General features: G+C 34.3%; 12 protein-coding genes, 3 non-coding genes and 1 pseudogene across 22 annotated transcripts; 9 read left to right on the forward strand and 7 right to left on the reverse strand.

Moving 5' to 3' along the window:
* Nucleotides 1-10,289: 10,289 nt before the first annotated feature.
* On the reverse strand, nt 10,290-10,396 carry LOC112499461 (small nucleolar RNA R71). The gene has a single exon (XR_003067056.2). It is a non-coding gene; the product is annotated as a small nucleolar RNA R71 (small nucleolar RNA).
* Nucleotides 10,397-14,694: 4,298 nt separating this feature from the next.
* LOC107175754 (uncharacterized) lies at nt 14,695-15,255 on the forward strand. The gene has a single exon (XM_052434941.1). The coding sequence runs from the start codon at nt 14,695-14,697 to the stop codon at nt 15,253-15,255; it is 561 nt and encodes a 186-aa protein (XP_052290901.1).
* Nucleotides 15,256-16,976: 1,721 nt separating this feature from the next.
* LOC107175753 (uncharacterized) lies at nt 16,977-17,738 on the forward strand. Its single transcript, XM_015527482.1, has one exon. It carries the CDS (start codon nt 16,977-16,979, stop codon nt 17,736-17,738), a length of 762 nt encoding a protein of 253 aa, XP_015382968.1.
* A 22,674-nt stretch (nt 17,739-40,412) lies between these two features.
* Nucleotides 40,413-43,191, reverse strand: LOC112497285 (transcription factor MYB101). Its single transcript, XM_025095477.2, has 3 exons — nt 42,604-43,191; nt 41,348-42,275; nt 40,413-40,952 (listed from the first exon to the last, which is right to left on the reverse strand). Exons 1-3 carry the CDS (start codon nt 42,913-42,915, stop codon nt 40,657-40,659), a joined length of 1,536 nt encoding a protein of 511 aa, XP_024951245.1. The 5' UTR covers nt 42,916-43,191; the 3' UTR covers nt 40,413-40,656.
* Nucleotides 43,192-49,081: 5,890 nt separating this feature from the next.
* Nucleotides 49,082-51,366, reverse strand: LOC102607402 (membrane metalloprotease ARASP, chloroplastic-like). The gene has a single exon (XM_006469613.4). It carries the CDS (start codon nt 51,242-51,244, stop codon nt 49,898-49,900), a length of 1,347 nt encoding a protein of 448 aa, XP_006469676.1. The 5' UTR covers nt 51,245-51,366; the 3' UTR covers nt 49,082-49,897.
* An 8,502-nt stretch (nt 51,367-59,868) lies between these two features.
* On the reverse strand, nt 59,869-60,012 carry MIR171E (microRNA MIR171e). Its single transcript, NR_161518.1, has one exon. It is a non-coding gene; the product is annotated as a microRNA MIR171e (primary transcript).
* An 18,927-nt stretch (nt 60,013-78,939) lies between these two features.
* Nucleotides 78,940-85,294, forward strand: LOC102611259 (putative germin-like protein 2-1; annotated as a pseudogene).
* A 3,076-nt stretch (nt 85,295-88,370) lies between these two features.
* LOC102607115 (arogenate dehydratase/prephenate dehydratase 1, chloroplastic-like) lies at nt 88,371-96,420 on the forward strand. 2 transcript variants are annotated; one of them, XM_006469612.4, is made up of 12 exons: nt 88,371-88,806; nt 89,852-89,919; nt 90,043-90,135; nt 90,462-90,662; nt 91,216-91,296; nt 91,390-91,485; nt 92,140-92,217; nt 92,295-92,384; nt 92,474-92,541; nt 93,276-93,357; nt 93,759-95,079; nt 95,917-96,420. In XM_006469612.4, the coding sequence occupies exons 1-11, from the start codon at nt 88,566-88,568 to the stop codon at nt 93,813-93,815; spliced, it is 1,155 nt and encodes a 384-aa protein (XP_006469675.1). In that variant the 5' UTR covers nt 88,371-88,565; the 3' UTR covers nt 93,816-95,079; nt 95,917-96,420. The 2 variants fall into 2 exon arrangements, with proteins under 2 accessions (XP_006469675.1, XP_024951089.1); XM_025095321.2 differs by having other exon boundaries at nt 88,657-88,806; nt 90,009-90,135.
* A 325-nt stretch (nt 96,421-96,745) lies between these two features.
* LOC107175752 (cation/H(+) antiporter 15) lies at nt 96,746-99,584 on the reverse strand. Its single transcript, XM_025094992.2, has 3 exons — nt 99,342-99,584; nt 98,149-99,201; nt 96,746-98,056 (listed from the first exon to the last, which is right to left on the reverse strand). Exons 1-3 carry the CDS (start codon nt 99,582-99,584, stop codon nt 96,746-96,748), a joined length of 2,607 nt encoding a protein of 868 aa, XP_024950760.2.
* A 6,356-nt stretch (nt 99,585-105,940) lies between these two features.
* Nucleotides 105,941-110,101, forward strand: LOC102631317 (L-ascorbate oxidase homolog). Of its 3 annotated transcripts, none has more exons than XM_025095275.2 (8): nt 105,941-106,732; nt 106,824-106,933; nt 107,587-107,857; nt 107,969-108,071; nt 108,164-108,509; nt 108,866-109,231; nt 109,354-109,432; nt 109,585-109,669. In XM_025095275.2, exons 1-8 carry the CDS (start codon nt 106,595-106,597, stop codon nt 109,597-109,599), a joined length of 1,428 nt encoding a protein of 475 aa, XP_024951043.1. In that variant the 5' UTR covers nt 105,941-106,594; the 3' UTR covers nt 109,600-109,669. The 3 variants fall into 3 exon arrangements, with proteins under 3 accessions (XP_024951043.1, XP_006469673.1, XP_006469674.1); XM_006469610.4 differs by having other exon boundaries at nt 105,952-106,732; nt 109,606-110,101; XM_006469611.4 differs by lacking the exons at nt 105,941-106,732; nt 106,824-106,933 and adding an exon at nt 107,052-107,203 and having other exon boundaries at nt 109,606-110,101.
* Nucleotides 110,102-112,837: 2,736 nt separating this feature from the next.
* LOC107175772 (glycine-rich cell wall structural protein 1-like) lies at nt 112,838-114,030 on the forward strand. Its single transcript, XM_025094991.2, has one exon. It carries the CDS (start codon nt 112,896-112,898, stop codon nt 113,838-113,840), a length of 945 nt encoding a protein of 314 aa, XP_024950759.1. The 5' UTR covers nt 112,838-112,895; the 3' UTR covers nt 113,841-114,030.
* A 1,872-nt stretch (nt 114,031-115,902) lies between these two features.
* Nucleotides 115,903-122,969, forward strand: LOC102630106 (DNA repair protein RAD16). Of its 4 annotated transcripts, none has more exons than XM_052434595.1 (16): nt 115,903-116,130; nt 116,449-116,586; nt 116,892-117,823; nt 118,050-118,172; nt 118,249-118,322; nt 119,066-119,126; nt 119,231-119,377; nt 119,471-119,556; nt 119,754-119,823; nt 120,484-120,609; nt 121,099-121,329; nt 121,511-121,615; nt 121,696-121,848; nt 122,320-122,408; nt 122,507-122,587; nt 122,701-122,969. In XM_052434595.1, the coding sequence occupies exons 1-16, from the start codon at nt 116,079-116,081 to the stop codon at nt 122,771-122,773; spliced, it is 2,541 nt and encodes an 846-aa protein (XP_052290555.1). In that variant the 5' UTR covers nt 115,903-116,078; the 3' UTR covers nt 122,774-122,969. The 4 variants fall into 4 exon arrangements, with proteins under 4 accessions (XP_052290555.1, XP_006469668.1, XP_052290556.1 ...); XM_006469605.4 differs by having other exon boundaries at nt 115,904-116,130; nt 116,775-117,823; XM_006469606.4 differs by having other exon boundaries at nt 115,905-116,124; nt 116,775-117,823.
* Nucleotides 122,970-122,971: 2 nt separating this feature from the next.
* Nucleotides 122,972-128,349, reverse strand: LOC102630813 (dihydrolipoyllysine-residue succinyltransferase component of 2-oxoglutarate dehydrogenase complex 1, mitochondrial-like). 2 transcript variants are annotated; one of them, XM_006469608.4, is made up of 14 exons: nt 128,170-128,349; nt 127,994-128,059; nt 127,828-127,888; nt 127,677-127,704; nt 127,081-127,151; nt 126,918-126,992; nt 126,730-126,785; nt 126,580-126,624; nt 126,173-126,460; nt 125,970-126,064; nt 125,070-125,160; nt 124,801-124,911; nt 123,656-123,850; nt 122,972-123,450 (listed from the first exon to the last, which is right to left on the reverse strand). In XM_006469608.4, exons 1-14 carry the CDS (start codon nt 128,203-128,205, stop codon nt 123,259-123,261), a joined length of 1,410 nt encoding a protein of 469 aa, XP_006469671.1. In that variant the 5' UTR covers nt 128,206-128,349; the 3' UTR covers nt 122,972-123,258. The 2 variants fall into 2 exon arrangements, with proteins under 2 accessions (XP_006469671.1, XP_006469672.1); XM_006469609.4 differs by lacking the exons at nt 127,994-128,059; nt 128,170-128,349 and having other exon boundaries at nt 127,626-127,704; nt 127,828-127,875.
* Nucleotides 128,350-129,381: 1,032 nt separating this feature from the next.
* LOC102629814 (uncharacterized) lies at nt 129,382-131,291 on the forward strand. Its single transcript, XM_006469604.4, has 2 exons — nt 129,382-129,810; nt 130,697-131,291. Exons 1-2 carry the CDS (start codon nt 129,528-129,530, stop codon nt 131,065-131,067), a joined length of 654 nt encoding a protein of 217 aa, XP_006469667.1. The 5' UTR covers nt 129,382-129,527; the 3' UTR covers nt 131,068-131,291.
* Nucleotides 131,292-136,135: 4,844 nt separating this feature from the next.
* On the forward strand, nt 136,136-139,757 carry LOC127900311 (uncharacterized). The gene is made up of 2 exons (XM_052434942.1): nt 136,136-137,069; nt 137,151-139,757. The coding sequence occupies exons 1-2, from the start codon at nt 136,215-136,217 to the stop codon at nt 139,755-139,757; spliced, it is 3,462 nt and encodes a 1,153-aa protein (XP_052290902.1). The 5' UTR covers nt 136,136-136,214.
* LOC127900479 (small nucleolar RNA R71) lies at nt 136,770-136,876 on the reverse strand. The gene has a single exon (XR_008052662.1). It is a non-coding gene; the product is annotated as a small nucleolar RNA R71 (small nucleolar RNA).
* Nucleotides 139,758-143,765: the final 4,008 nt, after the last annotated feature.

The raw sequence follows: 143,765 nt of genomic DNA on the forward strand, positions 1-143,765 counted from the left end.
TTCGCTAGCCTAAGTGAGGATGTGATTGTTATTAACTAAACACCTCTAGCCTAAATTAACAAAATCATTCACTTTAATAAGCAACAAAACCCTAGATTTTCAAACAAATAAAAAGTCTCAATTAATAAATTGAATTCAAACTATAATACAACAACCTTTTATTTATTTTATTAAATATTATATTAGATTATAAGCAACAAAAACACTAGATTTCCAAACAAGTGTGATGTCTCATTCAAACTCAATGAACATCAACTGATTAACATATAAACACTTAAACAATGAGAATAGAGAATGAGATAAAGAGTTACCGCAACACTAATTCCAATTTCAAACCCTAGCTTTGCCCAAATTCTTCAAACACTTTCTAGATTCTTTTCAAGGATATTTTAGCTTAAAATTGCGGCTTTCAAGGTGTTGACGAAGGCGGCTATTGTGAAAAATTTATTGAACTCGCAAGTGCATGAATCTATTGTAGAATAGATCAATGGTGACGAGTGTCGATCCCACGAGGAGGTTGATTCTAATTGTGTGTAGAATTAATTTTTCTAAATTGGTGGTTGGATTTGTGGTAAAAGTAACTTAGATTATCCTAAAATTTGAATTAAAATGACGAGAATAAATTGAAGCGAATTCAATTGAAATATGGCACTTGGGTATCTGGATCCGTATCAACATGCACCATGGGCTAAATATTCCTTATTAGTGCCAATTAAATTATGACGGGGGTATCCACACCTCATGAACCACACTCTAATCAATATGGTGCTAAGGGCTTATCGTGCCAAATAATAATAACCTTGTACTAGGGAGCTGGTGAAACCAGGGCGGTATCTAGACAAGATTATTATTATTTGTCGACAAAAAATCAAAACATCCACAAAAATTAGAGGGGAAGAGAAAATAAATTTACCAAATAAAGCCCATGACACATGTTGAGACTTCACCTTCAACCCAAGCTTGAAAGAAAATTAGCTACTCATAATTGAATTAGGGGCAAAATGGAAATTTATTAAAATACATAGAAAATACAAGATGGAGAAGGAATTACATAAAATGGAGCCCAAAAATGGATTCAGAGATATCAAATTAGGGGGGGAGGCCTCCTTTTTATAGATATATTGAGTAAATCATGGCCATCGGATTAAAAACAGTTTGGACGCTCAAGATTGCGCCACGTCATTAGTCAATAGTATGCGATTTGAACAGTGACACGATTTGACCACGCGGTTTGAACAGTCAATCGGTTTGAACAGTAATGCTGGTTGGTTGAAAATAATCATGTGTATATGCATATACCGTTCGCGCGATTTTTGGTCCACTAACATGCTGCCACGTCACCAATCAACGGTGTATATAAATTTTGTCCAACAGAATCGTGACACCTGTTGAGTGTTAGAAAATGCATATTTATAAAGGAGAAAACCGTCATTTTACATTTCAAGTCTTACTAACAACCCTTACTTTTATGTATTTAACATTCTTGTTATTTAATTTCGTGTGTTTTATTTTAATTAAGTAATTTTTGTATTTTAGGGGCATTATAGTCATTTCACAATAAAGGAGAGATCAGACGGTAAAACGGACATCACTTTTGAACTCAGGACGGTCGAAAACCTTAGGAGGAGCATAAAAGAAAAAATGGCACTATTCACATGTACGATACTATTCACGGGTACGGTACTGTCTACGTTACTGTTCACGACACTGTTCACATAGACGGATCGATGATGTGGCATTGACTGATGAGGTGTCACGATCCTGTTGGACTAAAATTCTTATATACTGTTGATGGTGACGTGGCAGCATATCAGTGGACGAAAAATCTCGCGTACGGTGCATGCATCACACAGGATTATTTTCAACCAAACCGCATTACTGTTCATCCGGGTCAAATCGTGTTAATGTTCATCTGTGTGGTCAAACCGTGGACTGTTGACTGATGACGTGGCGCAATCTTGAGCGTCCAAACTATTTTTAATCCGATGGTCATGATTTACTCTATGTATCTATAAAAAGGGGGCCTCCCCCCCTAATTTGATATCTCTGAATCCATTTTTGGGATCCATTTTCTGTAATTCCTTCTCCATCTTGTATTTTCTTCGTATTTTAATAAATTTCCATTTTGCCCCTAGTTCAATTATGAGTGGCTAATTTTCTTTCAAGCTTGGGTTGAAGGTGAAGTCTCAACATGTGTCATAAGCTTAATTTGGTAAATTTATTTTCTCTTCCCCTCTAGTTTTTGTGGATGTTTTGACTTCTCGTCGATAAATAATACTAATCTTATCTAGTACCGCCTTGGTTTCACCGGCCCTCTAGTACAAGGTTATTATTATTTGGCATGATAAGCCCTTAGCACCATATTAATTAGAGCGTGGTTCATGAGGTGTGGATTCTCCCCTTATGATTTAATTGGCATTAATAAGGAATATTTAGCCCATGATGCATGTTGATACGGATCCAGATACCCAAGTACGTCATTTCAATAGATTTCTCTTCAATTTATTCTCGCCATTGCAAGTCCAATTTTAGAATTTATTATCGCCATTTCAATTCCAATTTTAGGATAATTTAAATCACTTCCACCACAATTCCAACCACCCATTTACAAAATTAATTCTATATATAATTAAAATCCACCTCCTCGTGGGATCGACACTCGTCACCATTAGTCTATACTACAATAGATTCGTGCGCTTGCGAGTACATTAAAATTTGCACAACAACACCTCATCAGTCAATGCCACATCATCATTCCATATGTGTGAACAGTATCGTGAACAATATCATGGACAGTATCGTACATGTGAATAGTACTGTACATATGAACAATGACATTTTTCCTTTTATGCTCCTCCTAAGGTTTTCAACTATCCTGAGTTCAAATGTGATGTCCGTTTTGCCGTCTGATTTCTCGTTCATTATAAAATGACCATGATGCCCCTAAAATACATAAAATACTTAATTAAAATAAAACACACATAATTAAATCACAAGAAGCTTAAATACATAAAAGTAAGGGTGTTAGTAAGACTTGAAATGTAAAATGACGATTTTCTTCTTTATAAATATACATTTTCTAACACTCAACACACCCCCCACCAGCTTATTGCTAGTCCCTAGCAAAAAAAGCGAAAACAAAATTCAAATCCAAAATGATTTTTTTTTTTAACAATCATGTTTATTCAATCAGACTAATGATAGTAATCAAATAAAAGTATAAGTATTATCTCCAGTCTAAAGAAACATCACACCTACATCAACCATCCACATGAATCAGCCCAGTAGATTTTGTCACAGCTGTGTTCAAGAATGACATGTCAAACCCCAAAATCTCACTGGAAGTAGTGACACTCTCACAAGAAAATTAAGCCCAATAAAAATAGTCACTTCAATGAATGCTGAATTTGAGAGAAAATAATAAGGAAGTAATGTCACACACTCTCACCAAGATGAAAGAAATATGCCCTCAGCTCAGAAATAATATGATCTCAAGTCAAACAAAAATGATAGTCAACCCAATTTATTTATTTTTTTTTATTATGCACCACTACATCTTTTTAGCCCATATAACTAGCTTCTATTTCTGACTATAGTTCCCTAAAATCAAGAAGGATTTTTATTAAGACGTAACGTAGGCTAGGGACATGGCTAACAAAAGAGGGGAAATAAGGAAAACAAAGTGTATGTTTGAGAAAAATGCAAAGATTTTTTTTTGAAAGTTGCAAGGTGGATTTCACATATTATTGTTATTTATTTATTTATTTAACAACAATTTTTTTTTTGCTTTTGTTTGGCACAACTTCACTGAACAAAATAATTATTTACATTTTTCTCAAACATAAATAGGTGATGGAACTTGTAAAATATCGGGTAATACTCCAAATCGGAGTGGGTCAAGATGATAAGTTTGACAAAGAAAAGTTTTTTTTTTTTTAAGGCTCAAAAGGGTTAACTATGGATATTTTACAAAATGGATGACTAGAAAGGCTGAAACGGATCAAAGATGACATTTCCATCGTCTTTTAGGGCTCTAAATAATCTTCTATATCTACTAGTTAGATGGGCCTCCAGATATAGCAACACACATTTTTTTCTTTTCTTTTTTTCTTTTTTTCATTTTACTATTTTTTTAATGGTTAACTCAAAAGAAATCTAGAGATCGTGTATAAAATAATAAACTGCTAAGTTGTATAAAGAATTGGCAAAAGGGTTATTCTTCAAGAAAAATGATAGGCTCAGAAACTCACTTGGTACGTATTATGACATGTTCATTCCTTCAAGCAACTCATATTTGTCTCCGACATCAACATGTAGACTAGTAAACATGGCGTAACATCACTTAAGACCAAAGATAATACAAATACTAAAATTTAAAATTCATCATGTCATCCAATGTTAAAACAAATCACACAACTTTTTTTTTAAACAACATTCTACCCCCCAACCTATTCTAAATATGAAAGGAAAATATGCATGCAAAAATGTGAAAATGATGCAGAAAAACTAATTAGAAAAGTTACAATTAAAATGATAGAAAAATAAAATGTTTTTTTTAATTTTAACTATGAAGATGCGTTTCTAAAGGCACTACACTCCATATTCAGCCATCTTCGACTCAAAAATTTGAAAGTGTATATTTATAAAGGAGAAATTAGAAAGAAGGAGTTAGAAAAAAAAATAATTGTCAAAGCTTAATAAAGAAAAAGAAAATGTCTGGATTTTTTTTTGTTTTTTTTTTCAAACAAAGAAGATGCGTTTCTAGAGTAACTACACTTTATATTCAACCATCATCAACACAAAAAGTTAGCCACGGTTAGTCTCTACAAAAAACAAATTAGGAAAAACTTAACCAACATTCTACAATTGTCGATTATTCCCTCCCCCCAACCAGAACGAAACATTGTCCTCAATGTTTGAAAGGAAAGAAGTAGAGTTTAAAAGACATTACCTGGGTGGTGCAACACAGAAGAAAATATTTACAAGCGGAGAGTTAAATCTAATTTGTACTTCTTACTGCGGCAACTGTTACCATCATTATTTGGATGCTCCAACACAAAGGTCCAGGGATTTGGCTCCGGTCTATAAGCTTGTAACAGATCAAGTAGCTCATTAGTAGTGTGAGCACAAATAAAAAGCTTTTTCACTGTGGAAGGAATGAAATAGTTTTTTATTGCATGGTTAAGAAATGCAATAAAGCCATTATAAAAGTTATTGACATTTAACAAACCGATAAGTTTCTGGTGAATGTGCAGATGGACCCAAGATGCTAATGTGATAAGTGCCTCTAGAGTTGCAAGATCTCCTGGAAGGAAAATAAAAACATCAGCATGATTAAGCATTTCAGTTATTCTTTCTTGCATACCTGAGACGACTAACTCTTCTCCAGTCGGTGAGTCAGACAAACTGCCCAAAGGTTTTAGGGCTCTTGGGATGATGCCTAACACTTGGCTTCTTCTGACAAAAGCATCTTCTGAGACCAATTTTGATAACCCTTGGTTACCTCCTCCATACACCAAGTGTAGTTTTCTCTCAGCTATGCTTCGATCAAGATCTATTGCTGCCTCAACGAACTCTTTATGTTTGCCATAGTTAAATCCAGAAAGCACACAAATGTTCTTGAATTGTTTATTGGGAGTAGCTGCCATTGGGATACTTCTCAAAAATAATTTGTGAGTGCTTAACAAAAAATCATATTTAAGAATCTTTGTGACAGTGGGTCACAACTGTGTGTGAGGTAGCATGTAAGTGTCAATTAACGCGTAAAGCACATGGCTCGATAGTAAAAAAGCAAACAGTAAAAATGAAAAAATAATAAAATAAAATAATTAAAGACAATAATGCAAATGATAAAACAATAGTAAAATAAAACAACAGTGAAGTAAAAGGATATTTACAGGTAGTTATGACTGTGGCTCACATCTTCCTCTGGTTTTACGTCCAGAAACGGCTTGAACGCCCTCTATGGGTTGAGAATAGGCTTCCCATCCAGTTTTCTTATAAACTGGCAAACACGGTCGTTTATAGTCAGATTTCCGAGACTATATCGTGCATGCTCTTTCTGGAATAATGACCATAATTGGAGAATCGCTCCTTGCACATATCCACTGGGATGCGTTTCAAGAGACAAAAGGATATCATCCAATGACTCCTTATTCAAGCCATCCCTAATGAATTGAATCTTATCTTCCCTGTTATCAGACACCATTCCTAAAGAACATAGGTTTTTATTGCATCTCATTCTGGCACATTTATGACAAACAACAGAAATTCTTCAAGCTCTTCGTTTTCTTGCATAATTTTCTTTACCACAACCAAGCATGTATGCAATAAATTTTGGAGGTAACTAACCTGTCAAACATACTTTGGCCTCGATTAACCAACAGATGTCAGTAGATATGTTATTCTTCATGAGCAATCGCATGTGTTCGGACCGAGCTTTATAGATTGTAAAGAGGGCATTCTGAGGAAGTGAAGGGAATCGATTGTGAAGCTTTGCTAAAATCTCGTTTATGTCCATACCTTCGCCTCAGAATATCAGTTATTACGAGAAACTGAAGTAACCGATTTGATTGTCACGGAGTACCGTTATTCGCCACTTCACCGGAGTAACAAACTAAAGCACATAAAGAAAAACAAACTAAAACACAAAGAAAATTACAATTGTCCTCTTATTGAATTTACCTCAAGCTCCAACGGGATGTTGTAGACACTTCTCTCAATGTCTCTGAGTTGGCTTTCTAAATCCTCAACATAAGATACTAACTCTGGTGGTTGCAGAGCCCAAATACGATGTGTTTTACAAAATCGAATCTGCCTTTTGAGATGAGATTTTACATGTTGAGGTGGTTTAAGAATGTCCAGGAGGAACTGTTTATCTATGGCACTCATGATTATCAATGATAAGAGAAAACTTAATGGTTAAACAAACACACTTATGCAAAAATAATTTCAATTAGCAAAAGAATAATAAAAAGAAAAAAAAATCAAATCACCGAAAAGAAAGAAAAAAAACTCAATTCAAATCTGGTGGGTCACTCAAATTTATTTCGGTGTCCTCTCCATGTGGCTGGTACTCTAGATATGGCTTTAATCTTTGACCATTAACTTTAAACGTAACACCGTTCTTTGGGTCCTTAATTTCAATTGCTCCATATGGAAAAACAATATGAACAATAAAGGGGCCAGACCATCGAGAGCGTAACTTACCTAGGAATAGGTGCAAGCGAGAATTGAATAAAAGCACTTTCTGACCTGGAGTGAAAGATTTTCTCATAATTTGCTTGTCATGAAAGACTTTCATTCACTGCTTGTAAATTTTGGCATTTTCGTATGCATCATTGCGAATTTCTTCAAGTTCTGCTAATTGTAATCTTCTTTCTAAGCTAGCTTGCTGCATGTCAAATTTGAATTTCTTGATGGCCCAATATGCACGATGCTCGAGTTCCACAGGTAGGTGGCAAGCTTTTCCATACACTAGCCTGTAGGGTGGCATCCCAATCGGGGTCTTGAAAGCCATTCTATATGCCCATAATGCATCATCAAGTCTTAATGACCAATCTTTTATGTCTGATCTCACCGTCTTTTCTAATATGTGCTTTATTTCTCGATTGGAAATCTCAACTTGGCCACTGGTTTGCGGATGATATAGGGTCGCCACTTAGTAAGTGATGAAATACTTTGTCAAAAGAGCTTTGAATGCTTTGTTACAAAAGTGGGCACTACCATCACTGGTTATCACTCGAGGGAATCCAAAGCGTGAAACAATGTTGCTTTTCAAAAATCCTATCACTACCTTGTGATCATTGGTTCTACATAGAATTACTTTTACCCATTTTGATACGTAGTCAACAGCAACAAACATGTATTGATGGCCAAAAGAAGGAGGAAAGGGTCCCATGAAGTCGATACCCCATACATCAAAAGTCTCAACCACTAAAATTGGATTTAGTGGCATCATACTTCTCCGTGTAATGATCTCCATTCGTTGACACCTATCACATGAAAAACAGAAAGTGTAAGCGTCTCGAAATATAGTTGGCTAATAGAAACCACATTGTAAAACTTTAGTCGCTGTTTTCTTAGTGCTGAAATGGCCTCCTGATAACTCTAGGAAATGAGAGTTATTACATCAATTCTAGACTTGAATTAAGGTCATTTAGAGAATAAATAAGGTGTTTTTATTACATTTTGATTACCTTTTGCATAAACATTCATTTTAGTTGGGTTTTAATAAGTTGTGTTTAAATCAAGTAATTTGTACTAAAAACAAGTGCATAATTGTAGGTTTTAAATTCATAAGGGGATGCTGAGACATTAGATGAGCAAGAGGAGGAAAAAAGATAGCCAAAAAAGAAGACAAGCACAATCAGGAATAATGCAGTGCTGTTATGGATGCTAGGGCATCCAGTGCTGCAGCAACCAGGGAGCAATATGGGAGAAAGCTTAAAGCGTGGGTCAGCTATAAAATCGCGATCTGCATGCTTCCTAATTTAAACGCATGCACGCGCATGGACTTTGGGTCTTTTACCCTAATTTGCAATATAAAAGGAGGCGTGCACCACATAGAAATGCGGCAAGGAATTATCATAAAAAATAATTACAAAGGCAAGAAGAAGGAGATCAAGATTGAGGAATGATATTCGGAAACAAAGAAAAGAACCGTGCAGAATTATTTGTCTTTCATCGTGCTCAACTTATATTTTCTCTTCTTCATTGAATTGTTTGGATGTATTCCGAGATCAATATATTTATGTTTATTTTTCTCATCCAGATTATGAACTAAATTTACTTGTGGTTGAATGACAAATAATCCAATGAGTTATTTACTGTTCTTTTATATTGTTATGGTAATGCTGTAGCATTATACTCTAGTAGTTTTTATGAATACAACTGTTATTTCGGTTGACCACCCATTTAATAGTTTCAGTTAAGATAGAGCAGCAAAAGGGCATGTCTTAGCGGATATTATTAGAGTATTACTTGTTCTTAAGTCGAGTTTCCTGGATTAGGTTACCTTAAATCCCATAAGGGCACTACTTGAAGTTAAGATTTGTGACACTCTAGACATAAGTGTTCACCTTGTAGGGTGGAGAGATTAAAGGTTATAATGTCGTACCATAAATATATAAGCAACTAGTCATTGTTAGTAGATTTAGAGGAATGATATTTCCAACATGCGATAGCTACGAATGCAGATTCATTCTACCCATTGCTGCAACACTTATTGTAACAACTAGTGCTAATTTGGTAAACAACAGTCACCACATTAAGAGAGTTTGATCATTCAACTACTATATTCTCAATTGAATCTTAGACACATTTAACTTAGTTTATTTCATTACAGTATTGTTTTATTTCCATCTCTCACAATTATTAGTTACGAGAGAATTATTTGACAATTGTTTGTTTCGATCTTTAGTTGATTTGCATTATTGTGATTGCTTTAGCATTTTGGAGTAACATCAATCCCTGTGGAGACGAATTTGGATACTCATCACTTTATTACTTGTTGTGTATACTTGCACATTGGCATTGATAGTAATTGATTATAGAAATCAACCAACAAGTTTTTGGCGCCGTTGCCGGGGATTGATTCTTTATTTTTAAAGTGTGAAGTAAATCTTGATAGCGCCGAATTTGATTTGATTTATTCTATTTATTGGCAGATCGGTACATGCATGCACAAAGACAGATCTGTGGCATTCCAATTCGATCATGAGATTGAAAGGACTATCAGGAGATTGCGAAGAGAACAAAGGAATTCAGAAATTGCTTCAAGCATGAATAATTTACAGGATGCAGGGAATTTGAATCCTCACGGGCTCTTGCAACCAGTCAACATTCAAGAAGAGCAGAATGAACATGCTAACGGGAGACAGCCAGGCAATAACAATATTATTTACATGGTTGATGACAGAGACAGGGCTATAAGAGATTATGTTGTGCTAACTCCCCAAGTTGTACATCCTGGCATCATCAAACCTGAAGTAGATACTGTAAATTTTGAGTTAAAGCCAGTAATGTTTCAAATGTTGCAAACAGTTGGGCAATTCAATGGATTGCCAAATGAAGATCCTCATCTCCATCTTAAATTGTTCTTGGAAGTAAGTGATGCTTTCAAGATTGTTGGAGCAACACAAAATGCCTTAAGGCTGAGGCTATTCCCTTGTTCCTTAAGAGATCGAGCAAGAGCATAATTAAATTCGTTATCATCTGATTCCATCACTACATGGAATGAAGTGGCGGATAAATTCCTAATGAAATATTTCCCACCAACAAAAAATACAAAGTTGCGGAATGAAATTACTTCTTTCCATCAACTAGAAGATGAAAGTTTGTACGAGGCTTGGGAAAGATTCAAGGAATTGCTCAGAAGGTGTCCTCATCATGGTATTCCTTGTTGCATTCAATTGGAAACTTTCTACAATGGGTTGAATCCAAGTACAAGGTTAATGGTGGATGCTTCAGCAAATGGAGTTCTGTTATCCAAATCTTATACTGAAGCTTATGAAATTCTGGAAAGAATTGCCAACAATAATTACCAGTGGCCTTCAACCAGGCAATCAGCAGTAAGAGGATCAGCAGGGGTACATAACATTGATGCAATTACAGCCTTATCAGCACAAGTAACCTCATTGACTAACACGGTAAAAGCCATGACAGCTGCTCCAGCAACAGTAAAGCAAGTTACTGAACTTTCTTGTGTCTATTGTGGTGAAGAACATGATTTTGATAATTGTCCTGGAAATCCAACTTCAGTAAATTATGTGGATAACTTCAATCGACAACCTCAGAACAATCCATACTCAAATACTTACAACCCAGGCTGGAAACAACACCCAAATTTCTCATGGAGCAGTCAGAATCGAAATGCTCCAGCATTGAATGGACTGAGTAGAAACACACAACCACTTGGTTTTCATTAACAAAGTCAAGGGTAAAAGCATATTAGTCAGGATCCAATCACTTCATTGGAAGCTCTGATCAAGGAATATATTGCAAAGAATGAAGCAATTGTGCAGAGTCAAGCTGTGTCATTGAGAAACCTTGAGAACCAAATGGGAAAACTAGCCACAGCAATGAGCAGCAGAACTCAAGGAAGCCTACCTAGCAACACAGAAGACCCTAGGAGAGAGAGCAAAGAACACTGCAAAGTAATTAGTTTGAGATCTGGAAAGAATGTTGATATCCCAGTTGAGGTGACCAAAAATGGGATAGAATACAATTCAGCACAAAAACCAACTCAAAAGGAAAGCCTGTTACAGCAAACTCCTCTTCAAGACACCGGTTACATGGGCCAAGCTACAGCAACTGCAGAGGAAATTCAAGCAGAACATGCTGAAAAAAAAGTCACAACACCAGTAATTACAACCTGAACCAAATCAAACAAACAAAGTTTGATATCTCCTAAAGCTACCCAGCAGTTTAAACATCCACCACATTTCCCACAAAGGTTCCAGAAGCAAAAACAAGACAAGCAGTTCAGCAAATTCCTAGAAGTGTTGAAACAACTGCACATAAATATACCTTTTGTGGAAGCCTTGGAGCAAATGCCAAATTATGTGAAATTTCTAAAAGATATATTAGCACAAAAAAGAAGGCTGGGAGAGTTTGAAACTGTTGCTTTAAGATAGGAAAGTAGTCATATGCTCCAGAGTAAAATTCCCACAAAATTGAAAGATCTAGGTAGTTTTACAATACCCTGTTCTATAGGGACTAGGTATGCTGGCAGAGCATTTTGTGACTTGGGAGCTAGTATTAATTTGATGTCATTATCTGTATTTAAGCAGCTGGGAGTAGGGGAGTGCAGACCAACAACAGTCACTCTGTAATTAGCTGACAGATCTCATGCATACCCTGAAGGAATGATAGAGGATGTATTGGTAAAGGTTGACAAATTCATCTTTCCAGTGGATTTCATTGTGCTGGACTTTAAAGCTGACAAAGAGGTACCCATTATACTTGAAAGACCTTTTCTAGCAACTGAAAAAACTTTGATAGATGTGCAGAAAAGAGAGCTCACCATGAGAGTGAATGATCAGCAAGTCACATTTAATGTACTAGAGGCTATGAGGAACCCTGATGAAGTAGAAGATTGCAATTTCCTAAGTATAGTGGATCTTGTTATAGCAGACAGAATGGACAAATGCTGCAGTAATGTACTTGACAAAGCCACCACCTTTAAGGATGTTGAAGAGGAAGATGTTGCAGCAATCCAAACAGATTGGATGGACAAACAGCAATCTGACAGGCACAACAAGTCTATTGAACACCTGAATCTTTCAGACAGGGAAGTAAAAACAACTTTACCATCTATTGAATCACCTCCTGGTTTTGAATTAAATTTTTTACCTTCACATTTAAAATATGCTTATCTTGGTCAAAACAACACACTTCTTGTAATCATTTCTTTTACTTTGGATGCAGGTCAAGAACAGAGTCTAGTAGATTTGCTGGAAAAATACAGAAGAGCAATTGGATGGACCATGGCAGATATAAATGGGATAAGCTCATCCATATGTATGCATAAAATCCTGTTAGAGAATTGTTCCAGCAATTCGGTAGAGCACCAGAGAAGGCTGAATCCTATTATGAAAGAAGTGATGAAGAAGGAAATCATCAAATGGTTAGATGCTGAAGTCATATACCCAATGTCAGACAGTTCATGGGTAAGCCTAGTTCAATGTGTTCCAAAGAAAGGAGGGATAACAGTAATGGCTAATGAGAAGAATGAACTTATTCCTACAAGGACAGTGACTGGATGGAGAGTGTGTATGGATAGAAGCTCAACAAAGCTACAAGGAAAGATCATTTCCCACTTCCATTCATAGATCAGATGTTGGACAGACTTGTTGGAAAACAGTACTACTACTTCTTAGATGGGTATTCAGGCTACAACCAGATTGTTATAGCTCCAGAGGATCAAGAGAAGACTACATTTACTTGTCCCTATGGAACATTTGCCTTCAGAAGAATGCCATTTGGGCTATGCAATGCTCCAAAACTTTTTAGAGATGCATGATGTCTATATTTTCTGATATGGTAGAGCAGACTTTGGAAGTTTTCATGGATGACTTCTCAGTTTTTGGGGACACATACAATAATTGTTTACATAACTTGGAAGAAGTTCTTAAAAGATATGAGATGACCAACTTAGTACTCAATTGGGAAAAGTGACATTTCATGGTGCAAGAAGGAATAGTGCTGGGTTACAAGATATCCAAGGATGGTATTAAGGTAGACAAAGCCAAGATAGAGGTAATAGATAAACTGCCACCTCCAACTTCAGTAAAGGTTATTAGGAGTTTTTTTGGGCATGTTGGATTCTACAGAAGATTCATTAAGGATTTTTCTAAAGTAACTAAGCCTCTGTGTTCATTGCTGGAGCATGACAAACCATTTCACTTTAACAAAGAGTGTCTTCAAGCATTTGGAGAATTAAAGAAAGCTATGATCACTGCTCCAGTAGTGATATCTCCATATTGGACTTTACCATTTCAATTTATGTATGATGCTAGTGATCATTCTGTGGGAGCAGTATTAGGGCAAAGAAAGGTTAAGGTTTTTCATTCCATATACTATGCAAGCAAAACATTCACTCCAACTCAGCTCAATTACACCACTACAGAGAAAGAGTTGTTAGCAGTAGTTTTTGTTTTTGACAAATTTAGAGCTTACCTGGTAGGTACTAAAGTAACTGTGTACACAGACCATGCAGCCATCAAATATTTAATTTCAAAGAAGGATGCCAAACCAAGATTAATCAGGTGGATCTTACTGCTTTAATAATTTGATATGGAAATTAAAGATAGAAAGGGGACTGAGAATCAAGTGGCAGACCCCTTGTCACGGCTGGAAGCAGACACTAGTACATTGACAAGGAAGGGCATCACCGAAACTTTTCCTAATGAACAACTGTTGGTATTACAGCAAGCACAGAAGCTACAGCAGTCAGAATCTTCATGGTATGCAGACTTTACTAACTACTTAGTAAGTGGGTTGCTACCACCTGAGCTGAAGTTTCAAGAGAAAAAGAAATTTCTTCATGATGTTAGAAGTTATCAGTGGGATGACCCACATTTATATAAGCTATGCTCAGATCAAGTAATAAGAAGATGTGCTGCAGCAGAAGAAATACCTCATATACTGGAGTCATGTCATGCTGTAGCATATAGAGGACATTTTGGTGGTCACAGAACAGCTGCCAAAGTTATGCAATCAGGTTATTATTGGCCCTCTATTTTTAAAGATGCTTATGAATTTGTTAAATGCTCTGACAGGTGTCAAAGGACAGGGAACATAACTAGCAGACATGAGATGCCATTGACTAACATACTGGAAGTGGAAGTTTTTTATGTTTGGGGAATAGATTTCATGAGACATTTTCCCCCATCCTTTGGGAACTTATATATCCTTGTTGCTGTGGATTATGTCTCCAAGTGGGTAGAAGCTGCAGCATTACATACCAATGATGCTAAAACAGTGGTGGTTTTTCTTCAAAAAAATATTTTTTCCAGGTTTGGCACTCCTAGAGCAATTATTAGTGATAAGGGCACACATTTTTGCAACAAAATCTTTGCTGCAGCAATGATGAAATATGGAGTCAAGGATAAGATAGCAACAGCATATCACCCATAATCCAATAGTCAGGCTGAAGTGTCCAACAGAGAAATTAAAAAGATTTTAGAAAAAATGGTGAAGCCAACGAGGAATGATTGGTCTTCACACTTGCATGACTCTCTATGGGCCTACAGAACAGCAAACAAAACTTCACTTGGCATGTCTCCTTACCGAATTGTTTATGGCAAAGCTTGTCATTTGCCACTAGAGCTCGAGCATAAAGCACATTGGGCACTGAAGAAGTTAAATTGGGATATGCATGCTGCAGCAGAGCAAAAGAGACTTCAACTTTGTGAGCTTGATGAATTACGGTTATTTTCATTTGAAAATGCAAGAATCTATAAAGAGAGAACAAAACACTGGCACGACAAGCATATTCAACACAGGAAATTTACCCCTGGTCAATTAGTGTTGTTCCACAATACAAGATTAAGATTATTTCCGAGAAAGCCCAAATCACGATGGTCTGGCCCATTTAAGCTGTTAAAATCTTACCCTCATGGAGCTGTTGATCTTCTAGATGAACAAACAGGCCACGAGTTCAAGGTTAATGGACACAGGGTTAAGCATTACATACATCCAGCAGCAGAATGTTCAAAGGAGGTGTTACTCCTTAAAGAACCCAGCTATTGAACAAAGAAAGAAGATCAGGCTGAAGGACCTTAAATTAAGCGCTTCTTGGGAGGTAGCCCATTGAGGAGATAGCCACTTCAAACTAATTTTGATATACTTTGGTTTTGTAGACAACTCTTCTTCTTTTACATTTTAGTTAATCATGGTTTTCCATATTAACCATTTATTTTTATCCTTTTCCATTATTGCATACTTTATTTTCACTGTAGTTTGATATATCTATTTCATTTCATAATGCGTCAATAATAATTGAATTCCATATTAACACATGAGAGTGTATGGTGGCAGAATTCATAGGTGAACCACGCGTCAGTAGCTTTCGTGGGGAGTATATATCAGTTGTTAGAATAAGCGAATGGATGTTGCAGCAGCTAATTTTACCGTTACAGTAAATTAAAAGCTAGAGCCTTTCACTAACCGTTGGAGATAAAATCATGACAGATGGACGCATGGATATGGATAGAAATTGCGGAAACAAATTTCTGGAATTAAAGCTTTAAATTCATTGGCCGATGATTTTGGGATATGCACATTTAATTCAAAATATTTTATTCCCTCAATTATTTCAAGTTACCGTATTTATCTCCAATTAAAAGTCCACTATAAAAAGGAATCACTGTGCTTAGTACTCTACGCCACTATTCTCCATCTCCTTCGCAAATCCAACTCTCATAATTCTTAACTTCTTCTTCTCTTTTTACTCTCAGGAACAGTAGCCTCAATTTGTTACTGCTACAGCAATGCTGAGATACAAGAAAACAGCAAGCCGCCTCAAAGATCCGTCACGATTCCAGAGTTACCACGCTCAAGAAAAATATGAAGAATTCATAGAGCCACGTCGGATTCTGGAAGAAAAAATGTTTCAATTTCCAGACCAACTCACAGGAATTGTGCAAACAATTCATAATGCTATAGCAAAGCGAGGATGGCTAGAGTTTTGCAACCACCTCCAAGACCCTGTGCTGCCTATAGTCAAAGAGTTTTACGCCAATTTGGTAAGCCCTGATCAGCACAATATTTAGATAAGAAATACATTTGTCCCATTAGACCTCCGTGTTATCAATGCTTTTTATAACTTACCTGCTGAAATTACTTGTGAATATGCTAAGTTGCGTGATAAATTAACCCCGAAAAAGTGGAACACCATTTTCACAACTCTTACAATCGAAGGGGCATCATGGGCTAACGAGGAAAAGCATGTAGTTAATAGGATAGATTTGAAACCTGTTGCTAATGTGTGGGTGAAATTTCTGAAATCTAGGCTTATGCCCACTACTCACACCACTACAGTTTTGCAAGAGAGGTTGGTCTTGTTATATGTCATTGTTCGAGGGCTTCCCACAGATGTAGGTAGCATCATCGCTAAAGAAATCCGAGATTGTGCAACCAAGACTCAACGAACTGCTGCCTTGTTATTTTCCTCACTCGTTACCAGCATTTGTATAGTTTCAGGTGTTCGTCTCGAAGCCAGTAATGAACATGTAAAAAATGATGGTACCTTTACGGCACGTACCATTGAGCGAGTTGCTGGTGAGAGTGCTGGAACAACCACTGAACCAGCTGTTGTCACAGGACCAAGACGAGCTATTGGCTTGGAATAGACTATCCAGGCACTCAGCAATAGTATAACTCAATGTGTGGAAGCTCAGTAGAGGGAAAATGGTCGGTTTTGGAGTTATTTACAGCACCTGGACAACCAACTACATCAATTTGCTCTGTACATGAAACGCACTCACCGAAACTTTCCTGATGCATTGCTCCAGCAGTTTAATTTTGACAACCACACTACAGATGCTCCAGCGGAGGCCAGTGCAGAAGCCACTACCACAGAGGAACCAGCAGAAGATGCTGCAGCCGAACCACAAGCAGAGCAAGAATCAGAGGATGTTGAACCATCTGACCAGCCTAAGGAAGAAGGTGACAACTCTGAGACTGATAGCTCACCCACAGAAGCAAAGGACAATTCGAAGAAGGAACGTGAGGAACCAACCATCCCAGCCCAGCCCAAAACCAGGAAAAAGCACATTATTCAAAAAGAGAAAGAGGAAGACCTTGAAGAGGAGCCGTCTATTCCAGTCCTCGCGAGTAAGAAAAAGGCCAAGGGCAAAGCAAAAATGACAACACTTCCAGCCTCTGAATATGAAATGGAGCAAGTCGATGCTGAGCTGGCTGCTGCAGCTGCCAGAACTATGCCTACACTTGAGCAAGCCAAGCAACTATTTACGGTCATTACGGCTATCACAGCTGAGGGCCAGGCAGCTGATGCATTAACTACAAAGCCTCCCCAGCAAACTACTAGCCAGCCTATTCGCACCAGTCCAAGACAATTCAGCAAACGAAAATGCAGTACATCTACAGGTACTGCTACAGCAACCCCAACTCTTCTCGCTAGCCCCATAGGGAAAAAGACAAAGTCATTACCAGCTGCTTCTCCAAAAGCTTCACCAAAGGATAAGCTGCGCAGTGCATCCAAGAAGCGCTGATAGCATTCCATCATGTGCTGTTGTCCCCACCACATGAGAGTACTCTTTCCTTTTTAGTTTGTTCTTCTAAACAAAAATGTATGGTATTTTGTTTGTCAATTTATATGGTATTTTCTAAGGTCTTCCATATCCTTGTCAAGTTGTGTGCTTTTGTTCTATATGCTTGTGAGGACACAGCATCTCTCAAGTTTGGGGGGGTTGTTTCTGAATGCATGTGTTTATGTATGTGTTTATATTTGTGCTGTATGAAGCTCTTTATCTAATATTTGTGTATGGATTTGAAAGCCTAATGAAGATAAATTGAGTGTTAGACAATATTTATTAGAATGCCAAGTAGAGACAGTTATAGATAGAAGTGAAATTATGTCCCAACACTTAGACTTTGGTTGAATTGTATGAGATTGCTAGAGCAGAGCCAAAAGAATAGAAAAGATCTTACGTTTGGAGGGAGAAGCAAGTTGATTGACTATGATATCTATGAAATAAACTCTGCTCCAATGGTCTAGTTGCTGAGTAACCAGATCTGAGTATGTACCCCATATGTAGAATTGTGTCAAAGGTAGCAAGAGTTATGAGCAATGCTGTAGCAGTTCTAATATATATATATAAAGAAGTCCTTTGTCTAAGGCATTGAGTATCCAGGACTGTTCATGAGCCCCATGTTCAGCCTTGAGTAAAAGATACCTTTAAATAAGATTATACTACAGATATTGCTGCAGCAACTCTAATCTGGGCATGGTTTGAGTAATTGGGCGTCATCATTACAAGTGATTGACATTCACATGAAAGATAAATGTTACAGTGAGGAGGTTGAGTACTTCTCAGTTTATTCAATGTTAAAACAATCACAGTTTGAGTATGTGAAATTTATGCTACTCCATTTATGAATGAAGTATGTCACTACGGAAATTTATGCAGTCTTTTGGTAATGTTACAGCATATCTGTAATTCAATCAAAGGAAGCACACACACACTATGGATAGAAAGAAGCTTAGATCTAGAACTGATTTACTATAGGCATTTTGTATGATTGGGATTGTGATCTGAAGGTGGAAGAATCATTGCAAAATTGATAAAAGAGCTAAAGTTTTGTGCATGTTTGTTTGCGGGAAAGGTTAGTATGTGTCATTACTTGAGGACAAATAATGGTTTAAGTTTGGGGGTGTGATAACTTCAGGAAATGAGAGTTATTACATCAATTCTAGACTTAAATCAAGGTCATTTAGAGAACAAATAAGGTGTTTTTATTACATTTTGATTACCTTTTGCATAAACATTCATTTTAGTTGGGTTTTAATAAGTTTTATTTAAATGAAGTAATTTGTGCTAAAAACAAGTGCATAATTGTAGGTTTTAAATTCATAAGGGGATGCTGAGAAATTAGATGAGCAAGAGGAGGAAAGAAGATGGCCACAAAAGAAGACAAGCACAATTGGGAATAATGCAGTGTTGTTGTGGATGCTAGGGCAACCAGTATTGCAGCAACCAGAGAGCAATGCGAGAGAAAGCTTAAAGCGCGGGTCAGCTATAAAATCGGGATCTGCATGCTTCCTAATTTAAACGCATGCACACGCATGGACTTTGGGTCTTTTACCCTAATTTACAATATAAAAAGAGGCGTGCACCACATAAGGCGGCAAGGAATTATCATAAAAAATAATTACAAAGGCAAGAAGAAGGAGATCAAGATTGAGGAGTGATATTCAGAAACAAAGAAAAGAACCGTGTAGAATTATTTGTCTTTCATCGTGCTCAACTTATATGTTCTCTTCTTCCTTGAATTGTTTAGATGTATTCCGAGATCAATATATTTATGTTTATTTTTCTCATCCAGATTATGAACTAAATTTACTTGTGGTTGAATGACAAATAATCCAATGGGTTCTTGACTGTTCTTTTATGTTGTTATGGTAATGCTGTAGCATTATACTCTAGTAGTTTTTATAAATACAACTGTTATTTCAGTTGACCACCCATTTAATAGTTTCAGTTAAGATAGAGCAGCAAAAGGGCATGTCTTATGGATATTATTAGAGTATTACTTGTTCTTAAGTCGAGTTTTCTGGATTAGGTTACCTTAAATTCCATAAGGGCACTACTTGAAGATAAGATTTGTGACACTCTAGACATAGGTGTTCACCTTGTAGGGTGGAGAGATTAAAGGTTATAATGTCGTACCATAAATATATGAGCAACTGGTCATTGTTAGTAGATTTAAAGGTATGAGATTTCCAACATGCGATAACTTCGGATGCAAATTCATTCTACCCATTGCTGCAACACTTATTGTAACAACTAGTGCTAATTTAGTAAACAACAGTCACCCCATTAGGAGAGTTTGATCATTCAACTACTATATTCTCAATTGAATCTTAGACACATTTAACTTAGTTTATTTCATTACAGTATTGTTTCATTTCCATCTCTCACAATTATTAGTTACGAGAGAATTATTTGACAATTGTTTGCTTCGATCTTTAGTTGATTTGCATTATTATGATTGCTTTAGCATTTTGGAGTAACATCAATCCCTGTGGAGACGATCTTGAATACTCATCACTTTATTACTTGTTGTGTATACTTGCACATTGGCATTGATAGTAATTAATTATAGAAATCAACCAACACCTCCACAAGCTTGTTCATGGCAGAATGAAAGGATATTTTGAATTTCACTTTCTGGGACACATCGTCTAACAATTTGATCTGCACAATACTTGAACAAATAAGGGTCATCCCAAAAGAAATTCTTTATTTCTGCAAAAAAATTAGCTTTGTCTTGCTTGGTCCAATGCTCTGGAAGTTGACATGTAACAAGATAATTAACGATATCAGCATATCACGGTAATACTTCCACACTCATCAATTGTTCATCTTGGAATGACTCATTAAATGGTAATGATACTATAATTGTGTCAAAATGGAGACGAGAGAGATGGTCAGCCACAACATTCTCTGTGCCTTTCTTATTTTTAAATTCCAAGTCGAACTCCTGCAAAAGTAACACCCAACGAATTAGTCTAGCTTTTGTATCTTTCTTTGTGAGAAGATATTTAATAGCAGCATGATCTGTGAACACAATTATTTTATAACCAATGAGATAAGATCGAAATTTCTCTAATGCAAACACTACTGCTAGCATTTCTTTTTCAGTAGTTGAATAGTTCAACTGTGCATCATTCAATGTCATACTAGCATAGTAAATAACATGGGGAATTCGATTAACTCTTTGTCCTAATACTGTTCCTATTGCATAATCAAATGCATCACACATGAGTTCAAATGGTAAGCTCCAGTTTGGGGGCTGAATGATGGGTGATGACGTCAACAACTGTTTTAATTTTTCAAATACCACAAGACATGAATCATTAAAGATAAAAGGTACATCCTTAGCAAGTAGATTGCATAAGGGTCTAGAAATTTTGCTAAAATCTTTAATGAAACGTCGATAAAAATCAGCACGCCCAAGGAAAGATCTTACTTCTCGGACTGTTTTAGGTGGAGGAAGATTAGAAATGAGATCCACCTTTGCTTTGTCAACCTCAATACCTTTACTTGAAATGATGTAATCGAGAATAATGCCTTATTTTACCATAAAATAACACTTCTCCCAATTTAAGATTAAGTTCTTCTTGATACATCTCTGCATAACTAGTGTTAGATGATATAAACATTGATCAAACGAGTCACCAAAAATAGAAAAGTCATCCATAAAGACTTCAAGGAATCGTTCAACCATATCAGAAAAAATGCTTAACAGGCATCGTTGAAATGTGGCAGGAGCATTACATAATCCAAATGGCATTCTCCTATATGCAAATGTGCCAAAAGAGCAAGTGAAAGTAGTTTTCTCCTGATCTTTTGATGCTATGGGGATCTGATTGTATCCTGAGTAGCCATCTAGAAAGTAATAAAATTCATGGCCTGCTAATCTATTAAGCATTTGATCGATAAATGGTAAAGAAAAATGGTCTTTACGTGTGACAGAATTTAATTTTCTATAATTAATGCATACCCGTCATCATGTAGTCACTCTAGTGGGTATCAATTCATTATCAGCATTGGTAACTACTGTGACTCCTGACTTTTTGGGGACAACTTGCACAGGACTGACCTATGAACTATCAGAAATTGGGTAAATGATACCTGGGTCTAATAACTTAAGGACTTCAGTTCTAACAACTTCTTTCATATTATGATTTAATCAACGTTGCATTTCCTTAGTAGGTTTAGCATTTTCATCAATGTGAATGTAATACATGCAGTCAATTGAGTTTATACCTTTGATGTCTGCTATGGTCCATCATAATGCTTCTTTGTGCTCTTTTAAAACATTCAACAACTTACCTTTTTATTCGTCATTTAAGAATTATGAGATGATTACCGGCATAGTACTTTCTTCTCCCAAAAATACATATTTCAAAGTGTTGGGTAATGGTTTGTGCTCGAGTTTCGATGGTGATTTTGATGATGGGATGAGTTTCTTCTCTGATGGTGTTAGTTGCACAAATCTTGACATCTATTTATGAGTGTCCATGGATGGTGCTGAGTTAAGTAGAACATTGACCTCATCGACTGATCTGTCAATATCAAAATCCAAACCAAATTGAGTTAAACATGTTTGTAAAGGATCATCACTAAGGTTTGAAAGAAAAGTATTATCAACTATTGTTTCAATTAAACCCACATCAACAATTCCATCATCTGCATTATGAGGTTGTTTGGCAATGTTGAAAATATTTAGCTCCACAGTCATGTTGTCAAAGGACAACTGCATATTTTCAGTTCTGCATTGAATGTGAGCATCGGCAGTTGCCAAGAAAGGTCGGTCTAGGATAATGGGGATGTGCTTCCTTGAATCCCGGCTTGGTTGAGTGTCAATTACAATGAAATCAAAAGGAAAATAAAACTTGTCTACCTGGATAAACACGTCCTCCACAATACCACAAGGTATTTTCGTAGACCGATCTGTAAGTTGTAACACCACTGGAGTTGGGTGTAATTCTCCAAGTCCAAGTTTCACAAATACTGAATAAGGCAATAGATTTATACTAACTCCTAAATCCAACAAAGCATTCTCAATTGTGTGCTTCCATATGCTACGTGAGATAGTGGGGGAACTTGGGTCTTTGCATTTTAGAGGAATTTTGTATTAGAGTATAGAACTAACATTTTCTGTTAAAAAGTCCTTCTTTTGAATGTGAATGTTTCTCTTTTTAGTACAAAGGTCTTTAAGAAACTTGGCATAAGATGGAACTTATTTTATAGCATCAAGTAAAGGAATGTTAACACTTACCTGTTTGTAGATTTCAAGAATCTCACCTGTGGATTTTCCTTTCTTTTCTTTAGCTAACCTCTGAAGAAATAGAGCTTTAGGAACATATTCTCGTGGGTTGGTTTCTTCTTTCTCCTCCGGTGATGAGTCCTCAGCATTTACAGGTACAATTTGATTTTCTTTTGTCACCGGCATCTCAACTTTGTTGTCGACTTCTTTTTCTTTTCGCAAGATCATGACTGCTTTGACCTCTTCATGCTGCTGTGGTGAACTGGTACTTGCTTCATATACTCCTTTAGGATTAAGCACTGGTTGACTTGGAATTTACCTTTCTCAACGGTCATTGCCAAGATCTGAACTGAAGAAGCAAGTTGTCCCACCATCTTCTCGAGGCTTGAAACTGATTGGGCTTGTGAGTTGATGTCTGCTCTCATCTCATTTCATAGTCCATCAATGGTGCGGTTTTGTTACTCAATCGTAGAGTGAGTAACATTCTTGAAATTCTGGAATACATCCTCCTATGGTCTAGGTTGAGAGTAGTTCTGGTTCTGATTGTATGGTCTAAATGGTGGCTGAGAGGCTTGAGGAATTGGTTGCATTGGTGGAGCTGGAGCTGCTGGCCCATTCTGTTGTAATCCTTGAGACCATGAAAAATTGGGGTGGTCTCTCAATCTAGGGTTATATGTGTTGGAGTATGGGTTGTAATTTGATGGTTTTCTCATTACACCTATAGCATTGGCTTGATTTGAGTATGAGTCATGGTCATGTGGTTCTGTTGATTTAACTGCCGTTAATGATGCTATTTGTCCAGAGAGACCTTCAACCATCTCATTGACTTCTTTAATTCCCAAAGTTGACTCGCCAATGTGAACCTTATTCACTCCTTTAATTCTTTTAGTATTCCTGAGTGATCAACTCCGTTGTTGGAAATTATCTGCTTGTCGCTGGAAGAATGCCCAAATCTCTGATGCACTTTTTGATATTAACTCTCCTCCACTTGTTGCCATTAGCCATTCTTGCACATTCGACAATAATCTCTCCAAAACGTATTGGCATTGGTGCCATTTCTCGTACCCATGATGTGGATACTTCAAGAGTAGCCCATTGAATCGCTCCCATGTTTCGAAAAACCGCTCGTCTTCTCTTTGGGTAAACTTGAAATTTCCCTGCAAATAGCATTGGTTTTATGCACTGGGAAGTATTTATTTAAAAATTTAGTTACCATTTGTTCCCATAATGTAACGCTATTAGCAGGCAAAGTATTTAACCATGAACGAGCTCTATCCTTTAAAGAAAATGGGAATAATCTAAGTTTAACATCATCGTCTGAAAAATTCTCATATTTAAAAATTTGACAAACAACATGAAAATCATTCAGATGATTATATGGATCCTCATTTTCTAAGCCATAGAATGTTGGAAGACAATTTAACACACTAGGTTTTAGTTCAAAACTTATAGCAGCTACATTTGGTTATCTTATACATGATGTACTCAAATTAGCTAAGGGACTGAGCGTCCAAACTGTTTTTAATCCGATGGCCATGATTTACTCCATGTATCTATAAAAAGGGGGCCTCTCCCCCCTAATTTGATATCTCTGAATCCATTTTTGGGATCCATTTTCTGTAATTCTCTCTCCATCTTGTATTTTCTTCGTATTTTAATAAATTCCCATTTTGCCCCTAGTTCAATTATGAGTGGCTAATTTTCTTTCAAGCTTGGGTTGAAGGTGAAGTCTCAACATGTGTCATGGGCTTAATTTGGGTAAATTTATTTTCTCTTCCCCTCTAGTTTTTGTGGATGTTTTGACTTCTCGTCGATAAATAATACTAATCTTGTCTAGATACCGCATTGGTTACACCGGCTCTCTAGTATAAAGTTATTATTATTTGGCACGATAAGCCCTTAGCACCATATTGATTAGAGCGTGGTTCATGAGGTGTGGATTCCCCCCTCATGATTTAATTGGCATTAATACGGATTATTTAGCCCATGATGCATGTTGATACGGATCCAGATACCCAAGTACGTCAATTTAATAGATTTTCTCTTTAATTTATTCTCTCCATTGCAATTCCAATTTTAGAATTTATTCTCGCCATTTTAATTTAAGTATTAGCATATTCCAAATCATTTCCACCATAAATCCAACTACCCATTTACAAAATTAATTCTATATATAATTAAAATACACCTCCTCGTGGGATCGACACTCGTCACCATTAGTCTATACTACAATAGATTCGTGCGCTTGCGAGTACATTAAAATTTGCACAACAAGTTTTTGGCGCCGTTGCCGGGGAGGTAAGTAATTTTAATTCATAGAATTAATTTTTGTGAATAATTTCTTTTATTTGTTTTCTTGTATTTTTTTTAATTAAAAAAAAAGAAAAAAAAGTGAATCTACATATAAAGGTTAGTATTTCTTTTCTTTTTCTCTTCTTTAACATTTTGTATTTTAATTTTCAATTTAATTTTCTTTGTAATTTTTATTTTATTTTATTAATTTAATTTTTAGTTAATTTATTTCACGTATTTATTTTTGTGTATTTTTATAGAAAGGTTGTAATAGCGCAATAAGGTTAGTATCGTAATTTCTCCCTCTTCTTTATTTTTATTTGTTTTGTTCCCATCTTTATTTTTATTTTATTTGTCTTGCATGCATGGTCGTAAGTCATTATTACCTAATCTTGAACCTATAGACCTTGAACTTAAGAAAACACTTCGCACACAAAAGCACATTAAAAATAAATTTGGAATGGATTTACAAGCACCACAAGAGAGGCCATTTAAGGACTATTTTAGTCCCTTAGCTAATTTGAGCACATCATGCATAAGATACCCAAATGTAGCTGCTAGGAGTTTCGAATTAAAACCTAGTGTGCTAAATTGTCTCCCCACATTTTATGGCCTAGAAAATGAGGATCCATATAATCATCTGAATGATTTTCATGCCATTTGTCAAACTTTTAAATATGAAAATTTTTCAGACGATGATGTTAAACTTAGACTATTCCCATTTTCTTTAAAGGATAGAGCTCGTTCATGGCTTAATACATTGCCTGCTAATAGCATTGCATCATGGGAACAAATGGTTACAAAATTTTTGAATAAATATTTCCCAGTGCATAAAACCAATGCTATTCGCAGGGAAATCTCGGAGTTTACCCAGAGAGAGGACGAGCAATTTTTCGAAACATGGGATCGATTCAATGGGCTACTCTTGAAGTGTTCACATCATGGGTACGAGAAATGGCACCAATGCCAATACTTTTTGGAGGGATTATTGCCGAATGTGCAAGAATGGCTAATGGCAACAAGTGGAGGAGAGCTAATGTCAAAAAGTGCATCAGAGATTTGGGAATTCTTCCAGCGACAAGCGGATAATTCCCAACAACGGAGTCAATCACTCAGGAATACTAGAAGAATTAAGGGAGTAAATGAGGTTCACATTGGCGAATCAAGTTCAGAAATTAAAGAAGTCAAAGCGATAATTGAAGGTCTCTCTCGACAAATAGCATCATTATCGACTGCTAAATCAACAGAGCCACATGACCATGACTCATACTCAGATCAAGCCAATGCCATAGGTGTAATGAGAAAACCATCGAATTACAACCCATACTCCAACACATATAACCCTAGATGGAGAGACCACCCCAATTTTTCATGGTCTCAAGGATTCCAACAGAATGGACTAACAGCTCCAGCTCCACCAATTCCACAAAATCCTCAAGCCTCTCAGCCACCATTTAGACCATACAATCAGAACCAGAATTACTCTCAGCCCAGACCATGGGAGGATTCATTCCAGAATCTTAAGAATCTTACTCACTCCACGATTGAGCAACAGAACCGCACCATTGATGGACTACGAAATGAGTTGAGAGCAGGCTTCAACTCACAAGCTCAATCAGTTTCAAGCCTCGAGAATATGGTGGGACAACTTGCTTCTTCAGTTCAGACCTTGGCAATGACCGTTGAGAAAGGTAAGTTTCCAAGTCAACCAGTGCCTAACCATAAAGGAGTGCATGAAGCAAGTACCAGTTCACCACAGCAGCATGGAGAAGTCAAAGCAGTAATGACATTGCGAAAAGGAAAAGAAGTTGACAACAAAGTGGAGATGCCGGTGACAAAAGAAAATCAAATTGTACCTGTGAATGTTGAGGAATCATCACCGGAGGAGAAAGAAGAAACCAACCCACGAGAATACGTTCCGAAAGCTCCATTTCCTCAGAGGTTAGCGAAAGGCAAGAAGGGAAAATCCACAGGTGAGATTCTTGAAATCTTCAAACAGGTAAGTGTTAACATCCCTTTGCTTGATGCTATTAAACAAGTTCCATCTTATGTCAAGTTTCTTAAAGACCTTTGTACTAAAAAGAGAAATATGCATGTTCAAAAGAAGGCATTTTTAACAGAAAACGTTAGTTCTATCCTCCAACATAAAATTCCTTTAAAATGCAAAGATCCAGGCTCCCCCACTATCTCATGTAGTATAGGGAACCACACAATTGAGAATGCTTTGTTGGATTTAGGAGCTAGTGTAAATCTTTTGCCTTACTCTGTATTCGTGAAACTTGGACTAGGAGAATTACACCCAACTCCAGTGGTGTTACAGCTTGCAGATCGGTCCACAAAAATACCTCGTGGTATTGTGGAGGACGTGCTTATCCAGGTAGACAAATTTTATTTTCCTGTTGACTTCATTGTAATTGACACTCAACCAATACAGGATTCAAGGAAGCACATCCCCATTATTCTAGGCCGACCTTTCTTGGCAACTGCGGATGCTCACATTCAATGCAGGACTGGAAATATGCAGTTGTCTTTCGGCAACATGACTATGGAGCTGAACATCTTCAACATTGCCAAACAACCTCACAGTGCAGATGATGGAATTGTTGATGTGGATTTAATTGAAGCATTAGTTGATGATACTTTTGTTTCAAACCTTAGTGATGATCCTTTACAAACATGTTTAACTCACTTTGGTTTTGATTTTGATATTGACAGATCGGTTGATGAGGTCAACGCTCTGCTTGACTCAACACCATCTATGGACACTAATAAATAGAAGTCAAGAGTTGAACAACTAGCACCATCAGAGAATAAACTCATCCCATCATCAGAATCACCACCGAAACTCGAGCTCAAACCATTACCCAACACATTGGAATATGCATTTTTGGGAGAAGAAAGTACTCTGCCGGTAATCATCTCATCATCCCTAAATGATGAACAAAAAGGTAAGTTGTTGGATGTTTTGAAAGAGCACAAAGGGGCATTAGGATGGACCATAGCAGACATAAAAGGTATAAACCTAGTAGACTGCATGCATTACATTCACCTTGATGAAAATGCTAAATCTACTAGGGAAATGCAACGTCGGTTAAATCCTAACATGAAAGAAGTTGTTAGAACTGAAGTCCTTAAGCTATTAGACGCAGGTATCATTTACCCCATTTTTGATAGTTCATGGGTCAGTCCTGTGCAAGTTGTCCCCAAAAAGTCAGGAGTCACAGTAGTTACCAATGCTGATAATGAATTGATACCAACTAGGGTAACTACAGGATGGCGTGTATGCATTGATTATAGAAAATTGAATTCTGTCACACGTAAAGACCATTTTCCTTTACCATTTATTGATCAAATGCTTGATAGATTAGCAGGCCATGAATTTTATTGCTTTCTAGATGGCTACTCAGGATATAATCAGATTCCCATAGCATCAAAAGATCAAGAGAAAACTACTTTCACTTGCCCTTTTGGCACATTTGCATATAAGAGAATGCCATTTGGATTATGCAATGCACCTGCTACATTTCAACGATGCATGTTGAGTATTTTTTCTGATATGGTTGAACGATTCCTTGAAGTCTTTATGGATAATTTTTCTGTCTTTGGTGACTCATTTGATCAATGTTTACATCATCTAACACTAGTTCTGCAGAGATGTATCGAGAAGAATTTGGTCTTAAATTGGGAGAAATGCCATTTTATGGTAAAACAAGGTATTGTTCTCGGTCACATCATTTCGAGCAAAGGTATTGAGGTTGACAAAGCCAAGGTGGATCTCATTTCTAATCTTCCTCCACCTAAAACAGTCAGAGAAGTAAGATCTTTCCTTGGGCATGCTAGGTTCTATAGACGTTTCATTAAAGATTTTAGCAAAGTTTCTAGACCCTTATGCAATTTACTTGCTAAGGATGTACCTTTTGTCTTTGATGATTCATGTCTTGTTGCGTTTGAAAAATTAAAGCATTTGTTGACATCATCACCCATCATTCAGACCCCGAACTGGAGCTTACCATTTGAACTCATGTGTGATGCATCTGATTATGCAGTAGGAGCAGTATTAGGACAAAGAGTTGATCGAATTCCCCACGTTATTTACTATGCTAGTATGACATTGAATGATGCACAGTTGAACTATTCAACTACTGAAAAAGAAATGCTAGCAGTAGTGTTTGCATTGGAAAAATTTCGATCATATCTCATTGGTTGTAAAATAATTATATTCACGGATCATGCTGCTCTTAAATATCTTCTCACAAAAAAAGATACAAAAGCCAGACTAATTCGTTGGGTGTTACTTTTGCAGGAGTTTGACTTGGAATTCAAATATAAGAAAGGCACAGAGAATTTTGTAGCGGACCACCTTTCTTGTCTCCATTTTGACACAATTACAGAATCATTACCATTGAATGAGTCATTTCCAGATGAACAATTAATGAATGTGGAAGTATTACCTTGGTATGCTGATATAGTTAATTATCTTGTTACAGGTAAACTTCCAGAGCATTGGACCAAGCAAGACAAGGCTAAATTCTTTGCAGAAATAAAGAATTTCTTTTGGGATGACCCATATTTATTCAAGTATTGTGCAGACCAAATTGTTAGACGATGTGTCCCAGAAAGTGAAATTCAGAATATCCTTCCATTCTGCCATGAACAAGCTTGTGAAGGCCATTTCAGTGCTAAGAAAATAGCGACTAAAGTTTTACAATGTGGTTTCTATTGGCCATCTATATTTCGAGACGCTTACACTTTCTGTTCTTCATGTGATAGGTGTCAACGAATGGGGAGCATTACGCGAAGGAACATGATGCCACTAAATCCAATTTTAGTGGTTGAGATTTTTGACGTATGGGGTATCGACTTCATGGGACCCTTTCCCCCGTCTTTTGGTCATCAATATATATTGGTTGCTGTTGACTATGTATCAAAATGGGTAGAAGCAATTCCATGTAGGACCAATGATCACAAGGTGGTGATAGCATTTTTGAAAAGCAACATTGTTTCACGCTTTGGATTCCCTCGAGCAATAATCAGTGATGGTGGTGCCCACTTTTGTAACAATGCATTCAAGGCTCTTTTGACAAAGTATTCAATCACACACAAAGTGGCGACCCCGTATCATCCGCAAACCAGTGGCCAAGTTGAGATCTCCAATCGAGAAATAAAGCACATATTAGAAAAGACGGTGAGGCCAGACAGAAAAGATTGGTCATTAAGACTTGATGATGCATTATGGGCATATAGAACGGCTTTCAAGACCCCGATTGGGATGTCACCCTACAAGCTAGTGTATGGAAAAGCTTGCCACCTACCTGTGGAACTCGAGCATCGTGCGTATTGGGCCATCAAGAAATTCAATTTTGACATGCAGCAAGCCAGCTCAGAAAGAAGATTACAGCTGGCAGAACTTGAAGAAATTCGCAATGATGCATACGAAAATGCCAAGATTTACAAGCAACGAATGAAAGTCTTCCATGATAAGCAAATTATGAGAAAATCGTTCACTCCAGGTCAGAAAGTGCTTTTATTCAATTCTCGCTTGCACCTATTCCCAGGTAAGTTACGCCCTCGTTGGTCTGGTCTCTTTATTGTTCATACTGTTTTTCCACATGGGGCAATTGAAATTAAGGACCCAAAGAACGGTGTCATGTTTAAAGTTAATGGTCAAAGATTAAAGCCATATAGAGAATACCAATCACATGGAGAAGACACCGAAATAAATTTGAGTGACCCACCAAATTTGAATTGATTTTTTTTCTTTTCGTTGATTTGATTTTTCTTTCTTTCTTTTTATTATTCTTTTGCTAATTGAAATTGTTTTTGCATAAGTGTGTTTATTTTACCATTAAGTTTTCTCTTATCATTTTTAATCATGAGTCTCATACTTAGACTGTTCCTCCTGAACATTCTTAAACCACTTCAACGTGTCAAAACTTATCTCAAAAGGCAGATTCAATTTTGTAAAACACAACGCATTTGGGCTCTACAACCACCAAAGTTAGTAGCCTATGTTGAGGGTTTAGAACGCCAACTCAGAGACATTGAGAGAAGTGTTTACGACATCCAGTTGGAGCTTGAGGTAAATTCAATAAGAGGACGATTTTAATTGTGTGTTTTAATTTGTTTTTGTGTGCTTTAGTTTGTTACCCCGGTGAAGTGGCGGATAACGGTACTCCGTGACAATCAAGTCGGTTACTTCAGTTTCCCATAATAACTGATATTCTGAGGCGAAAGTATGGATAGAAACGAGATTCTAACAAAGCTTCACAAGCGATTCCCTTCACTTCCTCAGAATGCCCTCCTTACGATCTATAAAGCTCAGTCCGAACGCATGCGATTACTCATGAGGAATAACATACCTGCTGATATCCGTTGGTTCATCGAGGCTAAAGTACGATCAGCAGGTGAGTTACCTCTAAAATTTATTGCATACATGCCTGGTTGTGGTAAAGGAAATTATGCAAGAAAACGACGAGCTCGAAAAATTTCTGTTGCTTGTCATAAGTGTGCCAGAATGAGTTGCAATAAAAACCCATGTTCTTTAGGAATGGTGTCTGATAACAGGGAAGATAAGATTCAATTCATTAGGGATGGCTTAAATAAGGAGTCATTGGATGATATCCTTTTGTCTCTTGAAACGCATCCCAGTGGATATGTGCAAGGAGCGATTCTCCAGTTATGGCCATTATTCCAAAAAGAGCATGCACGATATAGTCTCGGGAATCTGACTATAAACGACCCTGTTTGCCAGTTTATAAGAAAACTGGATAGGAAGCCTATCCTCGACCCATAGAGGGCGTTCAAGCCGTTTCTGGACGTAAAACCAGAGGAAGATGTGAGCCACAGTCGCAACTACCTGTAAATATCCTTTCACTATTTTATTTCACTATTGTTTTATTGTGTGTATTATTGTCCTTAATAATTTTATTACTGTTTGCTTTTTCCTTTTTACTGTTTCCTTTTTGACTCGCGAGCCACGTGCTTTACGCGTTATTTGACACTGACATGTTACCTCATACACAACTGTGACCCACTGTCACCAAGACTCTTAAATGTGATTTTTTTTCAAGCACTCACAAATTGTTTTTCTAGAAGTATCACAATGGCAGCTACTCCAAATAGACAATTGAAGAACATTTGTGTGCTTTCTGGATTTACCTATGGCAAACATAAAGAGTTCGTTGAGGCAGCTATCGATCTTGGTCGAAGTATAGCAGAGAGAAAATTACACTTGGTGTATGGAGGAGGTAACCGAGGGTTATCAAAAATGGTCTCAGAAGCAGCTTTTATCAGAGGAAGTCAAGTGTTAGGCATCATCCCAAGAGTCTTAAAACCATTGGGCAGTTCGTCTGACTCATCAACTGGAGAAGAGTTAGTCGTCTCAGGTATGCAAGAAAGAATAACTGAAATGCTTAATCATGCTGATGCTTTTATTTTCCTTCCAGGAGATCTTGCAACACTAGAGGCACTTATCACGCTAGCACCTTGGGCTCATCTGCACATCCACCAAAAACCCATCGGTTTGTTAAATGTCAATAACTTTTATGATGGCTTTATCGCATTTCTTAACCATGCAATAAAAAACTATTTCATTCCCGCTAATGTGAAAAAACTCTTTATTTGTTCTCACACTGCTACTGAGCTACTTGATATGTTACAAGCTTATAAACCGGAGCCAGACCCCTGGACCTTTGTGTTGGAGCGACCAAATAATGATGGTAACAGTAGCCGCAGTAAGAAGTACAAATTAGATTTAACTCTCCGCCTGTAAATATTTTCTTCTGTGTTGCACCACCCAGGTGATGTCTTCTAAACTCTACTTCTTTCCTTTACAACATTGAGGACAATGTTTGGTTCTGATTGGGGGGAGGGAATAGTCGACAATTGTGGAATCTTGGTTAAGTTTTTACTAATTTTTTGTTGTAGAAACTAACTGTTGCTAACTTTTTGTGTTGAAGATGGCTGAATATGGAGTGTAGTTACTCTAGAAACGCATCTTCATTGCTCGAAAAAAAAAATTCTTTTTCTTTATTAAGTTTTGATGTTCATTTTTCTTCTTCTTTTTATTTTCTCCTCTATAAATATACATTTTCCAACTTTTGAGTCGAAGATGGCTGAATATGGAGAATAGTGCCTCTAGAAACGCATCTTCTAAGCTAAAAAAAAAAAAACCATTTTCGTTTTCTATCATTTTAAGTGTAACTTTTCTAATTAGTTTTTATGCATCATTTTCATATCTCTGCATACATATTTTCCTTTCATGTTTAGAATAGGTTGGGGGGTAGAATGTTGTTTAAAAAAAAATTGTGTGATTTGTTTTAACATTGGATGACATGATTAATTTCAAATTTTAGTATTTGTATTATCTTTAGTCTTAAGTGATGTTACGCTATGTTTGCTACTTTACATGTTAATGTCGGAGACAAATATGAGTTGCCTGAAGGAATGAACATGTCATAAATAAATGCCAAGTGAGTTGTTGAGCCTATCACTTTCTTGGAGAGTAACCCTTTTTCCCATTCTCTATACAGCTTAGCAGTTTATTATTTTATACACTATCTCTAAATTTCTTTGAGTTAACCCTAAAAAAAAAAATTGTAAAATAAAAAAAAAAGAGAAAAAAAATGTGTTGCTACATTAGGAGGCCCATCTAACTAGTAGATATGGATAATTATTTAGAGCCCTAAAAGACGATGGAAAGGCCATCTTTGATCCGTTTGAGCCTTTCTAGCCATCCCTTTTATTAAATATCCATAGTTACCCATTTTGAGCCTTAAAAAAAAAAAAAAAAAAAAACCTTTTCTTTGTCAACTTATCATCTTGACCCACTCCGATTTGGAGTATTACCCGATATCTTATAAGTTCCATCACCTATTTATGTTTGAGAAAAATATAAATAATTATTTTATTCAGTGAAGTTATGCAAAAAAAAAGAGAAAAAAAAAACAAAAGTTGTTGTTTCAAAAGAATAAAAAAAATAATAGGTGAAATCCACCTTGCAACTTCCAAAAAAAAAAAATTCTCTGCATTTTTCTTAAACATACACTTTGTTTTCCTTATTTCCCTTCTTTGTTAGCCATGTCCCTAGCCTACGTTACGTCCTAATAAAAGTCCTTCTTGATTTTAGGGAACTATAGTTTGAAGTAGAAGCTAGTTATATGGGCTAAAAAGATGTAGTGATGCATAATTAAAAAAAAAAGATAAATAAAGTGGGTTGACTTACATTTTATTTGACTTGATATCGTATTATTTCTAAGCTGAGGGCATATTTATTTCATCTTGGTGAGAGCATGTGATATCACTTCTTTATTATTTTCTCTCTCAATTACCATTCATTGGAGTGACTATTTTTATTGGGTTTAATTTATTTGTGAGAGTGTCACTACTTCCAGTGAGATTTTGGGGTTTAACATGTCATTCTTGAAAATAGCTATAACAAAGTCTACTGGGCTAATTCATGTGGATGGTTGATGTGGGTGTGATGTTGCTTTAGACTGGAGATAATGCTTATACTTTTATTTGATTGTTATCATTAATCTGATTGAATAAACACGAGTGTTTCTAAAAATAAAAAAAAAAATCATTTTGAATTTGAATTTTGTTTTCGCTTTATTTGCTAGGGACTAGCAATAAGCTGGTTGGGGGGTGTGTTGAGTGTTAAAAAATGCATATTTATAAAGGAGAAAACCGTCATTTTACATTTCAAATCTTACTAACAACCCTTACTTTTATGTATTTAACCTTCTTGTGATTTAATTACATGTGTTTTATTTTAATTAAGTATTTTATGTATTTTAGGGGCATTATAGTCATTTCACAATAAAGGAGAAATCAGACGGCAAAACGGACATCACTTTTGAACTCAGGACGGTCAAAAACCTTAGGAGGAGCATAAAAGGAAAAATGGCACTATTCACATGTACGGCACTATTCACGTGTACGGTACTGTATACGTTACTGTTTACGACATGTTCACATAGACGGATGATGACGTGGCATTGACTGATGAGGTGTCACGATCCTGTTGGACTAAAATTCTTATGTACTGTTGATGGTGACGTGGCAGCATATCAGTGGATGAAAAATATCGCGTACGGTGCATGCATCACACATGATTATTTTCAACCAAACCGCGTTACTGTTCATCCGGGTCAAACCGCGTTACTGTTCAAAGTCGGGTCAAACCGTGTTACTGTTCATCCGCGTGGTCAAACCGTGGACTGTTGACTGATGACGTGGCGCAATCCTGAGCGTCCAAACTGTTTTTAATCCGATGGCCATGATTTACTCCATGTATCTATAAAAAGGGGGCCTCTCCCCCCTAATTTGATATCTCTGAATCCATTTTTGGGATCCATTTTCTGTAATTCTCTCTTCATCTTGTATTTTCTTCGTATTTTAATAAATTCCCATTTTGCCCCTAGTTCAATTATGAGTGGCTAATTTTCTTTCAAGCTTGGGTTGAAGGTGAAGTCTCAACATGTGTCATGGGCTTAATTTGGGTAAATTTATTTTCTCTTCCCCTCTAGTTTTTGTGGATGTTTTGACTTCTCATCGACAAATAATACTAATCTTGTCTAGATACCGCCTTGGTTACACCGGCTCTCTAGTATAAGGTTATTATTATTTGGCACGATAAGCCCTTAGCACCATATTGATTAGAGCGTGGTTCATGAGGTGTGGATTCCCCCCTCATGATTTAATTGGCATTAATACGGATTATTTAGCCCATGATGCATGTTGATACGGATCCAGATACCCAAGTACGTCAATTTAATAGATTTTCTCTTCAATTTATTCTCTCCATTGCAATTCCAATTTTAGAATTTATTCTCGCCATTTTAATTTAAGTAGTAGCATATTCCAAATCATTTCCACCATAAATCCAACTACCCATTTACAAAATTAATTCTATATATAATTAAAATCCACCTACTCGTGGGATCGACACTCGTCACCATTAGTCTATACTACAATAGATTCGTGCGCTTGCGAGTACATTAAAATTTGCACAACACTCCTCCTAAGGTTTTCAAATGTCCTGAATTCAAAAGTGATGTCTGTTTTACCGTCTGATTTCTCGTTCATTGTGAAATGACCATGATGCCTCTAAAATACTTAATTAAAATAAAACACACGTAATTAAATCACAAGAAGCTTAAATACATAAAAGTAAAGGTGTTAGTAAGACTTGAAATGTAAAATGACAATTTTCTCCTTTATAAATATACATTTTCTAACACTCAACAGCGGCTTTCAAGCTAGATCATTGTTAGAGAGAAAGAGAGGGAAAGAGAGTGAGGGAGAGAGAAGAAAGAGAGCTTCGACAGCCATGGGATAGACTTTTGACTTAACCAAAATTTTTAAATTTTAGCTAGGTTTCATATACACCATCCATTAAAAACAACATAGTATTAATTGTTTCTAGATAATTTACTTTAGATTTTAATATTCATTTACTGGTTAATAAAAAAATTTAAATGCAACTCGTGGCCCAGTGGTTTAGCGTTTAAAATGAAAAAGTTATGATTTAGATGTCTTCGATTTGATCACCAGTAGATACAAAATTAAAATTTATTTTTTTAAACTACTAATACCTTAGTGTCACAGATCTCTGATGTTAAATTTATAGATACTATAATATCATCAATTTGTGATACTTATCTGTTAAACATAGAATATGGCCCAAATGCATATAACTACTGAAGCTTTTTAATAAAGTGTCACAAACAAGTGTCAGAAAAGACTATTTTTCTAGTAGTGATGTGTCAACAAAAGTGCATATGCATCATAACTCATTTTATTAACTATGATTATTGAAGCCAGATCCAAATAACCAGGTTCTAGTCCATTAAGAGTCCTTATCAACAGATCTTTTTCAATTATGTTATCACCAGCACAAGCAAGTTTATTGGCAAGTATTTTCATTTTTGAACAGTACTTTTCAATGGACATTGATTTTTTTTTCAAAGTATCCAATTCATATCGAAGTTGCATTACCTTTGCTTCATATTAGACTCCGAATTGCTTTTCAATAGATCTCCATACATTAAAAAAAGTATCATAGTTGAGGATTGAGCTTAAAATGCCTTTATTGATCGTTGAAAGAAGCCAGCTAAGCACAGTTTGATCCTGAGTTAGCTCTCCAATTAACATAAGCTGGATTTTCAATCTTCTCCACAAATCCATCAGCTCGTGATTGAAAGAGGTATTGATCTAGAATATTTTGAGCTTCTGAAATTAATCCCTCAAGTCGATTTCCTTTAATTGAAGTTAGCACTTGTTAACGCCAAAGGAGAAAATTAGATCGATAAAGCTTTACAGTTGCAGCAAAAGTAAATGAAGTTTGTGAAGATTGAATTTGATTAACAATTGAATGATTTTGATTTGTTGTACTGGAACTAGCCATGGATGGCTCTGGGACCATGAAAGAAACTTAATGTTGTTTGTTTTGAGAGAAAAATTTCAGTGAAAGAATGATCTAATTACTTCTAGATTTTTATCAAATACAATCAACAACTGAATTAGTACATCTTCTATATATATATACATATACATGAGACTGATTTAAGCTAATTACATTCTGTTACACACACACTAAATGACTAACAACAAACTTAACAGTTTATGCTGATCTGTCAACTTTCTTAACTAATTCTAGTGAGTTGGCATTGCTGACTTGTTTAGCTAACTGACATTGAAGCTTCTTCACCTTCTTATTCTTTACAAGCTCAGCACAATGGGCTTCCTTAACAATTATGAAACATATCAAAGAATAAATTAAATATTTCAATTCTGGATTAAATAAAGAATTAGCATATAAACACCTAGAAATCATGTGAAATCATACAAATCCTAGAGAAAATCTTTAACCTAATCTAGAAATATAACAATTATCTAAATGTGATTACTAACAAAATCACATGCCTAAAACTCAAATAAATAAAAAAGCAGTTATAAATCTAGCAATAAAAAATAATACGTAAAACTAGGATTGCCAAAGTCTGTCATTCTTCTTCTACTTCTATAAATACATGCTAAAAGGATTAGGAAACGACTTTTGACCATTTTTCTCACCAATAAGAGAGAAAACCAAATGCAAATTAACTGAAATTTACTAAACACCAAATTAACAAAAGCATTGAAGAACACATTCAAGTTACATTTGTGGAGAAATATCAAGAACTAATAGGAATTTCCATATTCAAAGGAATCAGGTATAACTATGTTCATTACTTTATTAATTTCATGTTCCGGATCAATGAAGGATTCAGGTATAACTATGTTCATTACTTTATTAATTTCAAGTTCCGGATCAATGAAGGATTTTTTTTTATGCTTCAAAAGCTAACATGTACGGTATATATATATATATATATATATATATATCATTGATGCATTCATAGTATGTAAAGTGTATTTGAGTTTCTTAATTACAATCACATTCAGAGAATTTGAGACAATTAATATTTTAGTTCATAAACATCACAATTGGAATTTGGAGATTGGCATATTGTCCACAGGGAAAGTAAAGGAAAGAAAGAAAGAAAAAAAAATCGTCAATCACACTTGTAGATTGAATGCCACTAAATAAGAGTACTGTTAATTTGCTTAAGTAAATATTCCCAAAGAAAAGAAACAATCCAGCATGCATGAGACTAGGGGTGCGCAAAATTGGTAAGGAAGAGAAATCAAGGGCTTGAAATGTGGTGGTGCGAGGAATGCCTGAGCCTTAGTGCACGAGATTCGTGGACTTTAAGCATCATTAATGTTATTCTTGCACTCATGAAACTCCTGTGTGTCCGCTAATGAACCTTAAATAGGCATCCAAACATGGTGGTAATCAAACATGCATGTTTATGCACGAAATTTGACTTCTCTTTTTTGAACCTTGTTCTAGACATCACAAAAAAATCTTTTATAAATTAGTAATGAAAGCCAGAATTTTCTACTTATCTAATTAAGTTTGAGATTGCTATTTGTTACAAATCTCAACTTATGGTAAAAAAATAAAAAGTTGAAACTTATCATGGAATCGAAAAATGAAAGGCACCAATGGCCGACATACGTTTATATGTTTGATTACCACCTTGTTTATATGATAAGGTTTTTAATTGAAATTCAGCGGAGTCATGTTTCGACCCCTTTGATTAATTTATAGATTGTTTATTATGGTGTCCTTAATTTTTTTTTTTTTAAATTTTGAGCCACATTAAATTGAGCCTCTTTAAACCAAAATCCTGATTACGTATACCATGCGTGGGTTTTATGGTGGCATGGCTATTGTTCTAATTGCATCCTCTGGGAAATTCTAGCAATCAATCAATCTCACTAGTCTCATCAAAATGAGAAAAGAAAAAAAAAAGGCAAAGTGTTTGTGAGGTATCATGATCAGTATGACGATGAAATAATGTATTTGAGAAACATATGACAAACCTTTCACTTAATAACTGCGAAAGAACGTGAGACATGTTGCTGTGACCATCCCATCATCTGATGTTCCTTCTCGTATAATCAATTTTATATTGGAGAGAGGGAATTAAGTGGGCGGTGATGAGGGGAAAGATATTGTGCATGAATCCTGTTTTCACTCTAAATTAGAGGCGTTTTAAAGACGAAAATTTTGAAGCCAGCTCAATCTCAAATCATTTTCTTATTTTAACAGTTATCTAAAGGGTCACCTTTGATCTTTACTTCTCTTCCTTCTTTTTGGCACCTCTAAATTTAGCAAGTGTATGCATTACGTTTAACGAGATTCCGGTTAAAGAAGTGTATATAGAGATGGCAAGTGGGTTTCGTCATCTTGCCCCGAATTTCAGCATTAGGGTGAGTTCAAGGAAATGGTAATATTCTCCAGGACAATTATAGGCCATATAACTTTTCAATGTAAATATATTTCTACATTTTAAAATGAAGATTTGAGATTAGACAATTAACTATAATTTATTACCTCATTGTAGTTAAATAATATTTTCTAACCTCAAATCCGCATAAGGTCAAAAATATATATAAATAAACCAAAATAAAAAGCATGCCAAAAAGGTGAAAACTGTGTTCTACATGTAATATACACAAGATAATGGATATATGTCTTTGGGGCTCCTTACATAATAAGCCGCACACAAGTAAACATTACATTCAAATTAAAGATTGAGAGCACGCAATCCTATAACATAAAACTGATTAAGAGGGGGAAAAGCAAAAAGACGGTGAAAAGATAATTAAAGCCACACAACTAACACCCTAATTAAACTAGTCCTAACTAGTCTTTGCCATGGTATAAGTTTTTTTAAAAAAAAAAAAAAAATTCTTTCAGGAAATGATCAAATTAATTCATAGGCTTTAGCAAATGCCTGGCATGTTGTTCCAGCAGCAGGAACCCAGAGACCACTGAAGGTCCGGGGAGGCGGCCGTGGTTGGAGCTGGAGCTGGTGGAGTGTTTGGCTGATGATCGGTAGTTGTAGCCTCTTGGTTGCCGCCGGTCATGCTGGATGATGACACATTTGATGTCTCAGTGCTGGTTCCAGGGTACCACTCAGGGAGTGGCACTGATAAAGGGAAATTGTTGAGCAGGCTCATCAGATCATCGTCCATCGATTGCATCTCCTCCAATGGTTCCTGATTTGTCTTATTCATCTCTGTAGGGGAAAAAAAACAAAACAAAAAAAAAGTTCATTTTATGATTTTTTTTAATTAAAAATATATAATAGCACTTACTATGAAACTAATCTGATTGGTGCTTTCTGTCAGGACATATATGTATAGTCACTTTTGAATTTGTTTAAAAAATATTTATTGGAGTTCCAATTGTAAAGTATATCAAAGCAGAAAGATTTATGCTAAATTGAGAAATTAAATTAAACTTTAAATTCCTTGATCGTATGCAAGAATTCTCACCTTAGTAATCCTAATAAAAAGCTAAAAGACTTTTGGATATTAATGATAAATCTAATTAAATCTTAAAAGATTATGCAAATTATAATTAATAGTATTCTATCAAGTGCATGCAAAAAGAAAGAATGAAAAATCTCACCAATTGATGACTGAGAAGAGCTGAAATCATCCCACTGGTTATTATTGTCAGCAGCATTGGCCATCATGGACTCAACACCCTCATTGACTTCTTCATCCGCCGAGGAAGCATCCACCACGCTTTTCCCTTTGTCTCCCGCATCTGAGAAACTCTCAAATTGACCTTTGAATTTTTCATTGCTAGATATCTTATTAGACTCCTGCACCAGGTCATCTAACAAGCCACTGTTTCCACCACAAGTTGCTTTTTGGGAAATTTGATAGTCATTGTTATTGTCAGTGGTGCTTGAAATTCCCACGGCACAAAAGCCACCGCTAGACCCAGATGAAGCAGGAGCACTTGCTTGCTTTGGTACTGCCGGTATTTGGCTTGAAGGGAGCTCCGATTCCAGCCCAGTACCAAAATCTATAGGCTGACTTATCATTGCACTAAAACTCATCTCATGATTTCCAGGAGCGCTATTGACTTTAAACGGAGGCATTTGCATAGTCGTCTGCGTTTGGATGTTCTCGTTCATCAAACTTGTTGTCGAAGATGGTGGGTGGTACGGAAGCAAAGAAAATCCACCAGCGTTGGCGTTGGCGCTGTCAAAAAACAGCTGAAATGCGTGGTTATTTGGATTGGATAAACAAGAACCCGGGGCCTGATTCTGAAGAGGGATGTTTGTGGGGGATTGGAAATTGAAACTGTTGAACATGGCGGAGAGAGAGGCGTTGTTGTAAGCAGGATTCTGTGAGGTGATGAGGAGCGCGGCTGGTGGTGATGGAGATATTTGGTTTTGGGGTCTCTTGTGGTGTTGGTGGAGATGAAATGCAGCAGCTGCTTTGTCTTGAATTTCTTGAGGGTAAATCGGGAGGCCGGCCCTTTGACGTCTCTTCATTCTTGTGTTCCAGTAGTTCTTGATTTCATTATCAGTTCTTCCAGGTAACTGTTGAAATCAACACATATAAAAGAAAGAATCGGAAATTTAGTTCAAATTCAAATTAGAACATTATTAAACATGTGATGACAGGACTAATACGGACATGCCACAAACGGAGAGAGAGGAAAACGATACTATAAGATAAGATATATAGATCAAAACTCAAAATTGAAAAAGAAAATCTATGAAAATTTCAAAAATCAAATATTAATATTAATTAATCTTGAAAATAAAAGAGAAAACTATAGAGAAATCAACAAGAAGAAAATCTCAGATTGAAAGATCACATTTACATATGCATGGATAAATTAATTGATTAACGTTATACATATACCTGAGCGGCCATGCGAGCCCATTTATTGCCGAGCTTAGCATGAAGTTCGATGATGATCTTCTCTTCTTCAGGAGAAAATGAACCCTTCTTGAGATTAGGCCTCAAATGGTTAGCCCATCTGAGCCTACAACTCTTGCCACACCTCATCAAACCTGAGTTTTTCTGAACAGCATTCCAATTCCCTTCGCCATGTTTCTTCACGTACTCCATCAATATTGCATCCTCCGCTGCCGTCCACGGCCCCTTCTTCAGGCTCTGATGATGATGATGATGCCCTCTCCCTAACTCTGCTCCGCCGCCGCCGCTCACCATCTCAAAATTAAATTAATTAGAACCCCTTTTTGGAGAGAGGGGAAAAAAAAAATTCTTGTTGCTGGTTTTGAACAACTCCCTTTGGTTTTGTGTAGGATAGAAGATAATTGTATTACGTAACACGTATGCTGTTCTGATGAGCTTTTTCTTTTATGGGTATTTTGTATGCTTTCCAGGCTACTTTGTGACTTAAGGTTATTTGTTTTTATGTTTATTGAGTCTCTCCTCCCCCAAGGTGAGAGAAATGAAAAATCCAAGAGAGGAGAGAGTGGGAGAGAATAATAAAAATATTTCAAGTTCTTGTCTTCTCTACACCTTCTTGAGCTGTTTTTTACACCCAAAAGTGTAGAGATATAGAGAGAGAAAGGGACAGATGTAGAGAGAGAAACAAAGTGAGATTATTGATGAATTAATTAATTAATTATTATGTGTGAATTAAGGGAAAGAGTGGGACCAAAAACCAAAACTAGGGCAAATTAAGAGGAGTGCGATGTATGTGATAGCCCCAGAAGACAAGAGGGTGGCTTGGCTAATTGCTAATTGATAATTGATAATTGCTTTGGGGGTGATGGGGAATTTAACGAGAGGTGTGAGCTTCCATTTCGCTCCGTTTTGCATGCTGAGTGGTACGTCCTTGCAGGCTTCGACGCGTTTTCTATATACGCCCTTGATATCTAACACATCATTACTTATTAGCACACACAACATGACGCGATATTTTTTTTTTTTTATTATTATCATTATCTTCACTTGTATGTTTTAATTCTATAATTAGTCATTTGCTAATTAATTTTTTTTTCCATGACGTGTAGGCAGATAATTTTCACAAAGGTGAAGTAATTTAGAAAGGTTGAGGACTATTTTCTTCAAATGATTTTAATGAAACACGTGCACACAACTTTTTGAAATTTAACTTTCGAATAAGAAGAAAAAGTTGGTTTTCCTTCTAAATAGCATAATAATATCATATATATATATATATATATATATATTTCTATGTATGTATGTATGTATGTATGTATGTATGTATATTATTTTTTTATTTAATGGAACAAGGTCGAAACCAACTTATTCATATTAAAAAAAAAAGAAAGGAACAAATTATTTTCTTTTTAAATAGCATATTATATATACAATGCGAGAATGTCTTTATTTTGTTTTTAAGCTTATTTCTGGCTTTAATAGATCCATGATTGGAAAACTAGTCATACTTAAGTTTTTCTTTTAGCAATAAAATTTTGTAGTAGAAAATCCATTTGATTGATGAAATTTTATGTAAATTCTAAATATTTTTATTTAAAACTGATATTTTCATGTTTAATTAACCATATTTGTAGAGGAGATAAAAATATACTTTGTTTTTTTTTTTTTCACTTGAAATGAGCTCTCGCCAAATATGTGATCCTGTATTGCGACTTTTCCCCCCAATGAATGTTCTTTTACGTTTATTCTTTAAATTGTCGTTTATTGCATTTTATTTATTTTTTGCAATAGTAATCATTGAAAGTCACGTGTACGAAAAACCGCCAGTGACTTTTTAAAAATATTCATATCCAAATTAAACCGTTCCACATTTGAACAGTGATATATCATCCTTTGGACTCCTCATAATTCAAATGAATAATTCTGTGCACATATATATAATCATTCTTACGTTTGAATGTCTGGATTTATTTTTTAAATATGAACACGTTTTTAAATTGTATAATTTAAAAAATTAAAAATTTTATAATTTAAAAATATCCGTATAAAAAAAAACCCACAAACAGTGTATATATATAATGCAAATTGTTGTACATAAGATGATGTGGCTCGAAAGCATTGATAATAGAAATACAAAAGTCAATGAATTTGTTGGAATGAATATGTAGGGCATTTGCTGGTCATACAGTAGTGTCCCATCAATTTTTATATAACTAGAGAGTTTGCAGCCCTAATAATAACATTTATTACTATTAACATCTCTATAAATTATTTTTGTACCTATTTTAGTTTAATATATAGGGTATATATTGCTAATTCTAGTAGTTCTATGATGAATTTTCCTTTACATGGATATTATTTCCTATTATCATGTAATTTTGAAGTCTATCTTTTTCATTACTTACATGTTTTGTTTATTATCAGTCAAAATAAAATTAATTGTCATTATGCCCATCAAATATCTTTCCTTGTATTTCAGTAGTCCTTTGACCATATTCATATTACAATATTTTTGTTATTATCATAGAGTAAAAATATTTTTCATATATTTGACATATATGCCAACATAACAGTTTAATAAAGTTAATAAATAATTTTCCTTCTATTAATTTTATTTCTGTACTTTAAATTTGAATTCGTGATATTGTAAAATGATTTTCATTTAGTAAAAATTAAAATGAATACATCATTTAAAATATTTTTTTTCAAAAAGTATTACAAATAAAACTAATTTATCCTAAAGCAAAATGATTTAATTCCACTAATCTTAATTCGGTATCCTATTAACCGTTTCGGCTAGTCGGTTAAGGAAGAAGCACTAATTTGTTTGAAGGAACTATAAACGAAAATTAGAAATAAAATGAAACAAATTTAGTTGGTATTTGGCTATGATGTTATATATATATATATATGGTCCTTCTCTAATGCGGGTGTGGTTTAATAGAGGCTGATTTTAATAAAATGAAACAAAAGATGTTGAGATGTGAATACAATAATCATTCAACCACAAATGCTTTTGTATTAACAATTATACTAAAAATTGATAAGACATAATATAATTGTTTGTATGAAAATACCACATAAATCACGTGACTTATATTCATTATTTTGTATTTTTATTCAGTCAATTATATGATATCATATTATTTAATAGGTATAATAGTTTGGGGTCAAATCACACGTTTTTGTTGAAAAACACCCTAATTATTTTTAAAACTGCTTTGAAGCACTAAGTGTAGAACTTTTTATACTTGCTTTGAAAACACTTTTTTAAGCCTAGTGATTTGCTTTTGATAATTAAAAATCAAGTAAATGCATGGATTATAAACTAATATGCCTTATGTTGTGCTGAAAAAAATAATCAACTAGTTTTGTAAATCGTGTTGTGGTCTCAAAAAGAGATAATATGCATATGATAAAATTTATTATTAACTTGTTGGGACGTAATATAACTTTAGATACAAATACAAATTATATCTGCACACCTTTTTTTTCTTAAATGAAGAAATATAATATAATTGCCTTCGTTAAGACAAAAGAACAATAGTTGTAATGTGCAAATTAAATATAAGTGGTTTTGTTTAAATCTTTTGTCATTTTAACCAGGAGAGACTTATTGGATCTTACCACATGCGGATCCTCTCAGTCTCTAGGAAACATCCGATCTTTTGTAATACTTTAGGGAAATTATCCACCGTCCATTTGTTTGTTTGAGCTTTTTCAAAAATATACAAACACTTTTTTTTCAGCGCACCATCTGAAGTTAGTATTTTATTTCGCTTGTCCACTTCCATCTTAACACTGTTAGAACATTGCTGACGTCATAGGGGTAAAATGATAATTTCATTCTCATTTCTAATTTCCAGCAACCACCTTCACACTTGACCCTGTTGTCGTATGACACTTAAATCCAGCCATTTTATTTCCAATTTCTGTCCATTCTCATCAATGAAACAAGCTTGAATATCAAAGGTGTTGTTCATTAGAAGATTCAGAGGTGTTGACGAAATCAGTGAATTGTTACAAGGCTAGGTGTCCCGATTTAGGGAGTTTCAGCCTATTGTCAAGTAAGTTTCGTTGAATTTGTTTGCTACTAAGCCCCAATGTTTTGTTGATTGTTGTTAATCGGTGATTTTGTTTAATCGTTGTTGTTGGAATCCCTAGAATTTAAATTAATTTTATTTGGCCAAAATGTTTGAGGGTAATGATAAATTAGGGAATAATAGGTTGTTTTAGGGCTGTTGAGATATTAATCGTTGCTGTTGATATTTTAATTGTTGTTTTAGGCATGTTAACCTTGCTTCTGTGGATATTCGCACAGGTGTGTGCGCTTCTATGGATATTCGCATAGTTGTGCGCACTTCTATGAACACTTTAGAAATGCATAGTTCTATATCCATGATTTTTATATCTGCATCAACTTGGTCGGGTGTTATAGTGACATATGGGGTGAATTTCAAATTTCAATTAAAAGCGTTTAATATTGCAAGACCAATGTGTATTATTTTTGCTCTTAGTTGTTTCAGACCAATTTGTGAACTCCAATTTATTGGTATAGAGTAGCAAAATTATGATATATTTAAGATTTTCTTCGATGACCCTAAGCCTTTTCTTTATCTTCAACACATCATCATTTAGTTCTAACTTTGGATTTTCTGCCATCTAATCTCTAATACTAGGTTATATGAGAGCTTCAGTAGTAAGTCATTGCCAAAACTTGGATTTATTGAACTTGCATGACAAAACATTGCATTAAGATTATGTGGTGTAGTAGAAACCATAACACATACCCGCACACCACACCAATAGTGCTAGGGATTGCATTTAACTTTTATATGTGACTATCCATTAACGACATAACATGAGCTATAATTTGATATCATTTGCTAATGAATGGTACAATTGTGAGTTTAAATGTGTAGATTATGTGTTTGATGGATTATATGAGTAGATTTGATAGATGTACCAGTAGGTTTTTAACTTCAATTTGATTTCAATTTGGCTAGTTGTGAGCTTCAATAATGGCATATGAATAGTAGAGTTGTGAGCATCAATGTGTAGATCATGTGTTTGAAAATAAAGAAAAGCAGATTTCATAGATTATATGTGCATTATGAATTGTTTCTTGTGTTTATTGTAGCCAACGGCTGCAATTTTGAATCCTTTTCTTTTGTTTTTGTTTTGGGAAAAATTTTAATTTTGTATTTGAAGGGTAAAAAAGTCATTTGATTAATATTATGTTAAATCTATTAACTGAGATGAGATAAAAGTAGACGAATGCAATAAAATACTATCTGCAAGTGATGCGTTAAAAAAAATATTTATGTATTTTAAAAAATGTCTTAACAAACAAGTCAATTGTAGATAATTTATTAATGGTATATCATCAACAGTTCAAATATAAGCTTTGAACACTGGATCTTATCGACCAAAAAAAGAAAAAGAAAAACTTTGACACTGGATAATATATTTCAAATTTGCAGTATATGATGATTTTTTTAACCCTCTCCAGTTCCATGAGAAAATACAAGCATCTCAACATTACATGAGAAGGTGCAGACATGACAACACCTATATTTATGACACGACATTTATTTCTGAATATTTTCTACTCGTTTTAACTTTTTGCTTCGCTTTTAAGCTTTTTTATATCAACTGACATGCGCCTCTCACTAATTTAGATGATTCTGATTTACTTATTTGTTTTTTAATTTAACGCCCACCAAAAGGTAGAACATGCAAATATGCAATAAGATCAGAGAAAACAAAGTCAAAATGAGTAGAAAATCTCCAAACTTTCTCTCTAACTGAAAAATGGATAAAATTGTTGCCTTTCAGTTCCCATTTTGCTTAAATGTTAATAGAAATATAGATTTCAGGGTTTTCTTAAATTATATTTATTGTAACTTAGAACTAAATTTTTCAATATAAAAATAAATAATGAAATAATGAAATCAAACAAATTATTAGATAAATTTTACTTTACTGTAAATTACATTAAATATAATTCATAAAGACCATAGATTTGAATGTGAATGGTATTCTTATTAGAAATTTATGCCTCTATACGTGGTTAACCTATTGGTCCTGAAATTTATGCCTCTACACACACACTCACACTCTTATAGTTATGATTTTATCCTTCCAACAAGAGCTTTTTATGATTCGGCCTATATTTAACACTTCAGATTTACATACTCTCTTTAACCTTGGGATAAATGTATTAAGTTTTACTTCCGATCCCACACTACTTTCAATTTTGACTCCATTTCTAGAGAATCCTTGTTGAGCAGGTCCATTTCATGATACTTCCAATTCTGAAGTCTGGACAAATTTACAATATGAACATGCGTCTTGACAGAAAACCTACTTACCTTTACGTTCAGCGGACAGCAAGGCTGAAACTCCAATTTCAGTGTCTAATTTACCATCAAATTTAACAACTACAAACTAAGAACCCGTATACCTTAAAGAAATGATCAAATTATTTTTGAATTCCTGGGTCTGCGCCGTTGTCCATGTTTTCATTAAGCAAACAAGGAAAGGAGACTTATGAATACAAACATATCATGGATGAATTTTGTTTACCACTAGAAATTACAGAACAACTGAAAGTCTCAGCGCAGATACGCAACAACACTCGTAATGTAGAGAATATCGAAATAGGGAAGGAAAGCGTTAGAGTTACATTTCTACCATTAAAGAGGCCGTAGCTGGGAAATCAAATTGCATCTAAGTTCATTCTCTAAATAATATATCACTAGATCCATACCAACGTAATAATTGCTTAATTCAAAAATACAAATTCCTATGACTTCAATGATCCAGCAACAGATTCCTATGGCTTCAAATGCTTGCTAATTTTACAGTGAGCTCCAAAGATAAAATCTCTAGCAGATAATTTCACCTCAGAACACCCATGAATACGGAAAATAAACTATAAGAGAATGCCATGATTACAGAGAACTTTGTAATTATGAATGGGTTGGAAATGAAATATTGAGGTCCACAACTGATTATAATTTTGCTAATGTGATCAAGAATAGTTGACAATGAGAAAGGCATTAAGTTGGAAGGAGTAAAATCACACAAGAAGCATCAAGTACCTATCAGATAGCACCTTGGCAGAAGCAACCAATCATATCAATAGCGGATAACCAACTTGGTCCATCCCCTTATGATACATCATCACAGGTTTCTAAACTTGATACAACACGAGCTTCAAAGGAAATTTATCTCCAACACAAACTGTCAATGATCTCCAAAGACTTTGAAGTAATCATAACATATCTTTGATAATATCAAGGTTAAGGGTATCACGGACAATAAGGAATAACCCAAGGAGTAAAACCAACATAATCCCTGATGACATGATTTGTTGTTCTACCTCTAGCGGGAGTTTCCTCCCACCTCTAGCAGCCTCTATAAGAATCAAGGCCAATGAACCCCCATCCAGAGCAGGTAATGGGAGAAGGTTTATCACTGCAAGGTTAATATTGAGCACAGCTGCAAACTGGTAAAGCCCATCAATATTTGACCTAGCAACTTCTGCACCAACAGCAATAATGGCAACAGGACCGGAAACCTTGCTAGCCGTTTGAGAGAAGTTAAAAAATGTCTGTTTCAAACTATCCAGAACATTACATGAGAGGCCCCAAAATTCTTTTGCAGTAAATCTAAAAGCCTCCAACAGGTTCTTTGGAAGAACCTTTGAAATCTTCACATTTGGTGATAACTGGACTCCAATTTTACCAGTTCCATCATAATTTTCATCTGGGGTGACCCCAATTTCAAATTGCTGCTCACCCCTTGCAACTTTAAGCAACACATTTCTTTTAGGGCTTTTCTTGATCGCGTTAACAAGCTCAGAGACCACATTTGGACCAGTTTTTGGGAATTCATTACCGTTAACTGAGAGGATTACATCACCAGGAAACAATCCATCTCGAGAGGCAGCTGAAAGGGCTCGAACTTCAGGCACAAGAACCCCGGGAAAGGCATCTTGAACAGGCAAACCAACTGATAATACCTGAGTAAAGATTATCACAAATGCAAAGACTATATTTGCTACTACACCAGCTGATATCACAATGACCCTATCTAATATTGGCCGATTCTTAAGTAAATTTTCATCATCAACAGGAATGCCACTCTCTGGATCATTATCAGGAAACCCAACAAATCCACCTAAAGGAAAAGCTCTAATAGAGTACTCTACATTGTTTGCACTGAATTTAGCTAAAATTGGACCAAAACCAACTGCAAATTTACTTACATGAATTCCTTGAAGATAGGCAGCAAGAAAGTGACCACTTTCATGAACAATGATAATAGCTGTCAACACTCCAGCTGCCTCCAGAACAGATTCAAAACTCCCCAAATCAAATCCCGAAACAGCACACGTCCTGAAATTAAGTCTTTTCCGAAATGGGTACTTGCTCTTTTCATAAAATAATTGGTTCTTGCAATAAAAACTGAGGCTTGACGAAGAACAAGCACAAGAAAAATGAGATTTTGAGAGATGGATTTTGGGTTTGAGAGGGAATTCTGAGATGGGCAACTTCGAATTGGAAATTTTGATAAGAGAATAAGAAGATGGAGGGGAGGTTGAGAAATTTATTAGCATGGTATCTGTTTTTTTGAAGAAGAAAAGGATGAGAGTGTAAGCGAAGATATGGCAAAGGGAAAAAGTGTTATAAGATAATTCATAATTTTGGTTTTGTGGAGCGGAAGTCCATAAGATGTCTCCCTCTTATTTTCCTTCCACACAACTTGTTACTCTTGTCAGTTTGTTTTTGGTCTTTTTGTGTAATTTTGACTGTTGCCCAAATTGGTTAAATAAATTAAAGACGTGTATTGTATGGTCCATATAAGGGCAGACGTGTTTTAGTTGAAGATAAAGTGATAAACCTTCTTTCTGGTCGCTTCTACTCTAATAAATACTTTTTCATCTGAAAAATAAATACCTTTAAAATATTGAAAAATCCTTTACAAAATTCCTTTTTTTTTTATATATTTCTATCCCGCGTCTTGTGTGAAGAGTGAAGGTAAAATTTACTTTTCATATTCGAATAGAAATGATTGAAAGTGTCGAGTTAGAGTGAGAAGGAGAATAGATTATTTACTTACATTATAATGAGAGTTTAGAATATGAATTAAAATTTCATTTATATGTTTATTTTGTCTTGTAATGGGAGTGAGTTATTACAAATTAGACTTTTACCCTTATTTAAAGAATTATATTTTTTAATTACAAAGTGAACAAAATAATCCATTTTTAAAATAAACTATTTATTTTATTATTAATTTTAATTTTATATATTAATAATAATGATTGATATTATTATATTTAATTTTTAAATTAAAAATTATTGAGAATAGCAACATACACGAAACATTATTAATAATATTATAATATGAAATTAATATTTTCTTAAAATGAACTATTTATTATTATTAATTATCAATATTAAATAAATATAATATACATATATATTCAAATAAAGATAATATATAAAAATATTATTAATTCTCTATGAATCTAATAATATTATTTTTAAGTAATTTTAAATTTATAATCAATGTAAATTATTATTTTTAACTAAATATAACAATATATTATCTAAATAAGTTTAATATTATTTTTAATAAACATAATACTATTAAATAATATTATTTAAATAAATCTTATATTATTATTTTTAGAAAAGTATAACAGTATTTTATTTTAAAAAATATAATTATATTATTTTAATAAAAGAAAAATAAAAAAGAAAGAGTTGGGAGCCTGTAAAAGTAAGAATCTCCTCACTCAAAAAATGAATGAATCCCACTGAGTGCAACTCCCACTCACTCCTTTAAATAAATAAATATTAAAGTAGGAGAAATTCGTACTCTTTACTTTTACTCTAACAAATAAACAAATCAGAAACGTTAAAAATTCTTTTTGGGGCATTAGTTGGCTGTCAAATACTCAAATATCAACAGTACTTACAACTCTTGAACCAGCCGGTTCTGCTGCCATAAATGGGCTTAGTAGGGATGGCAATAGGGCGGGGTGGGGGTGGAGATGCCTACCCCATTCCCCACCCCATTAAAAATTTTTGCCTCCATTTCTCACCCTATTCCCCAATAAATTTAGTAGGTTGGGGATGAGAAATCTCCACATGGGGAATGATTCCTCCATCCCCACCTCATTCCCTATTTACTTATTTTATAGTAGATATAAAAATATGATTTCAGTAAATTAAAAATTAGAGATTTAAAATAAAATAATCACCATATTATAAAGTATTTAAATTTTTAAAAAATCTCTAAAAGTTTGAAACAATATCTTAAACTGATATTAAAAGTGAAAAATATTTAAAGAGAGTAGCACCTTAAAAGAGAAAAAAAATATATAATAATATTTTAAAGTTAAAAAATATTATAGGGTTTTCTTTTACTTATACCATGTTTATATTACTTAAAAATTTATTAATTGATATTATAGTTGATAAAATAAAAATTATTAAATAAAAATAAAAATATATTTATATATAATGGGGATTGGGGTGGGGATGGAGAGAGTGCAATACCAAACCTCACCCTGTTAATAATTTGGGGATTACTTTTTCCCCACTCTCTATTTTATTCTCCAAAAATTATTAAAAAAAATTTTCATTTAGGATGGGGCTCTATAAAACTTTAAATCCGTGAAGAATTTTGTCATCCATAGGGTTCAGTATTCATGAGCTCAATTTCATTATCAAGTGGGCTGAAGTTAAAAGGCGCGGCAAGCGAGGGAAATCCGACCTCAACGCATGTCCTGGCTTTCATGAGTTAAGTCAGCGTGGCTTTCACTTTTGACTTTTTTCTTTTTTTAAAAAAAAAAAAACCAGTTTCAATCTACAAAATCTATCAATGTAACGAATATTACTGTATTGACAAATTGATTAATTATTTATTTATGAAGATATTTGATAAATACGATCACGTGTGTGTAATATTTATTTACTTTGATTTAGTATTTATTTGATTTTATTCGAATGATAGTTAGCTGTCTTAATTAGACTATGTAGAATTTTTATTTTTCTATATCAAAGATGTATACAGAGTTCCCTTGAGTTTGTTACAAAGTGACAATACAAAGTAAAATTTCGCATTACAAAAAAAATTAGAAATGATATGTAATTTCAAATCAATTTCAAGAAATAGCAGACAATGCTGGAAACATATTTTACAAAGCCACACGACATATCATGTGAATTTAGTTTCAAATTAGGTAATTATTAATTTATGAGAAATTATCCACCGTCCACCTATTTTTTCACCGTTTTTAAAAAAATACATAAGTTTTTTTTTCTTTTTTGCAGCACTCTACCTGAAATTAATATTTTTTCATTGGTCAACTCTCGTTATAACTTTGCTGACATCATATGGGTAAAATTTTCATTTCACAATGACACAGTGGTAGATATGTGCAAAACAATATAACTTCAAGTGGAGTTCAACAAAAAAAAAATTAAGAATTGTGTATTTTTGAAAAAATACGAAAATAGGTAGTCGGTGAATAATTTATCTTTTACATTTGAGGGTAAAAAAGTCATTTAAAAAATATTCCTTTAGTTTTCTTAACGGTCTCCAAATGGAAGTGGAAAAGTGAAAAGAAATGTAATTTCAGGTGGATTCCAGAAAAAAAAAGTTTGTGTATTTTTAAAAAAATTGAAAAAAAAAACAGGTAGACGATGGATAATTTCTTTTAATTTATTTAATAAGTGGGTATTATAGCAATATGATATTTTAAAAAAATTATTATCTTATAAATTTATTGAATTATTAACTTATCATATTGGCTTCAAGTCGGGAATGACAAAAATTATTATTTGATTGAGACTATTAATCTATCAAAGTTCTTCTATAGTATAATATGTAACTATGTAAGCCCAATATAAATTTAAATACATATTTATAATATAATACAATCTCAAAGTTTTTCTGAGCATAGCATAAAAATATGCATCAATCTACGAGACCATTATCCAGGCTAAGAAATTATATATGATCTGACTATTATTTGAGAATACGTATAACATATTTATAGGATGAATATTTATTTGATTCAATCAAACTTGTACCCTCGATATAATGTTAAATGTGAAGAAACCACTAAGTTTGTTTGACTATATGTAAATGGTGGTCAAGAACTTCATTGGTTTTATTTGTAGTTCCTAGAACAATCAATCTAAATCAAATCCATCATTTAAGTTTTTTTTTAATAATAATAATAATAATAACAACGACAATAACAACAACAACAACATAAATAAATAAAAAATTTAGTCACTTCTAAAATACTATTGCTCCACTTACATTTTCATTTTGTCAATTTGAACCGATTTATTTAACATTTCCAAATTGGCTATGACAACACGCAACTGAACCACATTTATCTTCACAATTATCAAAATCATTAACATTATGTATTTCTATTTAAGACTTCTCTTAACATAATGATTATAAGAGCGTTTTTCTCCAAAGAAAGAGAAACCACAAGTCCCATTTTGTCTCATTGCAATCGAATCTCAGATTTCCACCATTTGAAATGAAAATAAATATATCCATATATCTTGTACATAGAAGCCATAGATTTTAACCTGCTAATTCTTCTCGTGTTACATTATTATGGTCTGAAAGTGAATTCATCTGAATATGAACAAGCTGTCCTTATTACTTGCACTCATGAAACTGAATATATGCTCTAATGGAGCGCTTTACCATCAAATATTTGTAGGCTTCTTCTCTTCTTCTTTTTCACATTTTTTGTAAACATATTTGATAAAGATGATCAATGATGGTCATGGTCATAGGGTGCGTTTGAGATTGATGTTAGACAATTGTAACTTCTAAGGTACAGCACTAAAGTGTTTGGTAAACATTAACTGTTGTACTTTGGAAACTATATTAATGTGGTTTTTCACTTGTATCATGAAAAATCTTTTATATCTTTAAAAATTTTGTCAAAATTATTATTTAAAATTTATATTTACTATATATTACTAACTTTTGTTTCATAGTTATAGTTTTTTTTTTTACAGCAACTGCAGCTTAAAAGTTATAGCACCTCAATCTCAAACGCACCCAAAATCATAAATATCAAATATTTTGAGGAAAAATTCTTCCACACCCCCAAAGTTTGTTTAAGTGATCATATAGAACTTCTTGGTTGTATAAATAGTCATGTAGAACCCTTTTTGATAATCATACCCTTTGACCATAACAACTCAAAATTGAATTTACATAAAATTCTATAGTAACTACATTTATAATATTTTAATATATTATCTAACATATAAAATGATATATATTTAAAAAAATTATTTTGAATGTATTAATATTTTAATAGTATTAATCTATCAGATTTGTTTTAATATTAATAAATCTGTTTCACATGTTAATAACATTAAAATAATTGTATTTAAATTCAAAATAACTTACCAAATCTATATTACATTACAATAAATAATACTTTCTATATCATTTTTTTATATTATGTCTATATTATCATAAAGTTTAAAGTTAATTTTTGGATTTAAGTATTAATAAAATATTTCATACTTAGAATCACTTATTATTAATTTGCATGACATATATATGCTATTTCATCAATTATATTTACTTTTATAATTTATTTGTATCTACATGTTATTTTTTTATCTTAGTATTATATTTTAAAAAGTTTGACTACAATCGAATAATATAACAGTAAAAATTGGGTCTGTAACACCATTTATTCATCCAAAGGATTTATGTCATTATTTAAGCAAACCTTAGAGGTGTGAATGGTATTTTCCCAATATTTTGAGCTCATACTTAAGTACATGTCCATGTATGAAGGGTGGTGATATTTCTACCCCACAAATTTTGCAAATCCACCTCACTTTTAAAAATAATTATAAAAAGTTCTCATTATTTTTAAAAATTTCAAATAAAAAAGAATTAATCAATTAAATCTATCTTAATCTATTTTGTTGTGACTTAGTTTTTTTTTAAAATTATATTTGACTAATAAGATTGCTGTAACCTAGATTTAAATTGACTATTTTACCCTTAAAGGGTAAAAATATCAAAAATTTAATTTAACTTCAACAATTTTTTTTAATTTTATACAAAATTCATTATTTCTAAATAGTTAATTCTACTTTATTAGTATGATTATTAATTTTTAATTAAACTAACATAATGTTTTTATGAGAAAGTACTCATTAAATTATTAGGTTGTCAAATTTATGTCATTTACATGTAAAATATTGAAATTTATTAGATTTTATTTAAGAAGTTAGATTATAAGTGACAAAATTAAGTACCTAATATATTAGATACAAGAACACATATTGTTTTTGGGCAAGTGGGTCATTTTATGTCATAAAGCAAAATCATTAAATAGAACTTATATTAAAGCTATTTTAATAGTAAAAAGAAAAAAAAAACTAAGTACGAAAAAATATAAGAATAATTTAATTGATTAATTACATAATTTTTTTGTTTATTTGTATTTATTAGAAAAAAATGTCTATTTATTATAAATATTTTTTTGAAATGGGGTGGGTTTACATAAATAATGGGGTGGAAATACCCCCACCCATGTATGAATAGGTACAAAATTTCTTTTTTAATGTGGACATTCATGTTTTAAAATATAAATTAGAGGCAACGGCTTGCGGTCTAGCTACAATTAACATAGAATTAAATTTTAGCTAAACAATGTTATATTTAATCGCAAATTTATGTTTTAAATCGTGCGAGCGACCAGCGAACTACTAAGTAACATCTTTATTTTGTAGTGAGTTGTCTTCATGGGTTAAGATGATGATGAACACATGGCAAAAGTTACCTTTCGAAGAAGGGAAGAGATAGTTAGATTGTGGAATTTGATATTTTGAATGTGAATCAAGCAAAAAGAGTACAAAAGGTAATATTTAAGGATCAGAGATGGGCATGATTTTCCCAAATCCAATCGTATCTGCTAAGTGGGTCTCTCGATTTTGATTTGCCAAAAGTCAAGACAAAAGGTATCAGAAAAGAGTGCGAATTTAATCAAAATGAAAAGATACTAAACAAATAACAATTATAAATAAAGGATAAATAAATAAACCAAATTACTCCTCGTCATCAACCACAAACACCGAACAGGACGGGTCCTATTAATCCTATAACTACAAGTTTGCTAATTGCTAGTGATGAATTGATGATGCTTTTATGACGTCGTTCATAAATGGATTTTCAAGAAAACAAGTAAAACATTATTAAATGCTTTACACCCAATATTAATTGATTCTGTTTTCTTCCACCCACCTGCAAACTTTAATTACGTTCTTCGTATGGCATTAATGTTTATTGGTGAAATGAACTCATTTTCATTCACATACAGTAAAAAATAAAACAATTCTATCAATACATAAAATAATGATATATATAATTCGATAGTTCGGCCACCAAGAAGACTGCCAATGTATATAATAGAAGTTGAATGGTTCAATTTATTGAAATTCAAATGTGTAAACGACCTCATTTACAAAATGTTAGCTAAAACAGTACATTATTATTTTCTTCCATTTTGCTTCTAACCAGCATTTATTTATCTATTTATTTATTTTTTGCATAAAAATAATATTTTATTATTTCAATGTATTTTGCTGTGTGGATGTCTCGAAGGATTTTATGCAAATGTGAACATGCAGTCAACAATAGATAATGACCACAAAAAAATTAATTAATTTTAATGTCTTTGCGGGTCCGACATATAGCTCAGTTGAAGTAGTTAGGGTTTTGATGGAGCAATTTTCCTTGTGTAAGACTAAGATATTATTTTTTTACATTCAACAAATGTTTTGGATTTTTCTAAATGGCCAATAATAGTTAGTAGAAAACCCTAATTTTTCGACAAGTGATGATAACGATGATATGAACAATACAAGAGATCCTATTTCATCATATCATGGACTGGTTGGAGAAACATCATTATAATCACAAAGGCTAAGTGAAAAACATCATTATAATCAGAAAGCCTAAGTGAAGTACCAGTACTCGGTAGGGATAAGAGACAACTAATTAATGCATGTATGATTTATTTAATTAAATTTCATATAACCACTACTTAGATGATAATTTTTCAAAATAATAAGTATATGTCATATTATCATTTGTTTATTATATAATTGACATAACAAATCTGACGTATTCTAAATTTTCTTGAACTAGTGAAAGAATCAAATTTAATGCAATTCAACTAAAAGTAAAGAGCATGTATGATTTGTTTAATTGAATTTCATATAACCACTTCTTAGATAATAGTTTTTCAAAATAATAAGTATATGTCATATTATCATTTGTTTATTATATAACTGAGATGATAGATCTGACATATTTTAAACTTTCTTGAACTAGAGAAAGAATCAAATTTAATGCAATTCAACTGAAAGTAAAGAGCAGCAGGGTTCCACTAAAGACCCGCTTGGGGCAGCTGCGCTGCCACCGCGCAGCTGCCCCAAACGGGTCTTAAAACTTGCCGTTATGTTTCCTGCTTCAATAATATTGATGAAGAGTACTTCTACCGCCTTTGTCTATTTGTGAATCCTCATATGTATCTGTAATAGTGTAATATATCTTACTTTCAATGTCAAGTAACAGAAAAAACTTAACAATGTTCCAAATGTATTCTATTTGTTGGTCAATGGAAATAGGTTAAACTGAGAATGAAGAATTTGTGGTCCATTAAATCGATTTTCACAGACCCAGAATTATCAACCTGTATTTTGAGAAACAAAGAAAATTATGCTTACTGACTATAGAATCAACATCATGGTATAAAACCTTTTTAAATTATGTATTTGTCTTTCTCTCTGAAGAGGAAATTGATGAGATTCTGAAAAACCCTAATATTAATGGAGGTAATTATATATACAGACCATATATTATTAATATTACTTCCTTTCCTTTTGGTTCCCCTTTTCTGATAGAACCATATGTAGAACCCATAACCAAACAAGTTAAAACTTTCAACTAATCCAACAGCTAGCAGGCCCTCAATAATGAAAATCAATTAATTACAGCACATCAAGCATCTATATATGTGTGTACCTTAAGCAGATTAATTATTTAACTAGTGTTGATTAGATGCGCACCGAGCTATGTGAGAACGATATGTGACAAATTAAAGAAAAAGAGCTAGAGAATTGCGTACCGAGGAGCAGCTGCATACCGAAGGCGAGGATATAGAGGAGAGAGTTACAAAATAATTAAGGAGATATTGACGCGGCTCAATGAAAATACATGGCTAATCATGCCCACTTAACCACGTCTTTAAATTGAGGCGCGCCAATACCTTGATGATTTCATTTTACAACTCTCCCCTTCAACCGTCGATCCACTGTGTACTGATCTTCATCTTCTCATAAGAATACTCTCAATCTCCTATTCTTTAAGCAGGATTCATCCAACAAAGAAAAGTGAGGGACAGAGAAAAAGAGAGAGCTAGAGATCAATATTAATCCCTCTCTAGCTAGCTAGCTACCAAGAGCTGCTGAGAGATGGACATGGACAGTTTCTTTTTGAGGCGTTTCAATTTGGTGGCGGGTGCTGAGTTGCTGCATATCTTTTAGGCGTATCTGCCTGCCATAAATATATATGATGGCTTTTGCTCTCCACGCCTTTTGCTTCATCAAGGGAAGCAAAGTAGATATATCAAAAAAAACCAGTTATGATTTTTGTGTTTATGTACGTATTCCAATTTGACGAGCTATATATGTCACGTATATCCATTATCTTATGTGAACGGCACCACCGCTATAGCTTTTTTTTTTTTTTTTTTGAATTACATGAGACTAATGCTCAGATTATAACTCATATTATATGAGATTTACAATTAATATTTACAATCAGACAATTATTAGACTTAATTTACATTAATTCTTATATAACACTGTCCAAATTTTACCCTCTCTAATATTCGAGAGGTGTCTATTCCACTCACATTTCGAAAAGAAGAAGACTGTTTTCACTTAATGATTAAAAAAATAAATAAACCCCTACATGCATCGCGATGGCTCAAATCGCTGCGCTCACAGTTGTGAGTGCAGGATCCTGATCACTGGACTATGGCCCAGTTGGTTGCACCACCGCTATAGCTAACTCCAAGCAAGGGCCAATTAATGGTGTTGTCCCACGTTTGCTGCCTTATTAATTGACCTGCATGACTGTGACGTTTTTACTTATTATCATTTGTCTAATAGTTCTTTAGTGCCAATGTTTGTATATTTTAAAATAAAGTTTTCAGGTAGAATAACTTTGTTAATTACGTATATTTTAACATTGTATTTGTAGATAAACATTGTAATCTAGCTACTGGAAAACATTGTCAGTAATAATTTAACGTTAAATTATTGATAAACTATGTTATCAATCACCTTGAAATTCGCACATTAAATGCTTCAACTTCCCAACTGGAAAATGATATATGACGATTAACCCTTGGTATACCACACTGGAGGAAGTCTTGATACGCTTCCCCTCTCAACCCAATTATATGTGTAAATAGAAGATTCTAATAGATGAAAAAAAAATATATTAGGAGCATTCAAGATTTTACTCTGCCACTAATAATCGTTGCCAATCCAAATATGCCTTCGTAGATTAGAACTCTACAATTTTAGTAGTCATTTCACTTTGACTTTAGTTATACGTTGAAGATCATGCTTTTGTAGACATGACATCAAAAATAGTGTAAGCACGCATTGTGTTTCTACCCTTTAAAGCCTTTTCATATCTTTTAATTACCTAGCTCTTAATTAATTCAGTGAATTGGTGGCAAAACATGACGGGGTTTGGTAATTTAGGTGTCCGGTATGTGGTATCCAAAGCTGAAAAAGAAGCCACTTGGAAAGTTTGCAATCACCAAAAACTGTGTCAAACAATCATTGACAAATGTAAAAGTGATAGTAATTGTTGATCACTCGATGGAATCAGCTTTTAGTGTGACTTGGCTCCCACATAGCCAAACAAATCCTAATGGTATGAGGCTATGAGCAAAACAAGGAGAATTTCTAGAGAGTTAGGCGAGGCGTAGGTGCAAGACTAATCTTTCTAAAAAGATTTTCCGCCCAATATTGCTTCTCCACATGATTAATTTATGCTGTCTTTTGAAGAAGAATAAATTAGGTCAATTACCCTAGTTGAGGGAAAATGATGATCCATCTACAGCTGATAAAATGTGACATGATCCATTTATTCGATACGAATATGACATAAGTAATTAGATATGTATTGTCAGTTTTGACACGATTATTAAATGGGTCGGGCGGGGTTAACATGATTTTTTTTCATATTGGGTTAGGATTAAAGTTTTTGACTCATTTACCTGACTAATGACATAATTATATTTTCTATTCCAAATTAATTTGGAAATTCTTATCGTCAAAACTCAATTATTGATTATGATTCTTTCTTCTTTTTTTTTTTGAAAGATGAACATATTTATAGTGTTTTATCTATAAAAGTTTATATAATTTTAGAACTTCAATAGTGTAAATGTATAATATTTGGATAGATATGTATATTTTACAATATCAATAAATTATTTATACACACACACACACACACACACATATATAATTTGTTAAATATATAGATATTAAGTGGGTTATTAGGTAATCTGTTTAGTTTTTGTGTTGGATTAGAACACGACATGAATATGACCTAATGACTCGTTTTGCCAGCTCTAAATCCATCGATGGAGCTCAATAGTCAAATTGGAGCCAAAACTTCTTTTTTCCTTGACTGAAAACTAGACATGGATATCACTTTTGGTAAATAGTAAAAAAGAAAAACAGGTAATTATGATCTCAATTCCCTCTTCATTTATGTAAGCAAATTCAAGCCTCAGATTGTTTTGACAAAAAATTTTACCACCTTAAATAAATAGCAGGCACTTATTAAAATCATGCTATAAAACCAATTTTTAAGATAATAGTTAGTTTTGGAAAACTCTTGCTATTTACAATTTTATTAAATTTTATCAGTTGTATTTTTTTACTTTTTATTGGTTGGTTACATATTCGAAACCAATTAAAGTGTGCGTACCAATACCCAAGATTTTATTAAAGCAATGCTTCTGTTCTGTAGATGCTGGAGCAAAGCTACGTTGAGATCGGGGGCCCTGTCCGACCAGGCCCGAGAGGGAGGGGGGGCGGCGAGCTTAATTTTAAATTGCCTTTTCTAGTTTTCTACATATACGTTTTATGTTTTGATCATTAAGTTTGTATTTTTCGTGACACATGGCCAGTTTAGTAGTACTGACTTTTAAATTATTGTTGCTACTTTTGCCGTAAAAATAATTAACTGTAAAAAAAATCAATTACAAATTTAATAAAATTTATTTCTATAACTATAAATTTTGAAATCGGTCATATGTGTTTGGTAAATTTTATGGTTAAAGTACTAGAAGAATACAAATGACTGAAACAGACATAATGTTGAAAAAATTCACTTACACATTTTATACATGTATATAAAATATTCTTTTTATTGTGTATATAAAATAGCTGCTAACTAAAAAATTATTTATATGTTATCAATTTTATTCCTTTTATATTGTTATTTCAATATAAATTGTAACAATAAATGTGGTATCTCTTATTCGAATTGACTTTTAAATTTATTTTTTATTTTTTATTTTTTGACTCTATTAAAATACATAGCTCTACAAAACGTGAGCAAAGGGAAATTTTAGGTATAAAATTCAATTTACTTGCCTTTAGAAACTTTATATTTAGGGCCCGTTTGGGATTGCTTTTGGAAGATTTGAAAGTGATTTTGAAAATCTAAAAATTTGTTTTAGTGTTTGGTAAAAAATAAAAAATAAACACACTTTTGTCAAAACCAACCCCTTCTAGAGTTGATTTTGAAAAGTAAGGAAATAGTCGATTTTAGATTATGATTTTGAGAATCAATTTTATCCTTTAATACGATTCCATAAATATCTTTACAATTATTACCTAAACCTAAAATTATCCTTATTCAAATTGGAAGCAAAATCAATAGTTTAATAATTTTTTATTATAATTCACGCATTCCTTTCGTTTACCCTATTTCTTCTTCATATTTTACATTACATCATAAGCTCTCTACGGCAACTAGGCAAGATACAGTATGTGAGTCATCACATTTTCATGCATATTCAATGATAGTACGTGATTCATCACCTTTTCATGTGTATTTAATGCAATTTTTTTATAATATTTGTTGTTTATCTTGTTTGGGTTTGTTTATTTCTAAAATATTTCATGCATATGCAATTGCAATGTTTTTATTTCTAAAAGATTTAATGTGTATGCAATTGCAATGTTTATTATTTGTTATGCCACCTGGTTCATGTATATGGACTATGAGTATTTCTAATTTTTAGTTTTTATGCTATTTGTCAATTCTTTTCAATTATATTATTGGTTGTCACTTTTTTTTACCATATAATCCTCCTTTTATTTTCTTTTTTGTTCATTATAATTTTTAAAGCAACGTTTGTGTTAAAATATATTTACAATGATGTAGATGGACATAAATAAGATAATTATTGCAACCATGACATTACATAACTATATAAGAAGACATGCACAACGTGACAAATATTTTGATAATGAAGAAAATGAGCACAATGATTACACCAATGAAGAGATAGAGAGAGAGGTCAACGATAGACAGGAAGGTGAAGAAGAAGAACATATTAACAATGAAACTGAGGCATGAGAAATAGAAGTTCTAAGAAATGATATTGCTGCAAGTTTAATGACAATATTATATTGCATGACAATCTATTATTTGTATTCTTTTTGAATTTTTGTAGCTCATTACATTTTTTTATGTTTAGTTTTTGGAGTACCTTGTCATACTTTGATTGATGTTATTTTAATGAAATTATAGTTGAGTTTTTAACTATCAATTGTTTTAAGATAAAAAATAAAAGAAATGAAATAAATATAGTATAAATTTTATTCTTAGTTAAAATTATTATAATACATAATTAAAATTTTGTATGTAAATTTTTTTACATGTGTAAGTAAATTTCATCCTACATTATATACATTTTTATCATTTGTTTTTTTACAGCAGTTTAACAGTAAGATTTACTAAATATTCATACCTATTTTCAAAACTCACAATACTTCTGAAAGCAAAATTTACCAAATACTTAACTGATTCTTTTTACAGCTGATTATTTCTATAGCACAACTAATATAAACTATTTTTAAAAGTTATAGTATTCCCAAACTGACCTTTAAAAATGTATAAGTAGAGAGAAGCATTTTGAAAATCCTAAGCTTCACGATATACACACTCCAAACTTCCTTTATGTATCAGCAGAGAGAAGCATTTTGAAAATCCTTAGCTTCATGATTTACACACTTCAAACTTCCTTATATGCGTACATACACACCCCCCCTCTTCATTGTCTTAAATCATTGGTCAAATAAATCGTGACACTACAAACATCAATTATATTTCCTATTTTGCATTTGATTTTTATAATAATTTTTATGATAATATTGAACTTTTTCTAGTTACAAAAACTTATATATATATTGGTCCCATTAAAAATACCACTTGTTATAAATTTTCTCATTTTCATTGTTGTTTATTGCGATAATTGGTCAATTTCAAAATGAGAGTATTGTAATGATTTTATTAGATAAATGGGAGAACATAATTATGGGTAATATGTAATATGATCTTTGTATAGAGTACACTTTCCCACCTTTAAAAATGCCACAGGCCAATCCCAACTCATTAATGGTGTGTTTACATTTCTGAAATGAGAATCAGAATCAATAATATGTTTACTTGTTAAATTAAAGATGGGAATGGAATACATGGGCCCCACACAGCAATAAGGAACAAATACCCTGATTCTGAAGTGGTGGTGGGGGGGGGGGGGCCTGGGAATCAGAACCCCATTCCCCCCCTCCCCCATGAAATCAATGTCCCCATTAATTTTTTTATTTTTTGAAAATGCCCTTCATGTCATAGAAAAATATAAATAAATAAAAAAACTAAATTCCCTAATGTAAGCAGCCAACAATCTCATCTCTCTCACCCACAAACGAGAGCCTACAATTTCGTTGCCGATCTCACATTAGTCACTGGTAGGATTCGTCGTTGACTGCAACCCATTACCGCTCAGTTCTGTCACGTGCGGCAATCTTGATTTGAAAACTCTTCACCTTCTAGCGCCACCTATCAGTATTCGAAGTATATTCTCATTTTTCTACCTGTTTAGCTTCTTTTCTTTTTTTTGCTCATTCTTGTAGCTCATTATACAATTATATATTATAAATTATATGAATTAACATCATGGTGTTTGTTGTGCATTTAGCTTCTAGAACTGTCGATATGTTGTTTGGCCATTTATTGTACTGTATATCTTATTTTCATCTTCATATCAACTCTAGCAGTATACAAATTAAAAATCAAGTATTCCTTATCAACTAATGTATTGCGCTTTGACTCCTAGCTAGCAAGAAATTAAAAGATATGTGCCAAAGTATATAATTGAGTTTTATTATGGTTGACACTTTTCAAATTGGCACATAACTATTAAAAAAAGAAATTAAAAAATTATTGGCATATTAATTATTTTAGGTACAATTATGTTCTGTGTGTATGATTAAACAAAAACCTGACATATAATTTGACCAATAATTAAGATCAAACTAGGTTGATGACTTGACGTTGATCAACTTATTACAAATATGATATGAGTTCAACCCAGAAATTGAACTCTAACCTTGAAATTATTTCATAGCCTTTTCGTGAAGCTTTAGTTTTTTTTTTCTTAGGTGAATCTTCACCATCTAAGAGAATTTCAAGTACAACAATAAGAATAAGCCATGGTTAAGTTTGAAGGGAATAAGCTAGCCAAGCACATCAAATTAGAAGTTAGAACCATAAAAAGAGAAGAAGATCACCATATTGAGCCTATCATTTTTCTTGGAGAATAACCATTTTGTTCATTCTTTATACAGCTTAGCAATTTATTATTTTATACACGATCTCTAGATTTTTGTTGAGTTAACCCTTAAAAAAAATTGTAAAATTCAAAAACAAATATGTGTGTTGCTACATTTGAAGGCTCATCTAACTAGTAGATATGGAAGATTATTTAGAGCCCTAAAAGACGATGGAAATGCCATCTTTGATCCGTTTGAGCTTTTCTAGTCATCCCTTTTATGAAATATCCATAATTAACCCTTTTGAGCCTTTTAAAAAAATAAAAAAATCTTTTCTTTGTCAAACTTATCATCTTGACCCACTTTGATTTGGAGTATTACCCGATATCTTACAAGTTCCATCACCTATTTATGTTTAAGAAAAATGTAAATAATTATTTTGTTCAGTGAAGTTATGCCAAACAAAAGCAAAAAAAAAAAAGAAAAAATTGTTGTTTCAAAAATAAAAATAACAATAATAGGTGAAATCCACCTTGCAATTTCAAAAAACAATCTCTACATTTTTCTCAAACATACACTTTGTTTTCCTTATTTCCCCTCCTTTGTTAGCCATGTTCCTAGCCTACGTTACATCCTAATAAAATTCCTTCTTGATTTTAGAGAACTATAGTCTGAAGTAGAAGCTAGTTATATGGGCTAAAAAGATGTAGTTGTGCAAAATAAATAATAAATAAATTGGGTTGACTAGCATTTTTATTTGACTTAAGATCGTATTATTTCTAAGCTGAGGGCATATTTCTTTCATCTTGGTGAGAGCATGTGATATCACTTCTTTATTATTTTCTCTCAATTACCATTCATTGGAGTGACTATTTTTATTGGGTTTAATTTTTTTTGTGAGAGTATCACTACCTCTAGTGAGATTTTGGGGTTTGACATGTCATTCTTAAAAGTAGTTATGACAAAGTCTACTGGGCTGATTCATGTAGATGGTTGATGTGGGTGTGATTTTTTTTAGACTGGAGATAATGTTTATACTTTTATTTGATTGTTATCATTAGTCTAATTGAATGAACACGAGTGTTTAAAAAAAATCATTTTGTATTTGAATTTTATTTTCGCTTTATTTGTTAGGAACTAGCAATAAGCTGGTTGGGGGGTGTGTTGAGTGTTAGAAAATATATATTTATAAAGGAAAAAATAATCATTTTACATTTCAAGTCTTACTAACACCCTTACTTTTATGTATTTAAGCTTCTTGTGATTTAATTACGTATGTTTTATTTTAATTAAGTATTTTATATATTTTAGGGGCATTATGGTCATTTCACAATGAACGAGAGATCAGACAGCAAAATGGACATCACTTTTGAACTCAAGATAGTCGAAAACCTTAGGAGGAGTATAAGAGGAAAAATTGCATTGTTCACATGTACGGTACTGTTTACGTTATTGTTCACGACACTGTTCACATAGACGGATCGATGACATGGCATTGACCGATGATGTGACATTGACTGATGAGGTGTCACGATACTATTGGACTAAAATTCTTATACACTATTGATTTGTGACGTGGCAGCATGTTAGTGGATCAAAAATTACTCGTACGGTACATGCATATACACAAAATTATTTTCAACCAAACCACGTTACTGTTCAAGCCGGGTCAAACCATGTCACTATTCAAACAGCGTGACCAAACCGCGTACTGTTGACTGATGACGTGACGCAATCCTGAGCGTCCAAACTGTTTTTAATCTGATGACCATGATTTACTCAATGTATCTATAAAAAGGAGGCCTCCCCCCCTTAATTTGGCATCCCTGAATCTATTTTTGAGCTCCATTTTTTGTGATTTCTTCTCTATATTTTATTTTCTACGTATTTTAATAAATTTCCATTTTGCCCCTAGTTTAATTATGAGTAGCTAATTTTCTTTCAAGCTTGGGTTGAAGGTGAAGTCTCAACATGTGTCATGGGCTTTATTTGGTAAATTTATTTTCTCTTCCCCTCTAGTTTTTGCGGATGTTTTTACTTCTCGTCAACAAATAATAATAATCTTGTTTAGATACCGCCTTAATTTCACCGGCTCCCTAGTACAAGATTATTATTATTTGGTACGATAAGCCCTTAGGACTATATTGATTAGAACGTAGTTCATAAGGTGTGGAAACCCCCTTCATGATTTAATTGGCATTAATAAGGAATATTTAGCCCATGGTGCATGTTGATACGGATCCAGATACCCAAGTACGTCATTTCAATAGATTTCTCTTCAATTTATTCTCGCAATTCCAATTCCAATTTTAGAATAATCTAAGTCACTTTCACCACAAATCCAACCACCCTCATACAAAATTAATTCTACATATAATTAAAATCCACCTCCTTGTGGGATCAACACTCTTTACCATTAATCTATTCTACAATAGATTCGTGCACTTGTGAATTCAATAAAATTTGCACAACAATTCACAAATTTACTTGACTGAATGTGGCATTTACTGATCAATACAAACTACCCATTATCAATTGATTCACCCCTTTGTCAACCACTATTTAACCTCTTCGTCTTTGACCTATTGTTTGCTATGATGAGTGGCATAAAGGTCCATTTATAGGTCAAGGCCAAGTTGACTATTGTTCTTTGGACCAACCTATGACTAAACAAAAATAGGTTCGTCACTCTTTTTCACATACACTAAGAGAAAATGTGATGATAGCAAGCTTCACTCATGCCAGAGAGCCTCCAAGACAGGGGCTGGCGGTCAACCATCCACTCTCGAGATTCATATTGATCAATCGATCTCTGCATCCTGCCAGTTCACTAAGTTGACTCACTCTACCAAGGGCAACAAAGGCTGGAAATGTGTGTGTGTGTGTGTGTGTGTGTGTGTGTGTGTGTGCGCACTCGCGTGCGCACGCAAAGAGAGAGAGAGAGTTGGATTTGCATCATACGATAAAAACTTATAGTAACTCGCATCCGCATATACCATCTAACTGTTAGTAGAATGATGATTTTGATTCAATTAGGACCATAGTGGATAAACAACGAAATTGAGGAGATTGTAGACCATTTGGGATTACTTTATGATGCTTAAGAGTGATTTTGAAAAGATAAAAGTTAGTCTTAATATTTAGGGCCCGTTTGAGATTACTTTTGGGAGGCTCAAAAGTAATTTTGAAAAAGTAAAAACTAATTTTAGTGTTTGGTAAACTTTTTTATAAATTACTTTTGATAAAATCATCATATCTTACAGCAGATTTTGAAAAGTTAGGAAGGGGTAGTTTTTCAAAATTTGATTATAAGAATGAGCTTCACACTTAATACAATTCCATATACATCCTTGTACATTATATAAAACTAAAATCCTCATTAATTTGGAAATAAAATCATTAACTCGAAAGAGATTATTATTATTACCAATTTTATTGAGATAACAAAAATAAAAAATAAAATTAACAATATAAAATATTTATTTTAATTATCAATTATTATATATACACAATATAAAATATTTTTAGATACAAGTTTATAAGTGTAAACAAATTTTATTCCACATTATATCTAATTCAATTATTTATATTCTTATAGGAGTTTAATAGTAAAATTCACTAAACATATATGCCTACTTTTATAACTCACAGCACTCTTAAAAATAAATTTTACTAAATGTTTTAATTGATTCTCATTACAACTGATTATTTCTATAATATAATTAACAATAATTATTTTAAAAGTTACAATATTTCCAAGCTGGACCTTAATAATTTTTTTTAAAAAATTACTTTTGGCAAAATATCCTATCGTATGAGAATCGTCTCATCATTATGGTCCTTAAGAAGGGTGATGTGTTTGTGTTTCTAGTGGGACTTGTTCACTTCAAGTGCAATGTGGGATATGGTAATGTTGTGGCCATTGTTGCATTTAGCAGCCAAAATCTTGGAGTCGTCACCATTGCTAATACTGCTTTTGGATCAAATCCTGCCATTGTTACTGATATGCTCGCTAAGGCATTCCAAGCAGAGAAGAAGATTGTGAAGCAACTCCAGAACACGTTCTAGAAGCAGCATATATAGTTACATCAATAGCCAATAGGAAAAAAAGGAGTTTCATGTGAATTAACTGTGTGCTTATGTGCTTTGAACTCTTTCATGTTTTCAATGAATTTTCTGCTTTAATTAGCCAACTTATTGTGGATTGTTTTTCTTTCTCCATACGAATCTCGACTGAACGAGGGAGACTAAATAAATAGATAAAAAAAATTCATCAAGAAAGGCAAGGGGCAAAAACCAAATCCCTCAAATTAAAACAAGAAAACTAGAGCCACAAAGCGTGCAAAAACAGCAACACCGGCAATACAGGAGAAAAAACCAAACTCAGTAATTTGTTAAAATATTAAAATATCCAAGTTTTGGTATAATATTAATTATCCAAGCTTTGAAAAAAAGTAAAAATTTCAAGCTCTTGTAAAGCAGTAAAGATTTGGCAAGATTCTAAAAAGGAGATGGACTTTGGGAAAGCCAATCCCTCGCCTCTGAATGATGACCGTTCAACCAAAAAACCCAGGTTTTGTTCCGAAGTGCTGATGGTGATAATCGAGACTCCCTCTCTTTTAGAGACAAACTGATGGAATCTCAGCGGACATTTGTAGATGAACTAAGTAGTGGTGATGGCGACTTGGATTTTGAACCGGAGAATATTGTGGTTGAGCACGAGGTTAGTATGCCATCTATTTCCTTCTCCTAGAAAATTCATGTGCAACTGATTAAGCCATGGCAGTATACGGTGGTGATTAAGTTGCTTGGGCCATCTATTGGCTATCGCGCTCTTTACAACCGATTGGGAGCCTTATGGAGTTTAACCTTAGAGTTCTCTTTCATTGATTTAGAAAATGAATATTTCTTAGTCAGTTTCAAGACAGAAGGGGATGTCCAATTTGTTCTAGCCTAGGGACCATGGATTATAATGGGACACTACTTAATCGTTCAACCATGGTCTCCGCAGTTTGATAGTTCAAATGAAAAGATTGAATCAATTATAGCATGGATTCGGCTACTTGGTATGATAGTTCAAAGGAAAAGATTGAATCTATTATAGCATGGATTCAGCTACCTGGTATGGCGCCTTACTATTATCACAAACGCGGCCTTCGTATGCTTGGCAAGTCATTGGTAAGGTCATTTGAATTGATTACAATACGAAATATGCTTTACGTGGCAAATTCGCAAGAATTGTTGTTGAAGTCACCTTTTCTAAGCCTCTGGTCTCACAATTCCTTCTTAATGGAAAGGTTCGGAAAGTTGAAAATGAGAATCTCCTAAATATTTGCTTTGGTTGTGGTAAATATGGCCATAGCTGCGAATCATGTCCTGATCGGGTTGTTACGAATGATACAGTGGGAAAGAAGAGGCTAAGTTATGCATTAAAGAGTGTCGAGGTGATGCCAGAAAAGGGTGCCGAAGATGGTCTTTAAAATATCCCAAAGTTTGGACCTCGAATGGTGGTTTCTAGAAAAGGTAAGCCGAGAGTAAATAAGGGAAATGATATTGTACATGATTTGGGCCGTGATCATTGGAGAAATTTTAATAGTAGTTCCCGTTTTGGAGTGCTTGCTAATGATACGAAAGGTGACTTTGACAAAGAGACAAATAGAGAAGATTTGGTAGTAGTTCCTAGTTTAGACAGCCATGGGCCCATAAATAACTCCACTAGCCACACAAAAACACCTAAAAATGGGCCTTCAACAAAAAAGAATCATACTTACATGCAATCTATGATCTCTCATCCAATAACGCAGGTACTCAAGAGATAGTTAATTCAAAAAGCTAAGCAGAACCAACTCCCGTGCCTCCCTTATATGCTTTACGTAACTTGAGCAAAAACCATGCAAACCAGCCAACATCCCCTACCCCGATTTATGTCCAAACTTGCTTAAATCGTCTTTACCACACAGCAGTTTCCTTTAATGCTGACACAAACATCGACCCAACATCCATGGAGACCTCCTCAACAAAACATCTCTCTACTGGAATCGCAATGGCAACCCAACAATAGCCATCAGGGGAGCCTCCTGATGCTGACACCTTGGCTTTGAACGAGAATCTAGATGATGCATGATAGTAATGATAGTGACTTTATGCATGACAGTAGAGATGAAGACTCTAATTCAACAGAGGATGATTTATCTCTAAAAGATGAAAACGACATGTGATTGACACTAAAAAATATATATTTAATAAGGATAAGATTATCAATTTTTCACTTATTATGTCGATTAATACATTCATTATTCCTTAATTATCTTAACACTCTCCAAATATATTTTTATGTTAAATTAATTTATAAGTTGTTAATTTTATTTTAATTTTATATTATAGATATATTTCAAGAATAAAAAGGAGTTGGAACTTAAAGAGGTAACAAAGAAGAATTGTTGGAGACATGTGGAATGCATTATTGAGGTAATGTAATTAATAAAAAAATAAATATTTTTTAAAAAATAAAATAATAAAATAATAAAATAAATGACAAAGTGTGATAGTCATGGGTGGCAGTTGCCACCATGACTATCACACTCCTCTAAGCAAAGATAATATAAAAAATAGTTTAAATAATAAAATAAAGGAAGCTAAAGGCATTCATTACCTATAACAAGAAGATGAAGAGAGAAGGGGAAGGAGCCGAAGAGAGAACGAACAAGAAGCAGAGGAATTTTTTCTTTCTTTCTTTTCTTTTCTTGTTTTCTTGTGTATCAATTTTCTTGTAATATATTTCAAAAATTTGTCAAATAAAAAGAGTGTTTTGTTTTCTTTCAATATGAATGGATAATTTTACTAAGATGAGGTAAAATGTGAAGTTCAATGTTTCAAATTATTAAATTAATTACTTTCTCAAGTGAGTTTTAGGTTTATTTTATTCTTTTCTAGTTATTTTTATGTCATCTTAATTTGTAGATCTCCTTGGATCTATATGATATTTTGACATAATGTTAACATATTAATACAGTTGTGGCACATAAGATACTTAATTCCATATTTATCTACACACATATTTGTTAAGAATTAAATGATATAATAATTAACTGGTAAAAGTGAGACAAAATATAAAAATGAGAGAGTATTCAAACCATAGTTTGAATATTGAGAGTAGATTCTATAATCTTAGCATATTTTTATATTGATTCTTATTAATTTCTTTTTTCGTATTTAATTTTCTTTACTTAATAAATTGACTACTAAATTTTAAATTTCATGTGGTTCGACTCCGGACTCATCAAGTTATATTATAACTAAACATTCTTATACTTGGAAGTAATAATACTTTTGAGTCGTATATGGACCTGGAACATGAGGCTCTAGAGCCATTATTATAAGGTTATCTCGTTCTCTCACCTCTCTCTCTTTATGCCTAAAGATATTTTACTTTGGAATGTTCAAGGCACGGCCTCAAAGAAGTTTTGAAGAGTGTTTGCTACTATTCTCAATAACTACAAGCCTGGTATGGTTGTTGTCCTAGAGCCTAAAATTAGTGGGCATAAAGTGGATGAGTTTACAAAGAACAGTAGCTTTAGCTAAGTCTCACCATATTGAGGCTGCTGGTTTTTCTAGGGGAATTTGGATCCTTTGGCAGGATAATCTTGACATTGATGTCATCCTGAATCACAAAAGATTTATGCACATGAAAATTGTTGTGAATAATAATTTTGTTTCTTGGCTTACGACTATTTATGCTAGTCTCAATCCCTTTACGAGGAAGCATTTATGGGTCCATCTCGATAAAATTGCTAAAACGGTGCAGCTCCTCTGGCTTGTGGGTGGTGACTTTAATGATATTCTCTATGCTTCGGAAAAGAAGGGGGGCTCTCCTAACAGAAGTGGAGTTTGTAATTTATTTCGCAATTGGTTTCACTCAAATCTACTACATGACCTTCACTTTAAAGGGCCATGGTTCACTTGGGCTCAAGGAAGTTTGTGTAAAAGAATTGATAGGGTTATTCGTAATGATGTTTGGTTCAGAACATTCACTAAGGGATCGGTTTTGCATATTCCAAAATTAGAGTCTGATCACAGACAAGTGCTGGCTCGGTTTGACAGCATGGGAAGGCGAATGTATGGTCCTAAGCCGCTCTAGTTCTTGGCAGCTTGGCTTACGAACAAGGATTTTGATAATTATTTTGCTTCCTATTAGAATTCCACTGCTCTATATATGGAGGCTATTCAAAATTTTACCACTAAAGTAGCCCAATGGAACAAAGAATGTTTTGCTAATATTTTACACAGAAAAAGGCAGTTGCTTGCTCAGCTTGAGGGGATTCAAAAAGCCTTAGAGATTTATGATTCCAATAGTCTTGTTCGTTTGGAATGGAAACTTCAAAGAGAGCTTGAGAAGTTATGTATTAAGAAGAATTACTTTGGTATCAGAAGTCTCGAAAAGAGTGGTTGATGCATGAGGACCATAATACAACTTTCCCACCAGAAAACCATTACCAGAAGGAAAAAAAATCAAATTTAAGCTATTCGAGATGAGTTAGGCCAATGGATGTATAACAATGAAGTTATTAAGAAACTCGCAGTTAAATTTTTCTCTACGCTATACACTTCGGATATGGCCGAATTTCAACCATATTCCCTTACAGGTTGCTTCCCTCATGTGAATGCGGAAATGCTCCATATGCTCTGGGAACCTATGGATGATGATGAGATTAGATTGACTAGTTTCAATATGAAACCTTTGAAAGACCCTGGAGTGGATGGACTACATGCCATGTTTTATCAGTGGTCTGTAAATTAGCAAGTGTACTAGTTGGCACAAGTAATATAATGAAAAGTAGAGTATCGTCCCACAGAGATTGTATATCCTATTAGCTACTGAAATTATTATAACCCTAATTTATTTGAATAACCGAATAAGTGAATTTAGGTTAAAAATAAAATAAAATAAAATAACTAAAAATTAAATAAAGATAAGATGCAGTCAGTAATAGAAATCAACAAGAGATTAAGAAACTAGGACTTCTGATTTCAACATAACCAATCCAATTTAATCCTCCATCTACGCTATTAAAGTTATTACCCATGTTGACAGTGAATTTCCCTAATCTATTCAATATCCTCTCTCGAGTAATATCAAAAATATCTTCACATATTAACCCACTATATCTCTATGTGAATTTAAATATGCAAAAATTCATTAAACTCTATGGAAATTCTTAGATAAAATTGTACGAATTATGTTGGCACATCTCTATCTTTCGTTCAATTCATGGCATCCATTCCACATAGTAAAAATATATAAATCTCATCTCGGTCTCATTATGTATCCTCAAATCATTCAAATATTGGTTAGATATTTAAAAGCATTAAGCACAATAATGAACACTCAATTATGAAATAATAAATTAAAAATAACATAGATTTGTGGAATTAAATCTTCATAGTTAGACTACATCGTAGTCCTAGTAAAATAAATTAGTTTATGGGAGCATAAAGAGAATCCATAAATATTTTATGAAACATTTAAATAAGATAATAGAGAAGAGTGAAAGAAAAACTCAAAAATTAATCTCAGCATCTTCTTCCTCCTCCAAATTGCTCGTGCTGCTCTCGGTTTTTTGTTTTATAATTATTGCGGCTGCTGCTTCCTTTCTTTTTTCTTCGGCTTGTGGTCTTACATAATGCTTCAATTGTGGCCTTTATATAATAATAACTAGTTGCCTCTTTAATTCCTAAGCCAATCAGAATTGTTGACGCCAAAGCCCATCACGTGCTTGCTATTTAAAATCATGACAAAATATTTGCTTCCTTTAATATATGCTGAGCTTGCCATTTAAATTGTCAAAATGCTCTCCACGTGAATGACTTGAAATTGAAAGGCAATTGACCTTTTCTTCTCTTCCGTTTATTCTTTACGTGATTTGCCATATTTGTCAACTAAACCTCCAATGCTTCCCCCATGTGGTTACATGCATGATGCTTAATTTAATTAAATCTTTCTTGAATTGTTTCAATTAAATCTCTTTATTCCTTTCTCTTTTTTATTCCTTTAAGTAGATTTTTTCCTGAATATTCCGATTTAATTCCTCTTTAATTCCATATTATACCTAAATAATAAAATATAAAAATTAAAATAAAATTAACATAATAAAATATAATTTAAGATAAAATTAAGTTAGGAAATATAAAAATAATATGAAAATTATAAGCACATCAATCAGTCTTAGTGGTCTGTCACTGGGCCTTTTGTTTGTTGCCTTATTAAGAATATTTTTGCCAATAAGCACATCCCTGAGAAGGTTAATTGGACCCTATTAGTCCTTATTCTGAAGACTGATAACCCCTCAATTTGACGATATACCGTCCTATAAGCCTTTTGTACTGTAGTTTATAAAACTGTGATTAAGCTGGTTGCTAATAGACTTTAAAATATTCTTCATCATATCATTGGGCCGCATCAAATGAGTTTCACTCCTAGATGACATATTATTGAGAAGATTGTTGTCGCTCAGGAAGTTATCCATTTAATGAGTTAAACTAGTAGGAGAGATTATATGGCCATCAAAGTGGATCTTGAAAAAACTTATGACAGGGTGAGCTGGAGCTTTATTTATAATACTTCGCTGGAGAGGGGAATCCCAACTGATATCATTCATGTTATTATGGAATGTATCACCATTACGAGGATGAATGTGCTTTGGAATAGAGAGCTTACAGAGGATTTTGTACCTTCAAAGGGCATTAAATAGAGGGATCTTATATCCCCTAATATTTTTGTGTTTTGTATTGAAAGGCTTAGCCATGACATTTCTAAAGCAGTGAATAATGGTGCCTAGAAGTCGGTGCATCTTTCATGGCATGGAACCCCCTTCTCACATTTATTTTTTGCAGATGATCTCTTACTGCTGGTTGAAGCTTCTTGTGATCAAGCAAGGATTATTCATTGGATTCTTGAGGATTTTTGCAATAGTTCAGGTGCAAAGGTTAACAAAACTAAAACTCAAATCTTTTTCTCGAAGAATGTCCGTAATGGTGAGGCCTCCTGCATTGGCAATTCCCTTGGCTTTACAATGACAAAGGATCTTAGGAAGAATCTTGGTATGCCATTGCTTCATTCACGAGTTACCAAGAAGACCTATCATGAAATTATTGAAAAAGTATAAATGCACCTCTCAGGTTGGAATGCTTCACACTTATCCCATGCCGGAAGAATCGCTCTTACTCAATCTGTTATACAGGCAATTCCTGTATATGCGATGTAGACGTCGAACCTTCCAACTGGGATAAAAAATAAGATTGATCAAATATGTAAGAGATTTATTTGGAGTGGGTCGAGTGATCAAAGAAAGAATAGCCTTATCAGTTGGAATAAGGTCTATCAGCCTAAAAGTTGCAGTGGGCTTAGGTCTTAAAAAGTAAAAACCTTGAGATGATTAACGGAGCTTTAATTATGAAATTGGAGTGGGGCTGATTTCTTCACCAACAAGTCTTTAGGCTAAAGTTCTTTATACAAAGTATGGGCTAGTTGACTCAGCCCTCCCCCGTGTGCTACAAACTCGAAATGGATCGCATATGTGAAAGTCGATTAGAAGTGTTTGGTCTAATACAATTAAGGGAATTCGGTGGAATATTGGTAATGGCAGAAGGGTACAATTTTGGAGGAATTGTTGGGTTACAAAAAATAAGTCCTTGGTCTGATATGTTGTGGGCCCTATGCCCGATGAAATTTTACTGAATTCAGTTGATAATTTTGTAGATCCTAATGGTAATTGGCATTGGGAATCTTTTGATCACCTCCTCCCTATTTCTATTATTTTCATAATAGCGACTACTCATCCGCCAATGGGGGGGTGGGGATTTTTTTAGGCCAAGTCGAAAAGGGAGGATTTTTTCTGTTAGCTCGGCTTATGTTGCCATTAGCACAAAAAATAATGATGTTGAGGATACATATTAGAGCCTTGCTTTGAAATGGAAGGGACGTCCTCACATTCAAACTTTTATTTGGCTTGCTTTGCGTGACAGCCTGAAGACAAAATCTGAAATTGGGAGGAGGTACATTTACATTGATAGGAAATATGATTGGTGTGAGGTGGCCATGGAGACTACATTACATGTCCTTCGTGACTGTTTTATGGCTAGAAGATTGCGGAATCAGTTCCTCCCAAGTGAGCTTTGTCATCAATTCTATTCATTAAGTCTTAAAGATTGGTTAACTCTAAACTTAAAAAGTAACCAGTGTATGGAGAAAGGTTTGGAGTGGTCTTGCGTGTTCGGGGTCGCGATATAGAGACTATGGTTTTGGCGAAATCAATATCAATTCAATCAGTTATGGGTGGACACCAATAGCATGATACAGGATGTTGTTACGCGAGCAGAGGAGATCCTTTGCATGAACAAGTCTGGATTGACTAAGAAAGGCAGCAAGCTGGAGAAATGGGTCAGTTGGCAGAACCCTGCATGGCCTTGGTGTAAACTTAATTCTGATGGTGCTTGCAAAAGCAATAGGATCTCCACTGTTGGTGGGCTTCTTCGGGATTACAGTGGAAAATGGGTTGGTGGATTTGCGATGAACATCGATTTTTGCTCGATCACTGATGTGGAATTATGGGGTTTATATCAAGGTTTAGTCATGTCTTGGAACTATGGAGTTCGTTGGTTGCTCGTGGAAGTTGAGTGTTGTGCAGATGTTGTATAATTCCGTAGAGGTGACTAACGAGTATTCTCCAATAGTAAGGTCGATTAAGGAACTTATGCACAGGAGTTGGCGCATTACTATTAACCATATATATATATAGGGAGGCGAATTTTATAGCGGACTACCTTCTGAACTACTCCTCTGACGTCTTCATTGGCTTTCACAATTTCATTAGTCCTCTGACTAGTGTCACTTCTCTTTTGCTTCATGATATATATGAGACTGCATACCCCCGGTTAGTGCTTCCTTAGCTCTGTTTAAGAGCTCCTTTGTACCCAAAAAAAAAAGTGACGGTTCAATTGGGTTAAACCCAATGGGATATATTGGGCTTAGGAGAATCTAGCCTGTTATCCTTCCACTGCGGGAGTGGGACACCGTTGTGGGACATCGTTGTGGCTCTTTGAAGCCAGCCTCACGACTCGAGCCTTCGCCGGAGACTCTTAGCCCAGACTCTTGGTTTGAAACGGGCATGTCAAAATTGGCCACGGTGGACGGACCCCACTAATGGAACATAATTCAATTTAATTACTTGCCATGAATCTCTTTAATCGCAACCATTTCGAGGATTCCACCACATATCAAAACATTATAGTAATTCTCGTATACTTAATTTCCCAACCAACATTGCCTTTTGAAACCATGAATATTACAAGTTTATCACATTAATTAAGTTTTTCCCATTCGTATTTTGCCCCCTTTTGTTGTGTTAAATGAACATGCTTTTAATTAATACTACTACTAATAATAATATTATTATTGTTTTGTTTTTTTTATGAATGAATAGCACAAATATGACACGACGCAACTCACCCCAACCTCTATGTCGAATCCTAAACGAATAATGCAAAAATCATTATATTATCTGTCTTGTGCTTGTATCTAGAGCTCATATAATAATTTAATCCATGAGTATATAAACCTAGCCCAGGCTCTACTATAAACATGTAAAAAGACTTTATGCCTCATCTTAAAATAAACTCGAAATGTTCATCCTTAAAATCTCACTATGCATATATACATTTCAAATACAGTAGAACCTCTATAAATTAATAGGGGGTTATGAAATCTATTAATTAAAAGAGAAATTAAATAATCAATAAATTAATAAATTAATTAATTTACAGAGTTATTTATAATTCAATTAACATACATCAACGACACTTCATAATTTTTTATTTCAATTAGAGAAGCCAAGCCCATAACTTCTAGATGCAAGAAGAAAAATAAAAGATGAGATCTAAGTAAATTTAAATTTAAGAAAAAAAGTAACAATAGACTCATATTTTATATAATTAAAATATCATAGTCAAAGAAATTTGTAATTTCAGCAAGCTATTAATTTATTATTTGAATGGGACCCACAAAGTTATACAAGATTTTCAAAAAAAAATTACTTTATTATTTTATCAAAATTGTTAATTTAGTCCACCGGCTGAAGTAGGGACTGTGAAAACTTGTTATATAATAAAGATTATCAATTTATCGAGTATTGATTTATAGTGGTTCTACTGTATAAACGTGCTCAAAATAAAAAACATGCAGCAATATGTATCATAGCCCAACTTCAACTTATCATAAATTGAGCTGCACAGAATTTTGTAGAAATTAATAGGAAACGAGGTAAACAGAAAAATAATGAGCTTGTAGCTCAATGTGTAGATATAATTTATATACAAAAAATAATGTAGTGCTTATATATAATCATCTATATGACATGACCACACACAAAATCCATAAGCAAACACGAAATCATACATAACATGCATGACAAAACTACACCAACTACTACCCATGAAAAATAACTGTCATGCTCGTAAGGATCATCATTGCGCGAGGAGAGCGGGAGAAAAATATGTCATAACTGGTTGGACTAACATCATCGCATTAGAACAATGTAACTATTAGTACACATGTGGAGAACACCCAACAAGAAGAATACACATCTAATGACAAGCAATCACATCTTATAACTCAGTGAATCATATAACATCCATTACATCCATACATATAATCATAACATTCTACTATCTATCAAACATAAATGCTTCACATAATATATAATAGTAATAATAATAATAATCACAAAAAGATCTTAATTCACTGGTATATTCATTGGGTGCCTCTAAATTTCTGAGTACTTAAATTTTTCCTAAAACACAGGATTTAAAAAATAATCCTCTATAATTGATTAAAAAAATTGATATGTATAACAAAAAATATAACATAACTATTCATATTTCATAAATATGTTGTCCCCTGGTTCACTATATATATATATATATTTAATAAATTGTGAAGAAATTGGTGACATTGATGCCCAAGAAGCAGTGCCCCCTGTAAATACGCGGTCAGTACGAAATTTTCTTTACTATCTTCTTCTCTTTTCTTCTTTCTTTCCCTCGGGTTTTTTTCTATTATTTGCTCTCTGCTTCGCCCAAAAAAAAAAAAAAAAAGTTACATTGAAAGCTGCTGCCAATTCGTTTCAACTTTATGTATTGCACCCATAAGCAAACAGGAGACGGTAAACAAGAGGTGGCAGTGAAGCAGGTAGGTATCATGTACATGAAGCAGGCACATGGCCGGCTTTAGAGTGTTTGGGCCTTGAGCGAAATTTTTTTATGAGACCTTTATTTATTTTGCAATTTTAATACTAAAAGAAATTGAAAAAAAATGTTCAAAATTTATTCCATTTTTAATTCTTAAATTTTAAAAATAAAACCTAAAAAAAGTTAAGAATATATCTTTTTTATTCCACTAAAACTATTACAAAATAAACAAACAAATAAATAAGAATAATATTATTTTCAAATCGGATAATTAAAATGATAAAACATAAAAAGTTGAGATGATGAATTAATGATCAGATAATAGAAATGGACTTTGTATTTCTATAAACTGATTATTTTTAAATGAACCAATGAATATAATAATTTTCTTTGTAGAGAAGAGAGTAAGAAATTTTTTCATTTACTGATTTTTGATATTACAAAGTTTTTAATACAAAGTAAAAGAAATACTAAAAGTCAAAGATTCTAATATTAAATAATTAATTTTTTTGGAGGAAATTGAAAAGATAAATAATTTAATTTTTTTTTGAAAGACTAATAATGAATGAATTAATGGTTAAATAATATTATTAGTTATATCTTTTTAAGAGAATCACCAAAAGGCTCTTCAAATAAGATTTTATTACTTATTTGAAGAGCCACATTAATATTTAAAGCTCCAAAAGAGGGGCAAACCTTAGGTGCAACTGTGGTACCGTGCCACAGTTGCATCCAGCCGTTAGATTTCAGTGGATCTCACCAATCCAAATACATCTAACGGCTAGATGCAACTGTGGCACGGTGCCACAGTTGCACCGTAGTCTGATCCCCAAAAGAGACTCCAATTAAAATTCTTCAAATAAGAATTGATTCTCTCTCTTTAAATTTAGAGAGTTAATTTCTCCCTTTTCAATTTGTATTTTATTACTTTTTATTGAAGAAAGAGAGAGAAGTACTTTAATTTCTATTGACTTTTCCTTTAAAAAAATAATTATTTGATTAAAATAATATTAATTTATTTAGTAAAATTTATAGTGACTTTTGGAGATGCTCTAACATTAATGTTATAAAATATAGATTTTTCATAAAAAATAATTCTTAATTGTCGGATAATTAATAAATTAGAGAGATGTTAATAAGTTTTTTGATTTCTTAAAATACGTCATTTAAAAAAAAATTATTAAAAAAATCAAAAAATGAAGCCTTCACATAATATAAGGCCTTAGGCGATTGCCTTGTTCGCCTATACCTAAAACCACCCCTGAGCAGGCAGCTTACCCATTTTATTAAATTAAGCAAGGTGTGGCTTTTGCATGCATTAGAAGCCAGCATATACAAACTAGATAGCAATAGTCTCACTTAAAAAAGTTCTTGGATTGCAATTGTGCATTATGTTTGACGGCTGCTTGCTGTCCACTTATAGAGATACAGATGGACTTGTGATTTGTGAATAAGAACAAGAAGAGTAGGCTGCAGAAAAGAAAAAAAAAATAATCTATAATATGAATGACAGCTACAGATGGAAGGGTGTCTACTAATTTTGTGGATTTATTGATATATTTTTTTTGTATTTTTTAATAATGCTCAATCCATATTGCAGCAACAAGGGACAATGGGGGAAAAAAAGCAATACCTAAGTGAGAAATATTCTTACAGTTTACGTCAAATTATATCTATGAAATTATTCCTACTTGATTTACTTCGGAAATGGACCAAATTAAAACTATATCCCAACAAGTCACTTTTTTTAAAAAAAAAAAATTAGAACAAAACACAACTTTCACTCCATCAGAAAAGTTAACATTACATAAAAGTTCATTACAGACATTTAAATCAATATACATAGCACACAGAAGTCCAAGTCATTAAAGGCATATTGGTTAGAGAGAAAATAGAGAATCTAAATAAATATTAGTTTATTCTCTGTATTTTGGATCGAGTGCCTTTTTTAGTCATTATATTTTGAAAAATATTTTAAGACACTATTTTTGTTAAATATGTTATTATTCTGCTCTTTTTGTTAATTTTTACAAAAATATCCTTATCATAATCTTGGGACATTAATTAAAAAAAATTAGACATCAAAATAGCCTTAAAAGTAAATGAAAATTAACATAAATTTTTTTAATTTTAGAGTTAATTTGATATTAACTTGGTAAAGTTGGTAAATAAAAAATATTGTAAAGATTGTTGCAAGAGTATTATTGTAAAAATAAAGCAAAAGTAAGGATGAGAGTGTAATATATTAAAAACAAGGATGATTTAAGATATTTTTTAAAATATAGCAACTAAATGAGTATTTGACCAAAATATAAGGATTAAACGAACATTTATTCTAGATATAACACCCAACCCTGCACATGATACATAGAGCTAGCAGCCAAGAATGATCTTTTGCTCTTTCAACAACCTCCACCTTCATGTAAGCTTTACCACCTGATACCGTAATATATCTCCAGAAACTGATTGAGAATCTGCATTTTTGCAAATTGAAATTGCACTTTAATGGCATTTTCTACAAAAATTTAACAGTCTTTATATAATTTGCGTTATACATATGCTATATGGAAATAGTTTCTCACAAGAAGTGCATACTAAGCAGTATAGAAAATATTTCTATTGGAATCCTGTCCCATGTGAAGGCAAGTTAATAAGAATGCAATTGAGGGTTCATTTGTAACTAATGTGCTTCCTGTTAAGGATTTTGGCTGTCACTTACAGTCACGTTGCCTTAGCATTCGAGCCCAAACCCCTTCAGAATTTTTGCACGCGAATAGCTGAGGTATTGATTATTGATTAATTGCAGCATCAAAGCACATATTTGCTTAGCCATAAATGGATTATACTTTTCTCATATTTGTAAATGTTTAGTGGCAGCAAAAGTGAATGGCTTAACCCGCAAAAACTAGCATGGTTCTAGCAAGTGACTTCAACTTCAGTGCCTCACATTGCTGGCAGCACATCAAACGCTGTAGGCTCAAGTGTCACCAGCTGTGAATGTAGCACTGTCTCCAGGGCTCAACACTCCTGGCATCTCCGTGGCCGGCATTTACTACGCACCATGGAGCATCAATCCTCCGCATACTGACCCCAGAGCCAGCGAAATCCTGACAGTTCTTGAAAGGCTTACATAAAGTTAGATTTGTCACCTCAAATATTCCTGAGAATCGCCTCATCAATAAAACTTCAAAGGGTGATGTGTCTGTATTTCTTGTGGGACTCGTCACTCGTTCACTTCCAACGCAAGGGTTATGGACATGCCGTGGCCATTGCTGCATTAAGCAGCCAAAAATCCTGAGGTCATCACCATTGCTAGTGCTGTTTTTGGATCAAATACACTGATTACTAGCGAAGTTCTCTCCAAGGTATTCCAAGTTGACAAGAAATTTGTGGATCAAATCCAAAGCAAGTTTTAAAGAAAATGGAAGAGATATTAATATCGGAGTCGTTCTTTGGTGTTACTTAAGTATTGTTGGCTTGTTTGTGTTTGAATTCATCACTGCGTGTTTTTGTCTGAGTGATATTTATTTATAACTTGTTAAATGTCTAACCAATAAATATAAGTATTGTTAATATTTATGAGATTAAAAAATCATATTTCATATGTTTTCATTTTTAAAAAATAAATAATTTAACACTTATATTTAGATATTAAATATATGTGTGTGTGTGTCATTTAGATATATGTATTCAGAGCTATACAAAATTCAACTAAATTTAAATATATTTAGTTTTTTAAAAAATAAAAAATACCACCTTAGCGTATTGTACTTTTTCTAAACACAATTAAAAATTTAACACTTATAGCATTAATTCATTGGTTGAATGAAAATATAAATTAATAAAAACAAATCATGTGGGCTAAGTGATGTTTAATTCAACCAATCTTATCATGCCGCATCAGTTTGTACAAAATAAATTTGTACAAGAGTTTGTGGCTGTATCATTACTCCATTTAGATATATGTATTCAGAGCTATACAAAATTCAACTAAATTTAAATATATTTAATTTTTTAAAAAATAAAAAATACCACCTTAGCGTATTGTACTTTTTCTAAACACAATTAAAAATTTATTAAAATTTATTAGTATTGATTAGCACAACAAACCGATGGGTGCTCTCGAAAGTAATCTGTTTTAACAGAATAATAACAATTTGCTTTTCTTACGGAATATGCATCTAAAGATCTATTATTATTATTATTATTATTATTAGATTAATGATGAAAATGATAATTTATTCGTTTTACACTGTACTGGAATTCCCAACTACTTCCTAGAAAATGACTTGAACGTACTACCAATACGTTTCTTGCTGCTGCATAATGTGCTCGTCAATAAAATTCCACCACGAAGGTTGTTATAGCAATTACGTATACCCACCCAGCCTCACAGAAGACCCGTGCACGTATGATTGGCTATGAATTCTTTCTCATTCTTCACATTCATTAATCATTAACCATTAACTGTTGTGGAATTGGTAAAAAGCCACCTATACTAGAAAATTTGATAAAATCACCCTGATTACAAATTATTTTTAATATTAAGCCTATTATCAGGAAAGTAGATTTTTTTTTTGAATTCTAAATAAATCTGAATCAATTTAAATTATATCATATTATTATTGAATATGATATAATATGGTGTTAATGTAACTATATTTAGTTAATTTATTTATTCATTTATTAGTAAGTATTATTGCCACATTTCCAAGCTTTGTTTTTTAATTAAATAAATATATTTTTTTTTTACACATTTACAGATTCACAAATATAGATTTACATAAGTAATCCATATCTAATCCACCGACTGCAAATTTTTAAATTTTCAATCTAATCTAATCCACCAATCCACGGATCGGATTTCTACAGATCAGATGGATTGAGCGGATCGGATTGGATTCGAACAGCCTTACATAATCATACATAATTGAATGCAACACTTTAATATTCTAAATAAGTATTTTATAATTAATTTTATTGTTGTTTAAGACGTTTTGTATGAAAAATATTCATTAACAATTATAGAGATAAATAATTCTAATTTAAAGAAAATATAATAATAATAATAATAATAATAATAATAGCCTACCACTATATTATCACAAGTTATAGAGATGAATAATAATGTTAATTATTAAACTTATTTAGGTATGGATGAGAATTAATTAATTAGATCGGGATATTTTAGAAAATATCTTCTAATGATGTCATTCAAGCTTTTTAGATTAAGTAAAAAATAAACTAGCTTAATAACTTAGTGATTGAAAATTTTCATTAAATTAAAAAAACAAACGGACTTACTGACTTAATTGATTGTAATTAAGTCAATTAAGTCATTAAGTCAAAAACAAAAACAGCCCCTGAGTCTCCTGACAAATTTATTAATTCTTTAATTCAGCAGTCAAAACATTTAATTTTAAAGTTTATTTTAATATGGACATAATATAAAAATATTATATAGATTTTGTGAGTTATTTTAAATGTTAAATACAATTATTTATATGACTAATCTATGAAACACAATTTATTAATATTAAAACATACCTGACATATTAATAATATTAAATAACTTTGTTTAACATTTAAACATCATTTATAAAATTTATGTTAGTTATATTACATTATTTTAATATTAAATTTTTATTTATTATAGAAGTTAATTTAAAGTCAATTTTTGGATTATTTAATTAAAAGATATAATAGTAAAAAAAAATATGTGCGATCATTTATAAAATAAAGGAGTCTATATAATTATTTAAACAAACTTTACAGACGTGAGTGAGTTTTTCCATTATGAATTTTTGACCATCTACTCCATAACCACAAATGGTATTGAGGCCACATTTGTCATTTTATTTTGGATAAATATTTAGAGCGAAAAGTTGTTCTGCAAAGAAAATAAATTTTACTTTGAGTAGGGCTACACATTCTAAAATTTTTATCTTAAAAAATTATTATAAATAATGTGACATTTATTAATTAGAAGATGAGATAATACAATTAATTTACTTAAATTTTGTAAAAAAAAATCATTTAATGAATAACACATCATTAAAATAAAAAATTTAAAATATCTATCATTACTCTTTTACTTTTCAAATAAAGAGAAATTTTATCCCATAGTATGTACCGGAGATTTGAACATTATTATTTTTATCACCATCACCACCACCACCATCGTCACTAATTAATATAATATTATTATTGTTAAAATTATCATTATTATTTTTACAAAAATAAAAATAATATAATAATATTTTAGCTAAAGACAAAAGTAGAATTATAAAATTTAGATGAGGATAAATTGAGAAGTTTAAGTAATAGAAACCTATTCCCAATTCCATAAAAATAAGTTGTCATCTTTTAATCTCAAAAATATATTAATTTTTATCTATTTTATTTTTATACACACTTCTATTTTAATAAATAAAAACTATTAATCGTTTTTATTTCGAATTCCGATCTTCAACGGTCCGACCGGAAGTAAATGCGCCGTAGAAGTTAGAACTAAAGAATAGTTGTCAAATTTGATCCTCATTTTGGTAAGAAGGTAGGAGTTTAATACAAGTGAAATAAAAACGTCTCCGTGAGTAAGACTGTAACAACACAGAGCTTACCAACTAAACGTCCCATTTCACACCAAACCGTCTTTCATGTGCTTGTCAAAACTTCCCAACAAATTCTCCAATTCCGAACACAACTTTCACATCTCAACGCATTTTGACTGTAATGGCTTTGGAGTGTGTGGCTGTCTTGGGCTGGGGAGATTCCGGGTCTAGGGCATCTGGGTTAGTTTTTAACGGGGTCCGGAATTCGAACAGGACGCCGCGTAAATGTGTGTGTCGTGGCGGGTTTTCGGGTCTGTCGGGTGACAGTGTGATCAAGTCTGCTGACAATCAGAACACAGGAAAATCGTCAAATGTAAACGATGTTCCCGGGAAATTGTGCAAGGATTTGATCTCGCTTCCAAGTGAGTTTAGCTTTTATCAGTGGCCTTGCTTCTTTTCTTTTATAAATCAATTCCTGTAAAGTTCCTATTTAGTTACGTCTTTTAGGACTCTTTGGGATAGAGTTGTTTTGGCGTTTATTAATCTAGCCGTTGTGTTAGACTGTTAATGCTTGTTTTCCATATTTTCATATATATTTTTTGAAAGGATGGTAAGCAGTTTCTGCTAAACACTTCAGCTTTCCTGCTTTTAAAATACGGCTGAAGCCGAACATTTACTATGGTTTCACATCATTGCCTCTTTAGGGGAAAAAGAGGATTTGAATATGGGATTTAGTATTGTGGATTTGGAAATTTAAGCTCAATATTTCAAAGAAAATTTAGGAGAGGTATAGACAAGATTAATAAACTATAAACTGCATTACGACTTCTTACACGTATGTTACCTGCCAACTTGAGCATATAAGTTAAGGGGTTGCTTGCCAACTCTCATATAAAAGTTCTCTGGGGACTGTTTTATTCTTTGCTACCATGAGATTAATTTCTCATAAAGTTCTAACATGTTTACTGGACAACTGGCAATGTGAACAATCTTGAATTCAGGGACCAAAAATTTTTAAAAGAATAAAATTTTTTTGCAATTTGTCATAAGCTTAGTATCATGGACTTTGATGAGGCCATAAATTACTAACTTCAGAGAATCAGAATCACAAGGATCACATAGCTTCACTCATGTAAAGTAAAGGAATAATGGGGTAGGGCTTATCTGCTTGCGTACCATTCTTCATTCTGGAAGTTACCTAACTATTTTTCTTAGGAATCATGCCATCTTTGACTTACCTTTTAAAATGCACACGTCGATTCTATACATATGATATGGCAAGCAATGAGTAAATGAAAGGAAAGTTGAGGAAATGCTTAAGCTGTAATTACCAAAGAGAAGCAAACTTTTTTCAATGTATTCCTCATTCCTAGCCTCCGAAAAATTATATCGTCTTTGTCAAATATCTGATTCACATTGTTTCTAAGTTGGTTGTCTTTCTGCTTTCAATTTTTCTACCAACTGCAGAACCTTTAACTGTAGCTGATTTTACTGTGACTCCCAATGATGGTACGAAGGTGCGAATTTCATTTAAGGTGAGATGATTGAAAGGAAATGCTTGAAGTTAGAAAATGGTCACCTTTTTGTTGTCACACTGATACATTTTGCTCTCATTTCCAAGTAGAAGATGCATTCTGTCATTTAAATTGATGATGCAGGGGTTACCTGGCTCATTCAGTGAGGATGCTGCACTCAAAGCCTACCCAAAATGTGAAACTGTACCCTGTGATGAGTTTGAAGACACTTTTAAGGTTTAGTGCAATATTTAAGTGATCTTTTTGGCTGATATTTTGCTGCATGCTTGAGTGCAACGATTCTTCATTCTTTCTTTTGACATTACCATAACTCAAGGACTCCATATTTTTTTGAGCTTCCAATTATTTGGTAATAACTCAATTCATGACAAAACAGATTTTATTACTGCAAGTTTTTAGGCAATCAAAATGGTATTTTCTTCTAGCCTCATAAAACAGAAAAAAAAAAAAAGGTATGCCTCTTTGTTAGGTATCCAATTACTGTCTATTTTGGTTTGATGAGATAACAACCCATGCTTCTTTAATACTTGTTCTTTTGCCAGGCTGTTGAATTGTGGCTTGCTGACAAAGCGGTTCTTCCCATTGAGAATTCTTCATCTGGAAGTATTCATCGCAACTATGACTTGCTTCTTCGTCATAGACTTCACATTGTGGGTGAGGTGCAGTTAGCTGCTAACTTCTGCCTTCTAGCGCTGCCAGGCATTAAAGCAGATCAGTTAAAACGTGTTTTAAGCCACCCACAGGTTAGGCTTATACTTTTTTCTTCTATTTTCAGTGTCCTCTGGCATAGTGGCATGCCAAGACTTTTTTGACTCTACTGGTTGATTAGTTAATCACCACGATTAATTTAAATATTTATACTTGAAGATCATGAGATTGAATGGATTATGGATGATTCTAGTGTTTGTTCTAGAGGAATGTTAATTCGTTTGGTGACTTATTTATTTCCTCTAGGGCAGTGAATTATGTATAATTTCTATTAAATTATAACGAAACCCACAATATTTGTTCCTTTATTCAATGCTTGAGCTTCATGTTTGGCTTAAGTTTTTCTTAAAAGCAGAGCAGGTTTGTGGATTATAGGTATGATTTGGCCAGAGAATAATGTTTAGTAAGTATAGGTGAGATTATTTATGCACTGAGTGCCTGTGGTAGTTGTAGCCCGTTCACCTCTATCTAGCTTTTATAATTGTGTTGGAATTTTATTTCTGTCACATGTTTCTGTATGTTGCAGAATCTGTTAAATGCAGATTCTTCTTGTGGTAGAAGTTTTAAATAATTAGATTTTGTTTGTAGGCACTTGCCTCAAGTGATATTGTCCTGACTCAGCTAGGCGTTGCCAGAGAAAACGTTGATGATACAGCTAGTGCTGCTCAGGTGATTTATAGAAATCTCTTCAGTACTGCTTTCAGCCTTTCCTTATCATATAAGGAAATGTTCTTTTATCTTATTCACTGAATTTTAATTTAGTATGTAGCCTCAAATGGCCTGAGGGATGCTGGTGCTGTTGCAAGTGCCCGAGCTGCAGAGATATATGGGCTCAACATACTTGCAGATAGAATCCAGGTAAATTTTTCGCTTTTCCATTCTTTAGATCTGACAAATTTGCATATTCTCTCACCCTGCAATTGACTTCACAATTATGAATGCAGCTTGTGCAGCTGTACCTATAGTTCTGTACATTAATTGTTCGTGCAGTTGAACTACCTCTATGTAGTGTATCCCATTGCCTTATCCTTTTCTTAGTACATTTTCGTATTTCCAAGGGACTTGGACAAATTCACAAATATTGGTGCTCTGGTTCAACTGCCTTCAAACATCTCTGCACCATAGTCTAGGTCCCCAATATACTAATCAAACGGGAAAAATGTTATCAACCACCAAACCTAGTGATCATTTTTGTTGACAACTGAAATCGCACAAGTACAGTGCACTTCAACACCCCATCCAACAAAAAGAAGGGATGTAGTTAGAAGTGGTCAACAATATTATATGTTCATTGTGTCATCGTGCCTGGCAGTGTAATTGGGATCTGATTCAGTTCGTACATATGTATTGACTTGTAATAAAGATTTATTAGTCTCAAATGGGTTGTGAGGGGATTTTTTTTTTTCCAGTCATGTTATGCATTCTGTATATATATATATATATATATATTTATATATCCTCATAGGAAATGATTCTTTCTTTTCTTAAATGTGCTGCTTTATTCTTACGCAGGATGAACCTGATATTATAACTCGTTTTCTGGTACTTGCAAGGGATCCTATAATCCCAAGGACTGATAAGCTTTTTAAGGTAGGATGTTACTTTACCAATGTCAATCTCTTACATTTGCTTAAACTTAGCTAAACTGGATATCTCCTTGCTTCCAGACAAGTATCGTGTTTACTTTAGATGAAGGTCCTGGTGTATTATTTAAAGCCTTGGCTGTGTTTGCATTGAGGGAAATAAATTTAACAAAGGTATTTGCTGCAAGAGTCCACTTTTATTAGTTCATAAACTTGCATCAAAGCCCAGGACATAACTCTTTTTCATCTCCACGTCATGCCAGATTGAAAGCCGTCCACAAAGAAAGAGGCCATTGAGAGTGGTTGATGACTCTAATACTGGGACTGCAAAGTGAGTATGATATTGTTATTTACTTGAATCAGACAGAGCACCATAATTCAGGGGAAAATTTAAATGTTGACAAAAGTTTATTTGGATAATCTTGGTCAAAAGTTAACACTACATTGAGAATGGAACAGGGATACTATGCAACCTGTACACCTTAATAGAGTCAATTTTTCAAATGTGGGACACAATTGCTTTCATGCATGCAGCATTTTGTTATCACTGGAAATTCTTTAATTTCCTATGAGTCCACATGCCTGTTCAATTGTGTCAGAGTTTTGATAGCAGTTGCAACCTTCTTGACCATAATCCAAGTCTAAAGGAAATTAAAGCCCCACAATTATCATATGAGTTTATATATATTCAGATGTTTAAAATAATTGACTACGGTATAGCAGCATGAGGTTTTTGGAAAACTTTGCTGCTCTCCGGGCATTCCAAAATTTCACTGGTCTGGTCTCCCTTAAATCAGTCAGAGACCACCACTCAATCCTTTGTATGATCTCCTATGAGATATTGAAAACACATTCTTTCCAAAAGGAACAAAAGTTTGTCAAATTACAATTTGAACCCAGTGATTTGTTCTATCTGGTAATAACATTATTTCCCGTGTGGTATGCTCCAAAAAGTATGTTTCAAGCTGGACTTTTTAATCTTGTAAATATTAGACTATTTTCTAGTTGAGGTGGGAGGAGATATTGATTGATTGTGCAGTTAGATTCACTCATTCATGGTTTCAGGTACTTCGACTACCTTTTCTATATTGATTTTGAGGCTTCTATGGCCGATCCCCGTGCACAAAATGCGTTAGGACATCTGCAGGTTTGTTCTTAATTGTAATTTTAAAGCATTCTTTTATTCAGTGGTAAAAAAACCGAATCTTCTGTCACACTCTTACTATAACAACCTCAGTTGAAAAGCCAAAATGAAATTTTGCTACCTCTGGAGTCGTAATAACTGCAATACCATATTGGCCTAGAGCCACATATCATTTTGAAGACCTTTGTATTCGCATAATTTAGTTAATAGTGGAGAAGAAACTATGATTGTGGGCTCTCGGTTGAGTCCTTACTACTGCCATGTTAGGGGTTCATGTTGTCATGAGGCCATAATTGACTTTTGGCCATTAGTGATGACTTTCTTCATGATAATTGGTTCTAATGATATAAAAGTATCACTCTATGAAGACAACAGAGACTTAGTTTTTCTTTATTTCTGTGCAGGAGTTTGCTACATTTCTTCGCGTCCTTGGTTGCTATCCCATGGATGCAACTCTATAGCCAGAGTCTCCTTTGCCTGCTTTCCTAGTTTTTGTTCCTTCCCCATTCAGCTGGATGCAGAACAGTCTATTCACTTTGGAAGGGACTGCTGGAGCACTGCTGCCACAGTTTCAAGAAGTTTTGAGCCATTTGAATTCTGGCCTGGTGAAGTGAGCGTGGGGATGACTAGGTCAATAAAAGAAATCTTCAAGGAAAAGTAGATAATTTATGGCCCTCAAGCTGTATGTAGATTTGGATTGTAGGTTCAAGCTTTGGCGTTCTGTTTGGTGAAGCTTATGTAGATAATGTCTGAAACCTAGGTTACAGAATTTGGTTCACCGGTTAGTGATTGAATCCAGAAATATTGGGTTTTCGCTGCACGTTGCAGCATCCCTCCTTTTTCTTTAGAAGATATTTTGCATAGGTGTTATTCAAACACATGCAGTCTAGGTCCTCTAGGATGGTCACCCCACCACATGCCTCTTATCTGTAATTTTTGTTTAAATAACTACAAATCTTTGTTTTTACACTTGTCATGTACATTGTAATGGAATCAAGAATAAGATATTTTCTTTGTGTAGGAGGAATGAATTTAAGAAAAAAAGAGAGAGAGAGAGATAGAGAGAAAACAAAAATTGTTTATTTAAACAAGTATGGAGTCACTATCGTTTCTAGACAGAAAAGCATATTCTTTACCCAAAATGAACAGAACAAAAACATCCCATTTCTCCCATTTGGCCCACACTCCTTTTTTCTCTCTTGTCTTTTATTTTAACTCTAGGCTTCCATTTAATATTTACTTATTCACTCATAAAAGCTAAAACTAAATCATTCCTTAAATTACCAGCATAAAATAAGCCAAAAATGGTAGTTGGTAAAGTTGGATGAATAAGACTAACAGCACCCAAGGATCCTCATTGCACAGAATATTTCATAAAGCTGGGCAATCACTAAGGCCAAAAAAGCTACCCCAACATGACGGTCTCAGCCATCCAATTCGGTAGTCGCTTTTCCACTTTGGTTTGGTCTGCATACGAACCTTTTCATTAAACAACGTGTCTATAAACATTTTCTTGGTTCCAATGCAAACCGGACCCTACAGAAATGACCAGGTTCATTGAACCTTCAATAGACTCCTCCTACTCGATGGCTATTTAAAACATAACATCACGTCATAGCGAGGGAGCTGAAGCAAAGAAAAATATTTTAATTTTGATCAAAATGGATGTTATGTTAGCTTGAGAGCGTGAGCCAATGCTGCTTGTGATGTTGCCATTGCTTTCAGGTAATACTTCCGTATCTTTCTTTTCAAATATATAAAGATTATTTTGTGGTATGTATTCGATTCCCAGTTTATATTTATTTTCTAAATTGTTAAGACATGTTAAGATTTTAGATTTGTCATGAAAAATCGTTTCCTCCTAGGTGGTGTTTTCCACCGAATCTCTTACGTGTATAATTCAACCAATCATGAAAAATTCACAGAAAAATATTAGGAAAAGGCTGCACTTTTGGGTATTGTAGACAAGAAGAATAGAATGATCTGCCATTGGTAGATATTTCTTAGAAAATTGGGAAACTAGAACAAGTTTCAAAGAGATGCCGAAAAAGACTGAATTTTTATTTGAAGGAAAAGGATGGCCGGTATTTATTTTGTCTATGGTTGTCATTACATAAACTACCTGTTGTTGACTATCTGATTGCTGTCCTTGTAGAATTTATTAATTAATTCCTTGTAATGATCAAGAATTAAACAGATTATTCAGGACTTGGACACGATAATCAGCCAATGATTCTGAAGATAACTTTAGTATAAAGTTTTAAAAAATGAATGGCAAACAAATCTAGAGCTGGGGTCCAGCAACGGCATGCAGAGAGCTTCAGTTATTGACGAATTGCCGGCAGATTATGATTTAATAATTGGAATTAGTAATTTGTACAAAATTTTGTGAGACTGGTCTTGTTAATATTCTGAAGAAAAATTTTGCATTTGTAGCTTGCAGTGGAGCTGAAAATCTTGCTTTGATTGAACATGCATTTATTAGCTTCTTGTAATCGTGTAAAGCCCGATTGTTTGCTTATTCAGTAACTAATTTTGTTTTCTATTTTGTGCACTGGACAGGCGATGGAAAGATCGTACAAGCTTTGGAAGTTCGTGGCCTCGATATGCACAAGGCATTTGCAAATATATTGTTTTTCTGTAGACATTCTTTCTAGAGCTGTCAAACGTCTCGATGGCCTATGTTAACCAATGCCATTTGGTGAAAACAGAAGAGTTGGTAGTGATGTGATGTTCTGTTTCACCACTGCATTCATGGCAATATGCTCATTAGAGATACTCTATGCTCTTGCACACATGGTGAGAAGAGAAGAGTTCCCCTAAAGAACTTCAATTGTGTTCTCTTTTATTCATAGATTGGAGAATGTACTGCTTTCATTTCTTATTACCAATGATATAGAGAACGAGGGAAAACAAATAAGGTGTAGCAGAAGAATTTTTCCTTTTTGCTCATACCAATAAGTGTTCCCTTTAAACTTTCCGTTTTCCTTGTGTGATTTTGTAATACTGTGTACTTCTGTGGTTCTGCCATTGATGATCGAAATTCAGATTGCTATTGACTGATAATTTTTTTCCATTATTTTCCCCTTTTTTTGGGCCGTACACCGGACGATGCAATTGCTTCTCCATGTTCAGTTCAGGAATCGAGTTAGCAGCGGCTTGAAATGTCTTTTAAGTACAAAAATGAGTTTATCATATGGTGAATCTGCGACATCGTGTGGACTTTACAGCCCACCTTCCATTCACATTATTGGAATTTTTCTTTCTTAGCACGACAGATGATAACATGCAAATTGTCGGAACTATATATGATAACACTTGTATTGACAGCAACTACAAATTGCGGGGAAAAAAATGAAATAATGATTATTCTACATAAGTATTCCGTCAATCAATAATACTTCTTTTTCTTGTTTTCAAACGCTTCAAAGTCGGGATTCAAAATCGGTGAAGCCCATTTCTGCCTTCCGAATTTCCTCTTAACCTGCAGGGATTCACTTCTGAATAAAGCTGAAGAAGATTGTTGAACCACCAAAACTGAAGCATGCGCGGTAGAATTTGATGACACCAATGTTTCTCCAACTGGCCCCAGCTCCGGATTATCGACCCAGCCTGATAATCCCATTGTCAATGGGGACTTCACATTGTCGCCGCGTCCAATTATATAAAGCTCATACTCACCGTACATTGTTGTTATTGATTCCACAAGTTCCTCAACATTACTCACCATTTTGTCGTTATAAGTTATGGATGAATCATACATTGTCTTGAACCTGAACTCGTTAATAAACTCATCATCAAGCTCTTTTTCCTTCACGTCCCTTGCTGTATCTACTAAATCTTCATCTTCTGTATTGTTCAGATCTTCCACAAGGATACCTGATTCTCCATCCTTATTATAGACATACCGTACAACTGTCAAATTGACACCGGGTTTCCCTGCCATTCTCCAAGCATAGAACAATGCCTCACGATCATCAGGCCCGCCAATGAATAGCATGCAAAGCTTCAGCCCCTGCCTGCCGTGAAGCGATGACTGCGCTGATGTTATGACTGCAGATCCAATGCCACGATCGACAAGTATGCCAATGGAACACGGTGCCTTAGCCAGCAAGTTATTGTTCACTTCTCTTATTTGGTGGTTTTCGCCTTGTAACTCACCATCAGCTGTTGGTTGCTTATGAAATGGGATCAAAATTAGGGCAACAACTTTGTCTTCAGCAATCTCAAAGATGTCCTCGTGTATGCTGGTGAAAGAGGACACAGCAGTGAGTGGTTGAACAGTAATATCGTCGTTTCTATCCTGATAATGCCTGAAGGCATTGATGATAAGGTCTGAATCCGCCAGCTCTCGGATCGAGTTCTGGTCACTAGTTTTAGTCCGGAATGCATCATGAACAATCAGCATAGCTGAGGCACGTCTAGTGAGCTCAACAAGGTGCACCGCAAAGACACAAAGGGGCGATTTTTTTGTAGCATTGGACAATTCAAGGAGGTTGATGATGCCAGAAAGGTTTCCAACTGAATGAATGCATGTGAGGATTCGAAGCTCCGTGTCTGGATTTCTTCTTTGTATTGTCCTTTGCTTGTATTTCCTTGTTCTCTTTGCCTTTTTGTTGGCTAAGAAGAAGATTGGCCCTACTAATCCCGTCATTAGCAAAAGCATGAACACCATTGCTGCCATTAATATGTTATCTATAGCCTGCAATCAAAGCAAATTTCATAGTAATTAATCAACTATAATTTGATTGTCAAACATATCAAATGTTTGACAAGTTTATTATTTGTTTATACCTTCAAGCTCCGGCCTTCATTAAGAACGATAAGTGCCATAACACCTTTGGTGTTCATAAGGCCTCCAAGAGCAACTCCATCCCTCACAGGCATGCCATAGCATAAAGCAACGAGCACCGTACTCAAAATTTTGGCGGAAGTAGCCACAATTGTTGTCAGCAACAGGTAAAACAGCTTAGTTTTGGAAAATAACTCCAAAAAATTGGTTCTTAGTCCACTAACAACAATGAAACTCGGCAACCAAACCCCAGAAATAAACTCTTCAGTTCTTTCCATAATGTTAATTGCAAGCTCTCCATTTGGAATGATTAGTCCAAATATGAAACCACCAGCCATAGAATGCATGCCACAACCGTCTGCTATGAATCCACAAACAACCACGCCCAGGAGAATGACACTTATGTGTGTATCACTAAATTTCCCAGCTTTCTTTTTAGTCTCCTTTATCATCCAAGCAATGCAGGGGCGCAAAACAAACCAAAAGATCAATATGAAGCATATTATAGGAAGCATCGCCATTAGAAAAGCCCCCAACTCTGTAAGTGCAGGTCCATGCCTATGCTTAGAATAGTGATTAAAGGCGACAATGACCAGAACAAGAAGAAACCACGAGGAGAGATCATTAACAATGGCTGATGATAAGGCAGTTTTGCCAATATCAGTGTGTAGGAGCTTGACATCAGAGAGGATTCTTGCCAAATCCGGGAAGCTTGTGATGGTTAGTGATATAGCCCAGAACAGGGCACCCAAATTAGGCGATTCTCTAGTGATGCCTTCATGGATCGGAACAAAATGTAAGGCAGCACCTATACAAAATGGAATCACAATGCCAGCAAAGGCAATGCTTAGTGACTTCTTTTCCATGCGCTTTACTGCAGAAACGTCCATTTCTAATCCCACCAGGAACATGTAGAAAGTGAGGCCTAAGCTGGAGAATGTTTCTAACAACACTGTGTTTTCGTAAGGGAAAAGCTTCATCATTTGTTTAACTATCGTATCCGGTGACAAAGACTCGAATGTCCCAAATGTAGACGGTCCAATCAAAATGCTAGTCTACATATGTATACACAACACAATGAACAAAATTAACAAATTAAAAAAAAAAAGAAAGAAAGAACCCAATTAACTAATCTTGACCAAACATGAATAAAAATGTAGCTAGGCATGTTAAAAGGTTGTGGTGGTGCACGTACCAAAAGTTCAGGGATGAAACGAGGCTGATGAAGAGGTTTGAGGAGGATGATGAAAAGGCGAATGGCGACGATTGCAAAACCAAGTTCGGTGGCCAAGAGAGGGACAGCTCTCATCATGGGGTTTTGCCTTTGCCATGGGCTGTCATATTTGTTAAATTCTTCAGGATAACAAACCTGTATTTCAAGTCCCCCCGGACGTGATATTGTGTAATTCCCAAAAGTAACATTCCGTGGCTTCGACATTATCCTCTCCTAATCCTCTTCTTCTATTGTAATTATTCCAAGGCTCTTCGTGCCGATAGATTTTTGCAGACAAATTGAATGGGCAAGACAGGAAACTAGCTAATGTTTTGTCGGATTTCCGCACAGAGTGTGTCCTGATTTTTGCTTTCACTGTCGTTATTGTCCTTATTGCTGTTGCTGCACAGAATGTGTTGTTATCCTCTTTTAATGGGGAGCTTATGTTGTTGGGTTGTAACCTCTTTTCATCACAATCCTATAGTTTGGAGAAAGTTGTTTAGAGGTTATGCTTCTGTCAGTTTAGGTTCATAAACTTACCAATTGGTTGAGACTCTGTGCTGACATTTTTAGGAAAATAATTCTATGAAACGATCTTATAACACCTGTCAGCGTGTCAATTGAACTGACTGTTCGTTATAACTTGTCTCCATAGCAGCAAAAGCTCTTTTTATAATAATATTGATATGGTATGGTTATAACCAAAGAAGATTCATAAAGATTAGAAAAATTACGATAATGATAAACGGTTTCTATCAACATGGTGGTTTACTATTAGTTCTTGAAAAATTATTTTTACCTCCTCTAAAAATAGAAAGCTCATATTTTAGATTTGAGGAGTAAATAATTAAATGCCGTAGAGTTCATTTCTAAAGTGTGCAAAATTTTTCTGGGCTACTTCCATAACCGAACCTCGCAAAATTCGTGTGGGAAGATAATTACATAGTTTCCTTTTCTGAAAGTTGTGATGGATAAATAAACAATCAAATTCATTTTGTTAAACAAAATAGTTTTCTTTTTTGAAAGTTGTGATGGATAACTAAACAATCCAATTCATTTTGTTAAACAAAATAGTTTTCTTTTCTGAAAGTTGTGATGGATAACTAAACAATCAAATTCATTTTGTTAAACAAAAATTATTTATAAAAGCTCTATAAATAATTAAATACAACATCCAACTTAAAAAAAAAAAAAAAAAAGAACTACTTCCAAGTTCCAAGGAAAGAGATGTATCCAACAGTTTATTTATAGCATCAGGCCTTAGCGATAGAAATCCAGCCAAATATTCTTATTTAGTTCGTTATTTTAGAGTAATATTGTGTATCCTATTTATTAACAGCACGTTATTTAAGTCACAATGGATGTGGCCGGTTAATTATTAATACTTTCATGAAGTAACAATGAAGTTACAATTCTTGAAAAATTAATAAAATATTAATTAGAAACATGATATGACATTTATGAAATTATTAGCACCCCTCCAAACGCTCCTCAAATCCTTTTGAATGTTTTACAACTTTAACTTTTATTAAAATTTCATCAAATGACAAAATAACAAATTGAAGTTAAATTGTAGTTACGTAAGCTCAAATTATTATAATTTATAATTTTTATTAAATTATCGACTTGAGTAAAATATGAACCCAAAAGAGTAATTAATGGCTGCATTGCTAATCCGAAAAGAATTGGAGGAAAGGTCCTGGAAAAACAAAAGTGTTGTTGGCACTCTATTGTTGCATAAAATTTACATATCAAGAAGCAACAAAGAAAGAAGTTCGTATAACTAATAGTAATTAAAATAAAATAAAAATAGAGAAGGGAAAAAAAAAAAAAAAGAAGGTATATGAGCAATTCGAGGAGAAGATTAGGGATGGGCATTCCGTTAGTTTCAGGCAGTCATATATTATGAACCGATTGACTTTTCGGTATGGCCTGTTTTCAGTTTGAATTGAAATAAACAAAAAATTGATAAGTTTATTTTAAACACCAAATAAAAAAGAATTTTTTCTTGTTATTAAAAAATACTTATTTATTATAAAATTGTTTTATGTTAGTACGTTGTAGAAAACATGAAATGATTAGTGATTACAATTTGAATTAGACTAAAAAATGATCAAATTTAGGCGAAAAATCTAAAAAGTTGGCTAAGAAAAAATATTAAATTTCTTAAATCAAATCATATAAAATCAAACTGAATTGAACTAAAATAATTCAGTTCCATAGTTCAGCTTGTATTCAATTCAAAAAATTTTGAACCAATCGGGTTTGGTTTTGGGGCAAAACTAAACCGAACTGGTTAATGTGTCCACCCCCAGAGAAGAAAAAACAAAGTTGATAATTGATATGGGGTTAGAGCATGAAAAAAGAAAATTGAAAGAGTATAATTTTATAAGAAATAATTCTGATGAAGGTTCTTTTTGTCATATATGGTGGTTTTATAAGAAACCTACATTACTTTTAAGGGTGGAACTATTTGAATATATAAAATATTCACTGTACTCATCTTCTCAATAAACTCACTTAAAAAGTTTTAAATTTTATGTTTTACTTTACACACTCATTTTAATACCCAACATACCCTTATTATATATTAAATTATAGTCTTCTTCCAGGGTTTGACAACCCTTTCTCCTTTTCTGTAATAGTTCTTCCATGGCTCCTTCTCTTTGCAGCCATTTATCTTCCATAATTTCAAACGCAAATCTTCCTCTCAATTTCAGAAGTACTATAAGAAAATCGCTAAAAGCATATAGAAAATTAAGAAACCCCAACTAATAATAAAACAACATTTGTAACAACATTAATTTTAACAATTCATGTTGTCTCTCATGGCTCTTATTGTCTGAAAAATAGTTAATTGGCTGAATTCATGCTTTACCATCAAGAAATTTCTCCCAAATATTAAAAAATTTCATTTAGTCTTTAGTTCGAGAAGAGATGGATTAAAGAAGGAGTACTAAGTATATTTCTCATTTAATTATTATTGTGTTATATATATATATATATAAAAGTAATTTTTATTTTTCGGGTGGTCCCCTGGACATAAGTGAGAGCGCACATGTCTCTTCACCCGTATTGTATGTCAGTTTGTATTTCCGTATCTGTACAATGAGCCTACTATTCAAAACTACGATCCAAAGATAACTGTGCACTCGAAGCCCCGCTACAGTGAACAGTGCAGAGTTCCAGATGTTACTGTGTACTTAAAGTCCCGCTACAGTGAACAGTTTAAAGATTTTTGTATATAAACCGAGAGGAAGACTTAGACTCCTCAGGTTTTTCATTTCTCATTTTCAAAGCCTCTCTCTCTACTTCTCTTCCTTCTCTCTAAAACTCTCTCTCTCTCTCTCTCTCTCTGGGAATAGGAATCTGGAATCCGAAGACAAAAAGGAATTTCTCCTGTCTTCAGATTAATTTCCCATAATTTCCCTTTCTTCTCTACAAAGAAAAGCAATCAATGTAAGCATTCCATTTTTAGTTTCATTAAAGCACTTATAATTTTATTTAAAGCCATTTCAATTCCATGTACTTTAAATTTCTGCAATTTACTTTTCTGCAATTTAATTTTATGCACATTTAAATTCCAACAATTTATTTTTAAAAGCACTTGTCTTTTCAAAGCATGCTTGCAGACTGGTCTTTATCAGATCTGCCATAAAATTTGTACGTTCCTCTGAGGCAAAAAGACCGGATCTCGATCCTCAGTTGTAAATCTTCTCTTCTCCCTCCATTCCTTCAGAGCACCATTTCCGGGATCCGAATCTGGTACTGTGTATGTACCCAAGCCTTTAAAAGTATCTAATCTAAATCTGGTAATAGCCCAATAAAAAGAATCAACCACGTTTAAAGCAACTTAATTCTATTTGGTAAAGAGATAATTGATCTTGGTATATAAGCTGGACACTCGAGGATGCGGACTACTGGTCCAAAGCGCTATTAAATATCGGCTTTAAAATAGCTAAGCCGGAGCGATTCCTCAGATAACAACGCAAAGTACCATATCAAACATAAAATTGACCAACTGCGTTCAAATTTGTTTGATCATTGAATGCTCCAAAGAATTCTATAATAATAGTAGTTTATGATGGGAACATTTTAGCAATAAAATGTTTTATTAAAATAAATAAAAATAGTCTAATGAGTATTTCAAATTTTCAAATAGTCATATCCTACTTTTAAATATATTAAGGGATAACTAAAGAAATAGTGATACTATTAGCACCTCTTTAAACCCCTTTTTTCTCTCAAATAACCCTATTAAAATATTTAAAAATTATATCATTTTCCTTAACACCCCCCCCCTGGATCTAAAAATAACCTTAATTCACCCCACTTCTCCTTAAACTCGTTTATGGTCTTTCTTTTAAATACTGTCAGTGCTAAACTCCTAATAGAGCGAAATTGAAAGTAAGAAATATCATTCACAGCAGGCAATTAAGAGCTTTGATTGCTTAGTTTGTAACAATCCCACTAAAATCTAATTCAAAGAATGAGGCCTTTCTTCTAATCTTTTCATGCTTTAATTGTTATTGGTTTTTAACAAGCAAGAGCTTTGATGTGCTTACTTCTAGATTTGCTACTTGGTCAATCAATTAATTACTTTTTCCATTGATTTTCAAACAATAGCTTCAACAATAAAAATTTTGTTTGAAAACCAAATAAATCATAATATTCTTTAGTTTTTACAGCAAATGTTTTCAATTAACATATTTTCATAAATAATCACAATGGCTTTCTATGCAAATGCTGCTTGAATTGTAATTTTGTTGAAATAAAGTTAAGAGTGTGTTTGGTAATATTTTTTATCTAGTATTTTTGGCTCTTATTTTAGAGAAAGAGAATGATTTTTTTAAAATGAAAATTTGTTTGGTAGTGTGTTTTCAAAACAACGTATGAAAATGAAAACAGTAAAAATGTGAAAAATAGTAAAAATACGTTTAGTTGTTTGTTTGAAAATATAGAATTTTTTTTATAGAATATTTTATAAAATAATTTTTTTTAATTTATTTATAATTTTATTTGTATGATTATAATTTTAATCAAAATGAAATCAAATTTCATATAGCAATAATAATCTTTAGAAAACCCTTTTATATTTTATTAAGTTTAAGAAATAAAAATAAAATGAAAAATAAAATAATGAATGTAAAATTAATTAGCATAACAAAATAAAAAACCATACTACAATTATATTTATTATAAACATTTAAGTAGTTCATTTGTATTAATTATATTTTACACCACAAAATATAAAGAACAAAAGAGTACAAAATATTTGCATCCAAAATATGACTAAATATCTAAAGACCCTGTTTAGCAGTACAATGAAGAAGAAGAATATAAGGTAGTGAAATCGTAAAAGTTACTGTTTTTATAAAGAAAAAGATAAGGTGAAAGTAAAATTAATAAAATAATAAGTTAATAAATGATAGTGGTGGCGCGGAATAACTTTTTATCTTGCTTTTTTTTTTTTATGTTGTTCTCTAGCAACTCAAGAACCCTAATTTGACATTCTTGAGTTTTCTTTACAAAAGTTAGAAAACGGAAATATTTTATTCTCCATTTTTTTTACTGTTTATCAAAAAATGACTTAACCAAACATGCTTTGTATTTTTTATTTCTGAAAAATAAAAAACACCCATAAAAAAAGTTACTAAACGCACCCTAAGTTTCTTATCGTTTTTCAAAATTTTACAGAGTTTGTGATATTTGAGTATAAAGAGTTTCAAAAACAAAATATGTAACCAAAGGTACTTGTATCCTTTTAAGTAATTTGAAAGAGGCTAGCAAATATTTAAAAGAGATATAAAAGTATGCCAATAGTCTTAACAAATCTGGCCCCGAAATGAAGAAACACAGAGGGTTTGGGAGCAGCATATAAATGAACGATGGGTCCATTGCCATTTGCCAAGCATTAAAAGAGGGTGGCATTGGCAAAATTTGGGCGTTCGCACAAGAGCTGAGCCATTACTGTCACCTGCCAAGACAGTACGGCGCCATTCACACAACGCGTTTGTTGAATCCCACCTAAGCTATTCAATCGTTGCATTCACAAAGACAAAGCCTCTCGCCTCGGTTAGTTCGTTCATGCTAAGAAATTGATTAAGGGCTATTCTTGGGTATTTCCACTCAGACCAGAGCCAAAAAGATTGACTGACTAGAAAGTAAAAACTGTTTTTTCAAAATAATATCTTGCTTTATGTCCTATATGATCAGATAATAAATTAATTAAGAGTCGTATAGAAATTTCCGAGTGAGATTTGTCACTGATTATAATTATTGTTGAATAGACAAGACTCGCGTTCTTTGTCCGGTTCTACTTTAAGTCAAAGAAACAGGACAGCATATTTACTAGAAGAATACCGTAACGCCCGCCGATCACAGACAGACAAGTTGATCGATTCATAATTTGTTGAAAATTGACAATATTATTTTCTCTCCCTTTTTTTTTTTCTGTGTTCTTTTTTAGTTCTTGGGAAAATGTTATTGGTGAACTACCATAAACCTTCCTGCAGTCAACCATCCCCCGGAATTTAAAGTGGTAATTTATAATCCCGAACATAAATCAAGCTTTTTTCTTTTTTCCCTAGGAAACGTAAATCAAGATTGGATATTTTAATTTTTACCAAAAGATCAATATGTTTCGATTTTTTGCTTCATGGGAAAATTAAAAAGCCCTGTTGGTAATTATGGGATTTTTTTTTGGGGGGAAACACATGTAAATGATGTAATGCCAGAAAATTAGGACTTGTTTATGGCAAACCAATGACAATCCCACAAGCTTGCCTCACATTTATCAAGTAACGCGGTTGTGTGCCGAAGAGTGTAAGGACTTGTTTATGACACTTCACTCAGTTTTGCTTGGATACTAGCTGCAGAAAGTACAGCTCATGCCCCCCTGGTTTCTCTTCTTACAAAAAGCCCCCATAAGCATCCAAGTTGTCTAATCTAGTATCTATTTTCTATCTCAGTTTCAAGAACCCTCTGATTCTTCTCTTCACCGACACTCTCACAGCACATGTTACTTAAGAGCTGATAAAAGCCAAAGGCTACCTCTACCAAAGCAAAAAAGAAAAAGAGAGAGAAAAAGAAAAAAAAAACTAAAGTTGAGATAGTGAGGTAGTGATTGATATGGCTTTACAGGGATAAAGAAGTTGGAAACTCTCTTTCTTTTAGTTATTTTTGTTACCATCTATTCTTGTTTAAGTTTTTGCTCAAGGTTGAGTGTGAGGGAGATGGCTAGTTATAGCAGTATATGTTGTTTGCTTTTAGTGTTTATGCTTGTGAGTTGCACTAGAGGTGAAAGTCCTTACAGATTTTTTAACTGGAATGTTACATACGGTGATATTTATCCTCTTGGTGTTAAACAACAGGTACGTAACTACCTTTTTTTTTATTTTTTTTCCCTTTTTGTGTGCGTGTGTTTCTGTGGATTTATTTGATGAAAATGTGTTATCATGGCAGGGGATATTGATTAATGGGCAATTTCCAGGGCCTTCCATTGAGGCTGTGACCAATGATAACTTGATTATCAGTGTTTTCAATGCCTTGGATGAACCATTTCTCATCTCTTGGTTAGCACCACCTTCTTTTCTAACGTAGTAATTATTATTATTTTTTCCGTTACTCTTGGAGATTCTTTATATTAACACGGTGAAATAGTTAAAGGACCTCTGTTTTCATTAAAAAAAAAGAAGAAATAATCTGCTTTAAATATGGTAGTAGTTTCATTTTGTTGCGCGACGATCCAAGATCTAGCGGTTGCCAGGCTGTAGTTTGATCACACATCTTTACACACATTTGGTTGTCTTGAACTTCATCTATATGGCCCCTTTAATCACCCTGTAAGTTGCAACTTACTGATAGAATGAGACTAATTTGTTAAATCATGATACTGAATTCTATAGCCTTTTAATGTTTTGGATTTAGATCCAACAAACGGAAAAAAAAAAGTAAAGAACAGAGATAGTCTACTTTCTTGGATTTGTGGTCCTTGTTAGATTATTGTAAGTGATAATGATGTATAACCAATTTTCAATCTAATTGATGCACATGGGTAGAATCAAAATCATATCTTTTTTGCACATGAGTTTGATGAATACGCAAATTTCTCATGGTTTGTGAACAAAATATGTGAAAATCATGTGGCCCTAGTTCATGTTAAATCTAGTTTAATAACAATAGACTAATTAAAAACTTACCATGATATGCTGTAATTTTTGTCCAGGAATGGTGTCCAGCAGAGAAGGAACTCTTGGCAAGATGGAGTTTATGGCACAAACTGCCCAATCCCTCCAGGAAAAAACTTCACATATGTTCTACAAGTCAAGGATCAAATTGGTAGCTACTTCTATTTCCCCTCTCTTGCTTTTCACAAAGCTGCAGGTGGCTATGGTGGCATAAAAATTGCAAGCCGACCACTTATTCCTGTGCCCTTTGATCCTCCTGCTGGAGATTTCACCATTCTTGCTGGAGACTGGTACAAGAAAAATCACACTGTAAGTGACTAACCTAAAACAAATGTTATTTAGCAGTGAACATGTAATGCAGCATTGAAGGTCTCGAAGTTATGTATATATATTTATTGTCTTTTACTTGAACTTTTATAGGATTTGAAAGCAATTTTGGACAGTGGGAGTGATCTTCCCTTTCCTGATGGTCTTGTTATCAATGGTCGGGGTTCAAATGCTAACACATTCACAGTTGATCAAGGTTAGTGATTGCCATAAGAGGTCTTTTAATTTTTTGTTGTGGTGTTGTGATGGTCTTATACAATATGAGCTTTTTTTAAATTTGCCATACAGGCAAGACCTACCGGTTCCGGATATCAAATGTGGGGATTTCAACTTCAATCAATTTTAGAATCCAGGGTCATAAAATGCTGCTTGTAGAGGTCGAAGGAACCCACACATTGCAGAACACTTATGATTCTCTTGATATCCATTTGGGACAGTCCTACTCTGTTCTGGTTAGAGCTGATCAACCCCCTCAAGGTTACTACATTGTCATCTCAACACGTTTCACATCACAGGTGCTTTCTGCAACCTCCGTTCTTCATTACAGTAACTCAGCTGGCAGTGTTTCTGGTCCTCCTCCTGGTGGGCCAACAACTCAGATTGATTGGTCTCTTGAACAAGCACGTTCACTCAGGTATTTGCAAAATCCCGTGTCATTTTCCCTATATCATTGTATGTACCTTGTTTTACCTAAGTTTCTTCCTCAGTTAGGCTACTTGGACACATGACTAGCTGAATTATCCTATTGTGTTCTCTCCATTAGGGTTCAACCTAACTATAAAAAATTGCTACTGTATAGTTTGTTGAAGTTTGAGAATTTCTGATAAATAAAGCGGCATGCCTTGGTACACAATATGGAATACTTGATACGGCAAAGCAAAATCAATTTAACTTAGTTGCTTTCCAGAATATGCAAAAATTCAGTTTCTATCTGCCGCAATTTAAACTTGTTTTCAATTATCAATAATCTCATGCCATAATTTGAACCAGGCGGAATCTGACAGCAAGTGGACCAAGACCTAATCCCCAAGGCTCATACCACTATGGTCTGATCAACACTACACATACTATTAGACTCCAAAACACTGCCCCAACTATCAATGGCAAGCAGAGGTATGCTGTCAACAGCGTGTCATTCATCCCAGCTGACACGCCTCTAAAGCTCGCAGACTACTTCAAGATTCCCGGAGTATTTAGCGTCGGAAGCATCCCAGATAACCCCACTGGTGGTGGTGCATATCTCCAGACTTCTGTCATGGCTGCTGATTTCCGGGGTTTTGCTGAAGTTGTGTTTGAGAATCCAGAAGACACTTTGCAGTCATGGCACATTGATGGTCATAACTTCTTTGCCGTAGGGTAAGTCTAACCAAAAAACTAAAGCAAATATTGAATTGGCCAATGCTTATAACTGCTACAGCTATTGGAAATCTATTTTATTCTCTGGATTCTGAATTTGTGCATGTTTTTGATATGGGCAGGATGGATGGAGGGGAGTGGACTCCTGCAAGTAGATTAACTTACAATTTAAGAGACACAATTTCTCGTTGCACTGTTCAGGTATACTAACAAATCCATATTGTTAAATTCTAACTAAATCTCTGAAGTCTACCAAAAGTCTTAACAGTATATTTTTACTTTCTGTAGGAATATCCTCCACTTTTTTCTTTCCCAAAAAAATTATAACTAAAGGATTGCAATTTGTTATGAAGCTGTGTTTGGTTTGAGTGCAGGTGTATCCCAAGTCATGGACAGCAGTTTATGTGCCTTTGGACAATGTGGGTATGTGGAATATAAGGTCTGAGAACTGGGCTCGCCAGTACTTAGGCCAACAATTCTATTTACGAGTCTATTCCTCTGCAAATTCATGGAGAGATGAGTATCCTATCCCAAGTAATGCTCTTCTATGCGGCCGGGCTGTGGGGCATAGAACTTGACCCCTGTAAGCACGGCATGATTGCTAATATGTCACAAGACAGTGACAGTCTTGAATATGATCTAGAAGAGAAGATATCTGATGGCTTTACTCGAGCCATTTTACAGTATTTTTTATTGTCACAAGTTATTTATCCGTTAATTGTTAGGAGATGGCTCGCAATCAAGAATGATTTTCTCTATTGCTTTGTAGCTTAAACCAGTTTACCATATACTGCAATTGGCCAAAACTGGCATTCTTTTTCCGCTAAATCCAGTTTTTATCATCCATTTCAATTAGAAAATGGTTCAATATGTTCAGAAGTCCTTTTTGATAAAATGTCTTATTTGTACATTTGGTTCAAGGTCCGTTCGTCATCTGTCAAGTTGCAAGTTTAATTGTGATTAAACAAATGAACATTGCTAGAGGAAGCAAAACTTGAAACTGTTGAGCGCAGCCATATTAACTGCCCTTTTCTTCATTCAGTTGCAGAAATAATAATTTAGGGAAAAGCTGTATAATTGATTCTGGACACCGCTCTGTCATGAAGCTCCAATCCAAATTCATATTTGCACTTACATTGTATAACAATTCTGACATAGAGTGCTTAACTTTAGACTTAATTTATCTGAGAAACAGCATAACTAGTATCACGTCCATCGGTACCCTATGGTGCCTTCATATGAAGAAGAATCAGTCTTCTTGTCACAGCATTGCCTCTGCAAGCTTATATCATTAATTTCACTGTTATTGCCGTGACTCTTGATGGGCTGCTTGCCTCTATTCAATCCAAATCCAATTGTCATGCACATTATCTACCTATACCCTCGCTACTCCAAGCTTGCTTCATCTTGTTTCTCAGACGCAGGCTAATGGTAGTTAGAGCCAATCCAGTTGCAGGAATGTATGTGTCTCAACCCTCCATTCTATTCTATACAGCAACTGTACAGACAGATGATGGAAAAATCTCAGCTGTCAAAATCCGATTTGAATGCAGGATTAAATGCAGTTGGTTTTGAACATTTATTGGCAGTGGACTAAGTAGTACTCTATTCAATATTTTGGAAGTGTCGGCGGAGTTGACTGCCTTGTATATGTAATGTAAACAAGCATGGCCCAAAAAATAAAATTAAAACAATAAAGTGTATGGGCCATTGTTAATTATGGAGACGGATACTACCTTTATTTATTTTTTTTCTTTGGTCTCCTCCAATGAAATAAATAATTAAAATTAAATTTTAAATTTTAATTTGAACAATCAAGTCAGTTTTGTTGACTTTATTTATAACCAAGTCAATTTTTTCACTAAATTTCGAAAGAATAGGGCTCTGAGAGAGACTATCACAAAAAGTTAGGAGAGAGTGGCTAAACGAATTATACAGATAACGACGAAGGCCACTTGCATGCAGCTTCAAGCGTTCAACCGCACATGATCACAAACTGCGTATACATCGTGAAAGAGAGCAATTGTTCTAATCACGTTAATTATGAAGCATTGGGGATGACAATGGGGAGGGGTGAGGGAGGAGGGAGGAGGGGGGAGGAGATCAATCTCTTTATATTCATCCATGATATTTTGTGTATGTCCACATCCCCTCTTTATTTTTATTAAAATTATTTAAGAGAATCTTCATTCAATCTTCGAATAATAACGGGGGATCCCCGATGGTTCTCGATCTCCTAATAACTAATATATTTTTTTGTTTTCAATTTTGAGTTAATTATATTAAAATAATAAATTCAAATAAAAGTAAAGTTTGAAATATATCTTATATTAATATCTATTACAAAAGGCACATGCATTAAATTAGTAAGTAACGCTGCTGGCAAGGGATACAAACTATCATGAACAAATTAATAACCTATACAAAATTGTTACAAATAAAATTAAATTTAGATTCAAATTTAACTTTTCAATGGTGGCATGGACACTTTATAAATGTGGACTATTTTCTTTACAACACAATAGTTAAGTCGAAGCAAATCAAGAGCAAATATTAGATTAGATTATATATTAAAATTGTGATTTGCTGTGGGCAATTATAACATCTAAAAATAAATAAAAAATAGATTTAAGATAAATAAAAAATAGATTTAAGTTTAAAATATTTAATGAGTATTAAAATTAAAACAAAAGTTTTGGGCTAATAGAATCTGTCCGGTCTTTTTAATGTTCTAAATAAAAATTTAGGACTTTAATTAGTTAATTAGGACTAAAAGTTTAATAATATAAATATTTTGATTTTTTTTACTTTTACCAATACTTATAATTTTATAATTCAATTTTTTTTATTTACTAGTAATTTTAAAAAATAAAAATTAAATTAAAAATTAAAATAGGGAAATTGGTAGGGGATGGGAATTCCACCTCATTCCCGTTCCCTCCCCGAATAAGAAATTGGGTAAAAAAAATTTCTCATCCCTTTCCCGAATAAGAAATTTGGTATGAAATTATCCTCATACCCTCCCCGAATGGGGAAAATCCCTGAGGGTACCCATCCCTATGGAAATTTTTGCCATCCCTATGAAGCATCGCTGTAGTTAACTATAGATGCATTTAGGATTAAGGTACTGTATCTTTTAAGTTACAGCTGCTGTGAAAAAAATACTGTAAGTATTAAATAAAAGTTAATAATATATAATAAATATAAATTTTAAATAATAATTTTGATAAAATTATTAAAAATATAATAAATTTTTTATTATATAAATAAAAAATTATATCAACATAATTTAAAAATTATAAAAATTAATATTTATGAAATACTTTAATACTGAAATTTTTAAATTTCAGTTACCCAACCGCAATTCCAAACCCATCCCAACACAAATCTTAGGACATTATGCTAGAAGTACGCGTAAGTGATGGGACTATTCACTTTTTTTGGAGGGGGGGGGGTGTTGTTTCTGACTTTCCTCATAATAAATGTTCCCGCCAAATTGCCAATGGCCCAACGGTTCTAACGCGTAACATGAACGTGGACCAATTAATTGCTGCTTGGTGGAGCAGTGAAGATTTATCCCAGTTTATGAAGCCTATATAAGGATGATCTATACATGTCAACGAACAATACCAAGCAGTCGTAAGCTGATAAGTAATCTTCTCTAATGGGTCTCCCTCAGAAATGGCTTTCTTTGGTTCTCATTTTCCTCTGCATTGCCCTCCATTTGAGTGCTATCACTCTTGCTGATGACAAAGTTGACAAAGCTAGGTGGCGCGATGATGATTGTAGATGGAATCGAAGACACTGTGGTGGGCGGTTTGGCGGTCGTGGCCCCCGTTTTGGTGGGGGTGGAGTGGGAGGCGGCGGCGGTTTCGGTGGCGGTAGAGGTGGTGGCATTGGAGGTGGAGCAGGAGGAGGCATTGGTGGTGGTGGAGGTGCTGGTGGTGGCATTGGAGGTGGGGCGGGTGGAGGAGGCGGCATTGGTGGAGGTGCTGGAGGTGGCATTGGAGGTGGAGCTGGTGGAGGAGGTGGCGCTGGAGGAGGAGGTGGTGTTGGGGGAGGTTCAGGACATGGTGGAGGTTTTGGAGCCGGGGGAGGTGTAGGGGGTGGAGCAGGAGGAGGTCTTGGAGGCGGTGCTGGTGGAGGAGGAGGTGGCGGCGGTGGTGGAGGAGGCGGACTTGGTGGTGGTTCTGGTCATGGTGGAGGATTTGGAGCCGGAGGAGGTGTCGGTGGTGGTCTTGGTGGTGGAGCTGGAGGAGGAGGTGGTGGCGGTGGAGGTGGTGGTGGAGGTCTAGGTGGAGGGTCAGGTCATGGTGGGGGATTTGGTGCCGGTGGAGGTGTAGGAGGTGGTGCCGGTGGAGGCATTGGAGGAGGAGGAGGAGCTGGGGGAGGTGGTGGTGGTGGGATAGGAGGTGGGTCAGGTCACGGCGGTGGCTTTGGTGCTGGGGGCGGTGTAGGAGGTGGTTCTGGTGGAGGTCACGGCGGCCATGGTGGCCATGGAGGAGGAGTTGGTATTGGAATTGGGATAGGCATTGGTGTGGGAGGTGGTTCGGGCAAAGGTGTTGGAACCGGTTCCGGCAGTGGAAGTGGTGGTGGTGGCGGCAAGTAATGAAAAGCGTTTATGAATTTAAGTTTCAAAATCTAATGTTTTATAGTTTCGACGTGTTAAAGATCTTTGTCTTAATGCGAGTTCTGATTGTCAGTTTCAAGTGTCAATGAGTTTTTGATGCAATTTATTGGCTGTTGCTTGTTGCTATGTACCATCAGTACAATATTAATTACTTCCTGATTATTTTGCATTTCATCTTCCGCAAATGGTTTAACTTGTCAATAAGAAATTAAGCTTGGACAGTTGCGTTTTCTCGGCCGATCTTCATCTTCTGTTATAGTAGTGATGCCATTAAAACTAGAAATGTGGCCAGTGTTTCGAATGAAATAAAAATAAGGCAAAATAGAACAATTTTTTTTTTTTTTTTTTTTTATAAGAGAACGATTTTTTTTTCACACGAACGACTCCAGTACTGCAGGGGTCACCATTTTAAATTGATTATCTGAACCGTGGTTAGATCCATCATTGTTTACTAAGTGCTGTTTATTTTTTTATTTAATGACTTAAATAACTTTTAATTTTAATTAGTTAAATTATTAAGTTTCTTTATTTTTTAATTTAATAAAAAATTTCAATCATTAAGTTATTAATTTATTAAGTTAATTTTTTTAAATTTTTTTACTTAATTTATAATTAGTATTATTACCTATTTGTATAACTTGTGATAATATTGTCGTATACTATTTTTATCTTTATCTTTTTATTTTCTTCAAATTAATGTTATCTATCTTCATAATTTTTATGAATATTTTTTTTATATAAAAACATCATAAACTACATTAAAATTGATTAACATATATTAATTTAGAATATTAAAAGTTTGTATTCAATTGAATATAATTTATATTACGGTAATATATTATTTTACTTATGTTTTTTTGAGATACTTATTCTTTATTTAATACTTATACTTTATAAGAACACAAATGTAAAAATATTAGTTTTAAAATTTTTTAAGTTCAAAAAATTTAATATTTATTTTTAGTAACTCAAACAAAAAATAAATAAATTATTCAAATTCATAGGTCAAGGCAATTTTCGACAAGTCTTTCTTGACTTTTAGAGCAAGAAGTGGAATTATAAAAAAAAAACTTTTTTTTATCCTTATGGATAACCAATCCATTTCTAAATATTCAACTTTTTTTTTATAATTCAGACTAATTCAAGATTATTTAAAATTTAGACAAAAAAAAAAAGTGACACCTAAGAATCCCTTTTACGATTGTTTTTTTATAGAGTCAAAGTAAATTTAAAAAATTAATGTTTTTGATAGAGTCAAAGAAATTTTAAAAGATTAAAAGTTAATTTTAATGTTTAGTAAATTTTTTTGAAAATCACACTTGATAAAATCACCCTATCTTATTTTATTAGGAAATAAAATTATTAAATTTATAGAAATTATTATTATTACCAAATACTGGTTATATTGAGATAAAAATATAAAAAAATTAAATTAATAAAATAAAAATATTTTATTTTAATTATCAATTATTGATACACCATAAAGAATATTACATACACATTTATAAATTTATAAATAAATTTTATTTAATATTATATTTATCTTTTAATCATTTGTACTCTTACAACAGTTCAATAGAAAGATTTATTAAATACACAAAATTACTTTTAAGAATTACTAATACTTTTATTAAGAAATTTTATTAAACATTTATTTTTACAGCACAGATAATTGTAATTATTTTAAAAATTACAATATTGTCAAAATAGGGAGGGTGACGGACCAACAATTCTTTGAAATTTTTTTTTTCACACAACTATATTTACAAATGTTAATTCTGTCATTTCCTGTTTGAAAAATGCAAGAAAGCATTGACATTTGACCTTTTTTTTAATAATAAGGCATCGACATTTGACTACATCAATTTTCTTTCTATTTTAATTTTCCATCCCTTAAATATTTTACTTTTTACTGCCGCAGTAAAACTAACTAAATTACAAAATTGCCGCGAAGACAACGTTTCACTGCGAGGACAAAAGGGGGGCGTTAAGTAAAAGCACTTTCCCGCCGCCCAGTCGTCGATACTAAAAGATCACACACGCGCAATACATGTACGTATGGTTTGCATAATTTTCGCGCACACTCGCTCCAAACACGTCCTTTTGACTGAGTGAGTAGCAGGTGGGAGTGGAACCGCGCGCGAAGGCGAAGCCATCACTTGAAATCCCCAAAAATCAAAAACCCTAACACCCCCTCTCTCAGTCTCCCCAGCACCAATGGAGCTCCGCTCTCGTAAAACCATCGGTCAATCCTCCGGTAGCGGTAATGGTGACATTTTAAACTCTTGATTTATTATTTTTTTGCATTACATTGAAATGAGGGGACTTAAAAGGAATTTTGATTGCTTAAGCCGCGTTTTTCGATTCTTGGAGCGCAAGATTCGGTTGTGTTATTTCTTTTATTTTTTATTTTTATTTGTTTTCTTATTCTTGTTTCTTGAGAGAGAATAAGCGCCGCATTGTGGATTTTTTTTTTTGTCGCACAAGAAATTCTAATTAAAAAAAAAAGAATGCAATGTGTGTCATCATTTAAAGTTTTTGTTGCTACAATATTTGTTCATGATGGTGTTATCTAATCATGAAGCAGGCGATGCACAAGGCAAGCAAGGTAACTCTGGTGAAGGGGACAGTAAGGGAAAAGGTATTATTGATCTTTCTGATGTTTCTGATGATGAAATTTATGTGCCGTCGTCGGATTCTGATAGTTTCCATTCAGATGATGAATGTAAGTTGTTCTGCTATTTTTACTATTAATTGCTTTCCTTTTGATAGTAATTGTTATATCAGTTTATAAAAATGGAATGCTTATTAAATTCCTTCTTCTTGTAAAGGATAGAGATATGTGGCCTAAGGCATTATAGTTAATTCAAGTTGTGGATTTGTATTAAGACCTTTTCTGAAATGTTAATGTAGGCAAAATATATGGAGACAGACATATTTTGAAATTAGGTCTTAGTCTGGAGACTAATAATCTTACCAGCAGTTCTGTAACTGGTGAATTTTCCATTGATTTGAATGCTGAGCCTGCAGCAGAAAGGGAGGAGGTAGGACCATCAAACCTAGTCTATTGTCGGGAACAGCCAGCTCAGGCAAAAGGGAAAAAAAATGAGTCAAATAAGAAGAAGAAAACTCGTGGAAAGAAAAGACAGAGGACAGGTTCATCATTGTTGTGGGAAATTTGGGAAGAAGAGCATGAGAGATGGATTGACATGCATGAAAAAGATGATGTTGATTTGGATCAGCAGAATGCTTTTATGACTGAGACTGCTGAAGATCCACCAGATTTGATCACACCTTTGTTAAGGTACCAAAAGGAATGGTTGGCTTGGGCTTTAAAACAGGAAGAATCTGCAATCAGAGGCGGAATCCTTGCAGATGAGATGGGAATGGGAAAGACCATTCAAGCAATTGCTCTCGTACTTGCCAAAAGGGAAATTCGTGGGACAATCGGTGAACTTGATGCATCCTCAAGTTCATCAACAGGTTTGCTGGGAATCAAAGCTACCCTAGTAATTTGTCCTGTGGCTGCTGTGACTCAGTGGGTATCTGAGATCAATCGGTTTACTTCAGTAGGAAGCACCAAAGTACTGATTTATCATGGGTTGAACAGAGAGAGAAGTACTAAGCAGTTCTCAGAATTTGATTTTGTTATAACAACGTACAGCATTATTGAGGCTGACTACAGGAAACATGTGATGCCACCCAAGCAGAAGTGCCAATATTGTGGGAAGTCCTTTTATCAGAAGAAGCTTGTAGTTCATCTGAAATATTTTTGTGGGCCTTCTGCTGTAAGGACTGAGAAACAGTCTAAACAAGAGAAGAAAAAGATGAAAAGCAGTGTTTATGAGGGTTACCCAGGGAAGAAAAATGGGAAGAAATCATCAGTTGGAGGTGTACAGAAACCATCCGGAGGAAAATCACCTTTGCATTCTTTGAAGTGGGAGCGGATCATTTTGGATGAGGTGAGTTTGGACGAGCCTTCGTCTCATTTGAACTTGCTGAAATTTGATTCACTGTTGCTTATAGTTAATGCTAGAACAACAAATTATTTAAAAGTGCAGAAGTGTAACTTCATTTTCGTGTTTGAATTCATTACTTTTTATGTTCTCTTTTCACATTCTTGTGTCAACCGATGTTACCCCATTGATCTTTTTACTAATATTTGTTGTTTATTCATCCCAAACTTAGGCACATTTCATAAAAGATAGACGCAGCAATACTGCAAAAGCAGTTCTTGCTTTGGAGTCTTCGTACAAGTGGGCTTTAAGTGGCACTCCTCTTCAGAACCGCGTTGGGGAACTCTACTCCCTGGTAACTTCACTCAATACCAAATTTTTTTATTGTAATGTACCAACTTCTCAGTCTTATAGTGTGTACCATTGCACAGGTGCGCTTTCTACAAATAACTCCATACTCGTATTACTTTTGTAAGGACTGTGACTGCAAGGTTCTTGATTATAGGTATGGTTTCAGTTTGAAAATTGTTAATTTGTTTTTAGGTTTCTTATGGGTGTATTGTAGACTAATCTACAATCCCAAAGATGGTTGGTGAATAAAATCTGTGAATATGATGTGGAATTGTCAATTGCCCATTCTTGTTGTGCTCCTTTTCTGCCAAGGAAGTTTGGAGGATTTGATAAAAGTTTTTTGCCATTAGAGTTCTAAATTTATCATCAACCTTATGTCCTTATGATCCAATAAAATCTTTAACATGAATATCTTCTTTTTTTTTTCATTTTGTCTTTATTATGGCATCCAGGTTCAAATTTCCCTGAACTGTTATGTATTGGCTGAGAAGGAAGGTTGTGTATTGGCTGACAAGGAAGCATACTACACTAACTACAATTCTTTCTTTGTATTTGGTTGTTGTACGAGTCTCAATTGACTCATTGTTTACTTTTGTTTTTTTTTTTGGAAACGGATTCTTTTTTACTTAATTGTTCTAGCTCCATTCCTTATTCTGTTCCTTCCTCTCCCGAGTTTGTGAATGTTAGAAAGGGGATTTGTATTTTAGTGGCTGTTAAATAGGTTACCTGGATCATATCAATTTGTCACTGGAACTTAAATTTATATAACTATTTTCCTCCTGGTTGTTGCCTCTTGACATTCCTATCTTTTTATGTTTTATTACTTTTCTGATAGCAAATTTTTAACACTTTTTTTTTTATTATATGTAATTTACATTTTTTTGAATGAATTTACAGTTCAGCAGAATGCCCAAACTGCCCTCATAATTCCGTTAGGCATTTTTGTTGGTGGAATAGAGTAAGTTTGTAATTTCTTCCTCATCCTTTGATTCTCTATTACGAGGTGCTTTTGTTGTCAGAGTAAGTTACGTGGAAATATCTTTTAACTTAAATCATGTTCAGTATGTTGCTACTCCGATACAAACACATGGAAATTCTTATGGTGGAAGAAGAGCCATGATATTGTTAAAGCACAAAGTTCTGAGAAGCGTAATTCTAAGACGCACTAAAAAGGGCAGGGCTGCTGATCTTGCCCTTCCTCCGAGAATTGTAAGTTCTCCTGCAAAGATTAAGAGATATCAGTTCTGTTAGCAGTTACATAGTTCCTGACAACCTATCTGTCCCAAATGACCCTTACTACAGGTTTCTCTAAGGCGTGATAGCCTGGATATTAGAGAAGCAGATTATTACGAGTCATTGTATAGTGAAAGTCAAGCACAATTTAATACGTATGCTACTATTTACCTTGACTATCTCTGTTTTTTCTTCACACTTGATGTTGTTGTTTAACAATTAGCAACCTTTTGTGCCTCCAAATAAAATTGTAAATTTTTGAGATTTTTTATCAATTATTGTTTCCTTAGATATTGTTTTTCCAATTCCACATGATTGAATGGTTGTACATTTGCGCTTATTTCCTTTGCAGTTATGTCCAAGCAGGAACTGTAATGAATAACTATGCTCATATATTTGACCTTCTCACACGGTTGCGGCAGGTGAATGATTATTTAATGGTTGACAGTAGAGTCATGGAATTAGATACCACGATATCTGTTATAGATTGCCTTAGAATAATTTGTCATGGTTGAATGGAGAATGTGTAAAACATTTTTGATTGATTAGGAATCTTACCAAGTTTATTTTAAGCCGTTGTTAGTAGTCTTTGGAATAAGTCCAAAGAAAAATGACAAATTACTAATAAAACATGTAATTTTCATGCTTCAATTACTTGTAGACACATCATGAGCCTAAGAGGGTGGCTAGTTTAATGTTGCTTAGCCCTTCATATATTAAATCTTTAGAATGGTATTTTTTTTTAATCAAATTTTTTGAAAGTAAATTCCTCAATCTTGAATTTGTAACCTTATGATTGCGACTAATTTTTCTTATAACATCTTTAAACTTCTGTTTCCAGGGTCTAGTTGTTGCTTTGGTACAGTTAAGCTTTTGAGAAGCTTGACTCACCATTTTTTCTAGGTTAGAGTCATGTTGGTGTCTTCCCCACTTTTTTGTGCCCGGGTACCTGTATTTTTGTCATTGAGGGGGATTTTTTTTAAAATTAACAAAAAGACCCTAAAACAGTATTTTATTGTTGTATACATTATTTTTAGATGGTTTTCATTCATTCATTCATTTATTTATTTATTTAATTGCAGGCAGTTGATCATCCGTACCTTGTGGTATATTCTAAAACTGCTTCTTTAAGAGGTGAAACAGAGGCAGATGCTGAGCATGTTCAACAAGTATGTGGTCTATGCAATGATTTGGCTGATGATCCTGTGGTGAGTTATCAGTTCTCCTTATATCTTTGTTCTAACTTTGGGCTTTTTGTCTGCTCAGTACATATCTTTTTTACCTTTTCTCTTTTGGAATTACTGTGGACCAGAAAAGGTTCTCACTAGCATCCATTTGTAATACGTCTCTCATAGAAAATTAACAAAGTGGAATACTTTTAATAAGTTGTCAAAGTGAGATGTGTTATTTTATCCTTGATAGTTGATAAGGTGAAAAATACCTAGAGTTGAGAAGTCACCCATAATGTCTTAGCACGTGACATGTACAATAACTATATAGGTCCATCTCCATGCTGGTGTTTATTACCACAGTGATTTTATAATAATAATTGTACGTGTAACTTTCAATTCTAAATGAGAAAACCCACTCATTATGTCCTTGCTTGTTAGGATCCCTTGATTTTGTTTCTGTAAAACCAAGCCATCCTGGGCCCACCCCTAAGTAGAATCTTCTAATTTTTTGTCTTGTTATTACAGGTTACCAATTGTGGACATGCCTTTTGTAAAGCTTGTTTGTTTGATTCATCTGCTTCAAAGTTCGTAGCCAAGTGCCCAACATGTTCAATTCCACTTACTGTTGACTTTACTGCCAATGAGGGTGCTGGAAATCGGACTAGTAAAACAACCATTAAGGGGTTTAAATCCTCAAGTATTCTAAACAGGATACAACTTGATGAATTTCAGTCAAGCACAAAAATAGAGGCTCTGGTATGGTTTTTTCCTTTTCCTTGTTAGTCAATATAATTGCATTAGTAGAAGTTTTTTTTTTTTTGGTGGGGGGGGGGGGGGGGGGGGTGGGGGAAGGGAGTGCGGCGAAGGAGTGCACACACTTGTTCACAATTATCCATCTATTTTCATTTTGTTTCTGAGTGGGTTTCCTTGGTTGTAGAGGGAAGAAATCAGATTCATGGTTGAAAGAGATGGCTCAGCGAAAGGAATTGTTTTCAGCCAGTTCACATCATTCTTGGATCTCATAAATTACTCCCTTCATAAGGTAACAAAAGCTCTGCATCTTAGTTTATTTTTTGCATGTCAAATAGAAACACTATGCTAATGAGTTGAAACCTTTTGCAGTCTGGTGTAAACTGTGTTCAGTTAGTGGGAAGTATGTCCATTCCTGCAAGAGATGCTGCTATCAACAGATTTACCGAAGACCCTCATTGCAAGATTTTCCTCATGAGCTTGAAAGCTGGAGGTGTTGCACTCAATCTTACGGTTGCATCACATGTAAGCAAAGTTCTCTTATTTTTTATTTGTTTACTGTGAATGAAAATCATAGGTAATAATCCATGTCTGAATTGTTAAAGGGTCCAACTCATGGTTGCCTAGTTTGCATGACAAATCCTGTTAAATGCAGAACCCTGGAACCTCCATGTATGTCTGTTGAAATGGGTTTTTGCGTCAGTGGAATCTCGTCCACTATGTATATAAATTGACATGGGCGTATGTTGGCTGAATTTGCAGAAATCTTTCAAGGAATAGACCTTCGTATTTCTTTTATATTACCCTATTGTTTCTTAATTTTGCTCTACAAATCCCTCAATTTTTTAATAAATCTAATTAAACTTTCAATAATAGGCAGATTTCTTTTGTTGAATTGCATTAAAATTTCTTGGGATCTTGTTTTGTGTCGGGAATCAACTTACTCCCATTCTGTGTATTGTTATCAATAACAAATTTATTTTTTCTTCTGTTTAGGTATTTTTGATGGATCCTTGGTGGAACCCAGCTGTGGAGCAGCAAGCACAAGATAGAATCCATCGCATAGGGCAGTATAAGCCAATCAGGTGGGTGCTTTGTGTTCTGCATTGCCGTGACTCCATTAAAACCCAAGTCACAGGACTTCTTTCTTTGAGGGCACTGACAGTGTCTTCTGCATTTGTAGGATTGTGAGATTTCTCATTGAGAACACAATTGAGGAAAGGATTTTGAAACTGCAAGAGAAGAAGAAACTAGTATTTGAAGGGTAAGCCTGGGTTATCTGCCACTTCTGTTGGTGTGCCAAATATACAGTGTGAGCTATTCTGAACGGTTGACCTTTAACTTTTTTTTTTCTCCCTATTGTTGTTACCTTCATAGGACTGTAGGCGGCAGTGCAGATGCTTTCGGGAAATTGACAGAGGCGGACATGAGATTTCTTTTTGTCACTTGACCAGAACAATTCCTATTATGTAGTGAGTTCTAATATCGATTTTGCTTATTCGGACTTCCGAAACTGTACAGATCATGAGATACTGGTAAACCGTAAAAAGTAAGAATTTTGAACAATGATGACAACCTAAGAATTTTGATTGTTCTGTCAAAACAATCAGGAATTGGGTGACAATGTTGACTGCATTAGCCATTAAGATTTTGAAGCAGAAACCGTGCGAACTTTTTATTAGCCGTTTGGCTGCCTACTTGAAGGCGGTATCCATTACAAATAAAGGAATGAAGCATGACGCATTTTGCACTCTGAATTTTAACAAAACACAAAACACCCAGAGCATTTTTATGAAGATCAGTATTCTTCTCCGGTAGCTCCGGAAAATTTAGATATCTCTACAAAATTTTAGATTTATTCCGGCCAAAAACGTACTTAAGAAACGAATTACACAATCTGAGTGTGCCAGGTAAATCGAGGAATTGACAAAGGCTTCATATGTCAAGGAGCAGCCTGCGAGGGTCCTCCACAATATCTTTGATCCGGCGCAAGAAAAATACAGCCTCTCTTCCATCGATCAGCCGATGATCATATGTAAGTGCAATATACATCATTGGCCTTGGGACGACGTTGCCTCCAACAACCATTGGACGGTTCACGATTGAGTGCATGCCCAATATTGCAGACTGCCCAAGAAAAATTGATAATGAGATTATTGTATGGAAAAATTGATAATGAGATTATCATATGTTCGCTAGATCACATTGAAGACAATGCTATTGGACTGCTCTTTTCTTCTTCAAGAAAAAGAAATAACCGTTTTTAGCTTCAAGAGAATAAATTAGGAAGTCAATCGGATAAGACATAAGACACAGTTGGACAGAGCCATACCTGTGGAGGATTAATAATTGGTGTACTCAAAAGGCTTCCATAGACACCACCATTAGATATTGTGAATGTGCCTCCAGCCATTTCATCAATTGAAATAGAACCATCATTTGCCTTTTTAGCAAGAGTGCTGATCTCCTTCTCTATCTCAGCAAAGTTCATTCTCTCACTGTTGCGGATGACCGGAACAACAAGACCCTTGGATAAGAAATTTGATTTAGTTAAGTTCTAATATATAACTGGTATGCCGTAGAGTGCTAATTGATCTAGCTAAGTAATATGGAAGAGACATTAATATAGGTACTCATGTCACCAGGTTGAAGGACAAGCCCTGTCATTTACTACTGTGTCCTTGATGCCTTCACATTAATTTCAACAAAATTACAAAGCACCTATTGATTACAGAATCATAACATTTTACTGATGCCTAGACAGGGTAACAAGAAAGTGGTTCACAAGTTTGACAATCTAGAAGAGTTGAATCCATAAGATCAGCTCCACCCCTCTCATGGTCAGAGGAGATGCCCATTGGTCAAGGAGCCCATCGGAAACCTTTTCTGGTTAATTTGGGCAAAACCATCAGAGAGATGGTTTGGTAATCCAGTTTGTGGGATCTTAAAACTAACGGGTATGACAAATTCTCAGCAAGAACAACCGAATAATTCAGTTTAGCCTCACTACAAAGCAAAAGGTACTCTTGGGTACGGAATGGTGGTGCAAGAGATGAAGAGTTCAGTTTTCCAAGGTCAAGATATCCAGTAATCCGAAACCCAGTCTATGCATGCAATCCATTATAATAAAATGCCACCAATGCAACATAGTTTCTGTTACAATAAATAGCCAACACATTTTTTTTTTTTTATCTTCTAAAACATACTAAACTGTCTTGCATCCCACATGCTAATTCAGTCATAGATCTAAAATTTGACAGACGGATTCTCCACAGTTGTGAAGATGGCAGTTCAACAATAATAGCAGTTCATGCTGACAGTCCATCCAAGCTATTTGTAACAATCATTTAAGATTAAACACTTATTCCTACTAATTCAGAAATAAAGAAGCCATCAGTTTCAATATTTCAAAAGTTAATCTCCACCATTGATCTGTGCAAACTTATTGTCTTAACCATTAAATGAATTATTACATACCTTTTTAGTGCCAACAGCAAAGCTGATATCAATGTAGTCTCTATATATGATGTCGTCCCCATCAATGACAGCATTAACAACTGGCTGATGCTGGAGTGCACTAACAGCAGCCTAAACCAACCCACCCCACCACAGCCAAAAAATTAAATTAAAAAGAAAATGCAATTTTAGAATTAATTAAAGCATAAATGGACTGCACAGTACAAAATCATCACACAGCGAAAATTATCAAGCATGCAAAAACACTTCATACATTAAGCCGTACATACTTTGACAAATCCCGACATTAGTCCCAATTTCACACCATGTTTTTCAAGAAAAGCATCCTTATAATCTGAGCGGAGCTTCATCAAGTTAGTCCTGCATAATAGAGCATAGTAATTATGGAAGCAAGAGAGCTTGTCTAATGTTGTTTCAAGAACTAAAACAGAAATACAAGGGGATTAGCTTGAAAGCCAAAAGAAGTCATTCATTAACACAATTCATTTCAAAATATAGGCATTCCTTTGATGGAGTTGCAAAAGGGTCTGATCACAAAATACCAAGAACTATTATTGCATATAATACAAGCCAAAGCCTAGACATGGACTAAAAAGTGAATGATTACATCATTCATCATTTTTGTCATAAGAAAGACATCCTTTTATGGACATAGGAAGATGTCAGTAACTTAGTGTCATGATTATTACATCCACAGCAAAGACATACCTAAGAGCATCACCAAAAAACTCTTCTAATTTTACTCTTCAAATGCTTATTTGCTAACTTATGTGGCAAATAGAAGACCGAAAAAATAAACCCTCTCCCAAAACACTCTTCAAATAAAAATAAGCTTATATTATTTTAATCAAAATCTTTTTTTTTACCAAAATAATAGCAATAATAGCAATTATAGCACTTCTCTAACTCTAACAATGATGACATAAAAAATAACAAAATACTAAATTAAAGGCTCCAAAAGACTCTCCAAATAAGATTCTTCAACTGAGATAGTATTCCTCAAACTTCACATTGAAGAGAGAGAAAGACAATCTCATTTCAAGAATCTCATTTAAAGAGTCATTTAGAACATTTATTGCTGATTTGGCTCTTCAAATTAGTAAAATCTTATTTGAAGGGCAATTTTGGTGATGCTCTAAAATGAACAGGAAATCAGGAAAATGACTTACATATCAACCTCATTAAATGTGGTAAGCAACGCAAATGTATTCTGAGAATCTTTCAAGCGAGTAGCGACCCTTTTCCTAAGTCTTGTCATAGGGACCTACAAACAAGAAAACAATAAGATGCTTTTGAGCATCCTAACCAAGAAGGAGATGTACTGTGAAATCAGTAATTATATTATACTATCTTGCATAAATCTGAAACTTGCCCGTCTCTCTCTGTCCTTGGGAGGAAGCTGGGGTTCTGAAGCCATGGGTTTTGAAGGTGAAGTAGGTTTTTTGGCTGTAGGAGGTGGTTCAGAGGGTGTTTTATCTTTTACAGCAGGGGCAGCTTCCGACTCAGGAGTTTGCTTCTCAACACTTGGCTTTTCTTCAGCAGGTGGAGGCTGAGCAGCAGCTTTCTCTGCTGGAGCAGCTTGAGCAACACCTTCACCTGATTTTGAAATAACAGCAATCTTTGCACCTGGTTCCACAGTTTCACCTTCCTTGGCTATAAGCTACTACCAGTTACATTAAAAATTGTTACAACCATTCAAACTAACAGAATTCAGTCCATTTTCAGAAAGTAAGAAGTAAAGCTAGTCATTTAAATATTGTTTCATTATTGAAATATTACCTTTTGGATAACACCGGCTTGAGGACTAGCCACATCAATTGTCACCTAGCAGCAAAATAATAAAATCAGTCTTATTAACAATACCTTCTGCTAAAAAAGCCAACTTCTACAATGATTAAACTTTTCAAGGCTTAGACTCCAAAGAAATACCTTATCGGTTTCAATTTGAGCAATGGGCTCATCAATTTCAACTCTATCTCCAGGTTCTGCTCATCACATTCAACAAAGAAAAGTTTTAGAAAAGCATCACTTCACCATATATGTGCGAATGTGAGCAAATATTCCCACAAACTGCACACGGAAAAGACATCAGAGAAGGGTATCTATAAATTACATACGCTTCAAAAACTTCGCCAATGTTCCATCAGTAATGGATTCACCCATGAAGGGAACAACAGCATCAACCAGGTCTCCTGCAATCCATGATAAATTAAAATTACAACATTCAAAATTATAAATGAACGACGCCATCCAATAAGCATGTAAGGAATTAATACTAACCACTATCTGAAGAAAACAATCTACTTCTCGATCCAATAAAAGATCCTTTCTGTATCAGCTCAATTACTTCGCTGCAAAGAAAAGAACAAAAAAAATATATGAGTTTAGAAAATAGAATTGAAAAAAAAAAAACAGACGAACTGTAAATACTTTAGAAGTAATGAACAGTCACATGTTTTCAACCACCAATTTTATCATTTCTTACAACACAAAAATTTTCTAAATACAAATCATTAGAACACTGACTTAGAATTCGCAGTTCTAAGGCTCTTTTTGGCATTGTTGTATTATGGCTTTTGAGTCACGGCTGCAGCAATATTGAAGCTTTGGGTATGAAACAAAAGTTGATAGTTGTTTGGTAATATAATTTTTAAATAATGATTTTGACATAATTACTAAAAATAATGTAAGTTTTTTATCAAACAACTGCAAGGTAAAATGATCTCAACTTCTGGACAACAATTGCAAGTATTTATCAAACACTTCAAATTTTGTGGATAGCAATATCAAACGGAGCCTAAGTCTGTAGATTCTCAAGCACTAACCATAAAAAGTATTTAGGCAAATTGAGAAACAAATCGTGCTGGCTCACTCACCTTCTTGGCGTCGAACAAACATAATTCCCTACAAATAAATAAAAATTGAAAAAAAAATCAAAAGGTATAATTACAAACACACCTTTGCATTTATGGTTCTGTTGAAAACAAAAAACAACCAAAAAAAAACAAAAACAAAACAAAACAAAACCTGACAAAATGTGATAGCTAGAACGCTGAACACGCTGAAAACCTCTGCAAGTGAGTATAGCCTGTACAGATTTATGCAGATAAAACTTGAAAAATCATTCAAAACGAAGATATGATTCTAAATTGAATAAGGAAATCACAACGAAAAATGTTTCAATTCTTATTACCTCCTTTTGCGCAGTCGCGTGACATCTTGGCCCAATCTTTGACACTGATTGTCCAATCACTTGAGCCTGTAAAAATCAAACGAATTATACAAAATATAACTGCAAATCAAGTAGCTCAGCTCATGATTAATCAAACAAAAAAAAATTAAAAAAGGAAAATTAAAATAATATAATACCGAAGTGATTTTGCGGCGAACAATTCCCCAAATCATTTCCGAAAAAACTATGTGCTTTATTTATTTTTCTTTTTAGATGTGAATGAATAAAAATGAATCTGAGATCAAATTTTACAAGACTCAGAGAGAGAGACGACTTGCGATGTACAGAACTTTCTCGTCAGACCGTTGAACGTGCTGCTTTTTTTTTCTTTTAATTTCTGAATTTTCAAATTGACGTGGATTCCAATTGGTGCAGTTATTTGATGACACGTGTTGGTGAATAGATTTAACACGTGATGTAGGTGCCAGCTGATATCCGACGTGGCATATTTTAATGTATATTTGTTGACCTAAGGGTCCTAAAGGAGGACTGCGTAAGTGAATTGAGCTACTCAATGGTAAAGTAGAAATTTTGAAGCCGACAGTGAGTCCTTTCGTCAATTATGTTATTTTGTTAATAGTAAAATGCCGTTAAAATTTTTACTTTTCTATTATTGCTAAATTACTGATTTTTAAAATCTTTCTTTTTTTAACATAAAAAATCTCTTTATTTTATATTGAAATTATTCTTTAAAACATATGGATGCCGATTTTACAGTAGAACCTACGTTCTGAAAATTAAAGAACATAAAGTTCAAGTCCTATCGTCAACGAAAAAAAAAATTATGGCAAAATTTTAGTTGCTCTCTTGATTTATCATTGATTATATACTTCTCTAAAAAAAAAGGGGGGGGGGGGTTGTCTATCACATCCCTAATTAGCCAATTACTCAATGGCTTAGTGGATGCATTTGAGACTCAATATCTTTGTTTGGGTACATCTCTAATATCTTTATTATATAATCTCATTTATTTTTAAAAAAATTGATTGAGTAATTTTAAAATAATTTTGTAGTAAATCATTCAAAATAAAATTTAAAAAAATAAAATATAAAAAATTTAATTTCAAATTTACCCACCAATATCTTTCAAATAAAATAAAAATAAAAATCACATACTAAGTATCTGATTAATTAAATATTAATTTAATTTTAGATAAAATATTGTGTGTGATAAACTAAAACTCAAAAAACACCTTCCATCCTTCAATTCCTGAATGCCGATTATTCACAGGAGCAACCAACACGGTGACTACACGTTGGTTGGCAGTTGTAGAGAGTCTATTCACCAAACGTCAGCTTTAGCAACGCGGCAACATTAAAGGGAAATGAATTTAATAATCTCACATTCTAGAAAATGAATCCCTACTGCACCCGCATGATGATCCCACGCGGCCCATACCCCACCCGTTAAAATCGAGCACCACCATCACGCTTCCTCTAACACCCTTCGATCTCAAGAGCCGAGGCTAAACTGAACAAGCAAAGAAAAGCAAAGATGATACAGCTGCTCTACACAGTAATCTTCTCCCAGATGGCGTTGATAATGACGCTGTTGTTCAAGACGCCGTTGAGGAAGCTGGTGATAATGAGTCTGGATCGGGTCAAGCGAGGGCGGGGCCCAGTGGTTGTCAAAACGGTGGGCGGGACTTTGTTCATTGTGCTCATGTCCAGCGTTTACAGCATCCTCAAGATCCAGCAACGCACCCTCGAGACCGGCGCCCTTAATCCCACCGACCAAATCCTTATGTCTAAGCACATGCTTGAAGCCTCTCTCATGGGTAATCTTCTGATTTCAGCCAAGTATTGCATGAGTGATTGATGACTGATCTGAGGCCTGTGTGTTAGCTTTGTCTTGTTTGGATCCTGAATGATGATTTTTTACTAATACAGAAGATTTTCTGTTTTACTGTTGTGTTATGAGTGAGTATTTAGCTTTCAATTAATGAACCACACAATGCCTGACTGCCCTTGTGATATTGTCAATCAACATTCAACATGGATTTCGTCGACCGTCCATGTTTGCTGGGAAAGCAGATCACAGTATATTGATTGAAGGGAGATTTTAATGCCAAGTACATATGCTTAATGGTTTCCACTTAAGTTACCCTGCTTAGGTTTCTGCTTTTCAGCCTAAGTAATTTCTTATGATTCGGTTCTTTTTCTCTAATTTGAGTTTCTAAACATTTGTGAGACGACTGTGTTGCAACAGACTCTCTGACAGTGAACCTTTACTTATTTATACTGAAGAATCAACTGTCTATTTTCAGTTAACCAAGAAAAGGAACTTTGTAAGTTATGTTATTTATGGTATCATCCTTTGTAATTTTGGTTTTCTAGTATTTTTGACCGCATTAGCATGCGTGTCAGCTGGGTGGGTGTGTGTGTGTGACATTTTAGTCTAACCGGAACCAAGGAAATAAGACTTGCAATTACTTTAGTCAACTTAATCACTTCTCATTTGGAGTAGGGATATTTATTGATTTTATCTTTTGGCAATGCTTTCATTTATTCCTGCTTTTTTCTTTTTGGCGGAATGTGTAACAAGAATACTGGGGTTATTTGCATCATTCACTATATACATATGCTCGTGTTTCTTCATCTGGTTATTAGTGTCGCCATTCTCATTTTGTTGTATTTGACGTCATTATAATTTGATACCTGCAGGATTCTTGTTATTCCTCTCATTAATGATGGATAGACTACACCATTACATAAGAGAACTTCGATTGCTCAGGAAGGCCATGGAAGCTGCAAAGAAGCAAACCAGAAGTTTTGAGGATGGGAAGAATGATAATGTAGATGAGCGTAAAGGCTTGGGAGATGATATTGCTACATTGAAGACAAAGATTAAGAAGTTGGAATCTGAATGTGAGATGAAAGATAAGGAGGCCAATGCTGCAAAAGCTGAAGCAGAGGCACTGAAAAAACAATCTGAAGGATTCCTTCTAGAGTATGATCGGTTGCTAGCAGATAATCAACACCTCCGGAACCAGTTGGAGTCAATTGACCATTCAGACAGCAAGAAGGATATGTGAGTAACATATGACAAAGATGTGAACAAGTGTTTTCTTTTTCTGCGTGAAAGTGATAGTTCAGTCAATTGGAGTAAAGCGTCGATGTTGGTTACAAGAGTTTCACATCGATGTATAAAAATCTGTGTTTTTCTTTTTTCCCATGATGCCATGTATTGAGTAAGCTGTTAGTTAGAGAATGTAGAGGATGCTTGAAGCAATCAATATGTTAACCAAAAACTTGTCTACCCTTTTGATCAGGCTCTTGCTCCCTTGCTGTCTCTCATTCTATTTCTCCGTTTCGATTGTGTTTCCTAATTGTTTGTCACAGCGTTGTTGTCATTTTGTCAAGCAGAAAGCTGAGCGTCCCCTCTCAAAAAGAGAAAGAAAAGAAAAGAGAAAAAAGGGCTCAGCGTGCATCCTGTGGCACGTACTATCCATGTCAGATTCATTAGATACATAAAAACGCAAATAAATTAGAGATGGCAACATGAATTAGATTCATTGAGCAAGAAACAACACCACCCTTGGGTTTAATTCCCTTTTGCTTTCTCTCCGATCTCACAATTATAAATGGCAACCACAACGTGCACATTCTATCTACTGTATCCAAAATGGCATCAAGCGCAATGTCCTTGCAATTCCTTCTCATTTTAGCCATCTTTCACCTCTCAGCTAAAGGTAACCAACAACATCATCTAAAAAACCACCAGCATGTCCTACTCATAGGACCAATAGCTGGCACTGCAGGCAAGCGATATTGGACATTCAGTCAATTCGGCATTGTTTATGTCAATTGTCGTCGATGATCCCCTAAGGGGAGGCCCAGAACACTACTCGATCAGCCGTAGTCAATGGTACTCGAGGTCAAGGGATGTGTATGTGTTGACGACTACTGTGTTCACAGATAAGGGGTATAATGGCAGCACTCTTGAGATTTAAGATACCCAGTACCGGCAAGAAATTTGAACTTGTTGGAGAGGTTTCTGCGGAGGGTGACACTTAAAGTTTGAGTGTGTGTGGAAGCTGAGAAAATAAACGAGATGAGAAGAAAATAGAGAAAAATTGAACTGATTTGTGAATAACAATGAATATGAGAGTTGTATTACTTTTGCTGATTACACATACATTTATACTTGGACCTAAAATTATCTACACACTCTAAGCGTGAGCTATATAATTTGTTAAGCTAAGCAACCTGCTCTAATAAACTCTCAACAATATAACCAACTCTGTTGACTTAGCTAACATATCAGCACTGGTAACTAACTTGATTAACAAACTTAATCAGTAACTAATCAGTTCAATTATATTCTCTTTAATAGTCCCACTCAAGCTCAAGGTCTGTGAAGCACATTAAGAATCTTAGATTGTCAAACCGATCAAAGGCTAGAGGTTTAGTAAGCACATCTGTTACCTGATCATGGCTAGGAACATGGTTGACTTGAAGCTCTTTTAGGGCTATATGTTCACGAACAAATATATCAAGTTCAATATGTTAGGCTTGGAGTGATACATAGGATTGCTGGCCAAAGCTTCTGCACTTTTGTTATCAAAGATAAGAAAGGGAATTTGCAGCAAAGATACTCTCAGTTTCCTTAAGCAAATAAGTAATCCAAAGCACTTCAGAGGTGGCTAAAGCTAATGCCCTGAACCCAAACTTTGCTGTGCTTTTGGAAACAATGTGTTGTTTCTTAGATGACCATGATATTTGGTTGTTCTCGAAATACGTTGGTCTCTATAGAAGTAATTCTAAGAGAATTATTGTTACATTATAAATCACCTATAACCAAGAGTCATTGAGACAAAAGAGTTTTTAAGAACTTTCAATGTCTTAAATTCATAATTTTAGATGATTTGAAATATGTAAAACAGAATCTATTTATAGACTATTGATGATTGTTTATCAAACCTTTAATGCGTATATGACTCTTGAGTTATAAGGCAACTTATGTCTCTTGAGAATTAGTCATACCTCTTAGGAAAATAATTATAATTGATTTAAACTGTAATAGCTTAATTTAAGAGATACATCCCTTATGAGTTTTATATAAATATATATATATATATATATATATATATATATAATCCAACTGTGCGAAGTAAAGAATATCATATAAAAAGAAAACAACCAATTTGGGAAAGAAAAAGCGGACTGAATGTTCACTCATGCCCAAAACTTCCATGCCTTTTTTGGTTGGACCAAGGGATTTCTGACAAGTCTTTCTCCATCATTAGAGCAAGAAGCAAAACTACAAGAAAACTTTCTTTATCATTATGAGTATTTGTCTTTCAGGAAAACACCTTTTACTAACTTCCTGTCATTTAAGTCTAATCCCCAATCAACATTTAAGAAAACTGTGAGAGTGAGTGCTAATATTGTAAAACTGCAATCCATAGTTTACCGTACACTGAGGTATCTTAACACTTATTTGTAGGCATGCCAATGAAACACTAAAGGAGCAGTAATAAATTGAGTTTATTCACTATGAAGGCAATTTAGCCCTTGTCAACTTAATATTTGACTAATTTCTCTATGGAACTCAGAGGAGTTTGATAGCCTTTACTTTCTAGAGGAGCGGTAAGAAATTGAGTTTATTCACTATGAAGGCAATTTAGCCCTTGTCAACTTAATATTTGACTAATTTCTCTATGGAACTCAGAGGAGTTTGATAGCCTTTACTTTCTAGTATTTGAGCTTTCGTGAACAAACCTCTTATACATTGGTCTAAGAGAGATGTAATTCTTAAAAAAAAAAGGGTATAACTTCCAAACCAAGAACATAATTGAACTCTCTAAAACTATGAAGGCATACTCATATCTTAACTGATGAATTACATTCTCCACAAGCTTGATATTTGAACCAGTCACCAATATGCCCTCTACATAAATGAGAACCAAGACTATGTCAGTTACTATAATAATGACAAAAACTGATAAATTTGATTAGAAGGGGTGAAGCCCCACTGTAACAGTTAATTTTTCAATATGTCATACCAAGTCCTTAGGGCTTGTCTAAAGCCATAAACAGTATTAGTATGTTTACAGATAGGAGAAGGGTTTTGAGGATGGATAAAACCCTCTGGTTGGTGCATAAAGATAAGTCCTTTACAACTTGCCTTGCCTTATATTTGGACATGCTACAATTAGGATTATAATTTAGTCTGGATACCTATTTAATCCCAACAATTTTTCATGCAGCTTCTTTAGAAATTAGAACCCTAATTTCATTTTGCTATAGGGCATTGAATTATGCTTACATGGCTTGTCTTTATTTAAAGTTTGTTAAATTTGTCTTGACAGATTGAGGTTTAAGGTCTTATGTGACAGCTAATTGTGATTTAGGCTTAAACACACCGGCTTGACCTGGTAACCATTGGTTGAGCATTTTAAACTAGTTGTGACAGTTGCTCTCTTGATCAGATTGATTAAGTGATATAAAAGAAGTACTTGAAAAGTGTTGCACACATAAACGAGGTGGTTATAAGAATTAGGACTTGCACCTGAAACAAGAGAATTCATATAGGATTGTGCAGAGCTACTATCTTGAATGACTATAATGGATGGGAAAATTGTGATAAAAAAAAAGTTTACTGGGATGATGACAAATTTTGATAAGATTTGTTTGAGGAAAAATGTTTAGAAAATGGAAACTCATGCTCATTAAATTGCATATGTCTAACAATATAGATTTTTCCTATAAAGTCAAGATACTTAAATCATTTGTGTGTAACCAATCATTTCACACTTTTGTGTATTAAAGTTAAATTTGTGTTTGGTGTAAGGTCTAGATAAAGGAGTTAAATTTGTGTTTGGCATAATGTCTAATTAAAGTAAAACAAGAACAACCAGAGGTCTTAAGGAATTGATAATCAGGCTTTGTACCATGAAATTTCTCAAAGAGGAAGATTATTGTTAGAGTGCAATTTATGCACTAGTTTTGCATTGTTTACTTCCCTTAATATCGATGTTTTGCACTTAATAATAATGATTTACTTGTGTTTTACTTTTGTAGGTGCAATTCTATTGATTGGTGATAAAATTGAGCTACAAGATGATTTTTAAGGATGATTGTTCTCTTGGAGAAATTATGAGCGGCAGAAGAACTTTGTTGATAAGGCGTGGGCGCGTGCTGTCAATTGCGGACCTGCAGTTTTTAGTTTAACGTGTTTTATATTTTTGGCTATTTTTGTAATTACGAATTTAATATTTTAGATATTAGTATTTTATTTTAAATAGAACTCTAAAAGAGAAGAGAGAGAGAGTATTTAAGGGAGGAATCTATTGTGAAAAAGGGAGATTTTGGAAGGGAGAAAAGAAAGAAACCCTAGATCTTAATTTTTCTCTTCTCTCTATGAGGAACTAAACCCATTTTTCTGGTTGAAGGTTAATGAAGCTTTGATTCATCACTACTGTGAGATCTTTCTTGTGCTTTAATTGTTTTATTACTTTTTGGGTATTTGTTTATTCTCTGAATTATTTTCATGATTATGTTTGTTAATTAGGTAATTGGCCACTATTTAATTATCAACTTAATTTATTGTCAATTAAAGGATTCATCGTATGAAGAATTTAATGTTTGTGACAAATAACATAGCAGAGAGTTGTGTTGTGAGAATAAACAATCTAATTTAAATGAATCATCATATGTGTTGATTAGGATTTGGGTCTCTCTGGTTTTTCAGGCTGTCAATTGATTAAATTCTATGATCGTATCTAGGGTTGTCTATTGATTAGGGAAATAACCAACGGTCGTACCTTGGTTATCGATTAGTTAAGGAGAGATTGGCTATTAGAGGGTCTCAATAGCTATAACCGGTCTATTCATAAGTAATAATAATCTATATTTGAATCAATGATCAGTAGTCGAATCAAGCTGAGTTAATTCCTTCAACCAGAGCTTTCTCCAATTTGAATTACAACTTTAATTTGCATTCTTGTTATTTTAATTTGATTTTTATTATTGTCAACAAAACCCCCATTTTATGTTTTACGTTTTAAAAGGATTTAAATAATTACCGATCTCTGTGGACACGACCCTGCTCAATTACTATACACAATTTATTTAGAGTAGGAATTTATTTTTGTTGGCTTCGACACCCATCAAATTTTGGCGCCGTTGCCGGGGATTGGTGTCATTTATTTAATCCTTTTTACGTTTTACTTGGTGTATGGTTCGTTCTTCTCGTACAGGTACACTTTCGTTTGATCCTGAAATTGAGAAGACAGCTCGCCAGCTGAGACAACAGACGAAGCGAGCTAAACAACGATCCTCGTTGCCTTTGCTTTCTGAAATAGATACAGTACCTGATTTAGTTGAATCATCTAGCGATTCGGAAGAACAAGTGATGGATAGACCTGCACCTGTAGAAAGAACTCTTAGAGAGTTAGCTGAACCAGACTTGAATCAACAACCACTCTGCATTCAATATGTAGACTTGGAGGTAAATTTTGAATTAAAGTCTGGTCTTATTCATTTATTACCCAAGTTTCATGGTTTTGCAGGTGAAGATCCTCATAAACATCTTAAGGAGTTTCATGTTGTGTGCTCAAGTATGAGGCCACAAGGCGTGACTGAAGAGCAGATTAAGCTGCGTGCTTTTCCGTTCTCTGTAGATGGGCTAGCTAAAGATTGGTTATACTACTTGCCTCCTGGATCGATTACAACGTGGAATGGTTTGAAGAAGCAGTTCCTCGAGAAGTACTTTCCTGCTTCAAGAGCTGCCAACATCAGAAAAGACATTTGTGGGATCAGACAACTTTCTGGGGAGACTTTGTATGAGTATTGGGAGCGATTCAAACAATTGTGTGCCAGTTGTCCTCAGCATCAGATTTCTGATCAACTTCTTATTCAATATTTTTACGAAGGACTGTCATTGATGGATATGAATATGATAGATGCTGCTAGTGGAGGCGTGTTAGTGAACAAGACCCCTGCTCAAGCAAGGGAGTTGATATCAAATATGGCTGCCAACGCACAACAATTTGGCAGCAGGCAAGATCCTACTTCAAGGAAGGTGAATGAGGTAAATATTTCTTCTGTTGAACAACGTTTAGATAAACTTACTTCTCTTGTGGAAAAGTTTGTTGTAGGTAATGTGCAACAGGTGAAGACTTGTGGTATTTGTTACAATATGGGTCATTCAACTGATATGTGTCCTACACTTCAAGAAGAACCCGTTGAACAAGCCAATGCAGTTGGAGGATTTCCAGGCATGCCTCAGAGGAGGTATGATCCTTATGCACAAACATACAATCCGGGATGGAAGGATCATCCCAACTTCAGCTATGGAGTTAGGCCGTCAGGATTCCCACAACAGTATCCACCAAGACAACCAACACCTCCACAGTCAAACTCCAAGTCAGGTATATCTCTTGAAGAAATTGTTAAATCACTTGCGACTAACACTCAACAATTTCAGCAAGCAACTACAGCAAGCATTCAGAACTTGGAAAACCAAATGAGTCAATTGGCAACTACGATGAGCCGTCTAGAGTCTCAAGTATCTGGGAAATTGCCTTCACAAACTGAGGTGAATCCAAAGCAAAACGCCAGTGCCGTCATCCTTAGAAGTGGGAAGGAGTTGCAAGAGCCTAGTAAGAAAGTGACAGAGCATGTAGAAGATGAGCTTGAAAAGAATGAATTGATGCCTAAATCTCAGGATGCGCAACCCACCAGAGCGAAACCCCTACCTATTGTGATACCTCCTCCTTTTCCAAGCCGGTTTGCAAAATCCAAGAAGGAGGAACAAGAGAAAGACATCCTTGAGACATTTCGCAAGGTTGAGGTAAATATTCCCTTATTAGATGCTATAAAACAAATACCTCGATATGCTAAATTTCTTAAGGAACTGTGCACCTCCAAGAGAAAATTAAGAGGAGATGAAAGAGTTCATATGGGGGAGAATGTTTCAGCAGTTCTCCAAAAGAAATTACCTCCCAAGTGCAAGGATCCAGATATGTTTACTATCCCTTGCAAAATTGGTAGTGTTAGAGTTGAGAAGGCTATGTTAGATCTAGGAGCTTCTATTAATGTCATGCCTCGTTCTATTTATTCGTCTTTGAATATTGGTGCATTAAAAGAAACTGGCGTGATAATTCAACTAGCTGATAGGTCTAATGCATATCCTGATGGGGTATTAGAAGATGTCTTAGTACAAGTTAATGAGTTGGTTTTTCCTGCTGATTTTTATGTACTTGATATGGAAGATGATAACTCCTCTAATTCTGTCCCAATTTTGCTAGGAAGACCTTTTCTTAAGACTGCTAGAACTAAAATGGATGTACATAAAGGGACTCTTACTATGGAGTTTGATGGAGAGGTTATAGAGTTCAATATGTATGATGCCATGAAATATCCCAGTGAGGAACATTCGGTATTTTCTATGGATGTTATTAACCCTATAGTGCAGGAAGTTTTTTATTTGGATTTTGAAGATTCATTGGTAGCTGCTTTAAATAACAGTTTGGGCCTCAAAGGATTGCAAAAGGATGAAAATGAGTTTGTTTTAAATTCTGTATTGCAAGAGACAATTTATGAATTAAATTCTTTGAGAACTTTAACTCATCATATGTCTAATAATGAATTACCTTCATCTAATGCAAAACTTCTTCCATCTATTTTGCAGGCACCAAAAATAGAGCTTAAACCATTGCCTAGTCATCTAAAGTACATGTTTTTAGGAGATGATGAGACACTTCCGGTGATCATCTCTTCAAAGCTTAGTACTTTAGAGGAAGAGAAACTTATTAGAGTGCTACGAGATTACAAAAAGGCTATTGGGTGGACAATTGCAGATATTAAAGGGATAAGTCCGTCCACGTGCATGCATAGAATACTGCTGGAGGAAGATGCCAAACCTTCAATTCAAGCTCAACGCCGTTTGAATCCACTCATTATGGAAGTAGTGAAGAAAGAAATTCTAAAACTTCTTGATGCAGGTATAATCTATCCAATTTCGGATAGCAAATGGGTAAGTCCGGTACAAGTGGTACCAAAGAAAACTGGTATAACAATTGTTGAGAATTCTTATGGTGAGTTAGTTCCTACCCGAGTTCAGAATGGGTGGAGGGTTTGTATTGATTTTAGAAAGCTTAATTCACTCACTAGGAAGGATCATTTTCCTATTCCTTTTATTGATCAGATGCTTGAAAGGTTGGCAGGAAAATCTCACTTTTGTTGTCTTGATGGCTATTCAGGTTTTCATCAGATACCAGTTGCGCCTGAGGATCAGGAGAAGACTACTTTCACATGTCCTTTTGGAACCTTTGCATACCGACGTATGCCATTTGGTCTTTGTAACGCTCCCGCCACTTTTCAGAGGTGCATGGTCAGTATTTTTTCAGACTATGTAGAAAACACTATAGAGGTATTTATGGACGATTTTACAGTCTATGCTGATTCTTTCGATGATTGTCTCTATAATCTGAAGAAAGTGCTTGAAAGATGCATTGAAACAAACCTTGTCTTGAATTATGAAAAATGTCATTTTATGGTAGATCAAGGCATTATTTTGGGTCATGTAGTCTCTGCTAGAGGAATTGAGGTAGATAAAGCTAAAATAGATGTTATTAAATCTTTACCTTATCCCACATGTGTGCGGGAAGTTCGTTCTTTCCTTGGTCATGCAGGTTTCTATAGACGATTTATCAAGGATTTTTCGAAGATAGCTCAGCCTTTTATGCAAGCTTCTTCAGAAAGATGTGACGTTTGATTTTAATGAAGCATGCAAGGTAGCATTTGATAAACTTAAGGAGTTGTTGAGTTCAGCTCCAATTATACAGCCACCAGACTGGAGCCTCCATTTGGAGATAATGTACGACGCCAGCAATTATGCTGTTGGTGCTGTTCTCGGACAAAAGGTTGGAAGAGCTGCTCATGTGATATATTACGCATCAAGAACACTTGATAGTGCTCAGTGCAATTACTCAACAACGGAAAAAGAACTTTTAGCTATTGTTTTTGCTTTAGAAAAATTCCGTTCATATTTATTGGGTACTAAAGTGATTGTTTTTTCTGACCATGCAGCTGTCAGATATTTGCTCGCCAAGAAGGAAGCAAAACCGAGACTTATCCGCTGGATCCTATTGCTTTAAGAATTCAACTTGGAGATCCGTGACAAGAAAGGAACAGAAAACTTAGTTGCAGACCACCTTAGTAGATTGACCACGAGTAAAGAAGCAGCACCTTTGAAAGATGATTTTCCAGATGAGCATCTCTTTGTAACTCAAGGTATGGTTCCTTGGTACGCTGACATTGTCAATTACTTAGTTACAAGAACACTACCTAGTGATCTGACGAGGGCTCAAAAGGATAAAATTAAGAGCGATGCTAAATACTATGTTTGGGATGACCCTTACTTGTGGAAACATTGCTTTGACCAAGTCATCAGAAGGTGCGTATCTGAGTTTGAAATTCCTTCTATTCTTCAATTTTGTCACTCATATGCATGTGGTGGTCATTTTGGTCCCAAAAGGACAGCATCCAAGGTGTTAGAATGTGGTTTATTTTGGCCTACTTTATTTCGTGATTCATATATGTTTTGTAAGTCGTGTGAGAGTTGTCAAAAGACTGGTAATTTAAGTCATAGAAATCAAATGCCACTTACCCCTATTCTTGTATGTGAAATATTCGATGTGTGGGGCATTGATTTTATGGGACCTTTTCCCTCATCTTTTGGCAATTCTTACATTCTTTTAGCAGTGGATTACGTTTCTAAGTGGGTAGAGGCTAAGGCCACCCAGACTGACAATGCTAAAGTTGTTGTAGATTTTGTCAAGTCTAATATTTTTGCCAGGTTTGGTGTACCGAGAGCGATGATAAGTGATAGAGGCACTCATTTCTGTAATCGAGTGGTGGAAGCTCTGTTCAAAAGATATCATGTTACCCACCGAGTGTCTACCGCCTATCATCCACAGACAAGTGGACAAGCTGAGATATCAAACAGAGAAATCAAGTCTATTCTTGAAAAGACAGTTAGTCCAAATCGAAAGGATTGGAGTTTGCGATTAGATGATGCATTATGGGCGTATCGCACCGCTTACAAAACTCCCATAGGTATGTCTCCTTATCGTTTAGTATTTGGTAAGCCTTGTCATTTACCTGTAGAACTTGAGCACAGAGCATACTGGGCGGTTAAGCAATGCAATATGCGGATGGATGAAGCGGGAAAGCAGAGGAAGTTGCAGCTGCAAGAGTTGGAGGAGATTAGAAATGAATCCTACGAGAGTTCGCGATTTTACAAGGAAAAGACGAAGACATTTCATGACAGAATGATTTTGAGAAAGGAGTTCTCTGTTGGTCAAAAAGTTCTTCTCTTTCACTCTAAACTTAAACTTTTTCCTGGTAAATTACGTTCTTGTTGGGTAGGACCTTTTATTGTTACTAATGTTTTTCCTCATGGTGCAGTTGAGATTCGGAGTCCAATCTCTAATAAAGCCTTTAAGGTTAATGGTCATCGTTTAAAACCTTTTTACGAAGGTTTTTCGGTGAATATTGTGGGGGAATTGGCTCTCGAGAATCCTATTTATGGAGATTGATACATAAATGTGTCTAGCCAAAGACATAAAACAAAGGCGCTTTTTGGGAGACAACCCAAATGATTTGTTTATTTTGGTTTTTGTTTTATCTTCTTTAAAAAAAAAATTTTAAAAAAATGAGTTTGCTTATTTTGGTCAGAAGAAAATTTTTGATAAGGCGTGCCCACGTCTTAGCTAATAAGTACTTCTGTAATTTTTAATGTCTCAAAGTTTTAAGGCGTGCCCACGTACTTATTAGAAAAGTACTTCTGAAATTTAATGTGTTTGCTTATTTTGGTCAGAAGAAAATTTTTGATAAGGCGTGCCCACGTACTTATTAGAAAAGTACTTTTGAAATTTTTAGTGTCTCAAAGTGATTCATCACTAATAAAAAAAAAAAAAACCAAAAATCGAAAATCATCATTTATTTATTTATTTTCGTTCCTTTCTTTCTTTTATATATTTATTTAAAAAAAAAAAACCAAAAATCGAAAATCACTGTTCATAAATCCCTAATTCAAAAATTACTGTTGATTATCGTTTTACAGCAGCATCAGCCCTAGCCGCAACCAGCAGCATCAGCTCCAACCTTCACCGCGCAACCAGCAGCAGCAGACGAGTACACCAGAACCAGCAGCAAGCTCCAGCATCCCCAACCCGCGCGCGCAGCGCGAATCAGCCCCAGCCGCCGCGCACAGCATCGCGCACCGCAACCAGCAGCAGCGCGAATCAGCCTCAGCGCAGCACATCAGTCCCGCGCGCGCAGCGCAGCAGATCCGCAACGCAGACCCGCAACGTGAACTGGCTCTCGCGCGCAACAGCCCCGCGCGCGCAACACAGCAACGAACCAGCACCCGCAAAGCAAGCCTCAGCAACGCGCACAACCAGCCCCAACTCGCGCAACAAGCTCCAGCCGAGCAGCAAGCACAACACAACCAGCCTACACCCTGTATTCCAGCCGGGTAAATCGAAATCCGTGAGTGCAATTATTGTAACAATGCCGAAGAGGAAAGCATCTACTTCCAAGTCGTCGAAAAAGACACCCGTCGCAAAGAAATCTAAGATTGCCGCTCTCACTACGGTTCCATGGAACATAATTTCAGATTCACGCCAAGCCGTGAGACAAAGATCGAAGCATGGAAAAGGCATAAGTGTTTTGCCACTTGCGGAATCCAATCTCGGAGGGTGCCTCGCATTCGCGACTCAACAAGAGAAAGAGAGGTACAAAGATATTTCCACGCGCAAAATACTTCCAGCTAAGTATATTCATTACCCGACTCTTGAAAAATTAAATGTTAAAGATAATGTTGATGTTGATTGCTTGGGTTATGTTGAGTTGATTGGGGAGTTTTATGCTACTTTTCAATTCACTATACCGAATGATTTTACTTTGCATACCCCGGATGTCATTAAGTTTAGGTTAATGGGACGAAATTTTTCACACTCTATCACGGATTTTAACCTAGCTTTAGGATTCATTGATGATGATTATTCTACTAGTGATGAATATTTAGGAACAACTTGTGACTTTAGCGAAAATTTTGAGCCTTATGGTCTTTGGCGTAATTTATTTGTTGATCACAATGCCTATGACCCGAGTAAATCAAAGAGTTCTTTTTTACGTGATCCTGTTTTGAAATGTGTGCATCGATTCTTAGCATATAATTTTTTAGGCAAGAAAGATCACTCAGGAATTTTCTCTAAAACTGAATTTTATTTTATCTGGTGCATGTTAAATGATGTGAGGCCTAATTTAGGTTTTTGGTTAGCGGATCAATTTCAAAGTGTGCTTAAACGGTATAGGACTTTATTTCTTGGTCCATACATTACTTTGTTAGCTATAAACCTATGTGTGCTTGATCCTGACAATAATGATTTGCATCCTGCTTGCAAAAAGGAATTTTTGGATATGTCTGTGTTTGAAAGAACAGGTGTGGTCGAATTCAAGGAGGGGAGATTTCAGTTTACTGAACCAGGACCCACTCAACTTCCGAAGAAGCTTTATGCTAGGAGTGGTGCTACCTCTGATGACGAGTTTGACGATGACACTGTTGCCCCGCCAACTATTCCTTCTACATCCGCACCACCTTTGAGCATTCAGTTAGAGAAAATGGAGCACAAGTTGAACAAAATGGAGCAGAATTTGGCCACATACTTTGAGAGTGTGGGATTTACCCCACCATTTCCGCCAAGCCCATAGACGT

This window comes from Citrus sinensis, chromosome 2, assembly GCF_022201045.2.
Source record: "Citrus sinensis cultivar Valencia sweet orange chromosome 2, DVS_A1.0, whole genome shotgun sequence".
NCBI classification, from domain to species: domain Eukaryota; kingdom Viridiplantae; phylum Streptophyta; class Magnoliopsida; order Sapindales; family Rutaceae; genus Citrus; species Citrus sinensis.

What these genes read in the sequence shown, in the direction of transcription:
- LOC107175754 (XM_052434941.1), top strand. Translation starts at nt 14,695, where the DNA reads ATGGTGAAGCCAACGAGGAATGATTGGTCTTCACACTTGCATGACTCT.
- LOC107175753 (XM_015527482.1), top strand. Translation starts at nt 16,977, where the DNA reads ATGAAACGCACTCACCGAAACTTTCCTGATGCATTGCTCCAGCAGTTT.
- LOC112497285 (XM_025095477.2), bottom strand. Translation starts at nt 42,915, where the DNA reads ATGGTGAGCGGCGGCGGCGGAGCAGAGTTAGGGAGAGGGCATCATCAT. An exon ending in GGGCTCGCATGGCCGCTCAG is followed by an intron (nt 42,276 to 42,603) that starts GTATATGTATAA and finishes TGATTTCAACAG; the next exon opens with TTACCTGGAAGAACTGATAA. An exon ending in CTCTTCTCAGTCATCAATTG is followed by an intron (nt 40,953 to 41,347) that starts GTGAGATTTTTC and finishes TTTCCCCTACAG; the next exon opens with AGATGAATAAGACAAATCAG.
- LOC102607402 (XM_006469613.4), bottom strand. Translation starts at nt 51,244, where the DNA reads ATGCTAATAAATTTCTCAACCTCCCCTCCATCTTCTTATTCTCTTATC.
- LOC102607115 (XM_006469612.4), top strand. Translation starts at nt 88,566, where the DNA reads ATGGCTTTGGAGTGTGTGGCTGTCTTGGGCTGGGGAGATTCCGGGTCT. An exon ending in AGTTTGAAGACACTTTTAAG is followed by an intron (nt 90,136 to 90,461) that starts GTTTAGTGCAAT and finishes TTCTTTTGCCAG; the next exon opens with GCTGTTGAATTGTGGCTTGC. An exon ending in ATACAGCTAGTGCTGCTCAG is followed by an intron (nt 91,297 to 91,389) that starts GTGATTTATAGA and finishes ATTTTAATTTAG; the next exon opens with TATGTAGCCTCAAATGGCCT.
- LOC107175752 (XM_025094992.2), bottom strand. Translation starts at nt 99,584, where the DNA reads ATGTCGAAGCCACGGAATGTTACTTTTGGGAATTACACAATATCACGT. An exon ending in GTTTCATCCCTGAACTTTTG is followed by an intron (nt 99,202 to 99,341) that starts GTACGTGCACCA and finishes ATACATATGTAG; the next exon opens with ACTAGCATTTTGATTGGACC. An exon ending in ATGAAGGCCGGAGCTTGAAG is followed by an intron (nt 98,057 to 98,148) that starts GTATAAACAAAT and finishes CTTTGATTGCAG; the next exon opens with GCTATAGATAACATATTAAT.
- LOC102631317 (XM_006469610.4), top strand. Translation starts at nt 106,595, where the DNA reads ATGGCTAGTTATAGCAGTATATGTTGTTTGCTTTTAGTGTTTATGCTT. An exon ending in CTCTTGGTGTTAAACAACAG is followed by an intron (nt 106,733 to 106,823) that starts GTACGTAACTAC and finishes TTATCATGGCAG; the next exon opens with GGGATATTGATTAATGGGCA. An exon ending in GAACAAGCACGTTCACTCAG is followed by an intron (nt 108,510 to 108,865) that starts GTATTTGCAAAA and finishes AATTTGAACCAG; the next exon opens with GCGGAATCTGACAGCAAGTG.
- LOC107175772 (XM_025094991.2), top strand. Translation starts at nt 112,896, where the DNA reads ATGGGTCTCCCTCAGAAATGGCTTTCTTTGGTTCTCATTTTCCTCTGC.
- LOC102630106 (XM_006469605.4), top strand. Translation starts at nt 116,079, where the DNA reads ATGGAGCTCCGCTCTCGTAAAACCATCGGTCAATCCTCCGGTAGCGGT. An exon ending in TTTCCATTCAGATGATGAAT is followed by an intron (nt 116,587 to 116,774) that starts GTAAGTTGTTCT and finishes ATGTTAATGTAG; the next exon opens with GCAAAATATATGGAGACAGA. An exon ending in GGGCAGTATAAGCCAATCAG is followed by an intron (nt 122,409 to 122,506) that starts GTGGGTGCTTTG and finishes CTGCATTTGTAG; the next exon opens with GATTGTGAGATTTCTCATTG.
- LOC102630813 (XM_006469608.4), bottom strand. Translation starts at nt 128,205, where the DNA reads ATGATTTGGGGAATTGTTCGCCGCAAAATCACTTCG. An exon ending in ACGCGACTGCGCAAAAGGAG is followed by an intron (nt 127,889 to 127,993) that starts GTAATAAGAATT and finishes AAATCTGTACAG; the next exon opens with GCTATACTCACTTGCAGAGG. An exon ending in TAATGTCGGGATTTGTCAAA is followed by an intron (nt 124,912 to 125,069) that starts GTATGTACGGCT and finishes GGGTTGGTTTAG; the next exon opens with GCTGCTGTTAGTGCACTCCA.
- LOC102629814 (XM_006469604.4), top strand. Translation starts at nt 129,528, where the DNA reads ATGATACAGCTGCTCTACACAGTAATCTTCTCCCAGATGGCGTTGATA. An exon ending in GCTTGAAGCCTCTCTCATGG is followed by an intron (nt 129,811 to 130,696) that starts GTAATCTTCTGA and finishes TGATACCTGCAG; the next exon opens with GATTCTTGTTATTCCTCTCA.
- LOC127900311 (XM_052434942.1), top strand. Translation starts at nt 136,215, where the DNA reads ATGGTTCGTTCTTCTCGTACAGGTACACTTTCGTTTGATCCTGAAATT. An exon ending in CTTCAAGGAAGGTGAATGAG is followed by an intron (nt 137,070 to 137,150) that starts GTAAATATTTCT and finishes AATGTGCAACAG; the next exon opens with GTGAAGACTTGTGGTATTTG.